The following is a 117,329-nucleotide window of genomic DNA, read 5'->3' on the forward strand; positions in this document are numbered from 1 at the left end:
AGCGGGGTGGGAGGCACTGATGAAGATGGCCTCCTCTGCCCTGGGGGAGATTTCAGTGCTACTAGGAAGGGACCCTTGAGCAGAAGAACCCTGGTTATTCCAAGGCCTAAAATCCTTTCAGAAAGGAAAGAAGCCTTTCACCCGTAATCAGATCAGGATTAAACACCTGGAAAGGAATAAGGTGCTTTCTGAATGGGGAGTCAGGACCTGGCAGCTTCTGACCCCAGCTTACTGTGGTGTGTCCTTGCCAGGAAACCCTTTAACTACTCCAAGCTTGTCACCTCCACACTCAGTCCAAACATGACTGTCCAATAAGGCCTCTGTGCAAAGGCCTCACCCTGAAAAAGGCCCCCATTCAGCTGGAGAGCCCCCTCTGGGATAGCTTCAGGGCCTCCCTCCCCTTCCCAGCTCCTGCTCTCGGATGCGGGCCCTGCTCGGTAAAGCGTGAAGGAGGCCCCCCAGGGAAGCCGGAGGAGCGGGGGCCTTTGAATTATGGAGCAGCTTTCTTAGCCCCTCTCAGAAAGGCCCAGGTGCCCCAGCTAAATAATTCACCACCTCAGGAAGACCCAGTGGTTCCTGCCACAGCTGAAGTAGGTCAGGCATCGGCTTGGCCCTGGGTGGGGCGGTGGGTCTCAGAGCCGCTTCCCCACCAGCGCTAGGAGGGGCGGCAGGCTGGGAAGGCCTTGCTTGCTTGGCAAGTGCTTAGCTGGTCCAAATACTGCAGTGAGGCGAGGGGTTCAAGGCAGGAAAAGCATCAAGCCCCCTCCTCCCAAAGCCTCCCCCTGGATCCCAGATAACCCACCAACCTGCCACCCAGTTACCTCCAGGGCCACCGCCTGGCCAGGCTTCTCCGCCCTCAAAGCACAGTTCTCTCTTCACACGCAGGTACCAGCTGGGGCTGCAAATGTCACCATGAGCCTTTAACAGCCAACACAGTCATCAGCAGAACACCTTAGATATAAGTTGCCCAGTGCAGGCATGGGATTCAAGGCGGGGGGGGGGGCGGGGAGTGAGGCAGGGAGTGGAGAGGGACACCAGGGTCCCCAAGGTGCAGGCGAGGAAGTGACCAGGGTTAGCCACTGCCACTTCAGCTTTGCTCAGAGCAAGGCTGGGAGGAAAGCTGGCAGGAGGGAGGCTCTAGGGCCTCTCCTGCCCTCCCTTTCTAGGCTGGCTTTGAGTCAGGCTTGGAAGGGCATGGGGGCTGGGGGTGGGGGCATAGATGTTAAAGATAAATAGCAAAGCCATCAGGTCAGTGCTGCAACCCTCCAGAAGGAGCTGGAAAGAACTTCAAACCACCATTTCACAGATGAGGAAACTGAGGCCCCAAATCACAAAAGGGAAGAGTCAGGGTCAGCTGCTGGCATCCTGACTGGGTCCAGGGCAGCCCAGGGTCTTAGCAGCATACCGTTTCCCTGACCTTCATACTCATTTGCTCTGGCTCCCAGCAAAACCCATCTCAGGAATCAGAGCTGCAGCTGGGAGCCTACAGGGTGGGTGGTCTTAACCCTTTCCAGGCCAAACTGCTGGGTCCTCTGCTTCCCCCTAGCACAGCCTCACATGACACACACCGAGGATACTACAGGCAGGAACCCAACCTCCCAAACCACAGTCCTTCTCTACTCAAGGGCCTGAAAAGGCCACAGGGTAAGGGCAGCCAGATGACACCATCCAGAGAAAATGGAGGTCCCATTTAGGTGCTTACTCTGGGTGCAGGGAATCTCCGCCCCTATCCTCAGAACAGAAAACAAAGAATGAGTTAAACCCAGGCGGCTCCGCTGCACGGCCCTTGGCAGGTCACTTCCTCTCCAGCCTCAAGTCACACAAAAGAGGGCAGGAGGGAGAGGCCACGTGAGCTCTGAGGCCCGGGCCCACTTCGCCTCCTTCCCCCTTTAACTCCCAACACCTGTCCTCTAGCTGTGCCCTCCCGACGGCAACCTACAGCCCAAGGAAGCAAAGGTCGGAGAGCAGTTACTTTGGATGATTTTTTATTTTGCATTTCATATATTATCCAGTTTCACATTCTCACAGGATCAGCAATTACAACAGCCTCCTCGTCTCCCAAGTCTGAAAACGGCAAGACAGCCACAGCTGCGGCCAAAGGCAATGCACTGATGTGCACACAAAACAAAAAATTGCACAATTTTTCCTTCATTTTTCTTAAACTAACGGCTGACGCTAAGGCTCACTGCTGGAGAACGGAAACCCTTTTCTTCTTCATGCCTCAAACTAAAATGTTAAACTTATCTGACAGGGCGGACAAGGTCTCTTCAATAATTAATTGCACACACACACGAAAAATCCTTCATGTTGCATAAATATTTTGTTACACAGGGTACAAAAATACTTTCACTTTTTGGTTGGTTTTGAAGTTTGGAAACCATGAGGAACCATGGCAGGGGTGGGGTGCGCCGCAGAGAGGTAAGCGAAACTGGGCAGAGAAAAGGTTTTCTTAATGGCTGTTGGCTCCTCTGAGGGGGAGGAAGCAGAGGACCCCAACTTGAAATGACCAAGAAAACGCTCGGTTTTGGCTGGGTGGTCCTTCCTGTTCAGCCTGGAAGTATGTGGGGTGGTGGAGGCCGCCAGCCGCAGGGCGGAACTGGCTGCAGGGCTTGGTCCTCACTGAAGCAGGGTGGGTGCAGGGGAGGCGGGTGTGGGGAGAGGGACGGGGAATGATGCACCATTAGTGGCCAGGACTTGTTGCTATGGTGACACAATGTGAGAACAAACTGTACACTCACATACATACAAGTTTATGTGTCTTAATTCATGCCAGGAAAACATGCAAAATTAAACGCCTCATTTCTTTGAGGTGGGGCTACGGAAGCAAATTTGGACTGGAGGTCAGGCCTTGCTCAGTCCCAGTGAGACCTCCGAGCTGGGTCTGGGTGTCCCAGTGAGAAGGCCCCTGAATCCTGCCGTGAGGCCTTGGAGCAGGGCTTTGGGGCAGGACAGGGCTGAGGAAAAGGAGAGAAAGGAAACAGAGTCCACTGAGTCAGGCTTAAAATTCACAGTCTTTGGAGGGAAACAGCAGCTCTGCACGGGCCACCTGGGGGCAGTGGAAGCTCAGGGTGGCTCCCTCCCCAGTGAGGCGGGCGGGGGCTTCGAGCTGTGGTGACCAGACCTGGAGGGAGGGGAAAGAGGTGGCCATGAGCAGATGCATGGGACTGGAGCTGAACCCAGGGCCTCCCCTTGCGAGGAGGCTGCAAGATAGGGGGTGGGGGGCAGGGTGGGAGGAGAGGGGAAAACCAGCCAGAGTGCCCCAGGCGCAAGCTCAAGTTGGGGTAGCACCAGCGAGCTCCTGGACTCAGGCAGAGGAACCACAGCCCTGCAGGGAGCCAGGCTCTAAGACACTTTCCATCCCAGGCCTCTGAGCCAGCACTTACTGAAGAACTAACAGAACTGACGATATTTCCATCCTTGCTGGGTGGTATCAGAGGAAGGGTACCAGCGCACCTGCAAGAGAAGCCAACGTCAGGAGCTAGCTGTGCAGTCCCTTCACCTGATGGGGGAGCCTGGGAAACACGGCCTTCAGTGCCCCTGTCGGAGTCCTGGTTCTGTCACTGACGGCGGAGGTAGGGCCAGTTACTCACCTCTGGGCGTCAGTTTCTTCATCCTGAAAATGGGAGAGCGCCACCTGACCTGCCTCCTCTGCAGGACAGAGGTTCAAATGAGAGAAGGGTTACGAAGGCGTTCACGCTCCACTGAGCCCGACTGTACCGGGTGGAGTGCTGGCAGCCGCGGGCACCGGCCCAGCAGTCTGCCCTTCCCCCTTAACCGGGAGAGTGCGGAATTCCTAACATCAGGAGAATGCACCTAACACATTTTTGCTCAACTTCTTTGAGTCTCAGCGTCCTCAACAGCTACAGGATAGAGATGATTAAAAGTCACAGGGTATCCACGAGGATCAGATAAGACAGAATGTAAAAACACATTAGAAACCAAAGTCAGTGTGGTCTCCAAGGGGCAGGACTCCCAGAAGTTGGTCCTGTCCTTGCAGGATCCAAGGAAGTCACAGACAAGACCCAGCTGATGCTCCCCGCCCCCGCCGCTGCCCCCGCCGCTGCCCCCGCCGCTGCCCCGTTTCAGCTTCTCCACTACCCCCACCCCCGTTCCCTTCATTACAAGCCTCCTAACTTGAGAGATCTGTAACCTACCAGCTGAGCCCTCTAGTGGGAGCCTGGCAGCTACCTCAACCCTGGTACTTGCTAGAAGGCCCCACAGAGCAATGGCCCCAAAGCAGGATTCCCAGAGACAGGCCAGGAAATGACATGCACTCCATTCCCCATGGGCCAGTCGTCCGGACGGTGAGCCATGCTGGGTGCCAAGCCAGGCCGCCTGCCCTGGTTACAGACAGCACGTCCACCCGGGCCTGACCCGTGGCCACCTGGGAGGGGTGGCGGCAGGGCATCACAGGGCCCCGAGTGAGGGGATGGGAAGAGAACTCAGAGATGGGAGCCGGTGTTCTCTTAGGAAAGAAAGGGATGGCACAGGAGAGCCGATGAGGAAACCAAGTAGCAGCTGGGCATACAGACAACCCTCTTGACGCTCCAGCAGTGAGACCCAGTTACCCACTTGGCTGCCAGAAATCCCTGCCTCTGTAAGTAGCGAAGATATCGAGCAACGCCAGGCTATCTGGTGGCTGATGAAAGCTTCCTGAGAACTTGCTCCTGTGCCCCCTCCAAATTCTAGGTGCTGTTTTGTACAGCGCAGGACTCTGACCACCCCGTGTTCAGCAGGAAGTCGGCAGCTGGTTACTCTGAGATGCCAGGACACTTGGCACATAGCAGGACCAGGGCCTAGGCCACCTGACCAATGTCGGGTTGGCCCCTGGGCTCCAAGGATGTGGCACTGCTGTCATCGGCACACAGTTGACCCCGGGCTGCCAGGACCACCTTGATTAAGCCCCACACCACACAGAAAGGGTCAAGAGCCTCTTTGAGCCATCCAGCCTCAGAGGCCACCTTATTTTCTCTCATGTCTTCTAAACATCTGGAAGCAGTTCCCTCCCTTCCTGGCTGACAGCTGAGTGGGAGGAAGCCTCTCCTCCCCTTTGCCGAGCCGTGGGCTGCCCTCTCAGCTGCAAGCCCGGCTGGACACCAGAGCTCATTCCCTAAGAGAGGGACAATGAGGAAACCAGCACCGCTGCCACCGGACAAGGCTGCGGCCGGTCCAGCTCAGGGAAGCCTTAGTGGACCCTGACCACCGCACTTCACCCAGCCTCCAGATGGAGCAGCCCCACGGCAAGGAAGCACCTGACAGGCTGGGTGCCCTGCAGGGCTGGACAAGGGGAGAGCGTCGGACGAGAGTGGGAGGGACCCTGGAGGCCTCCGACCTGCCCTCCTCCAACACCGGCTGCTTAGGGGCCCCCACAACAAGCCTGCTCCATCCAGCCCCACCCTCTCCACTAGGTGCTGCGGCTTGGGCTCCAGAGCAGCAGCTTTCCCTCCAGCCTGAGATGAGCCACTGCCTTCTTGGGGAGGAAGTAGGGGAAAGCCCTAATTTCTGAGCTCGGGATGGTCATGCAACCCAACTAGACAGAACGTACTTGGAGGGCTACATTTCCACTCTCCTCAGATGCCTGGGACAGGCCAGTGGTCCAGGTTCTCTAAATAAGCATGGTCTCTTCCTGCCCTAGCTCAGAACAAGACCCCAGGCCCAGGGATCACGGCCAGCACAGCAGGGAGCAAGTGGCCAGTCCCCTGTCAGGGCCTCCACTTGTTCACAGGGGGGTTGGGGGTCCTAAGAGGCTACCCCACAGGGACAGCCCATGGGCATCTAGAATGGCTACAGCTCCAAGAGGGGCAGCACCCAAACAAAGGAGTGGGGGGCACACGGTCCTCTCTCAGACCCTCAGACTGACTGAGAAGATACACCAAAAAGTGGGCAAAGGGATGAACCCACACAAGAAGAAATAGAAACAGCCAACAAATAAGGGAGCCTCACTCATCACAAAGTCAAAACAATACAATTAACTCACACTGGCAAGTCTACACTCTGACCTTGCAATAGTTCTAGGAATTTATGATAAGGAAAGCAAGCATGACAGGTGCCCAGAGAGGTGTGAACAAGGGCATCCATGGCAGCACAGCCTAACAGAGCAAAAGAAAATTGTGTAAACAACCTCACTGCCATCTACAGGGAGGTAGACAAACTTATACATTGGTAGGCTAGCCAGGCATCCAGAATGTAGACCTATACTTACTGACATGGAAGCATGTCCTAATATTTAAGTTTTAAAAAGATTAAATGTGTAATTTTTGTAAAAGGTTCATACCCATGGATTTACTTATACACCTGTGTCTAACTACCTACCAAGTCTAAGGACTAAACGTAGTGATATTTTGGGGAGCAGGATGATAAGCAAAGGCAAAAAAGAGAAAAAACCCTGTCTTTTTCTTCCCATGAATGCAGACCTCTAATAGCTAATGTTTATGAAGCACCTGGCATGTGCCAGATGCTGGTCTAAGAAGTTTTCATACACTAAGTTCATTTAATCCTCAGAAAAGCCCTATAAAGTTGATGTTATTATCATTTCCATTAAACAGATAAGAAAATAAAGGCAGGGGAATGCATGTAACTTTAAGGTCATCAGTAAGTGGCTGAGCCAGTGTAAGCGGGGGCAAAGGGCTGCACTGAAAGACCCCCATACCCTCAGGTCAAAATGGAAAAAGAAGTCCAAACTGGGAGGACCCTGGGGTGCAAGGGGACATGCAGAATCCCTGCTTTTAGGCCACCATCTTCATGTACCAGACCCCAGTGTGCCCCTGCCACCCTTACCCTCTGAAAGGAGAAGATTCTATCAAGAGGATCAGAAGGTCCAGCAAGACAGTCTTGTGCCGAGATAGAGCAGGACTGAACCATCTCCAAGCCCCTTTCTTCCTGCAGGTCTCATCCCTGCAGCCACATGAGGATGCCTCGCTCAGGCCGAGCTACTGGCAAAGGGTATGAGGTCAGGATGTATACGGTGGGGTACAGAAAGGAAGGACCGGTTTTCATCCCCTTTTGTCTATCAGCTGCTGCCTTCTCTCCAAGTCACCTCCTTGCCCCCAGGCGCAGAAAAACGCAGCTACTGGTCCTCTGGGTTCAGAATAATCTCCTGGGCTTCCCTGGTGGCGCAGTGGTTGAGAGTCCGCCTGCCGATGCAGGGGACACGGGTTCGTGCCCCAGTCTGGAAGGATCCCACATGCCGCGGAGCAGCTGGGCCCGTGAGCCATGGCCGCTGAGCCTGCGCGTCCAGAGCCTGCGCTCCGCAACGGGAGAGGCCACAACAGTGAGAGGCCTGCGTACCGCAAAAAAAAAAAAAAAAAAAAAAAAGAATAACTTCCTGAGGATCACCAGCGTCCACCTCCTTCATTTAGGCATTTTCAGCCTCCACCTGGGGCAGTACTATTGGGGGCATGGAGGGGGCTCTTGGAAGGAAAAGAGAAAGTGATACTACTTCGAAAATGCTTTCATGCCTATTACTACATTTGGTCCTAACAGTGTGTTTTACTATCGAGGAAACGACTATCCAGAGAACTCAAGTAGCAGGACAGAACTAGTCACCACCTGATCCAATCGCTTGTCATCAGGCTGCCTCCCGAAAAGGGTCACTATCCTTTGAGGGGGCCTGCATTCCCTTCCCAGGGAGACCAGAAGACAGGAACTCAGGCACAGTGAGGCCTCCAGCCTCAGAGAGGACCTGGAGGGAACTAGACAATAATGACATTAAATAATAAGCATGTAGGGCTCCCTCTATGCTAATAAGCTACCAACCACCCTCTAAAGTAGCTACGACGATCATCATACCACAAGGAAATCGAGACACAGAGAGATCAAGGAACTTGTCCAAGGTCACACAGGGGTTGAAAGAGAGCCAGGACTTGGACCAAGGTAGCTGGACTGGAGCTGGACAGCCACAGGGCGTGGGGAGGGAGGGAGGAAGCTGGAAAGGAAGACAAGAGGAGGGCACACAGTCCTGTGTACGAAGCTTAGGGACCCACAGCAGCACACCCCTCCCAGCCAGCTGGGGGGCCGCCCCAAAAAGGGCAGAGACATCGCTCCTGAATAATCTGACATCCTAACTGTCCCTGGCTCCCAACCTCCGCCTCACACTGTCACGGCCTAGAGTCTCAGAGCAGACGGGGTAGAACCTCTCCATCCGATCTGGTCCTGCCCTCTCGTTTTACAGATGGGGACAACACGGAGGCCCAGAGGTGAAGTCACGTGCTGAAGGTCAGGTGGCACAGATGGGATCAGAGGACTCACAGGGCCCCTGCAGTTAAACTCCCCTCTTGGCGGGGAGCACCAGCTGCCTTCCACACTCCGCTGGGTCACAGAGGACTGCCTTCACTCACCACAGAACTGGTCTGCAGTTAAGTCCCCCAAATGCTGCCCTAGAGAGGAAGAGCCTCGCCGCCTCCCTACGCCGATCAATTTTCCAGCTGTCTGTGGTGTGCCGCCGGGTGAGTGCCAAGCAGAACCACGCGGCTGCCCTCGGTACAAGCCAAGTTGCCGTGGCCGGGGGAACGCCTTGCGAGGGTGGCAGTCAGAGAATCTGAACCTTCCACCTTGGAACTGGGCGAACCCAGGTCACTAAGCCCTTCAGAGGGATGGACACGCACTTGACCCTCCCACTGGCAGAGCTGCCCACTCCTCCTGCCTCAGCTTCTAGTTTCTGGGAACTCTCCCTCCTGGCTTCTCACACCCTTTAACTCCTCATCCCCTTCTACTGCCCCAGCCAGGAGACCTCCGTTCTCTCCCTCTCAGCAGCCAGGTCGCTCTTCACGAGCCTCAGCTCTCGGTCACTTCACTGACGAGAGGCCCAGGTGGGCTCGCCGCTCACTGCAGCCCTCCCGCGCTGCCCCGGCGGTGCCCTGTCACTGCCGCGCAGAGGCCTGGCTGTAATCTGCGAGGTGCTTGTGCCCCTCTCGGGCACCTGGCGTGGCATTCGGCAAGCACAGAGCCCTCCCAGCCCAGCCGTGCCCTCTCCACCTCTCCCCTAGAAGCGCTGGCTGCATCTTTCCCGCCCCAGCCCAGGTCACAATGCAGGGTGCCCATGTTCCCTGAACAAAAGAGCAAACACTCACTGGGCACCCCGGATGTTCCAGGTACAATTCTAGCCCCTCACACGGCTTAACATTTAATTCTCACAACAACCTGAGGCAGATACTACTATTCTTATCTTTCCAGATGAGTGAAAAAGAACAACCCAGACACAGAAACCTTTCAGAGCTTTCTGAAGTTCACAAAGACAGGAGGAAGCAGAGGCAGGCGGCCTGGCTCCGGTGACCACACTCAGGTCTGTCACCACAGGCAGAATCGGCACAGCCTGCCCGCGCGAGTCCAGGGGGCAGCGGACCCACGGTGGGTCTCTCACACTTCGCATTTGCAGTGTATCCTCGCTGCGGCCTCACAGCTTATCCTCTCCTTCCCCTCTGTGGGACCCCAAACCCCAAAGGTACTGTTGTTACAGGACAGCAGTTCTGCAGCAGCTCTGGGGACCTGGGTGGCCCGTGGCCGGGTAGGAATGAAGCCTGGCCAACTCAGAGCCTTTGTTCTCCCCTTTCGTACTTCTCCCCCCGACAGGCTTACCTGAGCATGTAGGGCGGCAGCGGCAGCAGCAGTGGCGGCTGGGTAGGTAAACGCAGCATGTGAGATGGCTGGGGTCAGCTCTGTGGTGTACAGAGGGTAGGGGGCCCAGGCCTCTGGGGATGCGGGGATCAGAGCGGCCCCCATCAGGTCATCTGCGACGGGAGACAATAGCCCCCCTTGTCAGAATGCGGGTCCCCCTTTGCGCCACCCCATTCCAAACAGAGAAGGGGACCCAGCACTATCACTGAGCATAAGCTCCCTTCTCAGGCTCCCCTGAAGGATCCCAAGACTGGGAAAGAAGCCATGGTAACTTGGCCAGGCTTGGTGAGCATCCTGTCTGCTTCAAGAAGCCCTCAGATGGGTCTCTGCTCATCCCAACCAAGAGGGGGCTTCAGGGAAGCTGGGCGACACCGACAGCTCAGGAGCTCAGTCTGAGGTCCAGCAAAGGCTGCAGGGGAGGGAGGAAGCATGGGACCCACAGGGATGGGTAATGGTGGATGCAAGAAGCTCCTGGAAAAGGGGCGGGCAGGCAGGACTGATGCCCTCAGTGATGCCCTCTGCACGCAACTCCATCCACGAGGGCCCCCCAGCTCTGCCAGGTAAAGGGCAGCAGATGGCCACTCTGAGTGCCACTCACAGGGGTCTCGTGCGATGAAGTGTGCTCCTAGGGCGGGGTGAGCGTTGGTGGGATTTGGTGTAGCCATTAGCTTGTTCTTGGCCATCTTGGTGTTGGCTTTGGCGAACTCTAGCCTCAGGGTCTGAGGGTTCTCAGGATCAAAGCGAATACCCTACGTGAGAAGGAAAGGAAGGGAAAGGTGTTACACTGTAGGACCCAGCCTGTCCACTGCAGTGGGGACGGAAGGGCCCCAGAAATGATCCAGCCTGAAAGACTTGCCCACACAGAGGCCAAGACAGAGGACACACTGCTCGGGTCTTGTGAGTAGTGACATGTGGCACAGACAGTGCAGCCAGAGACTCTGCCCCAGGATGCTGGGGAAGGTACATCTGTGGGCCCTTTCCTTGGGCGCGGAGTGGGGGAAGGTTTGCAGAAGACGGAACAGGAATACCCATTGCCTAGAAGTCTGTGGGTCAGAGAAAGGCCTGTTCTCTGTCTACTCACGTTCAATGCATTCTTGGCCGCTTCTGCTCCTGCCCGGCTGTCAAAGATCACAAAACCAACAGGCTAGTAGGAAAAAGAGAGAATACCCTTGCATCTCTCCCAACACTCCATCTCCCCTTCAAGCATACAAAACAAAACAACAAAGAACAAAAAAATATATAATTCTTGTCCATATCCTCCCTATGTTCAGCTAGAACACAGGGAGGATATGGACAAGAATTATATATTTATATAATTATATATGGACAAGAATTATATATTTTTGGTTTGGGGCACTAAAACTCTCTCATCCAGGTACCACATTCTGGGAAACGATGCCAATACAGCTTTATCCCACTGCATTAAACATCACCCTTTCAGTAGAAGTCTTTTTTTTTTTTTAATGTATGCAGGTAATTAAGAGTAAGTTCTAGTGTTTTCCCCAGCACGAAAGGGGACACTAATGTATCAAGGGCATGGAAAGGCTTCAGGTTCAATCAAGGGGCAACAGGTTTTTTTTTAATATATATATATAAATTTATTTATTTTATTTATTTATTTTTGGCTGCGTTGGGTCTTCGTTGCTGCGCACGGGCTTCTCACTGCGGTGGCTTCTCTTGTTGTGGAGCACGGGCTCTAGGCACACGGGGTTCAGTAGTTGTGTCACACGGGCTCTAGAGTGCAGGCTCAGTAGTTTTGGCCCACGGGATTAGTTGTTCCGCGGCATGTGGGATCTTCCCGGACCAGGGCTCGAACCCGTGTCCCCAGCGTTGGCAAGAGGATTCTTAACTACTGCGCCACCAGGGAAGTCCCATAAACTTGTTGCCCCGGGCTTCCCTGGTGGTGCAGTGGTGAAGAATCCGCCTGCCAATGCAGGGGACACAGGTTCGAGCCCTGGTCCAGGAAGATCCCACATGCCGTGGAGCAACTAAGCCCATGCACCACAACTACTGAGCCTGTGCTCTAGAGCCCACAAGCCACAACTACTGAGCCCGTGTGCCACAACTACTGAGCCCGTGTGCCACAACTACTGAGCCCGCATGCCTAGAGCCCGTGCTCCACAACAAGAGAAGCCACCGCAATGAGAAGCCTGTGCACTGCAACGAAGAGTAGCCCCTGCTCGCCGCAACTAGAGAAAGCCCAGGCACAGCAACGAAGACCCAATGCAGCCAATAGATTGATTGATTGATTGATTGATTGATTGATTGATTTAAAGTGGGGGGCGGGTTGGGAACAACAGGTTTAAAACTTCTCCAACTTCATTTTGCCAAGGCTCAGTCCAGTCCCCAAATGGCTCCTGAAGGCTCTGAGCCTGGGACTCCTGGCATCAGGAACCAGAGCACAGCCACAACCTCTATGGTCCTCAGCCTCCGGGTCCCACTGTGGCTTCTCAAGGGCCAGAGAGGGAGGACCAGGAGCTGACTGGTAAGAAGAGGGGACCTATGGAGGCTACTCTTTTGTCATCCCAGGACAGGATAGGGGTGACAGGGGGCAGGTCTCAGGTGCCAGATGCCTCAAGACTGAGAAAAAGAGAACAGGCTCAGTTCCAATTTCAGCAGTCGGTCTGGGCTGGGAGGAAGAAAAACCTTGGAGGGCTTCCCTGGTGGCGCAGTGGTTGAGAGTCCGCCTGTTGATGCAGGGGACACAGGTTTGTGCCCTGGTCTGGGAAGATCTCACACGCCGCGGAGCGGCTGGGCCCCTAAGCCATGGCCACTGAGCCTCTGCGTCCGGAGCCTGTGCTCCGCAACAGGAGAGGCCCCAACAGTGAGAGGCCTGCGTACCGCAAAAAAAGAAAAAAGAAAAACCTTGGAGAGAAATTACCTGTCTCGATGTGAGCTTGATCAGGGACCCTTCATACCCCTGCAGAGAGACGTGGTCATTAACAGGAAGGTCGGAAGCCTCTGTTGTGCTACCCTGGCCACCCCCCAGCCCTGCCTTTCCCCAGCTCACACTCTTCTCCTCCCAAAGGTGACCCACTCTGATCTCCACCACCGCTGAGTGCCCTCAGGCTTTGTGTCCCGTATCACACGGCCTAGCACATGGGATGGCCATCGTGCGGTAGCATTCATCATTTCATGTGGAAACTCCCCTTTGCTCCCCTAGCCTGTCATCTGGAAGCACAGACCTCACCTTTTTAAGTTTTCTTATCTGCAAATTGAAAACGCTATGCTGAATCTCAAAGATTCCTTATACGGCAAAGTCTACTGAGATTCTACTGTCTCCACTTTACAGGTGAGAAATCAGAGGATCAGAAAGGCTAAGCAATTGACAGAGAGCAACATATGAGTTAGCAGAACCGGGACAGAGAACCAGGTCTGCCATCACAGTTTCTAGTTTTCCTGCTGCCCAATCCAGGTTTGCTATTCATTCCTGATGCTTCTCCTCCATCCTAGGCTCTGCCCATGGGTGGCTGGGTCCAGACTCACCTTGAACGGCCTGAAGAGCAGGTAGAGTTCTCTGGGTTTAATATCCACAGGGAGCCCACTGACGAACAGTGTCCGGACCTGGGGAAGAGACCACAGTGGTCAGGGCCAGGCCGACAGAAGAACAAGGATGATAGCTCTTCCTTCAGGAAGGAACTGGAATCCTTCCAGGGCTGAAGGAAGAATTCAGGATTGCCTGAGCCTGAGGCTCATTTGGAGTCTGAGGCAAATGAGCACCCAGTTTCACAGCATTTAACTTTTCAAAACCCTTTCCGGGGGCTTCCCTGCTGGCGCAGTGGTTGAGAGTCCGCCTGCCGATGCAGGGGACATGGATTCATGCCCCGGTCCGGGAAGATCCCACGTGCCGCGGAGCGGCTGGGCCCGTGAGCCATGGCCGCTGAGCCTGCGTGTCCGGAGCCTGTGCTCCGCAACGGGAGAGGCCACAACAGTGAGAGGCCCGCGTAACGCAAAAAAAAAACAACCCTTTCTGGACCCTTTCCCTTCTCTGGGTTCACCCTGCAGGTGTCACATCAAGCACTAGCTGAGCACTTCTGCACAGACTGTCTGTTGCCGAACAGCCTCAAGGAGAGAGTCCTGTTTAACAAGACAGATGAAGGACCCCTTTGAGACTTGAAGAAAGCTATGGTGTCTTACCTCCAAAAAATGCACAAGTAGAAACGTATGTATATTTCAGAATATTCCCATGGACTCCTGGTAGAAAGGCTCCGTCTGGTCTAGCGAGGAGGCAAAGATGTAAACTCTGTGCCTTGGAGCGATTTCATCAGAGGGCCCAGCACTTTCACATCCATCTCCTCCTGCTTCCCACGCTAGATGTAGGCTCTTCAGTGGCCGGCAATGTATTATATTCTTGCTTCTCGGCCCAGCTCTTGGCATGGTGCTGGTACTAAATGTTTACTGAATAAGGGACTTGGGGAAGGAGTCAGAGATGGAACAATGGTGCTGGGTTTTGAAGAATGTGTAGGATCTTGCCAACTTCAAGTGAGGCAGAGGATGGTGTAAGTTATGAGCCTTGCCCTCAACAAAGTTACAAGTTGGCACTGAAGCCAGGTCTAGACACCAGGCGTCCATCCTGTGACTCCTGCCAAACCCGACCTCCCAAACAGTGGGTGAGGTCCAGGAGAGGGCTGGCGGGAACACTTCCCTAATTCACCACTGCTGGTTAAATGCTGCTGGCCTCCAATGCTCAACTAGCGAGGCCAGATCAGCCAATAACTATAATGGGAGAAGGACGATTTTCCATAGTGTAGATCCATTAAAAATACATCTTGAAACTGTGCTTTCTGAGTAACGAAAAATCCAAAAGAGCAGAGCCTCCCCACACACTTGACTCCTATTTTTTTTTTTTTTTTGGTTGGCTGGCTTTGAGGATCTTAGTTCCCAGACCACGGATGGAACCCTTGCCCTCAGCAGTGAAAGCGCAGAGTCCTAACCACTGAACCGCCAGGGAATTCCCTTGACTCCTGTTTCAAGTCACATGTCATACCACTAAGCCAAACGTAAGTCTTCTCAACTTGTCACTGCCGACTTAAGAACAAGTTCACATGCCTCAGCCCACCCAACACGTGGCTATTCTTGAAAACATTTAGTGGGCCACACCCCCCCCCAGAGGCACCAAAGAACTTCTTCCATGCTCTAGTGATGGCCTGCTGAAGGAACTGAGGCAACAGCCTTCTTGGAGACAATGGCTTGAATCAGGAACCCAGGGCAGTCAGGCAAAGCTACACACACACACACACACACACACACACTCTCTCTCTCTCTCTCTCTCTCTCTCTCTCTCTCTCTCTCTCCAATGAACACACATGTCAACAACAGAGCCAGGAGCGGCAAAGGAAACCAGCCCCCATAGCTGCCCGTAACAAGTGTCGCCACCCCTAGCCACACAGGAGTAACTCCAAGCCCATGGCTGATAAAATAGGTAAGGACAGCTTCTTCTCTCACATGAGTTTTCACCAAGCAAACCCAGGAGAATTCCGTGCCAGTTAGGACACCTCCACCCCCTCTGGTGATGCCTTTCCTCGCCACACACACTTCTGCTCCTGGGCCTGGGGTAAAGGTTCTGTACATCTCACAGCCCTTGGCAGCTGTGTCCCTATACACGCAGCTCTCAAGCACTGCCCTGTCCCAGAAGTATATAGGAGGAACTGGATAGCCCAGGCTCCAGAGTGGGCTGAATTGAGTTCCTGGACTCCAGAGGGCAGCCATCCTCTACACCCCTCTGCCCTTTGATGGAAGGCCTTTCATTTACATGTAAACCCCCAAATAGAAGTGCCTCGCTCAGGTCATGCAGCTTGTTTTTTAAAGGCAGCAGACCTGGGACTTAAAACCCAGGTCTCCCTCCCAACTACTCACCCAGGCTGGTAGAGATGATGCTTGCTTTTTGGTGCCAGGACTTGGGCGCCCAGCCCACCACAGAAGATGGACTGAAAGAGTACAAGCCAGCCAGGGCCCTGCTGGATCGGCCTGGACCAGTGCTACTCCCTCCTCCCTGGGATGAGGGGACGTGCTTTGGGTCAAAGATGCAAAGCCAGAGCCGCCCACAGAAACCTCTGCCTCAGTTCTCCCCAGGGGCCACCCATTTCACCCCGGCTAATTTTAAACCCTTCCTCAAATGGCTCCTTTCTGGCCAGACCTCCCCAGAGGCCCCCTTAAATAGAAAGTTCTCAGCACAAAGCTTCCTGCTTAGCGGAGGGGAGGGGAGTGAGTATAGGGGAACTTTCCCTCATTCCCAGCTCAGATTCTGGTTCCCAGCCTTCTCTGGGCCAGATGACTCTTTTCCCTGGCTTCCCATCTTTTAGATTCTAAAGGCTACAATACAGGTTGCATCCTGTGCCTGGTCATTCCTTAGGAAACAAGCTGACATCAAGGCAGTTATGGGTTAGGCGGTGGGTCCCCGTCTGCCAGTTCACAGACCCTTTGCTGGGAGGCTAAGTCACAGGAAGCCTGACCTGAATGCTCTCCTTGGTTCTTACTTGACCCTGGACACCCTGGCAGATGACATGCCCTCTGCCTATCACCCTGTGCAGACATGGAAACTGAAGCCCAGAAAGGGCTCAGGCAAGCCTGGCTCAGCAAGGAGCAAAGCTGGGTAAGACCCAGGAACACTGATTCAGCCATCTGTGCCATTCTTCTGGCTGTGGGGACAGAGGCAGCCACACCTGGGCAGCCTCGTTAGCCCCATGGATGGGTAAAGTGCTGCCACACATCCGTTCAGTAGCCAGTCCCTTCTCTGGGTGCCTGTTTAGAATGATGGCAAAGCTGGAGTGACAGGAAGTATGAGCTTAGCAGGCTGGCCGGACACATGTAGAGAGAACAAGAGTTTCCAGAGCCCACCTACCCACCACACTACTTCCAACTCCATCAGGTCCTGCCCCGGCCCACAGACTCCAGGTCCCCGAGAAGCACCCACACAGGGCATGGCAGCTGCTCACACTGCCCCTCAGACCACCCCTTTCTCATTCCTTAACTGAAGGGCATCCATCCCTCAGGTCCCTCTATTTCCTCACCCCTCTTTCCTTCCTCTGAAGTCTTCCGGGGCCCTTAGGACGCCTTGTCTTTCACTGGTCCCACCATCTGAGCTCACCTGGACTCTAAAACCCAGAGATAGGAGGCAAGTCTCAAAACTTTCCTGTCCTCCAAGGTGCCTAGAGCCAAGCTCAACATCTGAGACCTCCCCCGTCTCTACACACCTCAGTCCCTCCAAAGAAGGGACTCACAGCCAGAAACGGATGTGGTCCAGGGTGGAAGAGTGATGCCATAAATGGGAAAGGCTTTGGTTAGTTAGACCGGAGTTTGCATCCCAGCTTTATTCATGGCTTGGCGAAGCTGCTTCATCTCTCTGAATGTCAACTTCTTTATCTGTACAACACGGGTACCCTCTACCTCCAGGATGAAGAGCACACTTTATGCCCAGCACACAGGAGAGGCTCAACCATATGCTTGTTCACTTCAGGGTCCCGTAATCTCAACACTAACCTGCACAAAAACCTCACCTATCAGGTACCACAAGCCATTTAGTTATAAGGTTGCCTAGTGAGGCTGGGTCAGGTCCAGATCAGCCTGGAGCTGGGAACACAGGTGAGACAACCTTACGCGGTCGCTGGATTCTTTAGTGTTCCTCTTCCCCAGGGAGGCCATGAGTGAGGTGGAAGGCACCGTGGAGATCAACTAGTTAAACACCCTCATTTTACAGATGACGGGGGCTTCCCTGGTGGCACAGTGGTTAGGGATCCGCCTGCCAGTGCAAGGGACACAGGTTTCGAGCCCTGGTCCGGGAAGATCCCACATGCCACAGAGCAACTAAGCCCGTGCGCCACAACTACTGAGCCTGCGCTCTAGAGCCCATGAGCCACAACTACTGAGCCCATGAGCCACAACTACTGGAGCCTGCATGCCTAGAACCCATGCTCCACAGCAAGAGAAGATGAGAAGCCCACACACCGCAACCAAGAGTAGCCCCTGCTCGCCGCAACTAGAGAAAGCCCGCACGCAGCAACAAAGAACCAACACAGCCATAAATACATACATACATACATACATACATACATACATACATACATACATACATACATACTGATGAGGGAACTGAGGCTCAGAATAGGAAGGTGACAAAGCAGTCTAATTGCACAGTCGGGATCCTTAGGGATGGCAGGGACAGAGACATGTGGTTACTTCTGCAAGGCCTGGCCAATGAGTCCTGTGTCCCAGGCCAGCACTGGCAACCACTCCTCCCATGACCCTTGCTGGTGCCAGCCTCACAGCAATAGGGTGCAACATTCAGCAGAGAGGTTGGGCGCAGACAAGTATTCAGGGATCAACCACCACTGATGTCAAGATGGAAAGATCAGCCAAAGATCCCACCGCCTATTCCACAAGTTTACTACAAGAATTCAACATGAAACTATTTTAAGGTACTTGGAGGAAGCATAAGGGGTGGCTCACACAATCCCAGGCTGCTAGAAGGAACCAAACTTGTTTACCTAGGCCCTTCTTCCATACACTCACTCTTTCTCCAAAAGCATCCACACAACCCAAGAGAATATCTCCCTCCTGCCCTGAAACATTGAAAGCAACCACGGTCCTGTTAAAATGGTCATCTTCATGGCAAGTACCAGCAGACTGTGCTGGACCACAGCCATGTCCCTGGCACAGATGGAAGGCAAGTTTGGAACAGGCTGGAGAAGGTACTGGGGAGAGGTGGAAAAAAGATAGGGAATCCTCTGGAATTCCCTGGCAGTCCAGTAGTTAGGACTTGGCACTTTCACTGCCATGGTCCTGGGGTCAATCCTTGGTCGGGGAACAAAGATCCCACAAGCTACGCAGCAAAAAAAAAAAAAAAAGGATGGGGAATCCTTAGAGGCCAGTAAAAGAAGACACATGTTGAGGAACCCACTGGAAGCACCGAATTCAACATGGACAAGGAACTTGGCCAGAGATGTGTCCCCCATACAGGACATCGCAGACATGGTGTGTAGCTTTCATGATGGTCAGGAGCAGACTTGGCCTCGTTGGAGGCCCCAGCCAGTGCCAGGCCTGCCTAGGGCAACAAACTGGCCTTCAGCACAACGGTGTCCCTGGACAGCAAAGCTTGGGGACTCCTGAGGCTGCTTGTCCCTCAAGCAAGCCCTGCTGCCTATCCTTCCCTGGGGGTGCTGGGAACAAGAGGGTGGGAGAGTCCAGCCCCTTCTAGGAAGTCCACACCACAGGCTATCACTGGTGGGCAGGCTTCCTGGGGTTGGCTAGGTATTTGCTGTGTGATCGTGGGCCCTTTCCCTCCAGCTACTGCTGGGCCTCGAGTGCCTGGGGCTCCCAACGACCTCTTGCCCTGCTCCTCCCTCCTCCACGGGAGGCCACCCATCTCATTCCCAGTGCTCCGGGGAGGGGCAGAGAAGGGCACAGGAAGTGGTGGGCCCCATCCTCAGCCTTATTCTTGAGGCCCCTGGGGAGGTAACGCCCCCTTCAAGGAGCCTCTCCAGCACCTTCTGTAATCCCAGCAGGACAGAGGACCCGAGCCCCCGGGGGGTGCAGCCCTTTCCCTCAGTGAAAACTACAGCCCTCCCCAGCCCAGAGGGAAGACAACTTTTTAGAGAGAAGTAGGGAGAAGGTGCTCTGACAAACTCATTCCTGTTTGTGTGTCAGTAATGATCTTCCTTCAGACAAACAAACCAACAGTTGTTTACAGATCTTCAGAAAAAATGAAAGTAAACAGAAGCCTCCAGGAGCAAGGTGACAGTGATAGCCAAGGCATCAGCCTAATAGCAGAAATTCAGGCTTCTGCCTAAAAGGCTTCGAGGCAGGCAGGACTCGACCTCTTTCCATCAGCCCAGGTGGACATCTCTCTCAGCCTGGACACCCGCACAGGCACACCTGTCATTCCAGTGCCCCCAGGCCAAGGCCAGCTCCCTCAACAGTGGCTGCTTAGAGGTCTCTGTCCTCCTCTGGGCACACACAGGGCCCAGCACATGGGGGCCCTGCAGAAGTCAAGGGAAGGGAGCTGTGGGGGGGAGGCGGGGCAGGGGGTGTTCCCCCCAGAGGAAAGCCTCCGTGTGGGACAGGACTGGGGTGTGGGGACCGAGGGGCCACACCACGAGGCCCTCCCTCCCTAGTGGGGGGACGCCACACTCAATCAGCCCAGGCTGGGGCCTGGCCACTCTCCACCTTCATACCGAGAATTGAACACTCAACTTCTCAGGCAACGGTGGCAGCAGGATATTGTGGCTCAGAGGATGAGCACCGTAAATACCAGTTTTTATTAGAGAGGGAAGGGGTAAACACTGCTGTCAAAAACAGTCGTATGTCCATGGATATTAAACCCCCTACGCTTTAACTCCAAAGGACAACCACAGCCTCCTTCCAAACCCCAGCCCTGTACTCTCCAAGACAGCACCCTGGACTTGGACTCCAGGGACCTCCCGTCCGGGGCGCAAAGGATGCTGAGGTAGGAAAACATCAGGGCCATCCCCACCCTTCCCCCACCCCCAAATAAATTCCAGCGGTCCACCAGAAACACTCCCCACTAGAAGACAACTCCTGCCTTCTAGGTGAATCTCTGCCTCACAAGGCTAAGAAACTGACTCTGGGCAATAGAAACATCGTACCAAAGAGATAAAAATGATTTGAAAATTGATTCTTCGTGGCAATCCAACATCTCTGAAGTTAGAATTCAATCTGGAAAGGGAACTGTTTCAACCAACCACTTCATCAAAATGTTCAAGGAACTCGCTTGCTTTGAACCCTGCCTCTTCTTCGCTGCTTAGCATGGGGAGCCCTGCTGGTGTCACCTGGATGGAAAACACCCCTTACAAAAGTGGGTGGGGGAGGAGGGAAATCCAAACAGGGAAAAACAAGCCTCTCATAAGCCCCTCCCACATCCTTCCCCAATTCCCAGCCCTCTCCAGGAACCGAAATGCAGAACATCTGAGCTGGAAGAAACCTTATTTTTAGCTGAGGTCCAGTGAGTTGCTCGAAGTCACGGAGCGTATCAGAAGCAGCCCCAGTGTCCCCAGGTGCCTGGCTCACAAGTCAATGCTCTTTTGCAGACCTTGATCTCACACCACCAACCCACTCAGTGGGGGTCAGCCTTCGGTGCCCAGAACAAGTGACCTTCAGCTTCTGAGCTAAGAGGGCAGCAACAGTCCTTAGCAGAAGGTTGACCGGGGGTGCACGGGGTTCCACTGGATGATCCCATGGCTAGTCCTAAACAGTTAGGTATAGGGAAGTCAAAGGGAAGACTGACAAGACTGCCAACTCCCAGAGCAGCCTTGTGCAGCGGGGAAGGGGTGGGGGGAGAGCAGGGCCCCTCACAGCCCCAGGAAGCCCCGAGTGCAAACAGAAGCCCAAGCCACCCCATCTCAGTGTCCCACTACCGCCCCACCAGCCAGATCATGGGAGTTTATGAGCTGCAGCCTGCGTTATATAAAGCTTGCAGCTTTCCTGCTGTAAAGATACTGAAGGTCCTTTTTAAACTTGTACGAGCCATCATCACGCCCAGTTCGGCTCTGGCTTCTGCAAGGGGAAAAGGGTCATTGAGAACCAAGACACAGGACTCAGGCTCAGCCTCCTGCTCAGACAACAGACCAGCCACAGAAACAAAAGAAAAAGAGCCTCAAAGCAATTGTCGAGGAACCCGATGGAAGTCCCAGTCCTGCCACCAGCCAGGCAAGTGGCTTCGTGGCCTTCACCACTGCCTCAGCAATAAAGAGGAGGGGTGGACTCGCCTCAGGGCCCTTCACACTCTGACCTTCCAAGAAACCAGGGAAGTGGGAGAACCGGATGGAGTCTCAGAGTCATGCTCGGGTACTGTCCTCCATGGGCTCAGAGCTCCAGTGCTTTCGTTTTGCCCACAAGACAGCAAAGAAAGCAGTAAAGAAGGGGCAGAGGTTGAGAGGGTGAGAAAGCAGGATGTCAGAAGCCAGACCCCTGGGGTTTGAGAGGGGTCTCTCTGCTGGGGCAATACCGGAGCTGCCAAACAGAAACCTCAGAGCAAGTCACTGTACCTCTGCAGAGATCTCAGCGGCCTGGCCTTTTTCTTCTGTATACATATGTAGGGGGCGGGGTGAGCGCTGGGTTCTGCCTGGGTCCTGTGCTTAGGCTTGGCACTGGCAGGTCGCTCTTACGCCTCCCCGGGGAAAGAAGTCCCTCTCAGTGGGGCCACTTGACGAGAGGTGGATGGAATGTGGTGACATGGCCCGCAGACCCAGGACTTATAAGGGCTGAACAAGGACACAGGGAAAAAGAGCAAGCAGATACAGCCAGACAGTACAGCAAGCAGATACAAACACACATGCTCCCAGAACGCCAGCACCTCCTGTTTCCCCCAAGGAGCTCTGGGCTGCTCAGCTCCCAGGCTAGGACAGCGCCCAGTCTCCCTCCAAGCAGTGCCCCCCTAGGACACCGCCATCGTCATCACGGTCTGACCTGGTGGGGAGAAGTCCAGGTTTAGGGGCTGTTCCGCAGTGTTTTGCCTGCCCCTGCCCCTGCTAATTCCAGCCCCAAATCACATTATCAGGGCTTGGCTCTAAGGCCCCACGCTGGGCAGCACTTTGTAGTTTCCACTTCTTTCACACCTACCATCGGGCGTGTGAGCCTGGCAGGCCTCTGAGGTAACAGGCAGAGTGGTACAGGCCCATTTTACAGTTGAGGAAACCAGCTCAGGAGTTAGGTGCCTGGCCAGCCACTGGCAGAGCTGGGGGTCAAGTCCAAGTTGCCTAGGAAGTTGGGGCTCTTCCTTTAGGGCCTGCAATGTGCCCTAGAGCTCCACCTGTGTGTGTGTAGGGGCGGGAGGAACTAAGCTGGATTAAATAAGGCTTCGGACCTTATACTGCAAGCTACTTCTACCCCCAGGAAGGGAAGGCTTCACATCTTGGGAACACACCTGGTCAAAGCCTGCTGCGAGCCCTGCGCTCCACCTCATTAGGGAACCCAACCAAATAGCGTGAACTGTGCTATGCAGACTCCTTGCGACTAGGCTGCCTGGAGGCAGGGTGGGGGTGGGGTGGGCGGCCTGCTTTCCACTTGGTTCCAGACAGAGCCAGGGACAAGGCTTTCAGAGGCAACTCAGAAAGACAGGCTCAAGCTGGGACAAAGTGAGAGAGTGGCATGGACATACATACATTACCAAATGTAAAACAGATAGCTAGTGGGAAGCAGCCGCATCGCACAGGGAGATCAGCATGGTGCTTTGTGACCACCCAGAGGCGTGGGATAGGGAGGGTGGGAGGGAGATGCAAGAGGGTGGGGATATGGGGATATATGTAAATGTATAGCTGATCCACTTTGTTACACAGCAGAAACTAACACACCATTGTGAAGCAATTATACTCCAATAAAGATGTTAAAAAAAGAAAGAAAGAAAGACAGGCTCACAGGGTCTCCAGCATGAAGCTTCTGGGCAAGGCTCCCTTCCTTCCTGAGCCATTAGCCCCCCCTGTCCCTCCTACTGCTGTGTGGTCAGCCAATGTCAATCTATTGCCTGACCCTGTGGCTGGCAAAGGTTGCAGTTGTCACCACTGCTATATGCTACCCCATAGATTCAAGGCGTTGTCCTAGGGGAATCCCACGCACTTCCCCTAGCTCCAAAATCAATACCTCCAACCCTTAAACCATGTGATGTTAATCCAGTGTGAACACACGGCACCATGCACATGAACACACGGCACCGTGCACGTGAACACAAAGTGCAGAGCACGCCACACCTGTGCACCACCTGACTGAGGCAGATGAAGTCTGACGAGAGATGCTTCCCAAAGGGACACTCCTGTTGGGAGAGGGTCTCTGTTCAGGGATGGAAACTACTTCTAGGACCTAGATTCCGGTTTAGAGCTCCTCTGTCACCAACACAGAAGAACCCCTCCATCCCAAGTTGTGCCCGCATATGGCTACAATTACACATAAGAACAGGTACCAGTCTGGGTGGAAGCTCTTCACAGCCTTGATCACAACAAAGGTTCCCCAAACTGGTCTCAGGTCCTATTCCAATAATTTCTTCTGACCTCTCTCAGTTAAAGCCCAAAACTCACTTGGGAAGGGGTAGGTTGGCTAACCACAAAAAGGAGGTGGGGGCTTCCCTGGTGGCACAGTGGTTGAGAGTCCGCCTGCCAATGCAGGGGACACGGGTTCGTGCCCCGGTCCGGGAGGATCCCACATGCTGCGGAGCGGCTGGGCCCGTGAGCCATGGACGCTGAGCCTGCGCGTCCGGAGCCTGTGCTCCGCAATGGGAGAGGCCACAACAGTGAGAGGCCCGCATACCGCAAAAAAAACCCAAAAAACAAAAAACAACAAAAAACACGGAGGTAGGGACCCCTGACACTCATACCATGGGGTCGTCCAGGTCAGACCCTGCCCTTTCTCCCTAAGGGTCCTAGGCCTGTTCAGAACTATACGGGTGGCCTTGATGACTTGTGACAGCCAAGAGCCTTTCCTCAGTAGGCTGTAAATGACTGAAGGCCATGACAGATGGGCCAAGGCAGACCCTCCCACTACACCCAGCTCCTACTATATTCTGGAGGCGCCTGGCATGGATGGATCCACCAGTGGACTCTTCAGGAATGGAGGACCCAACGATCTTGCCATCTGTCTAGCCTCAGGTAATCTTATTCTTTCCATCCAAGGACGGAATAGAGAAAAAAGCAGAAAGCAAGGAGGCCGTGCTGGTCCCTGGGCAGGCAGTAGATGGGGTTCGGCAAAGGAAGCTTCGTGGGTTGTCTGCAGTTCCCACCTCACAGCAGCATGGTTTCTGAAGTATGGGAGATGGGCTCTGCCCCACGGCCTCACAGCTTTGCCTGGGGTGTGAGGACCCCTCTGAGGCAGCCATGGTCAGGGGACGGCAGAGGAACTGACAAGGCATCATATGTTTCTGCTGGGCTTCCCTGGTGGCGCAGTGGTTGAGAGTCCGCCTGCCAATGCAGGGCACACGGGTTCGTGCCCCGGTCCGGGAAGATCCCACATGCCACGGAGCGGCTGGGCCCGTGAGCCATGGCCGCTGAGCCTGCGCGTCCGGAGCCTGTGCTCCGCAACAGGAGAGGCCACCGCAGTGAGAGGTCCGCGTACTGCAAAAAAAATGTTGCTGCTACCCAAAATCAATGGCTGAGCAGAGGCTGCTCAGGTGCTGCCAGAACCTAGCACTCTAGCTCAGGTCTGGGTAACCAGAGGTGGGTGGCCTTGGACCAGGAGCTTAGCACTCAGGGCAGGTGGGAGGACTCCTCTCCTCTACCTCTCAGGACTGTCTGGAGAACCAGTGGGATAAATGGGTGGAGAGCATGAAAGCAGAGCAAAGCATCCCGCAGTTCATGTGTTGCCTCTAGTTACAGTACTCGCCAGACTCCTCCCCCAGCCCCACCCCAGAGATGGAGATGAGAAATCAGAATGTCCAAACACTGAATGATATTTAAAAGTTGGTTCTTACTGGGGCAAACTAGCCAGGCTGCCCACTTACAAGGAAGGAGGAGATAAGGAGACCCAAGAGAATGGCCCCCCAAAACGACAGGCAGTCACTTTAGAGTAAGTACCATTTTTTTAGTTAAGATGCCCAAAGCAACAGGGAATCAAGGGTGGGGGTGGGGTGTGAAGGCAGTCAGCCCCAGCCCAGGCTACAAGGGGGATGTACTGTCTGTAGAGAATTCACTTGTTCTGGTTTTTATCACCATGCAATAACAATTCTAAACATTATCTGTGATAAAATGCTCCTCCTGCAGGGGCTGACAGCTCCCACCATCCAGTCTTGGGATGCCACCAACCCAAAGAGAACTAGCCTGGAGCCAGTCACTGAGCTTCGACTTGGGACCCTGTCATCACCTAAAGCTCAGCCCTAAAAAACTTGAGTTGCAGATCCTCTCCCCTCCCCACTCCCAAGTCTCATCCAAACCCCCAATATAAAACAGAACAGTGGGTATAGTATGTTGTTAAGAGCAAACTCTGGGTCCAAACCCCAACCTACCCAATTATTAGCTACATGAAAGTTATTTAACCTCTCTGTGTCTCAGTTTCCTCACTTATAAAGTAGTAATAAGTACTTCACAGTGCTGTTGTGGAAGTTAAATGAGTTAAAACGGTAAAGTGCTCAAAACAATGCCTGGTACAAAGACTATGTATGGGTTTACTACGCATAGTACAGCCTTACCATTAGGTTATTTGAGCAGAGAAGACACATCCACAACAACCCCCAGGGAGGAGGGGAGTCTGATCTATCAGAATCTGTCTGGATCTACCTACTTGGGTCCTGTTTCCAGGTAAAAGCCCGGAAGCATAGATGCCTCCCTCCCCTTATACCAAAAAAAAGTCTGCAGACAGAGCACCAAGATGTCCCAGATTCTGTCAAATATTTCTGATGGCAGAGAAAAGGGGCAGTGCCCAAGTCACACACTGGACCCTGAAATTCCTTCACTCATTTGAGTGCTAACCTTGGCCATCCTGCCAGGGGCCAGGGACCTAGCTAGATCCTGAGACCCCTAGAGGACACATGATGGACCCTGGGGTACCAGACGTGCAAGAAGCGATCTTGGTCCAGCTTTGGTGGATGCCATGGACAGGCAAAGATGGGGACGGAGGGCAGTGAGGGGCCAAGATGCTCAGGTCAAGCTGTAGCTCCCTTAGCTACCGTTAATCCCTGCCTTTCTAGAGCTTACCATTAGGTTGGCATAAAACTTCTTTAACTCTTAGAAACTTGAACCCCACTCCCCACCCCAAGGTTCCAAACATCACCCTCCTCTCAGGGGGCCCCCAACGAGTCATTACTGTAACTTAACACTGCCTTGTATTAAAATATGTCTCCATTTTCAAAATAAAATATTCTTTCAAACCACATATACCCTTCCCCAGAAACACTGTAACTCTCCAGCCATCTCTCAAGAATCACTAAGACAGGAGATGCTTGAATCTGGGATTGGGCAACAGCAGAGGCAAGCCTGCCCTGAGCAGGGCTCGGGTGCTGTACTGCCTCACCTTCTGGAGCTCAGGCACCAGCCAAGACACACCTCGGGGTGGGGGGTATGGCCTCTAGATTGAAAGGGACACGTAGCTGTTCCCCTTAACTCCTCGCTGCCCTCCTTAGCTTTCAAAGGGTTAAAGGGTTAGAAGTTTTCAAACACATCTTCTTCTCAAGTAGCAGAAAAATGCCAATTTCGTCCCAAGCCTGCATGATCTCAGGCTGTTCATAACGTGGCCTCCAATATTACTGCAACATAGCAAATTCCTGGTAGTCACCCAAACAAGCCATGTGGCTCCACAATCCACCCCCCACTTTTATACATGCTATTCCCTCTTCTTGGAATGCCTTTTCCATCCCTACTGGTCTAACCACCTCCTACTCAGCCGCATCTCAGGGAGGGCTGACCTCTAACTTCTTCCTTGGCTTCCTAGGTTTGCTTTAGCTAATCTCCAAGAGCCAGCCTGGGTAAACCATGAGAGTAAACCACCACTGCTAATGCGGATTTCCCCAATGGTGGCTCTTGGGGGTTGCAGAACTGCCTACCTAGGGGGCATCTAAGCTAAAGAGAATAAGTCTAGTTCCTGCTCAAACCACCAATCCAAGATGGAACCCTGGCTGAAGAGGTCTTGGCCCACTGTTCAGAAAGCTAATGAGGAGAAGGGGCCGATTCTTGTGCTTACCTGACCAGAGCAGACGCTGGGCTCCAAGAAATCACTGGGGCCCTTAGTCTTAGACCTCTGTTAAACAGGAGTCCATGCTCCCCACCCTCCCCAGCACCAGTTGCACTGAACTCCCTGAAGCACTACAGGGCTGTAGCCCACCTCTGCCCACAAGGAGGGAGAGCAGGGATTCCACTTCTTGATGATTCTGCCCTCTCTCTCAAAAAGCTAGTTAGAAAAAAGTGACCAATACCTCAAACGATTCCTCCAAGACTTTAGACTGGCCACATGGTTCACCCTTCCCATTTCAAACGGGTGGGTCTGAGGGTCTCTTCGGCGAGGTAAGTCCCTGCTGAAGTCAACCCTCTAGCAGAAGTGGTTCCGGGTCCTTGCCCAGCTTCACAGGAGAGGGCTTCCCTCCCTCAATTTCAGCAGAAACCACACACAGACTAGCAACCCTGTCAGCCTCCCCCAACTCTCAGGGGAGATTCTGAACAACCAGGTAGAGTCAGGATGGGGTCCCCAAAGCCAAGGGCCTGTCAGCATCAAGGTCCAAGAAGGACAAGGACTTTAGGAGCCAAAAGAACCCCAGCCCACTAGAGCCCACACCACACTCGTGGACATATGTCAGGTCTTCCTTCGCCACTCTTCAGAGTGAAGGGTTGTAGATTCCTCCTTTCCTTCCCCACAGAAAGCGGGATCTAGACCTAGATTCTCAAGCTGTCATGCCATTGGTGGACTGGGGCTGGCAGCAGGCCTCTGAATTGCTGAATGGGAACTGGCAGTGTGACCCTCCCACCATCCCTCCCACAGTGAGGAGCCCAGCCCAGCCCGTGGGCCAGTGCCGCCATTCTGCACCAAACCTATGGCACAGCGGGCGGGCACCCGCCACTGGATAGGAGGGAGGCAGCAACGCCAGCCCCCATCAGGGGCTCTGCGGTTTCTCCCCCAGACCAAGGGGAAGGGAGCTCAGGGTGGATAACTGGCCCTTGGTTTCCTGGGCAAGAGCATGCCAGGGCGCGGCAGGAAGGGTCTAGGGTCTCTTGGCCCTAGAGTGACACAGCAGAGGCCCCTTCAGAGAGAGAGCTGCGAAGGCTGCCCCCTTTCCACACCAGTTTTTGTCTCTTCGGGCCGAGCTTCTGGTCTCCATTCACTGATAAGCTTAAGGCTATATCCACCCCCCACACACACACACCCTCCCGGATTTTGCCACATCCAATTAACCACCCAGCTGTTGGTGATTGCACGAAGCCGCCCCAGACTCCCTCCTCTTAGCACATGGCCGGTGGACATTCCTAGCAGAATCCCACTAGGGCCAGCTTTGGGGTCCTGGCTTGTCTGCCACGGCAAAACCCGAGAGACGAGAACTGGGAACTGAGTGTCTTTAGGCATCTCCTTCCCAACTCAGTCAGCTGACATCTTTGCCAAAGCCCAAGCTCTGGGGCCGTGAAGAAAGCCGTCTACCCCCATGACTACAACTCTAGCGAACCAAGGTGCCGCGCGGCCGGCCCAGGCCTCCAAGGTCACGGGGAGGGGTCAGGGCGGAAAGTACAAGGGAGTGTGGGTGCCGTCCGCCCGCCGTGCTAATCCCGCTCAGTTCCTCCCAGCCGAGGCGGGAGTCCTGGCCACGCGGGAGGAGCGCCTCGGAAGAGGGCAGCGAGCGGGGCGGAGTGGAGAACGAAGGACGCGCGGGCAGCGGGCGTGGGGCGGACACGGCGCAGCTCGCCCACCGCGGGACGCACTGACGGCCGCCGGCGCACGGCCGGCCCCGAGCCTGGGAGGGCGGGGAGACAATGCCCGCCCGGCGGGGTAGTCCAGGCCGCACGCCCCCGCCCGCCGGACACGGGCTGCTCCTCCCCGGCCGAAGGGCAACGGCGGAAAGGCGCCGGGAGCGACTGCCAGATCGCGCGCGGCGTCCCGCGCGCCCCGTCCCCCGCCCACCTCCGCGTGTACTTCACCCAAAAAGTCCCGGGGGCGCAGACCCACCTCCTCCTCCAGGGTGCCGCTGGAGCCCGAGCCCGTGCCGGTGCCGGTGCCCGTGCTGGTGCCGTGCTCGCCGTCCGGCTTCAGGTTGCTCATGGTGCGGGGGGTGGGGTGGGGATGGCTAGGGGAAGGGAACGCGGAGGGCTAGCGCGGCGCCCGGCCCCGGCGAGGAGGTGGGAAGGGGCGAGGTGAGCGGTGCGCTCCGGGGGTGAGGGGCTGGGTGGCGGTGGGGAGCGCGCGGGGCGGTGAGAGGGGCAGCCGCAGCGTCGGGCTGGGGTCACATCAAGTTTGGCGGGTGCAGGAGGCGGGGAGGGGGTGCGGCGGGGGAGGCACTGGGAACCGGAGCCGAGCCGGAGCGGCCGCCGCCTCCGCCTTTTCACTGCGACCCGCGAGTGCGCCCGTGGCGGCGGCGGCGGCGGCGGCGGCGGCGGGGGGCGGGCGCCGGGGGAGGGGGCGGGCGCCGGGCGGCGGCGGGGGGCGGGGGGCGGGGGCCGGAACCGGCCTCAGCTGGGGCCCGGCCAGCCCCCTCCCCCTCCCTCTCCGCGGTCTCCGGGGGAACGCGCAGCCAATCCCCGCCGCCCGCTGCGGGCTCGCCCCGGCCCGGGCCGCGGCGCGCCAGTCTCCGGTGGGGCTTTTCCCTTCTCTCCCTCGTCCTTTCTCTCCCTCTCTCTTTCCCCTTTCCCTTCTCCACGGAGAGTTTTTAAACTTTGATGAACTCACCCAGCGAACTTTCTTAAAGGGGCCGCGTACACCGCGCCGTCCCAGCCCGCCAGAGGTAGGACTGGGTGCCGAGCACCCGCGCTCTCTTGTCCCTCATCATCCCCACCCCGGCGGCCCCACGCGAGGGGGCGCCCGAAGCGGGACTCCTGGGTGGTCGGCTTCAGGAAGGAGTCTCCCCCTTGTACTTTGATCTGGGGTTATAGGGTGTCCGGCGCAATTTCACCCCCAAATCCAGCCATCCAGTCCCCGTCCACCCTCTGCTTCCTCCCTCCCAGCGTAGGGCTGTTGGGGGCTCGGTTCTGGGGTTGATGGCCGAGGCGAGCCGGACACCTGGGCTTCGGCCTCGGCGGGGCGCCGTTTGCTGCGTGACCTTGAGGAAATCACTTCCACTCTCTGGCCTCAGGCTTTCAGCCCAGAGGGTGGGACTTAGATCTCAAATTCCCCTGGGCGGGGACACGAGTGTTGAGGATCCAAATGGTTATTAGTCCCTGGAGGCGTGGGGGGAGGGTGTGCACCTCGAATGACCGAGAAGGTTTCATTCGTGCCCTCCACCCCCAGCTTCTGGGGTCCTCTCCTCCCTCGGCTTAAAGACACACACACACACACACACACACACACACACCCCTTTTCCCCTCCTCCTCTTCAGAGCCCGAGGCTTGGGCGGGGCTGTGGTGACTCCCCTCCGCGGGTCTCAAGGGCGTGGTCCCGTGTTGGGTTTTCCTCAGACTTTTGAAAACCCGCGCCAACTGGGACCGACCCCTGACGCCACCTTGTAAAAGCCCGCGCCCACGTCTGGTCGTACTTAAAGCGCAGCAGCTCTGAGCCCCGCGGAGCTGCTCGAGGACTGGGCTCCTCCCCAGCGCCCCGGTCCGCGCCCTCGAGCCCTGGGGCATCCTGGCCAGAGGCTCTGTCGGGACTGGGAAAGACACTGCCGAGAGGTGAGGGGAGTCCTGCGGGACCCCGCCCAGAACCAGGCGTCTCTGGGTGTGATCTGTCACCTTGCGCCTGGTTCCTGTTCTGACTTTCCCTGCCAAACCTGGTAGTGGTACCTGGATTTTAAGGTTGGAAGCGACGCACAGCGTCGGTGGAGTGAGATAAGCTAGGTTTGCAGTCAAGAACCAGTTAGGACTCCAGACCTTGGACAAGTGACTCAACCCTTCAGAGCCCCAGTGTGCCTACCTCTAAATGGAGCCGGCACTACCCTACAGGAGTATGGAGTATGGAAGTATACACTGTTCCTGTGACTAAGTCTCCCCAATTATAATCTTTCCTAACCTGCTATTTCACAGATGAGTAAATTGAGGTCTATAGGTAAGCAATATCTTTTCCAATAACATTCATCTAGTAAATAATTGTTGAGCAACCACTGTGTGCTGTGGCAAGGCCAGGAACACCCTGGCTTCCCACTACCTCCACTGCCAACACTCTGTTCAGGCCCTAATATGAGGGAAACTGCTTCCTATAGGAATCGGGCATTGCCATGAATGATGGTGCTTCACTTTACCCAGAGCTTTCTAGGTACTTCTCGCCTCTGGCACCTCCAGATAGAGCCAACCTGTGAACCGCCAGATATCCTGACCATCCTGCACAGGCCTCTGTCCAGTCTGGCTCTTTTCCCCACCCCTTCTCCCTGCCCCTAGTATAGATATTCCTATTAGGTGTGTCTCCAACTTTGGCGGAGCAATGTTCTTCCTCCTTTACCTCCTCCTCCTGACCCTCCCCCCCATATCAATCCAAATACTCCCTTCCCTCAAGATTCTGCTTCAGTCCTACTTGTTCCAGGAGGAGTAGCCTGGCCCATTTTCAAAACTCCAGTATTCTCTAGAAGTTAGTTTGAATTTTTCAAAGAGGAAGGATTTCTCATCTTGTCCTTCAGGTCTACATTTTATAGATGAAGAAGCTGAGGCCCAAAGAGGTGACAAATAGGGACTTCCCTGCTGGTCCAGTGGCTAAGACTCCACACTCCCAGTGCAGGTGGCCTGCGTTTGATCCCTGGTCAGGGAACTAGATCCCACATGCCACAACTAAGAGTTCATATGCCGCAACTTAAAAAAAAAAAAAAGATCCCACATGTCGTAATGAGACCTCATGCAGATAAATAAATAAATTAAGTGCTTTAAAAAAAAAAGTGGTGACAAATAATGCAGGGTCCACAGTTGACTCCCATCACTGTATTTTTCCGTACATGAAGCTGATATTTATTGCTATTCTGATGATATAGCAATTCATGCTTATTGTTGAATATTTGGAAGATTATAAAATAGTTTAGGAAATAATCTACCATGTAGAGAGCAAGGTTATTAATATTTCCTCCTAGTCTTTTTGTCTGTGCATATTTTAAAAAACAAAATTGCCAAACAATTTAAATAGTCCTTTTTTTTTCTTAAATCTATCATGAACATTTCTTTTTAAGTTCTCGAGTCATAAATTTTAATGATTGCCTAACCCCCATTAGATGTGCCGTAATTCAACTTATCTCTTATTGTTAGGCATTTGCATTATTTTTTCTTTTTTGCCTTCATAAGAAACACCTTATATAAGGATGCTTAATGCCTCGGACAGCTTCCTGTATGTGACCAGCCCTAAGCACTTTGAAGGCAGCAACTGTCTTATTCCTTCCTGTACTTTTATTTTTTTTCTTTTCTTCTTCCTGGCTGCACCACGTGGCTTGTGGGATCTTAGTTCCCCAACCAGGGATTGAACCCGTGCCCTCGGCAGTGAAAGCGCAGAATCCTAACCACTGGACCGCCAGTGAAAGTGCAGAATCCTAACCACTGGACTGCCCGACCGTGACCTAGTAACCCAGCCTCTAGCAGCCTCTTCAGTGTCACCCCCTACCCCCAGAGCCAGGCTCCATGTCACCTCTGAGCTTCTGACATATCTGTTCCCTTTGCCGGGAACCGCCCCCTTCCCAGACACCCACTCCCTTTCCAGAATGCTCTGAGTGCCTTCTCTATGTTCTCTTGAGCCTGGAAATACCTTGTCTTGAAGTCTCAGCTACCAAATAGGAAAATCTCTGACTCTGAGACATGTCCACAAACCCTGCTAGTGAATACAGCCTCACCCCTCAATCTCTGTAGCCCCCTAGCCTCCAGCAAAGAGCTTGATGAGTGGTGGGCATTTGCAGGTGTTCAGTGAACCATTCCTGGGGCCTCTGGGTTATCTGGTGCCTGTGGCCCTTTCTCTTTGATTTCCTGTACATATTGATAAATTATCCCTTGATGTTTCATTCTTGGGTAAGGAAAAGAGTCAGATGGTTTCACTCCTAAGAAATGCTACCCTGGGACCCAGCATCCTGAGGGTGTGCCTGGCTACTTCAGAGCAGGGCCCCCATTCTAACCCAGGTCCCCCACCATCAGGAAAGTCTGGGCAACAAAAAGGCAGGTAGATAGGGTGACCTTGAGGCCCAAAGGCTGGTGTGTACCTGAGTTGTATTTTCTTGGCACATAAGGTTTAAGCTGCACTTGAGTGCAAGAGGTTTCAGGAAGGGAAGGGGGCAGGATGCTGGCATTTATAAAGTACCTACTCCTTCCTGCCCCAGGCAGGTAATATGCCTTCTCCTATAATCCATTGTTCTTGCTACCCCTAGTTATAGATTAGAAAACAGGCTCAGAAGAACTAGGGGAACTCGCCTAGCTACTGGTGGATGGCATGGGTGGTGGGGAAAGCATGGAACAGCCCTGTTGTGAGATTATCAGTTCATCTCCAAAATGGGAATACTAGCACACAACTTCAGGGGTGTGTTATATAAGAGTTCATGGTAAGCTCTTGATGGTTGTGATTATTGCCTGTGGCCCTACTTCTAGTTTGAAGGTCAAGGTCAGAGTGGTTGTAGGTCAAGATCAGAGACTGGGTCATTTCAGTCCAGAGTTCCTGAGCTCTCTCCTCTCCTCTTGCCTTCCTTACTCTGGGCCACATAGTTACCAACTTCACAGGTTCAAATCCAAGGCAAACAGTGTTTCTAAAATAGCTGTGCCAGAATATCTGGGTTTGAGTCCAGGTGACCCTGGCAACCTGTATAACCATGGGCAGGTAGTTTAATCTCTCTAAGGCTTTGTTTTCTCATAGTAAAACTAGAGATGCCTTTCAGGCTTTCACAAGTTACCTAGGTTTTTGCAAGTGTTGAGTGAGATCCTGGCACTCAGAGTTCTCAGATGGCCTCAAAGCTCTAGGGTAACTGGAGGGGTGATTATAAAATCAGCAAAGGAATAGAACCAAGAACTTCAATTCCAATCTTCCCAAGAGGCAGTGTGTCCCCCTCGATGCCCCCTCCCCAAAGATGTTATTTCTTCTGTCCCCACATGGCTGAAAACTAGGGGAGGACCCTCAGGTCAGGGATGGTGTCTTTTTTCATCTTTGAATCTTCTTGTGCCTGGCCCACGTCCTGGTAGAGGGGGTTCAGTAAATAATATTGAATGAATGAAAGGCTTGGGTTTCCATGGAAAGAGCTCTGAGAGAAGTATTTTTATACTAACACGTCAATGACTGCATTTCCCCTCTCCCAACATGGGAGAGAGCATAGGATACCAGGAACCTGAAAGGGAAGCAGAAGATTGTTTCTGACAATGGTCAGAAACCCATGAGGGGTGTCTGGGAAGGCCAGAGGTTTCTGGTCTGGACTCTAGGCTCCCAACTTACACCTCCCTCTCAGCAGCCGAAGACCCTGCCCCACTGCCAGTTCCTACCCAACCACTGGGCCAGTGGCCTTTGCAGATGGGGAAACTGAAGTTCAGCAGCTGAAATCAACTCACCTGAGGTCGCACACAAGGTACTGAGTTCATTTCATACTTTCTATGGGATTTTACAAGCAAGTGGCTTGGAAATTTTCTTTCTAAGAAAAAACAAAGCTAATCAAAGATCTTTTCATATGGAGTCCTCAAATGATCTTTTATTCCCCAGAAAGTCTATGTGTTTAAAAAAAAGAAGAAAAAAAGAGTTTTAAGTTCTGGCAACGATTAAATGGCACTTGCTAAACTTTTACTGGTTTTGAGTCCGTCCCAGGGAGCCAAAGGTCATTGAGAATGGCTCTCTGGCCTGTTTCCCTGCCTGAGTTGCTGGTCTCCCAGAGCCTGGGAGAGGGCTCTCCAGGCCAGACAAACTGCAGAATTGCCTGGCATGGCCGGGAAGTTGGTCCCACAGGGCAGAGTTTCGGAGAAAGACCAAGGGGCTGAAAGCAGGAATGGTTGCACTTGACTGGGGTCCAGTGGGGCAAGTGACAGTCTTTTGGGGACTGGGGCTCTAAATGGAGTGGGGTGGAGCAGGGTGAGGGGGGAAGATGAGCTGGCTCTACCCTCACCACTGAAGGTGGCAGTGAGGCTCCTGTGGCCTCCATCTTAACAGTCTTCTTTGCCTTCCAAAAAGCTTATTGTTCAAAAGAGGAGGGGTGCAGGTGCAGTCACTCTCTCTAAGGCCTTAGGGATTTAAGGAGGCAGCTGGGGGGAAAGGGCGACGCCTAACCCGAAGGAGTGCTTCCCCCAAGGTGTGCTTCCCCCAAGGTGGGCGTTAGGGCATGCAGATCACAGAATCTGTGTTAGAAGGGGCCCTAGAGGTTAATCCAAGCCAGTGGACCTCACACTTGGCTACAGACCAGAATTATCTTTTTTTTTTTTTTTTTTTTGGAGGTACTTGGGCCTCTCACTGCTGTGGCCTCTCCCATTGCGGAGCACAGGCTCCAGACACGCAGGCTCAGCAGCCATGGCTGACGGGCCCAGCCGCTCTGCGGCATGTGGGATCTTCCCCGGGCCGGGGCACGAACCCACGTCCCCTGCGTCGGCAGGTGGACTCCCAACCACTGTGCCAACAGGGAAGCCCAGGATTATCTTTTGAAAAAGACAGATTCCTGGGGCCCATCTGAAAACAACTACATCCATATCTCTGAAGGCAGACCTTGGGAATCTCCTTGTACCCCAGCAGCTAGAACCCCAGTACCAGAATCCAACCCCCTGCATCAAACACTTGAATCTCCACCAAAAGCTAATCCAGCCTCTCCCCGAATTTGGGGAGAAGCAACTCCACCCCCACCCCCAAACTGTTCATTCTACTGCTACAGCTAGCTATAGCTCTACTTACAGCAATATCGTTATCAGATAATGACTAGTGATAATTAACATTTGTCCAATACTTGGCCATTGACCTCTTAGCACAGAGGCTAAGCTGCCATATTCTAGACTGAGACAGGCCTGGATTCAAACCTTGCTGCACTTTATTTTTGTGACTTTGGGTAAAGTGACTAAGGACTCTGAGCTTCAATTTCCTCATCTGTGAAATGGGGATAGCTTGTGTGGAATCACACAACAGTGCTTAACACAGTGCTTGGCATTGTGTCCTGTCAGTTAAAAGTTTAAGTTGTTCTTCCATTTAAACCCAAATCTGTCTCCCTGTGCCTCCACCCAAATCCTCCCTGCATTTGGCCCTGGGTTCCATAGCTCCATAGAGCAAGCAGTGCTTCCTGCCCTAGGGCAGTCCTTACAGACAGCAGGCCCCTTTCCCAGCATCTGATCCTGGTTCCTGTACCCTCACACCCTGGCTGGCCCCTCTTCTGGACTGATTGGCACTAGGGGTGGTAAAATATTATAGGAGGGGGACTTTGCTCAGCAGGTCCAGATGTCCAGGAGTTCCTTGAGCATGTGGGGAAACAGAGCAGCTTATGTGAAAAGGGCTGCAGAGAACAGTGATCCCAGCAGAGAAGAGGGTGGCTCCCCCAACCTGCTAGTGTAAAGCTGCTAACCTAGGCTGCCAACCATGTGCCAGTGTGCCAGGCACGGGCTGAGCATAACACGTCCCTGAGCTCATTTACCTTTCATAACTGGCTAAGGAGATGATTTTTCCTTATTTTACATTTGAGGTGCAGAGAGGTTAAGTAACCTGTACAATAATGCACTGCTGTAACAGACAGGACTGGGATTTGAACCCAGCTCTCCCTATATTCAACTCCTAGAACTAGAATGAAACAAAGGAGTTGAATCTGAATTGAGGTCCAAGTCCAAAATACAGTTTTCTTCCAGGAATCATCTAGTTAGATATTTACTAATTTTTTAAAATTAATTAATTAATTAATTATGTTTATTTTTTGGCTGCTTTGGGTCTTTGTTGCTGCCCAGGCTTTCACTAGTTGCAGCGAGCGGGGGCTACTCTTTGTTGCGGTGCACGGGCTTCTCATTGCAGTGGCTTCTCTTGTTGCGGAGCACAGGCTTTAGGCACGTTGGCTTCAGTAGTTGTGGCACATGGGCTCAGTAGCTGTGGCTCACGGGCTCTAGAACGCAGGCTCAGTAGTTGTGGCTCACGGGCTTAGTTGCTCCGCGGCATGAGGGATCTTCCCGGACCAGGGCTCGAACCTGTGTCCCCCATTGGCAGGTGGATTCTTAACCACTGCACCCCCAAGGAAGTCCCTATATTTGCTAATTTCTTATCTAACCGTAATCCCTTGCATTTACTGTATGCTTTATTTTTTTTCCATGAATGTCCACCTTCAATTTTTCTTTTTCTTTTTCTTGGGAAGAGCTAATATTTGCACATGGTGTTCATAGTTTAAAATTCACAAGGTGCAAAGGACCTTTTTTTTTTTTTTTGGTTGTGCCGGATCTTAGTTGCGGCATGCGGGATCTAGTTCCCTGACCAGGGATTGAACCCAGACCCACTGCATTGGGAGCACGGTCTTACCCACTGGACCACCCATGGAAGTCCCAGGTAAAAAAGCATGTTGGAAACAGTTTGCAATTCTTAAAAAAGTTAAGCATGGAACTACCATATGACTCAGCAATTCCACTCCTGGATATGTACCCAAAAAGAACTGAAAACAAGTATTCAAACAAAAACCTGTACATGAGTGTTCATAGCAGCACTATTCACAAGAGCGAAAAAGTGGAGACAACCCAAATGTCCATCAGCTGATGAATGGATAAACAAAATGTGCTACATCCATACAATGGAATATAAAAATCCATAGAGGAACTTCCCTGGTGGTCCAGTGGCTAAGACTCCGTGTTCCCAGTGCAGGGGGCCTGGGTTCGATCCCTGGTCAGGAAACTAGATCCCACATGCCACAACTAAGAGTCCGCATGCTGCAACTAAAGATCCTGCATGCCGCAACGAAGATCCCACGTGCCACAACTAAGACCCAGCGTGGCCAAATAAATAAATATTTTTTAAAAATCCATAGAAAGTATGGACATTGATAAACCGCAAAAACATGCTAAGTGAAAAAAGCCAGACACAGAAGCTCACATATTATTTGATTCCATCTTTATGAAATACCCAGAATTGGCAAATCCTTGGAGATAGAAAGCAGATTAGTGGTTGCCAGGGGCTAGGGGTGGGGAGATGGGAAGTGACTGCTAATGGGTACAGGGTTTCTTTCTGGGGCGATGAAAATGTTGTGAAACTAGATCCAGGTGATGACTGAACAACACTGCTAATGTACTGAATGGTATACTTTTTTAAAATAAATTTATTTATTTATTTATTTATTTATTTATTTATTTTTGGCTGTGTTGGGTCTTAGTTGCTGCGCGCGGGCTTTCTCTAGTTGCGGCGAATGGGGGCTACTCGTCGTTGCAGTGTGCGGGCTGCTCATTGTGGTGACTTCTCTTGTTGTAGAGCATGGGCTCTAGGCACGTGGGCTTCAGTAGTTGTGGCATGCGGGCTCAGTAGTTGTGACTCGCGGGCTCTAGAGCGCAGGCTCAGTAGTTGTGGCACACAGGCTTAGTTGCTCCGCGGCATGTGGGATCTTCCCAGACCAGGGCTCGAACCTGTGTCCCCTATTGGCAGGTGGATTCTTAACCACTGCGCCACCACAGAAGTCCTGAATGGTATACTTTTAAATGGTTAAAATGATTCATGTTATGTGAATTTTACCTCAATTTTATAAAAAGAATATTGGATATTAACCCCAACCCCATCCCTTAGCAATTGGTACTAGTTCCAGAAGATATTCTGAGCATTTATCAACATTTGTGTGTATAATTTTTCATATAAATGGTAGCATCCTGTATATATTGTCCTGTACCTTGTTTCCTTCACTTGGCAGAGATCTTGGAGATTATTCAACATCTGCACTTAGCAGACTTGCTGTGTTCTTTTTATTCTTTCCTTGATTGAGTCTATTTATTTATTTATTTGGCCGCATTGGATCTTAGTTGCAACATGCGTGATCTTCGTTGCAGCATGCAGGATCTTTCGTTGCAGCATGGGGTCTTTGTTGCAGTGCTCCGGCTTCTCCCTAGTTGTGGCGCTCGGGCTCCAGAGCATGGGGGCTCAGTAGTTGAGGTGCGGGGGCTTAGTTGCCCCGTGGCATGTGGGATCTTATTTCCTTGACCAGGGATCAAACCGGAGTCCCCTGCATTGGAAGGTGGATTCTTAACTACTGGACCACCAGGGAAGTCCTGCTATGTTCTTTTTAATGTCTCTATACTCTTCCATGTTGTGGATGTACCCTGATTTGTCAAGCCTGTCCCCTTTTGATGGACATTTAGATTGTTTCCAGTCTTTCGCTCTTTCAAACAAGGCTGCTCCCTGTGTGTGTCTCGTGAAAGGCTCATTGGAAGTCTGCTGTAGCCTTATCCCACTTAGAAATAGGCCTGAGGGGTCAGGTGTCCTGAAAAAGTGCGCTGAAAAGAGGGCCAGGAGCGCTTTGGTCCGGCCTTTTTTAGATATGCATGCGAGAGCAATGACTGATGAATAGGATTCCTGCTGGATTAATGGGCCAAAATGGAGGCTTTGGGACTGTGAGGCTGGAGAGGAAACTACCAATCTGCCTGATGGACCTAATATGTTTTGTAAATCCCCCAGCAACCTCAGGTTAAACTGACAAGAAAGGCCTTTCTTTTTGCACTATGATGAGAACTCAGACATTCTGGTTTATTAAGCATTCCTTGCCCACCCCCACTTCCAATAAAAGGTCACATGAGAGGCCTAGGTCAAGGGATTAACACGATATATTTAGTTGAAAAACGGTGCCCCAGATGGTACAGAGAATGAAAGTGCCAACTCAAAGTATGATACTGGTGGACTAGAAGGCAAACTAAAGGATGTAAATAGCTTAGTTTTGTCCTGGTTTTGAGTTGCTGGCAGGATGAGGGAATCTAAACCTTGTGCATATCATGCACCACTTAAGTCTGTTGTAAGTACTAAAGGCACAGACCAGGACAAATACCTGCTTCGAAGGGATGGAATATTGAAAGTTTGGTGCTGCTGGGAAGAAAAATCAAGCCAGCAGAGGGACATCCTCTGATCAGGCAAACCTAAAAACTGAAATGAACCATTGGAGAATCTACTGTATAGCTCAGGGAACTCTACTCAATGCTCTGTGGTGACCTAAACGGGAAGGAAATCCAAAAAAGAGGGGATGTATGTATACGTATAGCTGATTCACTTTGCTGTACCGTAGAAACTAACACAATATTGTAAAACAACTATACTCTGATAAAAATTAAAAACAAAATCATAAAATGAAAAAAAAATACAAGGCTGCTGTGAGTCATCTTGTACATGGGTCATTTCACACATGCCTCTATCTGTGGAGAAATTCCTACAGGTGGAATTGCTAGGTCAAAGGGCATGTACATTTTAATTTTTCCAGTTGCAAAAATAATGCATACTTGTTACATGAATTTCAAACAACTCTGAAGCTTATTGGTTAAAAAGTGAAAGAAACCCTCCCCACAACCCCAATCCCACTCCTCTGGTGGAGTTTTCCTTCTTTGCCTCCCTTTTGGGGGCACTTCCTCCCTGGCCCTGGCCTGCAGTTCTCAATGCCATGCCTGCTTGCCTGATTCTGGGTCTCCCCTCCTCCTACTGCCCCACCTCTTCCTCCTCTCATCCCTCAGTAGAGACTTCCCCATCAATCCCCAGAGCCTGGGCTGGGATTGAGGCTCACAGTCAAATATAACCTATTCCCCACCAAACCTACCAATGTCAGACTCCTGGCAAGTGCTTTCAAATCACAGAATGTTCACACCAAAAGGTTAGGGGCTTCTCATCCAACTCTCACATTCTACCTTACATAGTTTTACACAGGAGACAACTGAGGCCCAGAGAAAAGTATTTCACATGGTAGTAAGTGCCCTGTAAGGATAAACAGTGACTTGGGTCCAGGAGTCTTAACTGGGTGGTGATATCTGAGCTGGGACCTAAATGACAGGGAAGAGCCAGGGAAACCAGCATATGCAAAGGTCCTGAGGTAGGAAGAAAATTTGTATATTTGACAGACAAGAAGAAGGCCAATGGACTGGAGCAAACGAGGTGGCAAAGGTACCCAGGGCTAATCACTTAGGGCCCTGGAGGCAGAGTGAGGTCATTCTGCAATGCCATAAGGTCAGCTTCTCTCCTGCTCCTGTGCCCCCAGTAGCTCAGCCTGAAGAACACAGCAGGGGCTCCCTGAACCTTGCTGAATGAATGAATGAATGAGCACTGTGTGTTAAAGTGAGTGAAGAAGAGGGGCAGAAAGGTGTGTTACAGAATCCTTGAACAGAGACATAGATTCAGACCCCAGATTACTAATTGTATGGCTTGGGATCTGCTGTTTTTCATAAGTATAATCATCATCATAATGGTAGCCAACCCTTAGAGAGCTTTGTAGGCCATATAGTTAACATCTGTGTGGCAGCAACTCAATTCTGCCCTGGTAGCTGTAGTAGGGAAGCAACCATAGACAATGCAAAAACATGGGTTGGCTGTGTTCCAATAAAGCTTTATTTACAAAAGCAGGCTTTGGGCCAACCCATGCCTTAGAGAGCACTTAAAAACTGCCAGATACAGTTGTAAGAGCCTTAAGTGTATTAACACATTTATAATGAGAGGCTCAACAGATCATTGTTCTGTATCTCATTTGGGTCTTAGACCCCCTTTAAGTGTCAGATGGTGTCTCTGGATGTTTGCTTCAGAAATCTACACATACTCAGATACAGAGTTGTGCACACAGTTGTGGTGGGGGAGGCGTTAAGGACCTTCTGAGGCCTTTGTGGGCCTCCTGGATGGATAATCCCCAAGGCCTCTTCTGCCTCAGTGACCAGGTCGGGGAATGCCGGGGCAGCAGGTGGGTCTGAGAGGTAGAGGGGGAACCAGGGACTTCTGGGATGGATACTACAGTCTGGGACGGTAGTTGAGGGGTTGGCTGACAAGAGGCCACCCAGCCTCTCTGCTAGAATCTGTAGTGTGAGCTCTAGATGGTTGTCTTCCACGCCAAAATGTGCCCACTTGGTTGCTGGAGGAGTTCCTTCCCAACTCAATGGCAGAAAAAGCCTAGCTTGGGGCGGAGCCCTGCAGGAGACCCCCTTAGTCCTGTCTCCTGGCAGCGATGGTTGGTCAAGCACAGCTCTATGCCTCTACTGTAAAATGAAGGAGTTGTATTAGACTAATTCTTTCCAACTACAGACATTTATGGGCACCTACTGCATACCAAAGACTACATTGTAAAATTGTGAGCCATTATGTTGTACACCTGAAACTTATATAATATTATACATCAACTAAACCTAAAAAAAAAAAAAAAAAAGAGTACATTGGACCCCACCAGTGATGAAATAGCCTCAAGTACAAAGAACTATGCCCAAGAGAAATGAGAGGCCACTTGCAGCCTTCAGCCAGGTCGGCTGGGAAGGTCCCTGGGAGGCCCTGCACTGGAGCCAGACCCTGAAGATGGATAGTTAGGGGCATTCCCGGCAGAGGGAAGGACATGGGTGTGGGAAAACTCAGGGTATGCAGGGCCTACTTTGGCTGGAGTGTCAGGTGAATAGAGAGGAGCTCTCTCAGGAGCAAAGCAAGAAGGAGAATTGGGTCCACAGGTGGTTCGGGCCCTGCCTGGTGGGAGCTAGACCAAGGATCATCAGGAGGTGACAACTGCAGGGCCTTAGGGGTGGAGAAAGGGGCAAGCACTGGGCCTCCCCAAGCTTTGTGAGAGGGGAATGTTGGGGGACAATGACACTGGAAGGGGGACACGTGGGCGGAGGGCGCTGGTGGCAGGACACAGAAGAGAGTTGGATTTGGAGCTTCCCTGGTGGCACAGTGGTTAAGAATCCGCCTGCCAATGCAGGGGACACGGGTTCGAGCCCTGGTCCGGGAAGATCCCACATGCCGCGGAGCAACTAAGACCGTGCACCACAACTACTGAGCCTGCGCTCTAGAGCCCGTGAACCACAGCTACTGAGCCCACGTGCCACAACTACTGAACCCTGTGTACCTAGAGCCCGTGCTCCGCAACAAGAGAAGCCACCACAATGAAGCCTGTGCACCGCAACGAAGAGTAGCTCCCGCTCACCGCAACTAGAGAAAGCCCGCGCACAGCAACAAACACCCAATGCAGCCAAAAATAAATAAAAATAAAAATAAAAAAATTTATTAAGAAAAAAAAAAAGAAAGTTGGATTTGGTAGGATACTTGTCTCTCAGGCGATTGGAAATGGAAGGCTGGAGCTAGGGAGAGATTAGGGAAAAGACTGCCCAAGGTTAAAGGCAGGCAGTGGCCACCTTCTCAAAGGAGAGGTGTTGGTAAGTGCTTTCAGAAGTTAAGTCTGGGAGGCTCCGTCGCTCTCCTTCCACCCCCAACAGTCTCTGGCAGGTTCACAAAGTGCATTAGCATGTGAAAGGCTCAGGAAGAAGTGGGATTGGGGAGAAGAGAGTGGTTTAGCTCCATTCTACTTACTGTGAGGTTGCTGTGGGTCTGGGGGCTCGGGCGGGATCACACATGGACTTCCTGGAAGAACATTTCAGACAAATAAACTTAAGCAGGGGGCAAAAAGATTTAATCATCTGTCAAAGTATTTATTAGTTTGCTTCTTTGTTTATTAACGTTTTGAAGTAAACTAGCTTCAGCTCGAGGTCTGGATGGAGTCAGTGTGGTTAGCAGGTGTGCCCTGAGCCTTGTCCATCTCTACCAGAACCAGCTCCCCTTAAAACATTTTAACCCACGAGGGTGGAATGACTATGTCTTTTCCAGATAGGGAAGCTACGGTTCAGATAGGTTCAGAAGTTGTCCCAAGATCACAGAGCAAGAAAGTAGGGAAGCCAGGACTGGGCTGGAGCCAAGTGTCTCTCACCTCAGATTCCTTGCTCTTAACCTCCAGGGCTTACAACGTGGCAATTAAATTTAACTCTTAAAAAGTTGAAATTTAAAAATTTGTAGCAACATTAAATCTGTGGTTAGCAGATGAAGCAGGCAAGCTCCCCTCTCCCTCCCACCGTGTCAGTGTGGACCACCTGCCAGCTTGCTGCCTGAGCCTCCAGCTCTCTCAGGGTTGCTGGTTGTCCTGAGACACAGAAGGTAGAGGAAATGGCAGAGTCTCACCAGACCTGGGGGTTTGGTGGTACTGCTGGTAGAAAGGGGCAGGCTGAGAAGAGGAAACAATTTTGCAGGATGATGACAGTTCATTTGTCACCAGATAGACTTGGATCACCACTTATCAGCTATGGGACCTGGGACAAGGAATAAACTGTCTGAACCTCAGTTTCCCCAAGTTGTAAAATGAGGATGGTTATAGTATATGTGAAGTTGAAACACACTACCATGTGTAACGCACTCAGCTTAAGGCCTGTGTGTGTAGATGGTAGCAGCCATTTATGTGAATTTTATTATTGGTGGTGTTCTTGACAGGTGGTTGAGATGGGTCCTGAGGTTTCTTTAACATTCTGCAGGACTCTAATGAATTCCCATTTTGAGTCCTGTTAGAGCTACAGGACTAGAGACCTCTCTTGAGAGGTCTGGAGTGGAAACTCTGATCTGAGAGTCTGCAGCACAAACAAAGGTGGTCTCTGGGTATCCGGAGCCAGGGTGGGGGTGGGGCATCTTCTGGAGGACAGCAGGCACAGGAGCTTGAAGATGCTACCTGAGCTTCTCTCGTTCTTCAGTCCCTGCTGAACACTCACAGACCGACTGCTCCTCCCCTGCCTCGTTGTCATCATCCTTGGGTAGGGAACAAGTCAGGGCTCTGGGGTCAAAACCCCGGAGCTTGCCCTGCCAAGCTGTGTGAACTTGAGCAAGTCACTCAACGTCCCCAGTAGGCAGTTTCCTATGTGCAAAGGGGTGTATAATAATGTTAACCCTAGAGAAGAAGTTGAGAGGATGGGTCTAGACTCTAAAAACAGGATATGAAAGCACTTAGTAAGCTTCAAAGGCCACACGAATGCAAGGCATAACTTTTCTCACAGGCCTGATACCAGTGGCACCTCTTCCACAAAGCCTTCCCAGATTGCCCAGTTGGAAGTGCTGCCCCCATCTAAAGGCACAAGTATGAGCACAGGAGAGGGCAGATCTCCTGAATCTGGCTAGTATCTTGGTAGTATCTCCTGACAGCCCTCTTGTTGTCTGTCCACCAAGCACTTTCCTAGCACTTGTCCTGTCCTCCATCTGTAGGATGCAAGACCAGCCAAGTTCATACTATGTGGCCCTGCCCTCTGACCACACACCTTGGTGTGTGGTGGAGTCCTTAACCCAAGTGCACCAGTAAGGTCTTTCCCTAAGGATTTACACATGGGCTTAGGATTGACAGGGAGACAATTCAGCATCTCTCTGAGTAATTAAACCTGTACCATGCAAAACTCAGAAGCTGGTAGCTTTCCTATACGACCATGTAGATGGGGAAACAGGGAAAGCTGTGATCAGGGAAGCAAAGACGAGGGGTGAACAGAGAAGGCTTTCTGGGACCCTGCAGAGCTCCGTCACTTTCTGAAACTTCCTTCCAATGAAGTCCCTTTTTGGCTTAAACTAGCACTTACAGGTTCTGGTACTTTCTTTTTTTTTAAATTTATTTATTTAATTAATTTATTTTTTGGCTGGGTTGGGTCTTCGTTGCTGCATGAAAGCTTTCTCTTGCAGTGAGTGGGGGCTACTCTTCATTGAGGTGCGCAGGCTTCTCATTGTGGTGGTTCCTCTTGTTGCGGAGCACGTGCTCTAGGCAAGCGGGCTTCAGTAGTTGTGGCATGCGGGCTCAGTAGATGTGGCTCACAGGCTCAGTAGTTGTGGTACACAGGCTTAGTTGCTCCATGGCACGTGGGATCTTCCTGGACCAGGGATCGAACCTGTGTCCCCTGCATTAGCAGGTGGATTCTTAACCACTGCGCCACCAGGGAAGCCCTCTGGTACTTTCTAACCTTTTACAGAAAAAGAAACTTAAGTCTCAGAAAAGCTTACCAGTGTGTCTGGGGTCCCGTAGCAAGTTAGCAGAGATACCATATCACATATACATCCTTTTAATCAGGTTTTGAACAGATTGAGGTGTAATTGGCGTATAATAAACTGCACCTATGTAAAGTGTGCAATTTGATGAGCTTTGACATAGGTATATATTTGTGAAACCATCGTCACATTCAAGATAATGAATATATCATCACCCACAGAGGTTTCCTCCAGCCCCTTCTTAATCCCTCCAGCTCCTCCCTGACCCTTACCCCAGGGAACCACTGAACTGCTTTCAGTCACTGTAAATTAGTTTGCATTTTCCAGAATATTATATAAATGGAGTCATACAATATATACTCTTTTTTTGTCTTCTTTCAGTCAGCATAATTATTTTGAGATTCATCCATGTTGTATAGCTTAATAGATCCATTTTTGTGCTGAGTAGCAATCAATTTCATGGACATGCAACAATCTGTTTACCATTCACCTCTTGCTGAACATTTGGGTTGTTTGCAGGTTTTGGTTATTACAAATAAAGCTACTGTGAACATTCATGTATAAGTCTTTATAAGGCTTTGTGCTTTTTTTTTTTTTTGGCCACTTGGCATGCGGGGGTGGGGTGGGCTGGGAGGTGTTCCCCCTGCAGTGGAAGCTCGGAGTCTTAACCACTGGACCGCCAGGGAAGTCCCTATGGCTATGTGCTTTTTTTTTTTTTGCGGTACGCGAGCCTCTCACTGTTGTGGCCTCTCCCGTTGCGGAGCACAGGCTCCAGATGCACAGGCTCAGCGGCCATGGCTCACGGGCCCAGCCGCTCCACAGCATGTGGGTTCTTCCCGGACCGGGGCACGAACCCGTGTCCCCTGCATCGGCAGGCGGACTCTCAACCACTGTGCCACCAGGGAAGCCCTGGCTATGTGCTTTTATTTCTCATACAGAAATACCTAGGAGTAGAATGGCTCGGTCGTATGAAGGGTGGTCATATGGAAGTTATGTTATGTTTAACTTCTTAAAAAACTGCCAAACTGTTTTCCAAAGTGGTTACACTGTTTTACATTCCCACCAGTAGAGTAGGAAAAGTCTAGTTACTTCACATCCTCACCAAACACTTGACTTCAGTCTTTACAATTTTAGAAATTCGAATAAGTGTCCATAGTTTTAAGTTTTACCTTTAGGTCTGTCATCTATTTTGACTTAATTTTGGTGTATATATATGAGGTATCAATCAAATTTAATTTTTGTGTGTGTGTATGAGTATATCCAATTGTTCAAGCATCATTTGTTGAAAAGATTTTCCTGTTTACAGTGAATTCACTTTCTTTAATAGATACAGGGCTATTTAAATTATTTCTTACTTTCTGAGTTAGTTTTCACACTTTGTATCTTCTGTTACGGAATTTGTCCATTTCACCTAAGTTGTCAAATTTATTGGCAAAACGTTTTTATGAATGATATCAAGCATCTTTTCATGTGCTTATTGGCCATTTATATACCTTATTTGGAGTAATGTCTATTCAGATCTTTGGCCCAAGTTTTTAGTTATTTATTTGTCTTTTTATTGTCTATTTATTTGAATACTTGTGTCATAAGAATTCTTTATGTAGTCTATATACAAGTCCCTTAACAGATTTATAATTTGCAAACATTTTCTCTCATTCTCTGAGTTATCTTTTACCTTTCTTGAGAGTGTTCTTTGAAGCACAAAAATTTTTAATTTGATAAAGTCTATTTTATCTAATTGTTCTTTTGCTGCTTATGCATTTGGTGTCATATCTAAGAATCCGTTGTCTAATTCAAGGTTTACTACTGTGTTTTCTTCTAAGAGTTTTATAACTTTAGCTCTTACATTAAGGCATTTGATCTATTTTGAGTTACTTTCTGTATATGATATGAGCTAAGAGTTTCAACTTTGTTTTTTTGCATGTGAATATCCAACTGTCTCAGCACAATTTGTTGAAAAAACTATTCTCTAACAATAGAATGGTCTTTGCACCCTTGCTGAAAGTCAATTGACCATAGACACACAGGGTTTATTTATGGACTCTCAATTCTGTTCCATTGATCTATTTGTCTGTCCTTATGCTGCCACCACACTGTCTTCATTACTGTTGGCTGCTTTGTAGTAAGTTTTGAAGTGAGGAAGTATGTCCCCCAACTTTGTTCTTCTTTTTCAAGATTGTTTTGGCTATTCTGGGTCCCTTGCAATTCCATATGAATTATAGGATCAGCTTGTCAATTTCTACAAAGGTGTTAGCTGGGATTCTGATACAGGTTGTGTTGAATATGTAGATCAAATGGGGAGTACTGCTATCCTAATAATATTAAGTCTCCTGGAACTTCCTTGGTGGTCCAGTGGTTAAGACTCCATACTCCCAATGCAGGGGGCCCAGGTTTGTTCCCTGGTCAGGGAACTAGATCCCACATGCCACAACAAAGATCCTGCACTTGGCAATGAAAATCTCATGTGCCACAACTAAAACCTGGCCCAGCCAAATACATAAATAAATATTTTTAAAATATATATATTAAGTCTCCTGATCCATGAACATGGGGATGTTTTTCCATTTATTTAGACCTTCTTTAATTTCTTTCAACACTGTTTTCTAATGTTTCTCATTTCTTCTGTTAATTTTTTTTTTTTTTTGCGGTACGCGGGTCTCTCACTGTTGTGGCCTCTCCCGTTGCGGAGCACAGGCTCTGGATGCGCAGGCTCAGCGGCCGTGGCTCACGGGCCCAGCCGCTCCGCGGCATGTGGAATCTTCCTGGACCGGGGTACGAACCCGTGTCCCCTGCATCGGCAGGCGGACTCTCAACCACTGCGCCACCAGGGAAGCCCTCTTCTGTTAAATTTATTCTTAAGTATTTTATTCTTTTTGATACTATTGTAAATGGAATTGTTTTCTTAATTTTATTTTCAGATTGTTGATTAGTATATAGAAATACAATTGATTTTTGCATATTGATCTTTTACCCTGAAACCTTCCTGAACTTGCTTATTAGTTCATATAGTATTTTTGTGTATGTGTGTGTGGATATCTTAGGACTTTCTATATACAAAATGATGTCATCTGCAAATACAGGTACTTTTATTTCTTCCTTTCTAATATTGATGCCTTTTATTTCTGTTTCTAATTGCCCTGACTAGAACTTCTAGTACAATTTTGAGTAGAAATAGTGAGAGCAGACATCCTGATCTTAGAGAGAAAGCACCAACTATGAAAGTATTAACATCATATTAAGGATGTGAGCTGTGGGTTTTTTGTAGATGTCCTTGATTGGGTTGAGGAAATTCCCTTCTATTTCTAATTTGTTTGTTTGTTTTTAAATTATAAATGGGTTTTAGATTGTGTCAAATGCTTTTTTTGTTTTGTTTTGTTCTGCATCTTTTGAGATAATCATGTGCTTCTTAAAAATTCTGCTGATAAAGTGTATTACATTAATTGATATTTGGATATTTAACCAACCTTGCAATGTTCCTGGGATAAATCCCACTTGGTCATGGTCATGGTGTAATTCTTTTTATATGTTGCTGGATTCAGTTTGCTAATATTTTGTTAAGGATTTTTGCGTCCATATTCCTAAGAGATATGGGTCTGTAGTTTTCTTGTGATTTCTTTGGGTTTGGTATCAGGGTAATTCTGCCTGATAGAATGAGTTGAGAAGTGTTCCCTCCTTTTCTACTTTCTGGAAGAGTTTATGAAAACATTGATATTAATTCTTTTTTAAATATTTGGTAGAATTCATCAGTGAAGACATCTGAGCCTGTGGGTAATTTTTTAAGTTAATATTCTGATGTCTTTACTTGTTATAGGTCTTTACAGGTTGTCTGTTTCTTCTTAAGTCAGTTTCAATGGTTTGTTTCTTTCTAGGAATTTGTCCATTTATTGGTATCTAATTTATTGGTATATAATGTTCATAGTATTTCTTTTTAATCTTTTTTATTTCTGTAATGTCAGTAAGAATGTTACCTCTTTCATTTCTAATTCTAGTAATTGAGTCTTTTTTCTTTTTTTTTCTTTTTAAATTTATTTATTTATTTATGGCTGCATTGGGTCATTGGTCGCTGCACACAGGGCTTTCTCTTGCTGTGGCGAGTGGGAGCTACTCTTCGTTGCGGTGTGCAGGCTTCTCATTGTGGTGGCTTCCCTTGCTGCGGAACATGGGCTCCAGATGCGTGGGCTTCAGTAGTTGTGGCACGCGGGCTCAGTTGTTCCGCGGCATGTAGGATCTTCCCAGACCAGGGCTTGAACCCATGTCCTCCACACTGGCAGGTGGATTCTTAACCACTGCGCCACCCAGGAAGTCCTTTTTTTTTTCTTGATAGTTCTAACTAAAGGTTTGTCAATTTTGTTGATCTTTAAAAAAAAACAAAACAGCTTTTGGTTTATTGATTTTCTCTGGTTTTCTATCCTCTATTTCACTAATTTACACTCTAATTTTTATTATTTCCTTACCACTGCTTGTTTTAGACTTAGTTTGCTCTTCTTTTTCCAGTGTCTTAAGGTGGAAGGTTAGGTTATTGATTTGAGATCTTTCTTGTTTTATAATATAAGTATTTACAGCTATAAATGTCCCTCTAAGCACTGGTATAGCTGCATCCCATAAGTTTTGGTATGTTGTGTATTCATTTTCATTTATTTCAAGGTATTTTCTAACTTCCCTTGTGATTTCTTCTTTATTTTCTTGATTTGTAATGTTTTGTTTTCTTTTATTGTGTGTGTGATTTCTGCTGTGATTTCAGAGTTGTTGCTTAATTTCTACATATCTGTGAATTTTCTAAATTTCTTTTTGTCATTAATTTCTAATTTTATCCCATGTGGGTTAGCTTTCATTTCTGAAAGTTATTTTTCCTGGGTAAAAACATTTTAGGTTGATATTTATTTTTCCTTTCTGTATTTTAAAGACTTGGCTCCACGGTCTTCTTGCTTGCATTGTTTCTTTTTTCTTTCCTTCTCATTTTATAAATCAATACTCCTAAGAGGTTAGTAAATGTTTCACATGAGAGATACTTAAGCTTTATGTAGGAGTACAATTTGCCTTGAGTCACAGTTAATAAGTCATAAATCATGGATATTACTTGCCTTGTGATGAGCCTAGTTTCACTTGAAAAACTTGGAGAGAAGAGGTTAGTTATATATATTCTCAAATTCAAATTTTGTAGTCACCAATTCTCTTGATTTCCTTTTTGACTCAGTGGTTAAGATGGTGTTACTTAGTTTCCACGTATTTGTGGATTCTCCTATTTTCGTGATTCAGTTGATTTCTAGTTTCATTTCATTTTGTTCAGAAAATCTTGGTGTGATTTCCATATTCTTCGATTCATTAGACTCTACTGTGACATACATGTCATCTATCCTGGAGAAAGTTCTGTGATTGCTTGAGAAAAATGTAAATTATTCTGCTATTGGGCAAAAAGTTTTGTACATATCTTTTAGATCCATTTTTTATAATGTTGTCCAAATCCACAGATTTTTAAAATTGATTTCTGTCTCATTTTTTGTTTTTTTAAACATAGATTTTATTTATTTATTAATTTTTGGCTGCGTTGGGTCTTCATTGCTGCGCGCAGGCTTTCTCTAGTTGCGGCGAGCGGGGGCTACTCTTTGTTGCGGTGCACCGGCTGCTCATTGCAGTGGCTTCTCTTGTTGCAGAGCACGGGCTCTAGGCACAGGCTTCCATAGTTGTGGCTCGAGGACTTCAGTAGTTGTGGCTCCAGAGCTCTAGAGCACAGGCTCAGTAGTTGTGGCACATGGGCTCTAGAGCGCAGGCTCAGTAGTTGTGGCACACGGGCTTAGTTGATCCGTGGCCTGTGGGATCTTCCTGGACCAGGGCTCAAATCCACATCCCCTGCATTGGCAGGTGGATCCTTAACCACTGTGCCACCAGGGAAGTCCTCAATGTTTTATCCATTATTGCAAGTCCTGTATTAAAGTCTCCTACTATTATTGTGTTTCTCTCAATTTCTCCTTTCAGATCTGCCAATATTTGATTTACATACTTTGGTGATTTGATGCTGGGTGCATATATATTTACAATTGCTATATCTTCCTATTGAATGACCCTTTTATCATTATGTAATGATCTTCTTTGTCTCTAGTGACAGTTTCTGGCTAAAAGTCAGCTTTGTGTGGTTTAAATATAGCCACTTCTGCTTTGTTTTGGTTAACATTTGCATGAAATATCTTTTTCCATCACTTCACTTTCAGCCTATGTGTGTCCTAGAATCTAAAGTGAGTGTCTGGTAGACAACAGATCTTGGCTTTTTATCCATTCAGCCACTATGTATCTTTTTGAAGGTCTAATTGTCTTTATTATGTGATTCATGACTCAGGTAGCATTCCATCTAGGAACTAGAAGGAGGTCCAGAGGGGAAGGCTTTTAGAGGCAGAAGGACGGTGGGGCAAGGATGTTACTAGCAAAAGGAAAAAAATAGGGGCTTCCCTGGTGGCACGGTGGTTGGGAATCCGCCTGCCAATTCAGGGGACACGGGTTCGGGCCCTGGTCTGGGAAGATCCCACATGCCGTGCAGTAACTGGGCCCGTGCGCCACAGCTGCTGAGCCTGCGCTCTAGAGCCCTCGCGCCACAACTACTGAGCCCATGTGCGACAACTACTGGAGCCCGTGCTCCGCAACGAGAGAAGCCACTGCAATGAGAAGCCCGTGCACCGCAGCGAAGAGTAGCCCCTGCTTGCCGCAACTAGAGAAAGTCAGTGCACAGCAACGAAGACCCAACGCAGCCAAAAACACATAAATAAATTAAATAGATATTTAAAAAAAAAAAAAAGGAAAAAAATAATTGTTTCAGGCCAGGTCATCTTCTTTGGCAGGGAAGGGAAGGGTGGGGATTATGCAGATTGTCTCACTGATTAGTGCTAGTTAGGGAATTTAAGGTATTTATTTAAAAGCCACATTCCTGGGAGAGGTTGAAAGTACAATTAAGTCTTGGTTTGCTGTCCTGGGGGCAAATAACTCCATTTTGGGTTTGTTACTTCTTTTTAACAATTCCCCCCTTTTGATCAAACTCTCACCCTGAGAGATGTGATCAAAATTTAAGGTATTAGTGCCACTCTGAGCTATGTATCTATGGATGCTTGGTGTGGTATCCACAGATCATAATGTTTTGTTTACTCCCTGTGACATTCACAGGTCATGGTTCCAGTTTCCTAATCCTTAAAGTGGTCATTCTCCTTGTTCCTTTTCTGACATCCCAGTCTTAGGGAGATCATTTGCTTGACATTTAACAGCTGTGAACACGCATTTCAAAGCTTTTGAGAGAATATAATGCACCAGGGGGATTTTTATGATAACTATAAGCAGGAGAATTCCCAGTGTTTGGAGTGTACTTTGGAGCCACGGTCCCCAAGACCCAAACCAATCAGAATCAAATAAGTCAAAGAAAGACCCTATTGAAAGAGTCATCTTCTTAAGTCAAGTTTGCTCAATAATGTTACGTAACTGAGTTTCAACTTTCCCAGAAGTATTAACCCAGGTATAACAGGTACACTTGCATTGTTTCTGACAAAAAAAAATATGCTATCCTTATTTTTGTCTGTTTGTATGTAGTGTGTCTTTTTTTCCTCAGGCTGCTTTTAAGTCTTTCTCTTTATCACTTTTTTTTTTTTTGGAAACTATTATTTTATTAAGGAATCCACTTCTATGACTTATGAAGCCCAGGCTGAGTTAATAGTGATGAGTTCTGGAGGTAATGACACCCCACTCTAACTTTCTGGTTATAACCACTGTCTTCTCTCTCTATCCCAACTGAAATCCCAGACTCATGAGGCCTCAATCCCTGCCCTCCTATTCCTGGAAGATGCCAAAGCCAACTATGTAAGAGCCTTTTTCAGAGGAAAAGATGACTTTTGTCTTCCCAGAAGACAAACCCTCTACTTTGCTTTATGAGGCAGACAGCAACCCCAAACCACAGAAAGGTTGAGAATTCTCTTTATCACTTTTTAAAAACAATTTTGATATACTTTGGTATAGGTTTTTTTTTTCCTTTTTCTTTTTCTTTTTTTTCCTTGGCTGAGTAGAGAGTACTTATTGATGGTACATGACAAAGTAGGGGTCCTCCAAAGTAGGGCTTGGGAGAGCCCCAACTGTGATGGGGTCACAGTTTCTTATTCTTGGAAACTGTCAAGAACAAGAGATTCTCAGAGTCTTGGGAGATTGAGTTGAGGCAAGGACTCCCCAGAAGCTGAGGACCTCTCTCTTCCTCTTGTGTTCTTAGTAGGGCTGATGGTCCAGGGACTCTTACTCCTTGGAGGCCATGTGGACCATAAGGTTCATCACCCTGTTGCTATAGTCAGATTCATTGTCGTACCAGAAAATGAGCTTGATAAAGTGGTCATTGAGAGCAGTGCCAGCCCTAGCATCAAAGGTGGAAGAGTAGGGCTTCCCTGGTGGCACAGTGGTTGAGAGTCTGCCTGCTGATGCAGGGGACACGGGTTTGTGCCCCGGTCTGGGAAGATCCCACATGCCAAGGAGCAGCTAAGCCCGTGCACCACAACTACTGAAGCCTGAGTGCCTGGAGCCCATGCTGTGCAACAAGAGAAGGCCCCGCTCGCCACAATTAGAGAAAGCCCACGCACGGGAACAAAGACCCAAAGCAGCCAAAAATAAATAAATAAATTTATTTATTAAAAAAAAAAAAGTAGTCCTGGTGACCAGGCACCCAATACACCTGTATTCGTTTACTCCAGCCTTCACCATCATGTCTCAGTGACACGGCTGGCACTGCACAAGAAGATGCAGCTGTCTTGGGAATTCCCTGGTGGTCCAGTGGTTAGAACTCTGCTTTCACTGCCAAGGGCCCGGGTTCAATCTTGGTCTCTCTTGTGCTTTCTGTTGCATGGGGAAGACCAGAGAGCTTGGTATAGTTTCTTTATGTTTACAGTGCTTGGGGTTATCTTAGGTCTATGGATTTATTGTTTTTATCAAATTTAGAAATGTTTCAGTTAATTTTTTCCTTCAAATATATTTTCCTGTCTTCTTCCCTCAGGTTACATATATAGAAATATTAGGTCACTTGAAGTCATCTCACAGCTCACTGATGCCATGTTATTATTATTATTATTATTTTTAGCCTTTTTTCTCTAGGTGTTTTATTTTGTATAGTTTCTATTACTATGTATTAAAATTCACTAATCTGCCATGTCTAGTGTTCTATTAATCCATCTAGTGTATTTTTTGTTTTTGTTTTTTTTTTGTTGTTGTATGTGGGCCTCTCACTGTTGTGGCCTCTCCCGTTGCGGAGCACAGGCTCCGGACGTGCAGGCTCAGCGGCCATGGCTCACGGGCCCAGCCGCTCCGCGGCACGTGGGATCCTCCCAGACCGGGGCACGAACCCGTGTCCCCTGCATCGGCAGGTGGACTCTCAACCACTGCGCCACCACGGAAGCCCTATCTAGTGTATTTTTATCTCAGACATTATAGTTTTCATAATTTCAACTTGGGTCTTTTAAAAAATACCTTCTATATCTCTACTTAACATGGTCAGTCTTTTCTTTATCTTCTTGAACATATGGAATATAGTTAGAATAACTGTTTTAATGTCTGTGATAGGGACTTCCCTGGCGATCCAGTGGTTAAGACTCTGTGCTTCCACTGTAGGGAGAACGGGTTCGATCCCTGGTTGGGGAATTAAGATCCTGCATGCTGTGCAGCCAAAAAAAAAAAAAAAAAGTCTGTAATAACTCTATCATCTGGATAATTTCTAGGTAGGTTTCAAATGATTGGTTTTTCTTTTCATTATGGGTCATATTTTCCTGTTTCTTTTTTACCTGCTAATTTTTATTGGTTGCCAGGCATTAAGAATTTTATTTTATCAATTGCTGGATTTGTGTGTGTGTGTGTATTCTTTTTTTTTTTTTTGCGGTACACGGGCCCCTCACTCCTGGGGCCCCCCACCCCCACCCCACCGTGGAGCACAGGCTCCAGATGCGCAGACTCAGCGGCCATGACCCACGGGCCCAGCCGCTGCATGGCATGTGGGATCCTCCCAGACCGGGGCACAAACCTGCACCCCCTGCGCTGGCAGGCAGACCCCCAACCACTGCACCACCAGGGAAGCCCTGTGTGTGTGTATTCTTATAAATGTCCTTGAGCTTTGTCCTGGGGTGCAAAAGTTACTTGAAAACAGTTTGGTCCTTTCAGATCTTACTTTTGTTAGAGGGGGCCAGAGCAGTGTTTAGTTTTTTCCCACTTTCGAGCCAAAAATTCTTCTGATGCTGGCTCTACTCAGTGTCCCATTAATTGTGTGGTTTCTACTCTGGTTTGTGGGAACCAGCACTATTCGCAGCTCTCTGTGAGCTCCAAGGATTATTCTCTCTCATCCTTTTGAGTGGTGCTTACTGTGCTTTCTGGTGGTTTCCTCACATGCATGCACTGAGCAGAATTACTGCAGAGGTACCCTGTGTAGAGCTCTAGTGTTCTCTGTGTGCAACTCTTGCCCTTTTGGTCCTCTGCCTTGTGTTCAGTACTCCCAGCTTTTCAGTGTCTTCTCAGTGTGGGGAGGCTGCCAGACTTCACCTGCCTTCCTCTCGCTGCGCTGTGGTCTGGAAACTTTCTTCAGGCAGTGAGGTGGGGCATTTATAGGGCTCACCTCATTTGTTTCCTTATGCCCAGAAGTCACTATTTTTCCCTGTCTGGCATCCAATGTCTTGAGAACCACCGTTTCATATATTTTGCGGGGTATTTTATTTTATTTTATTTTATTTTTATTTTTATTTTTTTGCAGTACGCGGGCCTCTCACTGTTGTGGCCTCTGCCGTTGCGGAGCACAGGCTCCGGACGCGCAGGCCCAGCGGCCATGGCTCACGGGCCCAGCTGCTCCACGGCATGTTGGATCTTCCCGGACCGGGGCACGAACCCGCGTCCCCTGCATCGGCAGGCAGACTCTCAACCACTGCGCTACCAGGGAAGCCCTTTGCGGGGTATTTTAGTTGTCTTAGGTGGGGATGTAAATCCAGTCCCTGTTACTCCATCTCAGCTGGATGCAGAAATCCTTATGATCATTGGTTGATTTGTTCAGTTGGCATTTATTGAGGGCAAGCTTGCTGTGTGCCCACCTCACACCAGGCTTGCTCATCTCCAAACACTCCAAATATTCCTGTCTCAGGGCCTTTGCGTGGGCCCTCTTCTCTGTCCAGAATGCTCTTTCTAGCTGTTCTTCCCTCCCTCAGCTCAAAGGCCTTCTCAGACTAACCTGTGTAAAGCTAATTGCTCTCTTTTATTTCCATCACACTTATGCTTTCCTTTACAGCTTCTTTTACTAGAATGTAGGCAGGAATTTTTGTCCAGTTCCCCACAGCCAGCTCAGGGCCAGGCACACTGTCAGTGTTCAATAAATATTTATTGAAAGAGTGCGGTCTTTGCATATTTCAGGGTGCCTGTCATATAACAGAGCCCAGTCAACTTGGAGGTGCTTGGCCGGTGGGAACACAGCTCCCTGCCTGAAGGTGCCCAGCAAGGAAGGGAGACCAGGCCCCTGAACTGAGGCCCCCCTCAGCCGCGCTCTCCTTAGTGATAACCAAAGGCCCCACGTGCCTGCCTGGGAGGGCTGACAGGTGGGGCTGATGAGTTGCAGACCCAGGTCTCCGCCCAGCACAGAACCAGATGCTGGGCAGGAGCCAGAGCCAAGCTTCCATGACACTGTTGTCTTCAAAGCCCCTGTCCCACCCTAGGCCCTGGGTGGGGATTTCAGGCCTCACCAAACCCCTCAGAGTGTCTGCCACCAGCCTCTGGGAAAAGATGGAGCCATCCCCTGGTTCTAGTCCCAGATCTAGTTGTGTGACAGTTGACAACTATTAGAATGCTCACAGGATTAGAGGTTGGATCTATAAAGTAAATAGTACTCTGTAAACTGCAGACCTTCTACAAGTACTCACTGAGCCTTAGGAAATTTCTGTTCCAAACCCCTACTTTTTTTTTTTTTTTTTGCGGTACGCGGGCCTCTCACTGCTGTGGCCTCTCCCGTTGCGGAGCACAGGCTCTGGACACGCAGGCTCATCGGCCATGGCTCACGGGCCCAGCTGCCCCGTGGCATGTGGGATCTTCCCGGACCGGGGCATGAACCCGTGTCCCCTGCATCGGCAGGCGGACTCTCAACCACTGCGCCACCAGGGAAGCCCCAAAACCCCTACTTTTGACAGAGAAAGGGACTGTTTAAATGAGATGATGTATGTAGACTGCTTAGCACCAGGCTTGGGACTTTGTGTTTGTATTCTAGCTACTAACCAGCTGCCTACCTCTGGCTGAACAACCAACAGCCTGCACCCCCTCAGCTGGGGGCCTTGATCCATCTGTCCGCAATAAGGATTATAGCTACCATTTTTTGAGCATTTACCAGGTGTCAGGCCATGAGCTCAGCACTTTGCGTGCATGATCTAATTCTCTCATCATAGGATGAAATAGTTGTTATTATTCCCAGTGAGGAAACTGAGGCTCAGAGACATTGGGTAATTTTCCCAAGACCCTGAAACTAGTAAGTGGCTGAAGCAGTGTTCAAACCCTAGGGTGGGAGGTCTCCAAGCTTCTAGGTCCTGGCTTCTCTTCCCTTAGCATTCTCTTCTAATAAGTGGTACTTCCTGCCAGCTACTCCTTCCTGGGCCTTTGGGGAAGGTTTCTGAGAGTCCATTTGGCCAGTCACTAGATCAGGGCAAGACAGGGTCTAAAACCTCCAGCTGAGAGTCTGCCCTGAGGCCCAGCTATGAGCTTGTGGAGTTGGCAGTGAGGAAGTCTCTGAGAGTCAGAGAAAATCCCATGTTAAAAACACCCCCCTGGGGGAAGGAGAGGGGGTTGGGCAGGAGCCCACAGACGCAAGGGTTCACTCAGCAAGTGCCTGCCAGCTGGTTCTCCAGGAGCAGCCAGTTGTACATTCCCCACAGGATGGCGGGAGCTGCAGATACAGGCAGGCGAGTGAATCTGGCCCCTGGGAGCTCCACATGGGCAAGGTCACTCAGATGGGGCCACCCAGGGGGCCTGGCCTCTCTAGGAGGGGATGGAGCTTGAATCAGCCTTGGAGCATCTCATCAATTTGGATGAAGGAGTGGGGGTGGGATGAGCAGCCTTTTCAGCACAGAGAAGCCCTGAGTGCCACCCAGGCCATCCGCCTTTCCTGGGCTCCTGGCCTGCGCCCCACTATGTGTCCACACCACAGTCCCTAAGTGAGGGGTCGTTAGTGCTTGGTACATGAAGAAACTGAGCCCAGGGTCCAAGACTGCAGGTGGGATGTGCTGAATGCCAGGTGATGAGTTGGATTATTCTTAGGGAGGCCATGGAGGGCCATGGGAGATTCCTAAGCATCAGTAAGTTACCTGGGCAATGTCTGGGGCCGCTTATTGCAGGGGACGAGAGCGGAGGCCAGAAACAGTATAGAGGCTGTTGGAGCAATCTTTTTTTTTTTTGGCCGTGCTGCACAGCGTGCGGGATCTTAGTTCCCCGACCAGGGATCGAACCCGCACCCCCTGCCGTGGAAGTGCCGAGTCCCAACCACTGGACCACCAGGGAATTCCCTGTTGGAGCAATCTTGAGGGGCTATGAGGCAGACCTGGGCCTGGGCGAGAGCTAGAAAGGCCTGAGCGATGGGACTGTGCTGATGGGAGGTGCAGAAGATGTAAACAGTAAGGGATCTTAAAGACCATCTACCCAACCCACTTGTTTTACACAAGAAGACTGAGGCCCAAAGAGGGAAAGGGGATTGTCCAAGGGCAAACAAGAGGTAAAAGGTAGAGCCAAGCTAGAAAGACCCTGAAAAGTTCAAGGACACCCCACCCCGATTAAACACTGAGCAGAGTTTCCTCCTATAATTGACCCTCCTTCCCCTGGGATCAAGCCCCACCTGAGGTTACCAGGGGTCCCAGTAAGACCCAGCTCAGCTTCTGTCTCACTGTGAGCCCCCGGGGCCTCTCCTCCTCTTCCCTGGGCCACAGTTGCTCATCTGTGAAATGAGGCCATTGGACCAGCTGACCGCTTTGGCCCCTATCTGCTCTATGTGCCCAGAGGAAGACAAGGCTAGGGCTTCTTCCTCACTCTGGTCCCCCACCCCGTAGTCCAGCATGACACTGACACGCGGGTGGGGCTGGCCTCTTGGGGCTCACATGCCTGGGGAGGCAACATGATCTGTAAAGGATCCCTAACCCTCTCCTTTTGAACCCCAGAGAGGGCATCTCCTTCACATGAGGACCACAGGGAGATTAGCCACTCTGAGATGGGAGGCTGGGGAGGCAGCCAGGACACCTGGGGGAAAGAGGAAGAGAAGGAAGCAGGAGAGGGAGGGCCTCCGGGCCTCAAGGGGGAAGAACAGAGTGACTGGGAAGGGCCCTGCGGGGGTCCTGCAGTGGGAAGGAGTCTAGCCTCGCTGCTTCACTCCTTCGGAGGAGTGTGGGACATGACACTTTCTGGCTGTAAGTTTCTGAGTACGTGACCAAGTTAAGGTGAGCTAATCTGGGGGCCGGGCCAGAAGCAGGGGGATGCCTGGGCCAGGAACCTGGGAGGAGGAGAAGGAGAGGTGTGGTTGGCCTGGAGAAAAGAAGAGGGAGGCAGAAGCGAAGGAGCCAGGGTCCCTGCCTGGGAGCTACTCAGGCAGGAAGAGTGTGGGGGGGCGCTTGGTTTTTGTTTTCGTTTTTTAAAATTTATTATTTGTTTATTTATTTTTGGCTGCGCGCGGGCTTTCTCTAGTTGCAGAGAGTGGGGGCTACTCTTCGTTGCTGTGCGCGGGCTTCTCATTGCAGTGGCTTCTCTTGTTGTGGAGCACGGGCTTCAGTAGTTGTGGCACACGGGCTCAGTAGTTGTGGCTCGCAGGCTCTACAGCGCAGGCTCAGTAGTTGTGGCGCACGGGCTTAGTTGCTCCATGGCATGTGGGATCTTCCTGGACCAGGGCTCGAACCCATGTTCCCTGCATTGGTAGGTGGATTCCCAACCATTGTGCCACCAGGGAAGTCCCGTGTGGGGGACTTTGAATGATGCCTTGTCCCTGATGAGTCACTGTCTGGTGTTACATACAGCCCCAGACACAAGGAGACCTGGCATGGAGGGGCAGAAAGCATAAATTTGGAGCAGGGCCAGGCCTAGATTTCAGACCTCTCCACTCACTAGTTGTGTGGCCCTGGACTGGTCTCTTGGCCTCTCTGAGCCTCTGATTCTAGAAGGGAATAGCAGTTGTTTCATCCTTACTGGGCAGGCTGTGAGATCAGATGTCAGTCTTACCCCAGACCCTCCCACTCCCCTTGCTGGTCAAATGCCACTTCTTCACCCAAGCACACCACCCCCCAGGCCTTGGGAGCGGCATTATTCCTCAGTCTCCCACACCACCACAGTCCCTGGGGCTACAGGAAGCCTTCTGGGAGTGCCCCAGTCCCTCTAAAGGGGTTGGAGCCAATCCAGGGCCTGTGCAGTGAGGGAATCAAATGGGAGGCTGGGGTAGGGAGTGCAAGGACCCTCCCATGCCTGCTTCGCCTCTGTGTCCCCTGTTCCCCCGACTCTCTGATGGGATATTTGCAACTACCTCCCTCCCCCCCGTTTTCTAAGCTCAGGCCCTGCTTGTCTGTTCCACAACAAGGAGTGAATGTTATTTAAAAGGAGATCAGGAGATTTGCCTTAAATAGGCATGGAGTCCGTGCCGGGGCCCAGGGTGCAGGGCGGGGGAGGAGGCCACCCTGGGTGTTGGAGGGAGAGGACTGGAGTTGAACAGAGAGGAGAACACCCTCCCTAAGGGTGTGCACAGCCCTTCACAGTTTACCCAGATTAGTCCTGGGCTGTGACGGATCAGTTACACAGGGCTTATTCCCACCCTACCCCCATTCTGAGGATGGGGAAACTGAGGCCTAGCTTAGGGAACTGACAGGTGTGCTAGTTGCCAGGTGGCATCTGAGGAGGATGCCATGGTCTTTCTGCTTCAGCCCCCAGGAGCTGGGGCCTCCTGCAGCAGGGAGGAAGCCCCTGCAGGGTTGGGGGGTAGGTCTTGAGGCCTCCCCCTGACACCTACCCCCACCACCAGGTCCCAGGCCTTTGGCTCCTGCCCCTGGGTTGCCCCCGCTTGCCCTCCCAGCCCCAGCTTGTAACTGGACGCCCTCCTCACTCGACACCTTCCCAGGTGAGCTGGGGCTCTGCTTACTGAACCCAACACCAGCTGGGGGAGGGGAGTGAGGGGGCACCCCTGGGGCAGGCATCTGCCGGGAGGCTGCGAGGCTGCAGGAGGGAGCTGGAGGTGGTGGGAGTCCAAGGAGTGGAAGGTGGGCTGACTGTCAGCCTCCCCCACCCCCCGCAGGGCTAGTCTGGCACCTGGGTTCACTGCCCCATTCAGCGTCTCCTACCAAGCCCCTCCCCTTCCGTCTCATCCCCTCCCAGCCATTTATGTCTCAGCAGGTGATGCTCTTGGAATCCTAAAGAAATGGAGTCTTGAGTGTGGGGTTTCAGGGACAAAGCTAGGGGAAAGGAAGCAGCGCCTGCTTCCTCCTTTTTGCAAAGGTCCTGAACACCAAGGTGAGACTTCAGACACCTGGGTGCCATCCTGGCTCTGCCATTTACAGCCCTGTGACCTTGAGCTGCCCACCTTCTGTGAGCCTCCTCTGTAAACTAGGTCTAAAGATCCCCCTCGTAGAGTCATCAGAGACGCTTAGATAAGAAGGTGGACAGAGGCAAGAAGAGGGGCAGTTATGATACACACAGTCACCGACCAGGGCTGGGACTCAAGTTTGTTTTGGGAAGGAGAGGGGACAAGACCTCATTCTCCCCTTCCCCTTAGAGGCTGGGCACAGCCTGGGTCCTCCAGGAGGGAAGACTGAAAGAGAATCTTTACTCTGGTCTCCTGCTAATTCTCTTTGTTATTCTCTGGCCACCCTAGAGGCTGGGGAACAGGGGGAGGGAGAGATGAGGAGGGTTGCAGGGTGGCCTCTTCAGGTAAGTGCAATAAAGGCCTATAGGAGCTAACTATGAGGGTTTACCACATGCCTGTCCCCACCCCAGCTCTTTACCTGTCCTAACTCCATGGCTAATGATGAAATTTGGGCTGAGGTTTTAGGCAGCATGTCCAAGGTTACACAGCAAGTGGTGGAGCCAGTATCTGGCTTCAGTGTCCTCTGCTGACCTTGCAAAAATCCCAGGACCCTGGGACTTGGGTTCCAGACCCAGCTTGCAGTGTGACCTTGGCCAAGTCGCCTAACCTTACAAGGGATTAGTTTCCTTTCCCCATAAGGTGGGGATAATGTCCCACTCTCCTCTTGGGGTTATTGTGGAAAAACAAGGGGGCTAATGAACTCAAACCATGAGGCACTCAACAGATACCTACTACTAGCTTCTCAACAAAGAAGCTTCCCTATGCCTACTGGCCGGCCCAGCTCCTGAGGTGGCCCACCCAGGCACAGAGACTGGAAGACAAAAGACCCGACAGGTCTCTGGGCAGAGACCGACTGACCACTTGGCGCCACCTAGTGGTGCCTGGCGTGTGGTGCTTGGGGAGCAGGAGGCCCACTACTCTGGGATGCAGGGGTCTGAGCACCACCATTGGCCCTGTAGGGGTGAGCAAAGTGTGCCAGGATCTCAGAAAGGAGCAGGTCATGCCTCGCTAAACCCTCCCCTGGCCTCCGACTGAGGGTAGGGTGAAGGTGGGCCCTCCACCGGTCCCTCTGTTTCAGCCCCACCTCTTACTCCCTTTGGACAGCTCCGTGAACACCAAGTGGAGTGCACAGGGTTCCAGTTCCAGCTCTGCCACTGCCTAGCTCCCCAGGCCTCAGCTACCTCCTCTGCAAAATGGGAGTAAAAATCCCCACCTCTCAGGGGATGGCACTGGCCCTGAATTCTTTAAATATCAAACATTTTATGAAGTGTCTCCTTTCTAAAGTAATTGTGCTCAGTGCTTTGGTGCACGAAGACATCTAAGCCAGGTCTCTTGCTACTGTGGGGTCTCCAATGTCTAGCCAGCACCTGGATAAATATTTGTGAAATGAATGAATGAATACATGAACACACAAGACGGGCAGGAGGTCTCCTCTATCCCAGTGTGACAGGATGTTACTGAGGATGTTTTCTTGGTTCTGTCTGTCCTTATCCCTCCACCCCTGCCCCCAAATTCTAAGTGGGGTCACCAGGCTTCTTTGTCTCAAATCTGGAAGCTATCTGAGGACACAGTGTTTCCTGGCTTTTGCATCTTAGGTCCACTTCCATGAGGGGATTATGTTGGGGGTAAGGAGAATCAGAGAGGAAGGTCTCCAAGACAGGGGAGGGGCCAGCGATCAGAGGGTCCCCTGGGAGTACCACAGGGAGATGCAGGGTTCCAGAGGGCATGGTGTGAGGCCCCCAGAGAGGTTATGGCTCTGGGAAAGCCCTCCCCCACCCTGCCCCTGGGCCTGGGCAGAGTTATGGCCTGTGGATGCTGGTCACTGTGGGTGTCAGCAGCTACCATGAGGCCCTGGAGCTGAGAGGCCTGCTCCTATGAGGCCTACTCCTGCCTGTATGACCCTGAGGGTGGGGAGCCCCCAATCCTGACTGAGATAGGGGTTTCCCTACACCCCCAGGGATGCAGGGTTAAAGTTAGATTAAATGAGATGCCAAGAAAATAAAGAACGGGGAGGTTCCTTGCACACCTCCCTCATGAGGCAGTCTACTCTCATGATCTGGCCTGAGGGGCAAGGATGTCTGGAGCTCCCCCTCCTATGAACATGTTTGCCCTCCTCCAGGGGCCTTCTGGAGAGCATCTTCACCTTGAGAGAGGATTGCTCAGGACAGGACTTTCTGGTGCCCAGACGGTCTCATGAGGAAGACATCTTTAAGCAGGGTGAGTTCATCTGAGAGCAGGGAACGCTGAAATCAGTCCCTGGGGAAGGGAAAGGGGCTGGAGGTGGTGGGGATGCCTCAGCAGTGTAAGTTGAGGGGTGGGGTCAGAGAGGAGAGTCCCAGGAGAGTGTACAGAAGAAATAACTGCATCTCCAAGACATCTTCAAGAGCCTGGCTCTGGAGGATGATGGGGGATTCATCTCTGGGCAGAAGCCCTGGTCCTTCTTGCATCCTGAGAGCATATTCAGCCTCTTGTCAGTGGCTGCAGGCTCTGCGCAGGAGACCAAGCTCAACCAGAGACACGCCCACCTGTGTAGTTCAAGACTCCTTCCCTGGTGGCTGTGCTCATTGTCCAGGGGTGGCCGCAGAGGTCCTCCAGGCCAGCTGCTCCCAGCTCCACCTTCAGTGACTAGCCTCCCTGGTTCCCACTGGTTCCCAAGCCTGGGTTTCTGGGCTTCATATCAGTTCTTTGAGCTAGGCTTCTGTTCTGCCACCTTCCTTTCCCACTCAAGTTATCTTGACTTGGGAACACCCTGATCCTTGAATGGCACCACATTTAAAAGCCCCCATGGTTGCCCACTTGTGCGTGTGGGGTCACCCTGATGGGCTTGGCTTCTCCTAAGACTGTCTTGTATTTGGGGCAGAGGAAAGGGTTCATGCCACAGAAAAACAGCTGACTCCTCAGGGTCAGGAAGGGTGGTGGCAAGTGCAAGACAGGCAGGGGTCATCCGGGGGGCCCGGGTGGCACCCCTCTAAGCCCCCACATCTTGTTTGCCAAAGGAGCCAGTGTAGGAACAGGCAGGACTATGCTCTACGGACACTACGGTGATGATAACCATTAGTCATCATAAATTTTATTTATTTATTTTGGCTGCATTGGGTCTTTGTTGTTGCGTGCAGGCTTTCTCTAGTTGAGGCGAGCGGGGGCTACTCTTCGTTGTGGTGCACGGGCTTCTCATTGCGGTGGCTTCTCTTGTGGAGCACGGGCTCTAGGCGCGCAGGCTTCAGTAGTTGCGGCATGCGGGCTCAGTAGTTGTGGCTCACGGGCTTAGTTGCTCCGCGGCATGTGGGATCTTCCTGGACCAGGGCTCGAACCCATGTCCCCTGCATTGCCAGGCAGATTCTAAACCACTGCACCACCAGGGAAGTCCCATAAATGTTAATAACAGCTACTGATTGACCTCCTGCCATGTGGCTGGCCTTTCTCCCAACAAACCTATGTGGATGTCAGTTACCACCTGCACTTTATAGGTAAGGAAACCCTCTCTGAGAGGTTGTGTAACATGCCTAAAGTTGCACAGCTGGTGAGTGGTAAAACCAGGATGGAAAGCCAGGTCTCTCCCCATCAGTCAAATTCTCCACAGGCTGTGCCTCCTCCACGAAGCCCACCGAGAATGTCTGAGGCCCTGTAGCCCCTCTGAAACACCGTGGCACTGAGCCCCCATTTAAGCAGACACTCCCTGAGCACCCAATCTTTGTGTGCTGGAGCCTGTGCTGGCTTTTGGGAGACAAGGACAAACACCTTCAAGCACCCGAGATTTCACGTCCCCTAGCAACCAGCATGGTTTCCGCCTTCTTGAGGTCTCCCACCATTGGCAATTTTACATTTAACTAACCATTGCTCTCTAGAGCTGCCACTGCACGCTTCCACTATAACCTGTATTTATCAGTCAGAACTGATAACCTTTTCACTCATAAGCAGTGAACCTTAGTCTTTGCCAGCCTATGAGGGCCCCTGAGCAAATTCCATCAGGCTTTTTGATCAGCTGAAGCTACCATGATCAGAACATCCAAGCTGGTGCCCCAGCAAGGCACAAAGTGAGAAAGTTTCAACCGAGGTCCCCAGCATTTGGACATTGTGACAGGCCCATTTCCCATCGTGTGAATTCTCTAGTGTGTCCTTGTCAGACTGTTGGGTAATGGCAATTCGCTATGAGTCACCAACCTCAGGTAACTCAGCTTTGCCAAATAACCAGTGATACTAACGAAACCTCATATAAGGGTGCTCTGAGCTCAGCCATCAAGGCGTTAACAGACACCTCTGTGTGACCGGGTATGCGGGGTGGGGTAGGGGTAGCACCCCGGAAAGGGTCAGCCAGTGCCCCAGGTAGGGGTTCTTAAAGGGAGCATAAGACTCAACTCACAGTCCTCACACAGTTCACAGGTTTATTTGTCCAAAATAAATACAGTCTGAGAACAACCGTTTCAATACTTCTACACACGATTTCTTCACCGAAAGAGCAGCGTAAGATATAGACACACAGTTTGCAGTGCATGTTCTCAGGTTAGGCTCAGGAGGGTGTTTGTCCTGGCTTGTGCTGGGCTAGGTCTAGCTGTGAAGATCCCCCCGCCTCAGGTTCCCTTCTCTGCTTGGGACCTGAGTCCCCTGCCAGGACCCCTACAGCCTGTTCCTGCTCCTGGAGGACCTGCCACCTCTCCTCTCTGCAGCCTAAAGAGAACGGCATTCATGGGCTTCCCTGGTGGCGCAGTGGTTGAGAGTCCGCCTGCCAAGGCAGGGGACACGGGTTCATGCCCCAGTCTGGGATGACCCCACATGCCGCAGAGTGGCTGGGCCTGTGAGCCTTGGCCACTGAGCCTGAGCGTCCAGAGCCTGTACTCTGCAACGGGAGAGGCCACAACAGTGAGAGGCCCGCGTACCGCAAAACAAAACAAAACAAAACAAAAAAACAGAGCGGCATTCACAACCGTGTGGCCCTGTGGCCAGCCCCTCGCAGAGAGCTGTGTCCTATAACACCAGCTACCACTGCAGGCCCATTGCCAACTCCTGACCCTGGAAGCAGCTCACCCAGGGCAAGGGGAAAAACTGAGGCACAGCTGGCAAATGGATGGGAAGCACTCTCCTGAGCCCTGCCAGGAGGCTGAGAGCCCCTGATGAAGGGAGAAAGGGACATTCACTACCCTCCCCCAGGTATCCCCTGGGGCCTGGCCCACCAGGGAGCAGGAAGAGGGGGAGACCACACTTTGTCTTCTCTTTGCAGATCAAAGGTTCGGGTCCACGTTCTCCTGGTCTGAGGCTGCCTCATCGTCATCTGGGGACTCCTATATCAGAGCCAGAGAAACCCAGTCATGGGCTTGTGCCACCCCCGAGTCGTAGCCTGGGGGCCAGCATCTCCTTCCTCTTGCCCCTGCTGCCAACGGAGCCGAGGAGGCTCTGCCACCCCCTCCCCATGGTCCTTTGGCCTTCCCTCTGTCCTAGCTCCCAGGCTGCCCAACGGCCCCATGGCCCACCATTGGGTGACTCCCTCTTACCAGGCTGAGGCCCCTGTCCTGCCGCAGGGTAGCATAGAAGCTCAGCACACGGGGGTCACAGCGAACCACCATGGGGTCAAAGTCCAACACACATAGGCCCTGCAGGCTGCGGGCCCGGGAAAGGGCCACATAGGCCTGACCGCTGGCAAACACACGGCCCAGAGAGATCTCCACGCAATCCAGGGACATGCCCTGGGGGATGGAGGGACAGGGCTGGAGCCAGCTCAGCCTGAATTCACTTGTGCCCAAGAACCTGACCCCACCTCCACCAGCCCAGCTATTGCCCCTGATCTCCTTGCCCAGTCCAGAGATTCTGAGTCAGAGAGACAGGATGATGGATGTCTGAGTAGGGGGGTGTCCAGGAAATACAGATCCAAGATAAGAGTAGAGGGATAAGGGTGAAAGGAAAGAGCTCAGGTCTGGGTCAGACAGACATGGAAATGAATCTTGGCTCTACAGGGCACTAGCTGTGTGACCTTGGACAAGTTACTTAACCTCTCTGAGCCTTGGTTTCCTCTTCTGTAAAACAAGAATGATTATTACAACTATAACTCCTACAGTTGTCATAATATGTTAAAATTAACATATCTAATAGTGGCTCAGAAAATGGCAGGGCCCGAGATGACAGAGGGGAAGTGTACGTGTCCAGGAAAGAGAGGAAGTGGGATGGGAAATGCACTAAAGAAAGGTTTATTCTACAGCTGGTCTGGAACTTTCCATCCAGGGCAAGTTCAACCCTCACAAAGCCTCTAAGACCCCGCACCCTTCAACATGCCCCAGGCCTATCCTGCCCCCATCCCCACACTCACCTGGCTCTTGTGGATGGATATGGCCCAGGCCAGCTGGAGGGGCAGCTGCTGCCGGCTGAGAAGCCGGCCCCCAGTGGCCTGCACCATCCAGCGGTCAGCACGGATGACCTCGGTGACTCCACACAGGAACCGCACCTGGGGCAGCCCTGAGGGAGGCGTGGAGAAGTCCCACCTTTCAGTCCCGCTTCAGGGCTCCAAGGTGAGGATAGGCCTCACCTTTCCATGCTAGCCTTTTCCTCTGCACATTAACCCCAGGGCCCTGCTGCAAACCTGAGCAGTAGGACTGCTCCCCTATCACTTACCTCTCCCCTCGGCTTCGAACCCAACTACCACCCCTCGGGCACCATTTACCAGGCCCCGAGACACTGCCAAGTTCTTCACCAGCATCACCTGCGAGAGAAGGAAAACTGGAGGCATGGACTGCAGGGCATCCCCACACCTGGCCTCAGCTCCAGGGGTCACTTTGGCGGATCTCTGAGGCTGGGGTCTGTCATGGAGGGGCACTGAGTCTGCTGAGGCCCCTGCGACAAACTGCTTTATTTCCTTAGGTCTCAGTTTCCCCTTGTGTCAAAGGGGAATGACATTTGCTCAGTTTGCCTCAGAAGGAGGGGGTAAAAACAATAAGGTGACAGGGCACAATGACCAAGTCTATTACAGGGAATGTGTATGGACCTCAATCTTGAGGGATAGCCCTCTTCCAACCGCTGTGCCTGCATTTCCCCCTAGGTGCCCTTTGGAACCTGAGAAAAGGATCCCACCCTCACCATTGTGGAAGGAAGGAGGATGCTCACAGTAGAGGCTACACTGCAGAAGACAACTGAGTGCGGTAGGTATTTTACTCTGAATTTAGAGATGGGGAAACCCAGCTTCAGCAAAGGAAAGGCATTTGTCTAAAGCAACACTGCTTGGAGCTTCAGGTGGAGGAAGAAAATGGAAGACAGGAAAATGGCTGGGAGCTTCAGGTAATGGAAGACAGGAAAGTGGCTGGGAACAGGAGGGAAGAAGTTTGCTATGGTCACAGCTGGGCCCTCTGGCTGTGGAGCAGCCTGTGCAGAGGGGCAAGGATCAGGGAGGCCGATGCTCCCAGGGTCTAGGCCCTGCTTCCCACTCACCTGAGCCCCCAGCTTTAGCTGAAGGAGCTGGCTAACGGGACACTGGGCATCTAGGGTCCGGGCTTGCTCAGGGTCACTGTCCATGGCCTCAAAGCTGTGTACCTCACCTGGGAAAAGAGAGTTGGGCAAACAGATTACAAGTCACTGACTTGTGGCTCAATTTCCAAAAAAACACCTATTAGACCAGGGCATGGAGGGAGGTAGTGAGCACAGCTCAAACCTAGCTGGGGCTTTGGAATCAGAGGCCTGGGTTCAAGTCTCATTTGTAGTGTTTACTGGCTAAATGACTTTGACCCAGGAAAGGTTACCTCTCTCAAAGACACAATTACATCTGCAAATGTAAGGGACTTTATGGTCACAGGGGCTGGGACCGAGATATCTAAATGACACCAAGGGCCCAGGCTGCCTGGGGGGCCATGCCTGCCTGATGGCCTCTCCCAGCTGGTCTGGCCCAGCCCCAGCTCCCTGCTCACCTGGTAGTTCCTGCAGCTGCCTCTCATTGGTAAGGGCCACATCATCCTGGTGGGTGCAGAGCCTCGTGGCCACAATCCCATCTCGCCCCACCCTGTGGGCAGCAGTGGCCCGGAGCTGGCGGGTGACCTCATCTGAGCACCTGTGGAGGCCAGGCTATCAGGGCAGAGCCTACCTGAATACCAGGGAAGGTGGGGCAATGTGGGTGATACGGCACATGCAGCAGGCCGTGGACCAGGCTTGGGGACTGGATGTAGCACCAGGGCAAGATCTGCTGGTTCCCCAAGCTGGCCAACTTGTTCCTTCCTCACTTGGACCCCAGGCATGGAGAATGAGCACGGGGGTGGTGCTTGGCTGTGAGCGTGGGCAGGCACCCTTCCCTGTGTCTGCCCCCAGGTTGGAGCTAGCCGCTCTCCTGAGGAAGTTAGATATGATGAGTGAGCATAGGCCAGAGATTTAGAGACCGAGGTGAGGCTCTGATGTTGATACCCTGTAATACTGGTACCCTATAATCAGATTGGCCTCCAAGCTACAATTTTCTAGCCCCTTGCCTGCTGCCTTAAGGGAAAAAAAAAATCTAGCCTGTGTTTCTATTTTCCCCACTTCAAGCCTTCCTCCAGGGAAGCCTGGGTGCTGCAGCAACTCAAGTGAGAGGAGGGGGAAGAACTTGGGAACACCTCTCACTGCTCCCACACTCAGCCTTTCTCTTGTCCCCCACACTTGCTGGTGTATGCTGTGCACCTTCCTGCCTGCCCCCTGTCCCCAGGCATAGAAAGCCCCTCACCACCACCACCTGCTTCCTTCATCCCATCCCAATCTGACCTGGGTCCCAAGACCCAGCTGCGGTCCATATCTTCTGCCCTCCTGGCCTCCTTTCCACTCCCAAGTTAGAGTACCTGTAGCATTTCAACCTTTTGTCCTAGCTGGGGTGGGATCATGTCTGCAACCTCCTCTCCCCCGCAAGTGGCCACACAGGGTCAAAGAGTAGAAGGAACTTGGGTTTTAGAGTCAGACCTGAGTTCAAATCCTAGCTCAGCCACTTACTAGCCATGACTTTGGGCAAGTCACTTCACCTCTTTGAACCCCAGTTTCTGCATCTGTAAAATGGGAGTGTTAACATCTCTGAATAACTCCTGTGTCTCCATCTGCCCATAATTCCCTGACATGTACTCTGTGCCAGGCCCTGTGCTGGATGATAGGGCCCCAACCCTGGGGGAGGCTGGGCCCCAGTGCTCACAGAGTGACCATCCCCAATGGGGCCAGGAAGCATTTCTCTCCCTTCTCTGGGTTCCTGTGCTCCTCCCTGACCCACGCTTGCATCCGCATCCCATGGCCCCTTTTCTATTCACCAGGGCCCACCTGCCCAGCCGCACAGCTTGCAGCAGAGAGATGAAGGTCTGGTCCGTCTGCCTCCACACCTCAGTCAGCTCCAGGGTCACTGGGACGCATCTCCTCCAGCTCTTGGCCTGGTAGGGGCAAGGTGGGGTGTCAGCGAGCAGAGCAGACCCCTATGGGGGTTAGGGCCAGAGGGTGAGTGCTACCTGGAAGCAGAACTGCGGCGGCTGGGATCCCTTGGTTACAGGCGGCAGCTGCAGGAAGTCCCCACAGATGATGAGCTGGATCCCTCCAAATGGCTTGCTCTGCTGCCTCACAGCTCTGGAGAGGAGCACGTGGTGCTTTAGGTGCTGGAATGAGCGAGTTCCACGGGGAAGACCACCAGAACCCAGTCCTCACTGCCCATACTGACCTGGCCACGGCCTCCAGCTTGTCAAATAGGTCCGCTTCCACCATGGAGATCTCATCGATGACTAGCCGCTGGCAGTTCAGCCAGCCCTGCCGCACACCTGGCCGCTGGGCCAGGGCCACACACTGGGCCAGGGGAGCCTGGCCCGAGCCAATGCCTGTGAGTGACACTATTCAGCCTGGGCTGAGATCCCAGCCCTGTCTCAACCCTGACCTCCCCTCTCTTCCTACCTGCCTGGCTTGCTCCCAGCTTAAGCCCCAGAGGCTCTCACTTACCTGCAAAGGCATGGAGGGTAGTACCCCCGATGTGGCAGGCTGCCACCCCAGTGCTGGCAGTGGCCACAGTGCCTGTGGGAGGCAGTGAGCCCAGGATACGCTTCAGCAGATAAGACTTCCCCGTCCCTGGGCAGAAGGCAAAGTCAGGGCCACTTCTCCTCCATCCTAGCACACCACTGTTCTCCCCACACCCACTCTGCCCCCCACTACCTGCACTCCCAGTGAAGAAAATGCTCCGGCCTTTCAGGACAACCCTCAGCACAGCAGCCTGTTCCCTGGAAAGCTCTGGTTTGGTGGGGGGCAAGCTCAGCTTCTTCACAGGCAGGGGCCACCTTGGGACTTCCTGGGGGGATAGGGCTGTCTCAGGGCCTCCCCACATTCCCTAGGCATTGCCCCCTCCCTTCTTGGCCTGGTAGCCCTTTGTGTCTCTGCTGGCTTCTCTCCTTGGAGCCCTTGGGCAGCCTCGGTTCACCTGGAGATCTTGCCAGTAACCACAGGGGTCCAGGTCTCTCCTTGAGGAAGGGACCGAGGCTGGATCTCCACTGACTCCTGGTGCCCTGAAGACCCCAGTGTGCAGGTCCAGATTCTCCTTCAGCTTTCTCCCCTGGGTTCCCTAACTCTCCTGGTTCTCTTACCCATCCTTCCTTCTCACTACCCTTCCTGTCACAGATGTGTCTCTCTTGACTCAAAAAACACCCAAGCAAAACCCTGCCTAGCCAGGGCCCCTTCTGGCCGCATCTCCTTCTTCTTACCAGCTTGTCTCAAATCTCTGTGGTCTGTGATCCATCTGTTCCAGTTCCCGAACACTGTCAGACCCACCAGACTTTGTCCCCCTATCTGATTGGACCTGTTGGCTGCCCCTACACAGCTGACCGCTTCGTTCTCTCCAAAACCTCCTCTCCTGCTCCAGGGCGACCAAGTTCCCACTTTTCTTCTGAAGCACCTTCTCTGCTTTCTCTTTTAATGTGACCTTGGCCCCCTTTTCCTAGTCTCGTTACTCAATCTCAGGGATTGCACCATGAGAAACACATGCACAATTCCCATATTCCTGTCATTCTCAGAAGTCTGATGAGCATCTCGTCTGAGATAACCAGTAGCCATCTCGAACACCGCCACCATCTTCCCCCCACACTTGGGCTTTCTCGGTCTCTTCCGTCTCAGTGGCACACCCACTCCCCAAGGCGTACCCCCCTTCCTGTCCTCACGGTGCTGGGCTTGGCCCCCGACCGGGGCTCCGTGGGCTGCTTCACCGGCGTGGAGTCCGTGACGCAGGTGGCCGCGGCGCGCTGCAGCTCCTCGGGCTGCACCGGGCTGATGGTGACGAAGTCGCGGGGCCGCGGGCCAAGCAGCTGCGTGCGGGCGGAGGCCGGCCCGGGACCCGGGGCCGCGGCCAGCTTGAGGCGCAGAGTGCGCAGGAAGCGGCGCAGGCGGTCAGGGGGGCAGTCGGAGAGCAGCAGCTGAACAGCGCCGGTCCGGGGAGCGCCGTCGGCGGGAAGCCGCAGAGTGCTGCGCCCGGACGAGGCGAAGCGCGTGAAGAGGCGCACGGCGCGCAGTGGAAAGCACCGCGGCCGCTCCACGGGCCCGGGCGCCTGCAGCCTCAGCATCAACTCGCGGCGCTCGTTACGACCCAGTCTCAGCTCCGCGGTGCGTAGGGCCTGGCGCCTTCGCGGCTGCCCGCCCGGGCTCAGCTCCTCCACAGCAACACGGCACCGCAGCTCCGCGTCCGCGCATTCCGCTGCCACTGCCTGGGTGCCCGACAGCATCGCCACCAACTCTGCAGGCCTGCAAAAAGACCGGAGCGCAGGGGTCATCACAGGTGGTGTAGAGGTCAGGACGGGGAGCCGGGTCATAGCCACAGAGGGTCCCGGGGCTGTCACTGGTAACACAGAGAGTTCACGGAGAAGGTAAAAGGGTCCTGGGGCGGACCGGAAATTCTCTTAGAAATTACTCTCCTACACAATAATTTCCAGAGCGGCGGATGGGCAGCATCAAGTACACCCAGGGTTGGGGAACCTCGGCTGTGCGACAAGGGCCACAGAAGAAGGGATCCCCTGAGCAGAAAAGAAGCCTGCTTCCAAGAGACCCAGGGCGAGCACGAGAATCCTGAGTCTTCTCGCCAGGAAGCAGGGTACTCTCACGTGTGGAGGTAAGCAGGGGACTGACATGTAATCAGCGCCTTCTGTCTTCCAGGTACGTTCACTGGTTTATATGCAGCCAAGCAGGTCTCACTATCCCCTGTGTACAGAAGTGGAAAACAGGCTGAGAGAGGCCACAACGGCTGGTGGGAGTCAGGGCTTGTGTGATTCTGAAGCCCCGGCGCTTCCCATCTCCAAGGTGGGATGGGGTAGAAAATATTTGGCTAGGGAAATCGCGGAGGGAACCTGGCGTCCGGGTTTCCGTTCACCCTCCGTCTGACCCACTAGTACGCACCCTCCCGGCAGGGACCCCTTGAAGAAGCAGGCGCTCTGCCTCCCACCTCTAGGATCGGGTGAACACTCACTTGCGCCAGCACTCGGGCGAACAAGCTAAACAAGGTCCACATGCAGTCAAAAGTAGGACACTAGAAACTTTCAAATACTGGGTGTAGAAAATCACCCTATCACCGGCCGGATCTTTAAATTTTCCGGCCAATCAGAGACAGCGGGCGTGACAACGGGAGCGTCTTTCTTTGGGTTTCAACTCGCGGGGCTTGGGCTGTACCAATAGCACGCCGGAGGAAGGAGGCTTATTGTGGTGGCGGAGCATACCAAGTCGCGCGGACTAGTGGGTGTGGTGGGAGGGGGCGGGGACTGCAGCGGGGCCGCGCGTGGTGTTGTGTCACCAATCGCGTCTCTGAAGGTTTATTTTCAGAACCATACCTCCAACGCACACTCCCTCCTCTCTAGCCCTCGCACTAAGGCTGAACTTGGCCTTGCGGAAGAGCTGCCTCTGATCCCTCTCATCTCTGTTTACACATCACAGGACCTCTGCCCATTTCTGGGCAGACCCCCCCCAACCCTCGCGCTCGCGCGCGCGCACACACACACACACACACACACACACACACACACCCATGGCCTACTGCTCTCGCTGCCCACCCCGCCCCCAACAGCTCTTTCCACACTTATCTGTCTCTGTAACCATCATTTTACGCATTTGTCTTTCCCACGTGTCTGAGACCCATCAGTGAGGAACTCTTGAGACCTGTGGCCAGGTGCTCAGGGAGTACAAGGGAAGTGTGTGGGCCTCTGTCTTCAGGGAATTCGCATCCCTCTCATTGAACTGAATGCTTAGGGAATTCATTTTTAATTATCTTTTTCCTCCCTCATTAAATCTTGGAATGACATAGCTAGAAGGCATCTTACAGGTGAGTCAGCCTGCTCATTTATTGAATTGCCCCCATTTTTCAAATGAGGAAACCAAGGCTCCAAGAAGTTTTACCAGATGTCACGTAGCTTGTAGATAGCAAAACAAAGCCTTAAACCCAAGTCTAAGCCTGCTAGTTTAACTGCTACACCACACTGCTCCCAGGTGACTGGTCTAACTTGGTGAAGGGAGTCCAGCCCTGGACTGGAATCTCAGCTCCTGAGAGCCAGTGCATTGCCCCAGGCCTGCCAGTCAGATGTTACTCTAAGCAAGTTTCCTTAATGTCTCAAGCCTTTGTTTCCTCATATTTAAAAATGGAGAAAGATGAAGATGTGATGATTACACAACTCTGTGACTATACTAAAAAGCATTAAATTATTTGCTTTAAATTGTACGGTATGTGAATTATATCTCAATAAAACTGTTAGGAAAAAATCATGAGAAATATTTTTCCTCTTAAGTGTTGTCTTGACATGTGAGTACTAGTAGCATAGGAAAATTTTTAAAGTCACTGTGGTAGGCAGAATAATGACCCCCTGCCCCCACCCCACCCCACAAACCACAAAGATGTCTGCATCCTAATCCCCAGATTCCTTTTGTGAATATGTTACCTTACATGGCAAAAGGGACTTTGCAGATGTGATAAATTAAGGATCTTGAGATGGGGAGATTACCCTGGGTTGTCTGGGTAGGCCCAACTAGGATTCTTATAACGGAGGCTAGAGAGTCAGAGAAGGAGATGTGATGAGGAGGAAGCAGAAGTGTGTGTGTGTGTGTGTGTGTGTGTGTGTGTGTGTGTGTATGTATATGTAAGAGGGAGAGACAGACAGAGAGAGAAAGATTGATTTGAAGATGTTACTGCTGGCCTAGAAAATGGAAGAAAGGGCCATGAGACAAGCCATAGAATACAGGAGGTTTCTAGAAGCTGGAAAAGGTGAGGAAGTGGGTATCCCCCTCTAGATTCTCCAGAAGGAACACAGCTCTTGATTTTAGTCTAGTGAGACACATTTTAGGCCTCCAGAACTGTAAGATAATAAATTTGTGTTGTTTTAAGCCAGTAAATATGTGATAATTTGTTACAGCAGCTATAGCAATAAGAAACAAATACAATCATAAGCTAGAAAGCGAAAGCTGGGATTATGAACCCATGTCTGTCTATTTCCAAAGCCTGTGTTCTCTCTTCCCACTACCCTCTGCTCAAAGTGGGCCTAGCACACTCACACTGTCGGCTACCTTCTCCCTTCTCTCTGTGTAGTACCCCAGACCAGTTCTAGAGAAAGCATGGAGGCTTCCACATGAATTTTCCCCCAACATTTTCTTTCTTTTGGCTTTCAATTTTTTTTTTTTTTTTTTTTTTTTTGGCCTTGCCACTAGGCTTGCAGGATGTTAGCTCCCGACCAGGGATAGAAACCCGCCCCCCGCAGTGAAAACCCCGAGTCCTAACCCCTGGACCGCCAGGGAATTCCCTCAAGTTTTTTTTTTTTTTTCTCGGTACGCGGGCCTCTCACTGTTGTGGCCTCTCCCGTTGCGGAGCACAGGCTCCGGACGCGCAGGCTCAGCGGCCATGGCTCACGGGCCCAGCCGCTCTGCGGCATGTGGGATCCTCCCGGACCAGGGCGCGGACCCTCAACCACTGCGCCACCAGGGAAGCCCCCAAGTTTTTTTTTATTGTAAAATATACATAACGTAAAATTTACCATGTTGACTATTTTTACGTGTACAATTCATTGCCATTAAGTACATTCAAATGCTGTATAACCATCACCTCTATTTCTATAAAAGTTTCATTATTCCGAAACAGAAACTTTGTATCCATTAGACAGTGGTTAGAAAACCATTAGACAACTCCCCATTCCTCTCTCCTCTCAGCTCCTGGTACCCCAAACATTTTATTCTGAAAATATTCCAACATATACAGAAAAATAGAAAGACTTTCACAGTGAACACCATATACCTACCACCAAGATTCTACAATTAATATTTTGCTGTATTTGTTTTAACACATCTAACCATCTATCCATCTCCCCATTCATCAATCTATTTTTTTAAACATCTTTATTGGAGTATAATTGCTTTACAATGTATGTTAAATCTGCTTTATAACAAAGTGGATCAGCTATACATATACATATATCCCCATATCTCCTCCCTCTTGCGTCTCCCTCCCACCCTCCCTATCCCACCCCTCTAGGTGGTCACAAAGCACCTAGCGTCAATCCATTTTTTGTTATTCATTTCAAAGTTGCAGACAACAGTTCATTTCACATCTAAACACTTCAACATGCATAGAATTAACTAGAGTTTATGCTTACCTTTTTAAAAAAAGAATTTATTTATTTATTTGGCTGCACCGGGTCTTAGTTGCAGCAGGCGGGTTGTAGTTCCCTGACCAGGGGTCCAACCCTGGCCCCCTGCATTGGGAGTGCAGTCTTAACCACTGGACCACTAGGGAAGTCCCTATACTTATCTTTTTTTTTTTTTCCCTTAAATTTATTTATTTATTTATTTATTTATTTTTGGCTGCATTGGGTCTTCGTTGTTGGGTCTTCGTTGCTGCCCGTGGGCTTTCTCTAGTTGCAGCGAGCGGGGGCTACTCTTCATTGCGGTGCTCGGGCTTCTCATTGCGGTGGCTTCTCTTGTTGCAGAGCTCGGGCTCTAGGCATGTGGGCTTCAGTAGTTGTGACACGTGGGCTCAGTAGTTGTGGCACGCGGGCTCTAGAGCGCAGGCTCAGTAGTTGTGGTGCATGGGCTCAGTTGCTCCGTGGCATATGGGATCTTCCCGGACCAGAGCTCAAACCTGTGTCCCCTGAATTGGCAGGCGGATTCTTAACCACTGAGCCACGAGGGAAGTCCCAGTTGGTTCCTTTTTTTTTTTTTTTTTTTGCGGTATGCGGGCCTCTCACTGTTGTGGCCTCTCCCGTTGCGGAGCACAGGCTCCGGATGCGCAGGCTCAGCGGCCACGGCTCAGGGGACATGGCTCAGGGGACATGGCTCAGGGGCCCAGCTGCTCCGCGGCATGTGGGATCCTCCCGGACCGGGGCACGAACCCGTATCCCCTGCATCGGCAGGCGGACTCTCAACCACTGCGCCACCAGGGAGGCCCCCAGTTGGTTCCTTTTTAATGCTGAGTAATATTGCATTGTATGGATATACTACAGTTTACCCATTTTCCTATTGATGGAAATCTGGGCTTTCTGGGATTTATGCTTTAATTTCTCTTGAAAGAATTCCTAGGTGAGAAATTGCTGGTCATGGAGTGTTTTTTTGTGTTTTTTTTGCGGTACGCGGGCCTCTCACTGTTGTGGCCTCTCCCGCTGCGGAACACAGGCTCCGGACGCACAGCTCAGCGGCCATGGCTCATGGGCCTAGCCACTCCGCGGCATGTGGGATCTTCCCGGACCGGGGCACGAACCCGTGTCCCCTGCATCGGCAGGCGGACTGTCAACCACTGCGCCACCAGGGAAGCCCAGGTCATGGGGTTTATATTCAGTTTTATATGAAGCTGCAAGAGCTTTTTCCAAAGTGGTTTTCTGTCCACCAGGTTAACAGTGAGTCTTTGGAGCGAAAGGAGTCGGAGGAAAGCTAGATACCGCCTGGCGATGGATTAACGGTCCTCAGACTCCGCCCTCCTCCCCGCCCCAGCGCCACCAGCCGTCAGCTGGATCCTGATTGGCCGATGGAGGAAGGAGGCGGAGGCAGAGGGACTCCTCAAATCTGGGGCCGGACTTCCTCACATCTGGGGCTGGACTTCCTCACATCTGGGGCCGGACTTCCTCCCTCTGGGCTTTGGGCCCTCTTCGCATCCGCGGGTCTTCTGCTCGCTGCTGCCGCCGAGAGGTCAATTCCGAGTGAAGCGCAGCACTGCTCCCCGATCTCCTCGCCTAATCCAAAGCCTGGTTTTAACGCAAGCTGTCAGGAGGAACGGGTTTTCTTCACTATGAAATTTCCTCCTCCAGAACTCTTTCTATACGTCTTATCTGCTTTCTCCCACTGGCGGTCTCAGTCCAATCCCCGGCTCACTAATAATAACGACGACATCAGCACATGACTAGGTGGTTTACTAATTGCACTTTCGGCGTTTTCTCATTTGATACTTGAAACAGCCAGCCCCTTCCTTCCTCTCTCCCTGCGGCCCTTTCTCGCTGTGCTTTTGCCCTCCCCGCCTTTACAGCCCTAAACTTACAACAGTCTGGCAAAGGAGCTGAAAGGGTGTTTCGCGGTCTTCCAGCTTCCAGAGCACACCTCGTGTTGCTTCTTCTTTGGGCAGCTGACACTCATTTTATTGAACCTCTGGTACAGCTGATTATACCTCGTTGAAATACTCTCTTAACTTCCACAACATACTCCCCTCGATTTGCCTACATATTGGCTGCTTCATGTCTGTCTCCTTTGCTAATCCCTTTCCCTCAACCAGACCTCTCAATGTGGGAGGACTTTCTTTTTTTCCTATCTTTTCCAATCTCATGACTTAATTATCAGCTACATGCTGATTCTCAATATTATAACCCCAGCCTGCCCTTCTCCCCTGAACTCCAGACTGTATTGCCATTTGTCCTCCCGATATCTCCATACAGATGCCTAAATGGCATTTTTTTAAATTAATTAATTAATTTACTTATTTTTGGCTGCGTTGGGTCTTCGTTGCTGCGCGTGGTCTTTCTTTGTAGTTGCGGTGAACGGGGGCTAATCTTCATTGCAGTGCGTGGGCTTCTCATTGCGGTGGCTTCTCTTGTCGCAGAGCACCGGCTCTAGGTGTGCGGGCTCTAGAGCACAGGCTCAGTAGTTGTGGCGCACGGGCCTAGCTGCTCTGCAGCATGTGGGATCTTCCTGAACCAGGGCTCAAACCCGTGTCCCCTGCATTGACAGGCGGATTCTTAACCACTATGCCACCAGGGAAGCCCCTAAATGGCATGTTAAACTCACGCTCTCCAAAACAGAGCTTTTAATCTCCTTCTCCAATACCACATAGACCTGTTTTTCTCCTGTCTTCATCATCTCTGTAAATGGCACCTCCATTTTTTTTTTTTTTTTTTTGCAGTACGCGGGCCTCTCACTGTTATGGCCTCTCCCGTTGCGGAGCACAGGCTCTGGATGCGCAGGCTCAGTGGCCATGGCTCACGGGCCCAGCCGCTCCGCAGCATGTGGGATCTTCCCGGACCGGGGCATGAACCTGTGTCCCCTGCATCGGCAGGCGGACTCTCAACCACTGCGCCACCAGGGAAGCCCACCTCCATTTTTGGCTCAAGTTAAAAACCCACACCATATCCTTGATTCCTTCTTCACCTACCACATCCAATCCACCATCGAAACCTGTTGTTTCTGCCTCCAAAATGTTTTGTTTTGTTTTTTAGAATTGTAGTATAGTTGACATGAAAAGACAACCTATGGACTGGGAGAAAATATTTGCAAAGAATGCGACTGACAAGGGCTTAATTTCCAAAATATACAAACAGCTCATACAACTCAGTAATAACAACAACAAAAAAACCAAACAACCCAATCAAAAAATTGGCAGAAGACCTAAATAGACATTTCTCCAAAGAAGACATATACAAATGGCCAATAGGCACATGAAAAGATGCTCAACGTCTCTAATTATCAGAGAAATGCAAATCAAAACTGCAATGAGTTATCACCTGACACCGGTCAGAAAGGCCATCATTAAAAAGTCCACAAACAACAAATGCTGGAGCGGGTGTGGAGAATGCACACTGTTGGTGGGAATGTAAATTTGGTGCAGCCACTGTGGAAAACAGTATGGAGGTTCTCTACAAAACTAAAAATAGGGCTTCCCTGGTGGCGCAGTGATTGAGAGTCCGCCTGCCGATGCAGGGGACATGGGTTCGTGCCCCGGTCCGGGAGGATCCCACATGCCGCGGAGCAGCTGGGCCCCTGAGCCATGTCCCCTGAGCCATGTCCCCTGAGCCATGGCCGCTGAGCCATGGCCGCTGAGCCATGGTCGCTGAGCCTGCGCGTCCCGAGCCTTGCTCCGCAGCGGGAGAGGCCACAGCGGTGGGAGGCCCGCGTACCGCAAAAAACAAACAAACAAACAAAAAAAACAGGTCCAAGCCTTGGATTCTTGATCTGTAAAATGAGGATAAAAATTCTATTTATTTCATGGATGGGTACCTACTTTTGTGAGGAGTTTAGTACAGTGAGCGGATAACAGAGGTGCCCCAAATTCTTTTGAGTGAACAGATAAATGCCAGGGTGAAGTACTGGAAAACACCCCACTTCAGAGGCACTCAATAAACTTTGTTGATTAAATGGCACATACATATGCAAAATAGACTCCATCCCTTCCACAGCCCCAGACTTTCAGTGACTTCCCATTGGCCTGAGGTTGAAATGTAGTCTCCTCAACACAGCTTCAAGGTCCTCTCTACACTGAGCTCTGTCTGCTTCTCCAGCCTGGCCTCCCTATACACACACACACACACACGCGCACACACACACACAAATACTCTTTCATGCCTCCATGCCTCCATGTTGTTCACACTGTCTCCTCTGCCTGGAATGCCTGTTCCTTCTGTCCTGGTTTTAGTGCCCTTCCTTCCTCTATGCCTTTATCCTCACATTTAACACATAGTTTTCTCTGTTTACATGCCTTTCTCTCCTGAAAAAGGACAGGGACCCTGGGTCCTGCCATTATCTTCCAGCCATTAGTGTAGGGTCTGACGAATAATCAAGGCAAATGAAATATTTGTGATGAAAAAAATGCGTGTGGTGTGGTGGCAACAACCAGAGGGCCAGTATGGGCTGAGTGGGGAAACTGAGACCAAAGTGGTTATCAGTGGCTCACTCTCAAGGGACAGAGCTGCCTGGATATCAAAACTGACCTCACCCCCAAACCAACATGAGTTGCTTCTGTGCAACAACATGAATTCCCCAGGGGCTCTGGTCTCCAGCAGGCGGAACATGAGTTTCCAGATACAGGATCTTCTGAGTCCTCAGGCACAGGGAACAACGGCTGCACAGCTCTGCAAGTTGAGGGAATAAAACCGTGTGGTGGCCACAAGAGGTTGTTGTCATGTATACTGATTTTCTCAGTTTCCCAGGCTGGGTTTTCTTCATCCTTTTAGATAAAGGAACCCAGGCCCAGGTATGAAGAAAAAGTCTGACTCCATCTTCTTTCCCCTTGGCCCTGGAGCTCCAGGCTGCCCTTTTCCATGCTGACTGGAAGTGACTTGGAAGCCTGAGGGCCAGCAGAAGGCAGTGAAAGGGGAGCTGGGTCAACTGGTACAGCTGCTGCTATGGCAACCAGAGCCAAAGGAGGTCACCATTGATTCCACACGCACTTAATTCTTCCTTCAGAGGCCTTGGGCAGGGTTGACCCAGAGAGCTAAGAGGGAAGAGGTGTGTGTGTGGAGGGAGCAGGACCGTGCTGGAGGCTGGGATGTAGCCAGTCACTTTCTCTCCCTAGGCCTCTGATTCTCTAAGTGTAGAGTGGGAGTACAAGGTATAACTAACACCATTATCTGGTCCCTACATTTCACCCCTCGGCAAGGTTGTCAAGGCTGCAAGATTCACTGCTGGATGGGGGTGGGGGCGGGGCCCTCAGATATAGGAACCAGAGGAGGACGGCTCTGAGCAATGCCCAACGAGGGCAGGAGAACACTGCATTTGGGGACCCCCGAGAGTCAGAGGCAGACCTCCTCCCCCAAAGGGACCCTGGAGTACAGACTCTCAGCCCCAGGTCTTCCCGTTAAACGACTCTCCGGACGGGATCCGAGCTCCAGGCGCCGCCCTGCCAGGAGGTTCCAGGGAGAAGGGGACCAGGTAGTCGCCACTACCCTAGCGTCAGGTAGGAAAGAAGGACTCTCTGGATGCCCCCATTTCTGGGCCGCCCAGGCCGGCTTGGCCAGGTCAGGGAACCCCAGCCCACTCGGTCAGGAGACCTGAAATGCAGAAGCCGCCACCTCCTCGGGCGCTCTCTCGGTCTTGCCCCACCCCGGCCCCGCCCTCGGACCCCGCCCGCTTCCCTCGCCTCTGCCTCTGGCCGGAAGCCCCCTCCCCCTCCCCCTGCCGGTGCCTCGCACCCTTTATCCCTTTCCAGTCCCTCTCCTTCCGCGAGTCAGGGAAACCTCTCTCCACTCTGTTCCCCACCCCACCCCCGTCTTCCTCCAGCTCCGGCTCCTCCATCCAGTCCCCAAGCCCCCGCCCGGCCCCGCCCAGGCTCCTCCCTCAGCCCGGCCCCGGCCCTAGTTTCCCGCCCCAGACCAGGGCCTCGGGGCCCCGCTAGTCCCCTCCTCGGGCCCCGCCCCCGGCCCCCGGAAGCCTCTCCCCGCCCTCGGCCCCGCCCCCCCGAAGTTTCTTGGGCCCCCGGCAGCCAGCGGGACAGAAAGCATAGAGCCGCCGCCCGGCCGGCGGTGGATGGAGGTAACGGAGACCGCGCGGCGCCGGGAGTGAGCGGCCGAGCGGTCGAGCGGCCGGACCTCAGCGGACTCGTCATGGAAGAGGAGGTGAGGGCCGGGCCAGTCGGGGGACCAGGGCTGGGGTCTTCGAGACCCTCGCGGTGGTTGAGGTCCCTGGCTCAGGCCCTTGTTCCAGCCAGCCCCTCTCCCGCGGGTCTCCAGGCAAAGCCTAGGCAAATGAGATGAGCAGGGGCGGGGGTAGGGATCGCAGACCCATCCTCCTTCATTACTTCTGTCTTCTCTCACCAACTATGGGCATGGTGGTTGTTATTGTTCCCATTGGATTGATGGGGAGACTGAGGCTCTGGTCAGTTTGATGACTTGCTGAAAGTGTCCTAGGTTGCTGGGCTCGAACCCTGGTTACCACTGACTCCCTGTGCTGTCCACATCGGATCCTTAGGGCACACTGTGTGTGTGTGTGTGTGTGTGTGTGTGTGTGTGTGTTCTGTGGTGGGTCTGTGGGTTCTGGAGTCCCTGTCTCAAGGAATCTTGAGGTTGTGACCCTGTCTGGTGGCCTCAGGACTGGAAAAGTTGCGTTTTCTCCCCTGTTTAAGTCCCTGTGAGTCCCCTTTCCCCTGTGAGTCTACCTTCTCCCCTGCTTGGGTGTCAGGCCCTTGTAGGGGCTGATCCCTGCCCCTGCCTTTCCCACATCCCTGGAGGGCTGACTCCCTGGAGGAGCTGGGCAGCTGGACCAGCAATGCCCCTTGAGCCTCCCTCTACCCCCTCAGGACCCCCTTGGTCTGGGGTGGGGTCAGACACTCTGTGACCCCTGCCCTTTACTTGCAGACTCAGTTCTCTCAGTAGCCCCCTCATCCAGGCACACCGCCAGCACTTAATGTGTGACTGTGGAATGCGTAAACTAGGGAGGGGCCTGCTGTGGCTAGAGGATTTTGCTTCTGGTCCCCCAAGGGGGTCTCAGCTTCTGCCCCTCCCAGACCGAGGGGAGGAGATGTGTCTTTGCCTGGATAAGTGGGGAGGAAAGATGAAACCTTCACTCTTGGGGCAACCTTGGCTAGCTGGGGACCAGGCTGCCTGTGCCCCATCAGTGCTCGTCTCCCTGCTTCCTGGGACCACTGCCCAGGGGCAGCTGGGGTATCCGTCAGAGTTCCCTCCAGGCCAGGCCCTGCATTTCTGTGGGATGGTAGATAAGTCACTTCCCCTCTAAGCCTGCATTTCCTCTTCTATAAAATATAGGGCCTGGTCTCCTCCCCGGGTCCTGATTGTAGCCCCTTCTCTCAGAGTGGGTGGAAATAGGGGGCAAAGTCAGGCCACTATGATTGGCTGTGGTTTCTTGCTGACAGGGGTGGGGCTTCCCCACCCCTGCTGTGAGGGCTGGGCTGTCTGGCTGTGGCCCCTCTCCTTCTCCCAGGGGATTTGGGACAGGATTACTCCATCTCCTGATCTGCTCTGGCCCCTAATTAAGGGAAGTTCTCCTGGGGCCTCCTGGGCCAATGGCTTGTCTGGAGGTCAGCCCAGCCCTGTACTCCCTCTGGTCCTGAGTCTCTAACATTGCCACTTACTGACTCCCAGATGCCAAAAGCTCCCCGCACATCTGGGCTATCTAAGGTCTTGCCCACTATCTCCCCACACAGCCGGGGGCTCCCTGTTCCCTACCCTGCCCCCGCCTTTGACATCCCTCTTTTCCTCTCATTTCTTTTCCCCTTAACTTCCTCTTGTTTCTCCAGGCCTCAGTGCCCATCCTCCTTTCTCTAAAACACCGCTTAGATCTTAGTCGTCTGCTCTGTCCCATGACCCCAGGCTGGCCTCATCACCTCACTCCCAAATGGCTGCTTTTAGTCCTCCCCTGGCTTTGAACTTCCTCCCCACACCCCAGGAACCCTGATGCCAAGCCCCCTCAGCCTCAGTGGCCTCCTCCATGCAATGGGTTGGTAGTCCCCATCAGGCTGAGATTTGGTGCAGAAGTGCAGGTCTGGGCATGGGGCATCTAACCATTTGTGTTCTCAGGGCCTCAGTTTCCCCATCTATAAAATGAGGGAGGTGGGCAGTCCAGAAGTGCAATGGTTTATGTGCAAAAGCTTTGAAAGCTTCAGTTATCAGTGTGAGGTATTGTTGCAACTGGACTCAGGCTTTTCTATCTCCGCCCTGGGGTTCTGCCCCTCTTCCTCTCAGTCATGCCTTTCCCTGGCTTGTTCTCCAGTGGCACCAGGCTGCTCCTTTGCCCTAACACACCCAGAGAGAGGCAGGGCAGTGTCCTGTCCCAGCACCGGTTTTGTCACCTTAAGCTAATCTTCGACCCTTTCTGGCCTGCACTTTCTCATCCTGTAGTGAAGGGGTTGAGAGTATAGGGTCTTTGGTACCTCCTGTGCCTTTCCTTCTTCTCTGGGCCAAGATGTGTGTCTCTTTCCCTCCTCACAGTCCTACCAAAACCCTTCCTTCTGCAAGGGCTTCCCAAACTAACCCCAAGTCCTTCCCCTACCAGAGAGCCAAGACCCCCGGAGTATCCGTCTGGGTCAGTGCTAGAGCCCTCCCAGTGGGCTGGGATCCTCTCAAGCAGGGGGTGCCTACCCAACCCCCAGACTGGGGATTTCCCTCGTCCAGGGTCTGTGTTGCCCCCATCAGACTGGAAGTTCTCCAGGTCAGAGCCTGTGCTTCTTCTCTCTGATTGCCCCATCACAGGGCTCTGACATGGTAGGTTCTTAGCAGAGTTTGGTCAGGGAAACATGGGGTTTAGTCAAAGGGCAAAGGTCATTATCCTAAGCTCCCTGTGATGTGAGGCGCCAACAGGTTCTCTTCTGTTGGTCTCTATCTCCCTGTCGTGGCCTGTGTTGTGGCTTTCCACATGCTCCTTTCTGTGCACAGTGTTGGGCTGACTGACCTGGTATCTTTTTCCTTTTTTTTTTTTTATTTTTAATGAATGACCCAGAGGCCCTCCCATCTCAGGCAAAGCAGAGCCAGGCTGGTGCCCAGGGGTGCCTCAGGAGCTGCTCACAGTGGGCGGGGGGAGGGCCTGAGTGAGGATGGGTGGGAGAAGAGAGAGCGAAACAGGAAGAACAGTGGTCAGCTGGTCAATAAGAGGAGAGGAGGCCGAGAAACTGGGCTGAGCAGGACAAAACCTCCCCTGTGAGCCCTGCCAAGGGGAGGGCCCGCTTATTAAAACTTACTGGGGCATCTCCGGCCCCCTGGTGGGAGAGTGTCTGAGGGGCAGGGAGAGGGGCTGGTGAAGGATGGCAGGACTCTGACCTCCAGCCAGGCCTGTCTTCTGGTGGCTGTTGCTGTGGCTGATTCCTGGCAAGGAGACCCTCCCCTGGGCTTCGGTTCATGCCACCTCCAGCCCCTCAGCTGTCACTCCCCCCATCCTCAAGTGCCTTCTCTCCTCAGTGCCATCCTGGTACTCCCATCCCTAAAGGCTCTGGACTGGCTTCCCTAGCTAATCCAGTCATGGTATTCACCTGGCACTTCTCTGCTACATGCGGAGAGGATGGTGGTCAGGGTACCAGGTTCCAGCCTGGCCCCCGGGAGCTTCCAGCTGGCAGGAAGTTTTCACGTCTCAGGCTGAGGCAAGTAGGGGAGGTCACAAGTGGAGGGGGATGTGAGATCCCATGGGGTCATGGGTGGGCCTCTGCAAACAGGAGGCGAGCTTGGAGCTCAGAGGTAGATCTGGGCAGCATGCTCCGCGGTCTTGTTTAAGAGAAGCCTAGAGTCTGCAGGCCTAGGGGGTGGCCAGCTGCTGTAGTTGCTAATGGAGGGGTGTGACATGTCAGATGTTGAAGTGGGGTTTCCCATTTCCCACTTCTACCCCTCCAGCCCTGGTGGAGGCCAGCATAGAGGGGTCTCTGTGTGGATGAGGCCCCAGTGGGTCACACAGCCCATGGGGCTGAGCACAGGGTCTCTGGTGATGGGGGCGGCATTGGGTGCATGGTAGGATGCTAGAGCCTCCCCCTTCTTGTCAAAGGGCCCTGAAGTCCCCTCTTTCCCTGATCAGGGTGGCTCATAACTGGCCTGTCAGCAAGCCTCTCACTTCCTCATTTCTCCATCAAGGAAGACCGTTTGGGACCATTCCATTTCCACTTCTCCATTTCTCTTGCCATCTACAAGTTAGGGAGAGACCCTGAGGGGACATCTCGTATTCCTGGAGCTCCTGGGAGCATTGAGACCCAGCAGCTAAGCCCAGAAAGGCCTTGTCCTGAATTCTGAACCAGGCCCAGGGAAAGGGTTCCAGAGAGCCAGAGGGGATGGCAGTGACAACAGTAACAATAATGACAGCTGCCATTTACTAAGTTTAGGGTATCTTAGGCATTGCTTTGTATGTCGTATCTTTTTATTTAGCAACAAACATTTATTGAGCACCTACTGTGTGCCAGACACTGTCTAGGCATTGGGGATACAGCAGTAATCAAAACAAAAACCCCTGCCCTCATGGAGTTATAATCCTTGCAACTTCTGTTAATATCATCATTTCACAGATGAAGAAACTGAGGCTTAGAGAGACCAAGTGACCTGCCTCTGGTCTGCGTGACTTGGGCTTCAAAGCTCAGACTCCTGACCACTGGAGTATGCAGTCCAGAGGGGGAGGGGGCCACAGTAAGAACCAGACTGGGGATTCCCTGCCATGATGGAGCACAGGGAGGCCATGCCCTGTCCAGCCCCTAACAGCCCACCACACTTCTGTCTGGACTTGTCCTTCCAAAGGCAGCTGTGGCCACAGGGTATCCCTGGGGAGAGGTATGCTCCTTTTAACTGGAGCCCCTTTGTTAAGCTTTATGTAAATTATAAAGCAGTCAGAATTAGTCAGTGCTGATTTCCTTCTAGCATCCTGTAGATTCTGACATGCTCTTAGCCCCCCCTCTCCTCCACTCTCCCCTTCACACTCACCACTGTGGGTACCAGTCATTGAAGCAAAGTGGTTAGCAAATTGGGTGTATTTTTATTTTCATTTCACAGATATTTCTTGAGCACCCATTATGTGTAAAGGAACGGTACTGGGTTCTGGGGACCAAATGTGAATTCGACCCCATCTGGTAGGCATATACCTGGAGTCTAGCTACTCAAGCAGGTAATCAAGAGGCACAAGACGTCAGTGACTGGCCTGGAGACTCCAGGGTGGCTACCATGTCCTAGAGAAGGGTTTGAGTTTACCTCCTGTACCTGTCTGTGGTTGAAGACAGCATCCTTGGAGCCCTCGCCAGACAAGGTGGCTACCCTAAAGTCCTGGCCTGGGGCAGGGATGAGGGCAGTGGAACCTCCTGCTTTGGGGTAGGATGCAGGGGCCGGAGAGTGGGCTCTCTAGAAGGGCAGGGGTAGGGAGGAAGATTACCACTCTGCCTGCCTGCCTCCTCCCATCCTTCTGATTCTGCGTGAATGTCCTTTCCTCTGGGAGGCCTTCCTGAGCCACCCGGACCTGAGCCAGGTCCCCCGCTGTCCTCTCGCACTCCCTCCTCTTCACTTCCCCTTCACTGATTCCTTCATAGCATTTCATGGTTGTTAATGTATTTATGTCTGGTGTTTATTTGTTCAGCTCCTCCTTCCCCGCATTGCCAGCCCCATGAGGGCAAAGATGTGTTATTTTTATTCTTCCCTGCCTACTCCAGCATCCGTGACATTGTAGGTGCTCAGTACAGCGTGTGTTGATGAGGTTGAATGAATACACGGGAGGCAGAATGGTGGAAGGGAGAACATGGGGTCAGAGAGACCCAGTTTGCATTCCGGTTTTGTCCTTCCAGCGGTGTGACTCTGGCGGGTCACCCCCCCTCTTGGAGCTTCAGTCTGCTGTGACATGTGGATAATGATGCTACCACCTTCAAGGGTAGTCGCATGAGTTAAATGAGGCAGTTTGGGTAAAACAGAATACAGTGGTTCAGTATAAGGTGACTGCAGCTGTTACTTTTGCGGCTGCTGTTATTAACTGTTATTTCTGATATTGGATATTGGATTGAGAATATCTGCCTCAGGGGTTGTGGGGAAGCTCAAATGGGGTGATATCAGTAGGTATCCAGCAGAGGGACACATCCCTGTGTGGCCTCACGGCAGCAACCCTCATGGCGTGTCCGGATGCTGTGTTACAGGGCGTGAAGGAGGGGGGCCAGAAGCCTCGGGGAGCACAGACAGCGGACAAGGCTGGCTGGATCAAGAAGAGCAGCGGGGGCTTCCTGGGCCTCTGGAAAGACCGCTACCTGCTCCTCTGCCAGGCCCAGCTGCTGGTCTACGAGAACGAGGTAAGGACCTGCCTGGTCCTGAGTTTGGGGGTGCCGGGTCAAGGAGCAAAGTGAGGGCAGCCCAGCCCAGAAGAGGATTCCAGAACCCGGACTGGAAGGCCTGCTTCGCTTTTGACCTGCTGTGCAACCTTGGGCGATTGCCTGGTCTTCTCTGGGTCTTTGTGGTACAAGGACGATACCTCTAGGTGCGAGTGTAGGACTCCTGGATGAGGGGCTCTTTGAAGCATATGTGCACAGGGATGTGTGTGTCTCCTCAGCTGTCCACCTACACTGCAGCTCCCTATCCCAGGGCTAGGTTCCACATCTGTGAAGTTTCCAGAAAACTGAAGCTTGCTCCACTCAGTAATGATAGTAGAAATAATACTTATTGCTCATGCTTGTTTGGAGGTCTTACATACCTCTTGGGCGATGCTCACAATAGTCCCATAAGAGCGGCCATCATGGGGACTCCCCTGGTGGTCCAGTGGTTAAGACTCCGTGCTCCCAATGCAGGGGGCCCGGGTTCAATCCCTGGTCAGGGAACTAGATCCCACATGCTGCAACTAAGAGCTCACATGCCGCAACTAAAAATCCTGCACACGGCAACAAAGATCCTGCATGCCTCAACTGAGATCTGCCACAGCCAAATAAATAAATAAATATTTTTTAAAAAGAGTGGTCATCATGTCACATTCTACAGAGGAGCACCCTGAGGCCCAGGGTGCTCAAATCCTGTTCAACATCTCAGTGAGTGAAGGTCAGGTCTAGAACCAAAGTCAGGGATCTCTCCACCCAGCTATGCCAGCAAGTAAACTCGAAAACTTATTCTTGGTGGAAGTCCTCTAAAATATGTTGGATATTGTCTGCCCTTCAACAGAAGGTACTGGCCTAAACCGAGTCTTCGTGTGTATATATATAATCAGGTTCGTATTTTCCCTCAAAGTTATTCAATGAGTGCTTTTGTTTAAAATAGTTTCTTCGGGAGGTGGGGTAGGGATGTATATAATTGGGGGAAAAGAGTTATGTGTACTTAAATGGATGTCAAGTTCTTACTAGGTCTCTATACTGAAGGTTCAATTTTTTTTTTATAAGTTCACTTTTCACCTACTCTATTCTTTGTGCAAAAAAAAAACCCCAGAAAAACAAATAAACAAAAAGCCATGCATCTAGGAAAACATAGTTTAAATACTGTATATATGATAATGAAAGTTAGTAATACTCATTATTTAATAAAGTTTGTAAAGTACAAAAAAAAAAACAAAGTTACAAAACACACTTGGTGGCTCAGAGTCACTGATGATCAGGCTGTTCCGTACTGCCAGACTGTACTTTTCAGCTCTGCATTCTCCTCTAACATCAAGCTGCCAGTTGCCGCTTTTGCCATCCTTGTGCCTCTCACAGTCCTCATATCTTCCCACTTCAGACTTGTGCCCGTTTTCATTTCAGCAGGTTTGGAACTTGGACAACCCAGGATGTGGAAGTTGTGTGTTAAATAAGTGTCAATAAAGTTCTGGGTGAAGATCTGAGGCGAAAAGGTGGCCTTTACTTAGAGATGCTGTTTATGTTCTGGGGTTGAGGCTCTCAGAGGGCCTGTCCACTGCAACTGGGTTATTACTGTCTGACTCTGACAGATGGAGTACACGGGGAAGAACTGGCCTGGGGGCAGAGGAAGGGGGATCCTGCCTGTTCCCCATCAGCCTCTGTCAGCGTGCCTCAGGCTGTCTTGGCAAATTCATAACTGTCGCAGACCAAGAAAGATCTAGGTGTTCAAAGGAGCTGCCTTTGAGAAGCATCTCACCTTTCCTGAGCAAGTCCCCAGGCTAATGGAGTTGGGGTGTCAGAGAAGCAGCCGGAGGAGGCCAAGGGGATGAGTGGTGCAGACAGCCCCCCAGATGTTCTCTACTGCTGCTGTCCCCAAATTAGGATGTGCTGTGGCGGCAGCAGGGGGGCTATTTTTATAAATAAAGGGGGCTGTCGCAGCTTCCTCCAGTCCCAGCTGCCATAAGAGTTCAGTGACAGTCCCCCCAGCTGTCAGCCCATCAGATGCTACCAGACTTGTCCTGGGTCACCTCTCTACATCTGGCCCACGTCTGGGAAGCAGGAAGGATTTCATATCCCCTAAACACAAAAAAGTCTAAATCATGCTTTAAAAAAAAAAATCACTATTAGAAACCTCAGGGCAGTTTTAAGAACTTAGCACTCGGGGGTGGGGGAGCTTGGCACAGAAGGAGTTGAGAAATGCTTACTAGTTTAATTCCTCTTTCTGATGTAAGGAACTAGACGAGTGCGAATGACTCTTGGCTGTTTCCTTGCTGTCAATGAGGCTGACATTCCAAAAATGCTGCCCCCACCCAGTGCCTGCTGGTTTATCCGACTTCTGAGATGCAGAAGGGCCAAAGGGCCGGATGATTCAGTGTTTCAGGTTGAGAGGAGACCCAGGTCAGGCAGCCATGGGGAGCTGGGTGGTGTAGATGGAGCGACTTTTGTTTCCAGACAGAGGAGGGGAGGGTACGTTTGGACCAGTAGCTGCCTAGTCGGGGGAGGCCTGTGCCCATGGGGTAGGTGAGCCTCTCTGTCTGGGATGGGGGTCGGGGGGACGTCCTTTCTGGAGTCTCACTCTGAGTCAGGCATTCAGTTCAGCAAACTTTTCCTCTTGAGGGCTGCCCCTTGTAGGGTGCTGTAGGGGGAACAGAAAGGAGAGCAGACACATGCAGCAGAGGGTAGAGAGAGATGGCTCAGCAGGGAGTTAGGACCATTCTTCCCCATGACAGGGTGTCCCTAGCACCTAGTAAGATGCCTGCAGAAGTGCCCTCTGATGGGCACCCTTAGAGGAGGGAGAGAGCACTGAAGCTTAGGCTCTTGCAGGTGAGCAGGGCAGCTTCCTGGAGTGGGTGAATTTTACCAGCCCTTATGTTGAGTGCAGGAACCTGGAAGGGACTGGAGACTAAGGATTGGAAAGAGATGTGTGGAGGCAAAAATGGGAAAAGACACCTGTTTGAATCTAGATGGAAAAGATCAGGCCACCCTGGCCACCTGTTCCCCTTTCCCTGAAAGGCTAAAGAGAGAGTAGTTCAGTGCTTACTCACCTTAGCTGTACAATCATCTGCTTTGAAAAATACTGATGTCTGAGCTCTATACCCCAGGGATCCTGATGTAATTGGTCGGGGATGTTGCCTGGGCACTGGGGTTTTTTAAAGCTACCAGGAGCTGCCACGGTTGAAAATCTCTGGTATAGAGCAGAGGTTCACAAACTTTTGCATAAGGGCTTGTTAAAACTCAGATTGCCAGGCCCATTCCCCCAAGATTATGATTCAGTAGGGATGGGCCTTGAGAATTTGCATTTCTTTTTTTTTTCCAATTATCCAATTTTTTATTATTAGATTTAACAGACAGAAAATTATATTTCAATAAATTTAACGAGAACAAACGTAACATAGGGGTAAAAAAAGATTACAAAAACTGTACCATTGGGCTTCCCTGGTGGCACAGTGGTTGAGAGTCCGCCTGCCGATGCAGGGAACACGGGTTCGTGCCCCGGTCCGGGAAGATCCCACATGCCGCAGAGCGGCTGGGCCCGTGAGCCGTGACCACTGAGCCTGCGCGTCCTGTGCTCCGCAACGGGAGAGGCCACAACAGTGAGAGGCCCGCGTACCGCAAAAGCAAAACAAAAAAAACCCCCAAAAAACTGCACCATTATTCACTGAACATGTGATTAATATAAACTACATCTTGATGAAGACCTGTAGGAAATAATGTGCAAACCAGCGCTGGTCCCCAGATACACTTTGCATTAACTTTTTTTTTTTTTTTTTCACACACACACACTGTATTTTATTTTTACAAGAGATAAATAAACTGACACCAATCATTGTAAATGGATGACCACAACAAAAGCAACAATGATTGCAATTACCAAACACGAAACACACTCATACTATGTCATAATATTGACATTCAGTCCAGTAATCCTCCACTGTAACAGCTCCTTTACTTTGCAGTGAAAATTGATTTGTATATTTTTTGCCTCTGAGTCCTTGTGGGATATATATATATATTTTTTATTCAAGAGAATTTGCATTTCTAGCAAGTCCTCAGGTGATGCTGCGGCTACTGGCCCAGGTACCACACCGGGAGGACCACTGATGCAGAGCAGCCTGCTGCTAGGGCACTGTCCAGCTTCTGGCTCTGGCTGGAAGGAGTGTGGTATGCTACAAAGGGCTCTGGCTTGGGAGTCAGAGGATGGGTGTTTGCATTTGGCCCTGCTCCTTATATTTGGGTCTGTGCCCAAGGGCAAATCTCTTCGCCTCCAGGTCTCATTCTCTTCCTCTATAAAATGAGACAAATACTGGGGCTTTAGGATTTCAAGGTGCTTGAGGGACTCAGGAGAATCGGGGATGCAGAAGTGCTCGCTAAGTGTCAGGGTTTCTTAGTATATGCGACTTATCATGGAGGAAAATTGGGGCATTTCCTCTGCAAATAATCGAGTCACTGCCTCCCAGATATTCCACCCCAAACTGTGGAACACTGAGGCGGTCCCTGGTTGGATGCTCTGCATGATGTCCAACAGCAAGAGTTTGCTTAACTTGCTTGCCAGTCTCCAGGGCCTGCATCTACTTCCCTCCAGTCTCCAGGGGGAGAGTGTGCCACACCCAGGAAGCTGTTCCAGCTGGGTGTCCCCTGGAAGTGGAACCAACTGACCACCATTGAGGGAAGAGGGTGTCCCAGACAGCTGGCTGGAGAGGCACCTGGTGGGTAGAGCCCATGAGGAGAAAACACTCAAGGGCCAGGACTGGCAGGCAGAAAGGCAGCCCAGCCAGTGTCCAGGGGTGGCTGAGAAGAGGCTGGCCACTGTCCTGCAGCAGCCTTACTAGTGATGAGGCCTCACGGTGGCAGGCTCGGGGGATACTCTAGAAGGAACCCTTGCCTTCTCCATTGTGCAGGCCATGGAGAGTGGCCTCTCACCCCAAGCCAAGGGTCAGCAGAGGAAGATGCCAAGTGGGGAAGTCAACTCCGGATCACTGTGGTGAAGGCAGGTTGTGTAACCTCAAACAGCCTTATTCATGCTTCTCTGTGGCTCTGCCTGGAAAGCCGTTTTTTCCCCTCATTTGTGACAACTTGCTCCTCCTTCCAGACCACCTCTTTCACAGGTCTCTGCCTGGCTTCTGGGCCTGCATGGACTCCCAGGCACACTTTCCTAAGCCTTTCTAGCTTCCCCGTTTCCTCCTTTGACCTTGGGCACATTTGAGTCAGCCCTGCTGCCTACCTTCGGGCTGAGAGCCCCATTTCTCATATGGATGGTGAGCCTTGAGGGTGGACTGAACACCGTCTCCTTGCCAGGGTCTGAATGCTGCATCTCAGTGGTTGATTGGCAGCCCGAGGGCCCCCTCTGACCAAGCAGTGCCCTCACTGAGTGGGATCGGGGTCTGGGCCGGGACCTGGGTGTTTGAAAGTCTAGGGCATCCAGCTCTCACCACGTCCCCTGTGTCTCCCTCCCCAGGATGAGCAGAAGTGTGTGGAGACAGTGGAGCTGGGCAGCTATGAGAAGTGCCAGGACCTTCGTGCCCTCCTCAAGCGGAAACACCGCTTTATCCTGCTGCGATCCCCAGGGAACAAGGTAGGGCTAGGCCTGCTGCTGACTGACCTCCCTCCAGGCCAGGGTCTGCTGGGGAAGGTCACCCCTGGAAGGCTCTCTAAGACAGGCTGGGCCCCTGGATGCAAGTCTGCAGGTTCTCTGTTGAATGTGGCTGAGGCTCAGACCCAGGGGCTGCCACGGGCTGGACCTTTGGCTTGCTTTTATCTTGAAGTCGCCCCAGCCCCTGGCTGACAGGAGGCGCATTTAGAGCTCTGCCGAGAGCTCTGCTCCCCCCTCCCCTTCTAGGCCCTGGGGCCTCCTTCCCGGGCTGTAGTTGGAAAGTAGCCTTTAGGAGGTGGGGCCCTTGGCCATCTCCCGTACCCAGGAGGCCCAGGACTGAGGCAAGAAAGCTGGGGATGAGGCCTTCACCCCACCAGGCCTCTGACACCCTGACGTAGTCAGGCGGCCACACCCTCCCCTCATCCCAGGCCTTCCTGGGTGGGCCACCTCTCCTACCTTTCATCCTAGGCTCAGTGCTCGGACCTGCAGCCCCCCAGCTTTCCTCCCTTTGCACTGTTCTTTCTTGGCTGAAGCTGGAGGAAGTCTCTTGCCTGAGAGGTTCTTGCCCTGGGACATGCTGTGTGTGTGGATGAAGTTCATTGTTTGCACCCCGCATCTCTGGCAGGGAGTCCGGGTGGGTGTTAACATGTGGTGGAGTTTCACAGATGTCAGGAGGGAGATCAGATTGGAGGCTGGCATTTACAGCGCCTCTCGCCAGCTCACACCAATCTGCAGCTGGGCCATGCCTTGCCCTGACCTCTGCGTGTCACATGGAGCCTCGCAGAGCGGGGCTGAGTCACAGAGGCTGGGGGTTGGAGAGTGGGCCTCGTCTGGGCTTGCCCGAAGCCATTCTGTCTCTTTCATAGGTTTAAGGGCCAGGAACCCAGTCCTCTGTGGTCCCTGGAGCTCTGGGCCCTGGTGGAGACCATGATGCTTTACTCACTAACCCTCTGTCTCACTTGGCGGTGGCGGGGGGCAAGGGAGCCACCGTGGAGCTCTGACCCTGGGGGTGGCGGTGTGCCCAGGGTAGGGGCAGGTTTCATTGACCTCTGATGCCTAGGGCTCTGTGAGGAAGGGGAGAGCCACATTTTGGTCTTTCAGGCCCTGGAGCCCCGACCCTGTCCTCGAGATCCACTTCCTCTCTCAGTGGCGCTGTATTTGTGTGTGTGTATTTGGGAGAGGTGTAGAGTGCGCTATATGTGAAGGTCTGCCTGTGTGCCTGATACACGTGTGTGCGCCTCTTTATGTGCCGCTGAGTGTTCGCCTGGCCCAGGGGCTGCCTGGGTCTTTGTGTGTCCCTTAGTGAGCTTATGTGGATGTGAGGGGGAGGGGGCCTTGCTTCTCTGTCCTCTGCCAGCACGCTTCTGTGGGCCACCTCCTTTCGCGGCTCTGAGAATCATCTGGTGGTGAGCCAGGTGGGTCGGTCCCCACTCAGGGGGGTGGCGTCACCTTCCGAGAGGCCTGTTTGTGCAGCTGCATTGTCAGCTGCTTCGGCCAGCACCCTCCCTTTCATCCCTGAATCGTGCCAAGAGTTCAGGTCAGCTCTGGGTGACCCTGGGAGCAGGGCGAGGGTCGGGGAGATGGGACCGTGGGGTGATTGGTGGGGGCTGCTGGGCAGCGGGAGCACAGCCCACCCTGGTTCGGGCTCAAGGGCCCCTGACCCTCGGCACCCAGGAGCTCACACAGAGAGTGGGCGCTCTCCAAAGGCCAGATGGTAGACGGCCCTGCTCCCCCACCCCCAGCGTCCTCTCTCCTTTCCTATCGCCCTGGGTGTTCCCCTCCTCAGGGAGGCTGCGGGCTGGCCGGGAGGTCACATGACCCCGGCTGTCTGGTCCTGAGGCCGCCTTTTTTTCCCTCTAATCAAATAAACAAAGACTCCAGTGTCTTGCGTGCCCCTCTCCCTCCTGCCTCCCTGTCCCCACGCCCCTACCATGAGGTCACAGGCAGACGCTGCCAGGAAGCAGGGTGGCCTCTGCTGGGCCTTGCTGCCCCACTGGTTTCAGCCAGCTTGGCCCTTTCCTCTTTCCTGCCTCCTCTCTCCCCCTCCTGCTTCTTTCCTCTCTGCCATTTTGTCCTCCCCCCTTTTCCAGCCATGTGGGCCTTCTCTGTGTCCAGTCCTGTTAGCTTCTAACCTCCTAGCGGGGCCTGTGCTAGGAAGGGCTTGAGGAGGGACGTGTGCAGCCTTCAGGACACAGGGGTGGGGCAAGAGGAGCAACTTCTTGGTCTCCTGTTTGTCCCCGTTCGGACCACCTTCTGCGATGCCTGGCTCATTCAGCAGGATTTCAGGGTTCCTTAGGGTGACGCTGGGTCCCATTTAACTTCGTATTCCCTCTCCTAGGGGAGCCCCTGGGCCAACACCCTCCCCCCAGCCTGCCTAGGTGGGCTGTCAGTGGGAAAGGGTCACAGTTTGGGTTGAGTCCAGTGGTTGTGTTTTTGTCCCACTGAGGCCCTGAATAGTAAAGAGACCTGTGCAGGTCTCATTGCAGGTTGGTGCGACTAGAACCCTGTGATCTTGACTCTCAGGCCAATGCTCTTTCTCTTGCTGCATCTGTTGCTGAGTTCAAGTGTATGCCTCTCAAGCTCTCTGGGATGCTAAGTCCTGCACCAGGCAGGGACCCCACCAACTCAGGGCCTGTGAGCAGGAGAAGCGTAGCTGGGCTCATGGGCTGCCCTGGGTCACCTTACTCGCAGCCCTCATTCAGGGTTGGGCGGGCCCTTTCAGAGTCCAGATGCAGCGCTGTCCCTTCCTGAGCCCCTACCGGCCCTGATGGCTGGGCTGAGGCAGTTGCCAAGGTGCCCTGGGGTTTTCGACTTAGCTGCCGATCTGCTGCCAGGATCAAATTTACCCTGATCATGCAAATGAGCATTTGGCTGTGCCTGGCCTGGGGAGGTGGGTGGGACCAGGGCCCTGTGTGAGGAGAAGGCAGAGGCAGCCAGGAGGAAGTTATATAACGAGGATGCTGAGGGGGCCAGGCGGGCTGCATGTTACATAACTGGGAGAGCAGCAGGAGGGAAGGTGCTATCTTAACACCCGGGCGGGGATGGGCAGCTGGTGACCCGCCTGACAAAGAACTAGGGCATCTTGAGGTCAGACTGGGCAGCGGCCCCAAAACAGGAACCTTGGGCCCGTTCATTCATTGATTAGCTATTCATTCAGTAACTATTTACTGAGTACCTACTATGTGCCAGGCTGTGGCTTTAGTCATGTTTAATTCCCTCAGCATTGCTTTGTGGTAGGCGGTGTCATCCCTTTTTCCAGATGAGGAAACTAGGACTGTTTTGTCCAGGAGAGAAATGGTGATAATTCCTATTACTGAGCACCCCCTCTGTGCCCACTTCCACGTTTAACACTTTGCTACGTCACTGATCTTCATAGCTCCCTGAGGCTCCGAGTCAGCCAGCTGTGAGTGCTGGTCTGTCCAGCTCAGAGGCCCTGCTGCTGTGTCCACCATAGGGGCGGCTCCTTGGTTTGTGTGGCTTCACTCCTTCCACTGTTTCCTGTCTGACCGTGGGGCCTGGCAGGAAGGGGCCTCTCTGAGCTGCCTTCTGATTCTCATGTAGGAGTTCGGAGCTCCTGCCTGAGGTGGGAAGGAACCCATGGGGTGGCGTGGGATGAGGTTGGGTGTGAGGTCAAGTCATGGGATTACTTTAGGCCACCTTGGCCAAGTCCCATCCCATCTGATGAGCCTCTTTTTCCTCATCTATATGATGAGGGGGCTGGAATTGACCCCCTAATGCCCTTTCTCTCTTGCAGCCTGTGATTCAAGGCCAGAAAGGAGACCCTGGGACTTTTTCACTTGTCTAGGACTGGTTGTGGGGCCCACTGGGCAGCTGCGGGCGGCCCTGGTCCCAGTGGGCCTTCACCAATGGACACCCCTCATGCCTGTCACCTCTGTCATTGTACACAGTCTGGTGGAAGTAGACTGGGACTACTCCTACTTTACAGAGAAAACTCAGAGGTCAGGCAGCTGGTCTGGGGGAGTCACATGGAGTGAGACCAGATCTGGGCAAGGCTGATTCGAATCCAAATCTCTGGCAGCTGTATACGTGGAGAGGGCCCCTCCTCTGCTGGATCTGTCCCGTCCCTTGCTCTGAAGCTCCAGTGTCAGACCTGATGTGGGTGTCATTGTGGTTTGCTCCTGACCAGCTGTGTGGGGGCAGACTTCAATTCGGGGTGAGAAGCTTCCTCAAGACCCCAAATGTGAACCCTTTTAAACATCTGCTATCCACCCCACGCATGCCTCTTGCAGGTCAGCGACATCAAGTTCCAGGCACCCAGTGGGGAGGAGAAGGAATCCTGGATCAAAGCCCTCAATGAAGGGATCAACCGAGGCAAGAACAAGGCTTTCGACGAGGTGCGATGCGGTCCTGTGGATGGCTCTGGGTCTCCTTTCCCACCGTGTGTGATCTCAGAGTGGACCCTGCCCCACCCCACCCTGACAACCCCTTGATTATGTCACTGCTACAGGCACTGGGGCATCTGTGGTTGTTACCTCGTTTAATCCTCACAACACCCCTCAAAGTAGGTGGTTGTGTTCCCATGTTACAGATGAGGACACTGAGGTGTAAGGAAGTTAAGTAACTTGTTTTAAATTAAAACGTGGGTAAGTGGTGGGGTAGAATTTAACTGGGTGCAGCCATGCATCCTTTCCAACCCAGCCCCAGCCAGAAACAGCAGGAAACAGCAGAGAGGTCTATGGGTGAGCTGAGAGCCCGACAGCTCACTCTTCAGTTGGGCGGTGAAGTCCAAGCTTGGCTGGCTCTAACCCTGGGCCTCCTTATCTGCCTGCAGTGGCCACCCAGCCCCCTGTGCTGTAGTGGTGATGGCAGCAGGGCCATGATCAGGCTTTGGGCAGTCAGGGTGTCCCAGGGGGCCAGATCTCCTAGGGAGGGTTTATCTTTGACATCATGGATTCATAGCTGTTTGGGAAAAAATGGGCTTGGGGGCCACCTAGAGTGACCCCTTGGATTGCAGAAGACTGAGACCCAAGGGGAGCGAATTTTCCCATGCAGGTTCCCTCCTAACACCCAGGTTCCCTGCCTCGCAGCCATGGCTCCTGGATCACATCTTACGTGACTGTGCCATGCTCAGCCCTTCACTTGCTTGGGAAAGTGTCCCCATTTCAGGTGAAAGAGTGTTGGAGGCCACAGGAGCATGGGCTGGGTCTTGGCCCACAGCCTTGGTGGAGCAGAACCAGCTCCTCCACTGCAAAGACCCTCAGGTGGGCCTGAGCCTCACCTGTGGGCAGAAGAGTCTTAGCCGCCCCCCACCCCCCACCCCACCACAGGGACAGGCTGCTCCGGGATTCAGAGTCTGGATTTCCCATGTGACTCTTCCTGTGACTTCCCGGCTACTCCTCACCCCCATTCCTTATCCTTAGAGAGGAGATGCTGCCCCGCAGACTCCCTGACCCCTGGGGGTAGAGGCCCTGCTCTTTCTTGAGCTATCCCCAGGGGTCCTGGGAGAGTGACTGGGGCCAGGGAAGGTCTTTTCTGGAAGCCAGGAACTAGGGGATCATGGGCTGTCTTCTCCCCGCTCCCCCTACAGCTAAGCACAAAAGCAGCCTCAGGGCTGCTTACATACTGCAGTGGACTGAGGGGTGAGGGCTGATAGCCCACATTTGGGCAGGAAGACTGAGGCAAAGCAAGCAGCTGCAGAGAAGGGAGAGCCTCAGACTGCAGAGAGACGACATAGGCTGTGTAGAGGCATGGAGAAAAGCAGGGAGATACCTCAAAGAGAGGGGCAGCTGGGGCACTTGACCCTGTCAAGCAAGGATGCAGGTGCAGACCCTGCCTCTGAGTCTCAGGTTAACGCCTGGGCATTTCCTCCTGTCCTCAAGGCCTGCTGGGGACTGACGTGGTTCCCTGTCCTCCCCAGGTAAAGGTGGACAAGAGCTGTGCCCTGGAGCACGTGACACGGGACCGCGTACGTGGGGGTCAGCGGCGCCGGCCCCCTACAAGAGTCCACCTGAAGGAGGTAAGGCCTTGGCCCCATCTTGGGGAGGTTGGGAGTCAGATGAGCCTGGGACCACAGCTCCTTAAGTGGCAGCGGGCTTGGGCCACCTTTTTCCTAAGCACTCTTGGTATCGGGCTGTCTGAGTGGCATGCGGAGTGTCGGTGTGGAGGCGCGTGTGCTGTATGTCCTCAGGGAGTGGGTGCGCCTGCTTCCCGTGTTGAGTCCACGGGCCTTAACCCAAGCTGGTGCTGGAGGGAAACTGAGAGCCTGAGGCTAGTCCCCGCCTCTCAGAGCTCAGCTTCCAGCTGGAGAAGAGACCTGTCCACTGACTGCTCCAAGCAGCGCTGTCTAATTTTGGTACAAAGGGCGGCTCAGGGAGGCTGAGCAGGAGGGACCACGGAGGACCCACAGACACCTGGGCTGACCCTTGAAGCATGGGAACGGTTTCAGTGGGCAGACTTGGAGTGAGGGAGGTCCTAGGTGGAGGGAATGGTGCAAGCTTGAGGCCCAGGGCAGGGGAGTTTGAGGTGTGCCTGATCCCTTTGACTGGGAGATGTGTCTGGGAAGGCGGGGTCGGGGGGAGGAAATTATGGAGGCCTTGAAAGCAGGAGTCAGGGGCAGGATGGATGGGAGGGTGCGTTCCAGAGGTCAGTTGGAGGCCCTGGGTAGGATGGGTCACGCTGATGGAGGGAAAGGCAAGGGGCCAGGAAATAGAGGCAGAGGTGGGGCCTCTAGGCTCCAGGAGGGGGTGAAAAGGGAGGGGCCGGTGCGAGAGACACTGGGAAGCAAGAGCCGCCTGGGCTTGTGATTGAATTCAGGACTCGGGGAGGCGGACTGGACAAAGAGGGAGGGTTGTCAGGAGCGTCCCCAAGCCTGGAGACCCGGTGAAGGGAGGCCCTGGACACAGGGAATGTGGGAGAAGTTATGGGCAAGGGGGAGGGGGAAGGGAGGAGCCCTTCATCAGACCAGTGCTACTGATGGGTGTCAGTAGTTGGGGGAGAGATCTTGGAGGCCAGGAAAGAACCTCAGCAAATGCTGCCTTTGGGGAATGGGGGGCAGTAGGGAGCAAAGGAAGAGGAAGCCAGAGAGTGGCGCATCCGGAGAGAAGGGCACAGGACTGGGGGTCATCAGCCAGATGGGCAGCCACAAGTCACGAGGCAGGACTGAGGAAAAGGCAGATGGTGACGTTTACAGCACATTTTCTCAGAGAAGGAGTCAGCTTAGGGCTGTCATGGGGTGCAGAGCTGGGGATGCTGGAGAGAAGGAGATAGACCATGGCGGGGAAAGAGGGAGACAGAAAGGGGCCAAGGTCATTGGAGGGTTTGCTGGTGAGATGAGATAGCCTGTTCTGTCTGTCAGCGGAGGGAAAAATGCCTGCAGAGGGAGTGACTGAAGTAGGCAGAGAGGAAAGGCATGTCTGAGGGAGGAGGCCTAGGAGGTGTGGGGCAGGCCAGCCTTGGAGAGGGGAACCCTCTGAGAAGAATTCAGGGAGGCACTCGTGTCCAGTGACTGAGCACATGTGTAGGCCAGGTCACCCTGTGTATGTAAAAGGGAGTGAGGGACCTTGAGGGACCTTGGGAAGGGCCTCCTGCCCAGCCCCGCTCCAGGCCCTCTGAGGCTCCCTGGGAGTTTTCCCCATGACCGTGGGGCTGCTGGGTGTCCCTGTGGGCCCTTGCGGCCAGATGGGGACAGCTGCCTGCTGGGTGCAGCTGTTCTCCTCTGGCACTCAGCTGTGGTCTGGGGCTTCCCATGTCTGGAGCCACATGTGACAGCATGAGGAGAGTGGGCATCGGCTGCTGAGCAGCTGGGCAGGCGAAGGCTGGAGAGCTCTGGCCCGGAGGGCTGGCAGACCGAACAGAGGTCTGCAGGGCGAGTGAGCTCAGGATGATTCAGGAGACCCATATGTGAGTTCTGGTCCTGTCACCTGCTGACTGTGGGGACCCTGGGTGGGTGGTTGCAGAGAAGGGACCCTCCCAAGGCCCATAGCCAGGTAGGGGCCCGAAAACAGGGCTGGAACCATGTCCCCTGAAACCCAGGCCAGCACAATTGCCATTCAAAAGAGCGGCCTATCACACAGCCTGGAAGAAGCCAGGCTGGGGCACTGAGAGGGCACCCTAGCTCTGGCTTCCTGGCCTGTGATTTCAAAACCAGGAATTCTGTGGAAGTGAGAGAGAGGAGAGGATTCATCAGAGAATCACTTTAGCTTCTAATCAGGTGGCTTTGGAAACCAGAGCAGAGGGCATGGAGAGTAGGGGGCCAGGGGCCTGGGCAGCCTGGATGGGAGGGCTTGAATACCTTGTAGGTGGGCACACCTGACCCAGTGGCTGGTCATCCAAGTTGATGCCCATATCCTGCCCCTCCACCCAGGTAGCCAGTGCAGCATCCGATGGGCTTTCGCGCCTGGATCTTGATGTTCCTGACAGCGGGCTGCCAGTGTTTGCCCCCAGCAATGATGTCAGTGCAGCCCAGCCCCGGGAGACACCTCGGCCGCCCATGCCTCCTACCAAGCCTTCTGCAGCACCTGAGACGACCAGTCTTGGTGACGGAGTGGAGACCCCTGTAGGAGAGAGAGCCTCAACCCCTGTTCCAGCAAGCTCTGAGGCCCACTCTGAAAGCCGAGAAGACTCAGAGACTCCAGTGGGGGAGGACAGGGGCTCTGAGAAGCCCCCCAACAGGGTCCTGCCTGACAAACTGAAGGTGAGCTGGGAGAGCCCCAGCCCCGAGGAGCCCCCTGACCCTGAGAGTACAGAACCGCCCCAGGTGCCCGATTCTGGGACTTCCAAGGCTGTGCCTAGGGAAGGTGGGAAGCCCGCTCCACCCCCTACACCCCCACCCAAGATCTTATCGGAGAAACTGAGAGCCTCCATGAGTGGCATGCAGGCTTCTGGGCCAGCCCAGAGTCCTGGGGCCTCTGAGACCTCTGCCCAAGGCCCAGCACAGGTCTCGGTGAATGGTATGGATGACAGCCCTGAGCCCATCAAGCCATCCCAGGATGCAGGCACCCCAGGAACTTCCCCAAAGGATGCAACAACGTCCACAGCCCTGCCCCGCTGGGACCCGCAGCCTCAGTTCCATCCCCGCTGCTCCTCCCTGGGGGACCTGCTTGGGGAAGGCCCCCGACGTCCACGGCAGCCTGGGGAACAGCTGTATCGGGCCCAGCTGGAGGTGAAGGCGGCCTCGGAACAGACCGAGAAACTGTTGAACAAGGTGCTGGGCAGTGAGCCGGCTGCTGGGAATGCCGAGGCGCTGCTCAGCCAGGCTGTGGAGCAGCTGAGGCAGGCCACCCAGGTCCTGCAGGAGATCAGAGATCTGGGAGAGCTGAGCCAGGAAGCACCTGGGCTCCGGGAGAAGCAGAAGGAGCTGGTGACCCTCTACAGGAGAAGTGCACCCTAGGGCCTGCCGGCCCAGAGCATGGTCCCTCCTGGCCGGCTCAGTTCATTGGAGCCCAGCCCTGCCGAGAAATGTGCTTCTTTCCAGGCTGTAGAAGGGCCATCAGGCATGTCAGGGTTTGGCCAGGACCTGCAGAGACTCCTGGGATCCTTCTCGCCCTGCCCTGGCCAGAGGTGCCAAGTGCCACCCAGGGCTGCTCTCTGGCCGGGCCTCCAGCTCTGGGCTTGGGCTGGGAGCACGCATGCGGTACCTCTGTGCTGGCGTGGTCGTTCCGAACAGCCCCAGGGCCCTGGCACAGCGCTCGGGTTTTTGAGGGCGGCGTCATGTCTGCTTCACGCCCTCAATAGTTTACATTCCTGACTTCTGAATAGAGCACAGCTGAGCCCCCCTGCCGCCTCCATGTCCAGATGTTCCCAGGCAGAGGCAGCTTCAAGCCATAAGCAACCCTCCCCACCCCCCTATTCCTAGTAGCTGCAGGGGCCTTGGGTCTAGACTAGAGGTTTGTCCTTCAGCTGAGTGAGACCTGGAACCCAGCTAGGGCCTCTGAAAGCAGGTGGGAGGCATCTGTGTGAGAAAGCCATAAGCTGTGGGGCCCCTCCCTGGGCCTGTTTCCTATTCTGCAGGCCTTCCCCTCTGGTGAGCCGTGATTGGAGGACTCCAGGGTGGAGGAGGAACTCGAAGGGTCTCGTAGTCTAGTCCCTGCCTCTAGACCCGCTTGTGTCCAGCCTTGCACATTCCTGTACAGGTGAACCCAATGTCGACATCAGAACATCCTGTATGTAATTCATTATAAATCAACCTTCAGAAGAGAAGCTGCCCCAACTTCTGTGCCTCCCAGATGGGATTTATATCTGGGTCTCTGTGGTTGCTTCTCAACCCAAACAGGTCCAATATCCCAGTTATTTCTTCGAATGCCGATGGGAATGTGTTGGGACCTGAACCCACTTCCCTCTCCCCTTTCCCCTCACCCCTCTGGCTCAGGCTAGAGGGACTGCTCCTCCTGAACTTCTTATGGAAGGAGCATTAGCTCCTGTCCCTTTCGTGGTCCGTGCCTGCACCCTGGGCCTCTACCGAGCCCCTCCCCCTCATCGTCTCGGGCTCCAGGAGCACATCCAGTCTCCATCCTGCTGCAGCGGCTGGACTGAGGGCACTCTATAGGTTCAGAGGCCCTGAGGGCCACAGCCACTCTCCCTGGGGCCTGTGGGAGTAGGCGCAGCTTCTGACAGGCCTGCTCAGGGGTTTCTGCAAGTGCACTTTTGTTTACTGAAAGAGAAGGAGGGTCACAGCTGCGTGCCTGGCCTTCCTGCCCACTGCCTCACCCGCAGCCACCAGTCTCGCCCTCTGAGGCCCGCCGGCACAGCTCACTGCCTTCTTTACTTCTCCTTGGTTCTTGAGGGCAGTGGCCAGGGATCGGGAGGGGCACGTGTCCACTCTGCAGCCTGTACTAGGCAGGGGTGGGGGCAAGCAGCAAGGTCATGGCTCGTGAGCCCGCCTTGGCCTCCCTAAGCCACACTCCTTGAACAGACTAGGTTCCCATGCCACAGTCTGATGTCTCTCCATCTGTCTCCAGTATGAGAGCAAGAATGTCACCAGGGGCCCACAGTCACGTGGCCCCCTGCAGTCTTCCTTTGGGGAACAGCCTTGCTCCACCAGCAGCCTGGGCTGGCTGGAGCATTAGCCAAGTCACCTCCTTCCTGGGACTAGAGCCTCAGTTTCCTCCTCTGATAAGTGACCAGGCTGAGCAAGTAGCTCTGAGGTCACCTTAGTGGCCTAATGCCATTGGTTTCTGTGGGGTTCCTGTGCCTTGGCAGCCTGGACCCGAGGGGGAAGCCAGCTTCCAGGGGAGGGGAGAGGATCGGGAATTCACAGGGGCTGCCTGGCCTGCCTCCTTGAGGAGGGTGGCATTCCATGCCTTCTGCTTATGAAGCGCCTTTCTTGAAGTTTGGCAATAAATCCCTTTTCATGGAACTTCGCTGCCACAAGCCTGTTTGTTGGTGTGGGGACCAGCTCCAGGGCCTCATGGAAGCAGAAGGTAGGTGGTGGTTGACTGGGGCATCACCTTTCCTCCAAGCTCTCTTCTAGGGCCCACTTCTCATAGGCCAGGCTGGGGGCCTCGCCCTCCCCCAGTGCTCCACCTTCGCTAAACTCGGCCAGGCGCTCCAGTCTCACCCCGTGCCCCCAACACGTTTCTACAGCCCGGAGGCTAAGTGTCATAGGGAACAATGCTTTTCAGTTTTTAAAAACTTCATTTGGAAATAATTTCAAACAGAGAAAAGTTGTGACGGTAAGTATAGTACAGAGAACACATGTATACTCTACTCAGGTTGACCTCTTGGCTTGTCTTTCGAGGGCCTTCTCTCTGTAATACACAATTTTTTTTCTGAGTCTTTGGAGAGTTAGTTACCATGGCCCCTTTCCCCTAAATACTTCAGTGTGTATATCCTAAAAATAAGCATATCCTCTCATTAATCGTAGTGCAGTTATCAACTTCAGTAAATTTAACACCGATAGAACACTTACTGTTCATATTCTGATTTTGTCATTAGACCCAATAATATCACATGTTGCCTCCAGTGTAGGGTTGAATATTACATACATGTCTCTTCGAGTCTCCTTTAATCTGAAATGTTTCCACAGCCTTTATCTTTCATGATGTGGGTATTTTTGAAGAATACAGTCCTCCCCAGCTTTTTAATAGAATATTGTTCATTTGGGGTTGGTCTGCGGTTACTTCATAATTAGATCAAGGTTATAGAGTCTCAGCCAGAGAACTGCATAGGCGATACTAGGTCCTTCTCAGGGAATCACAACTGGAAACAATCTCCATCCGACTTTTACTGGTGATGTTTATTTTGATCACCCAGTCAAAGTGTCTGATTTTTCTGTTGTATGGTTACATATTTTTCTCATGTAACTAGTAAGCAACCTGGGAGACTTTTTATTAAAGACCATGCACAAATATGTTGCACCACATCAAAATTTCCCCTTAGATCTAATCTCCATTGATGATGCTTGCCTGAACAGGTGTTTCCTATGATGGTTCAAAATGATTCCAGCTGTCATTTTAACCTCAGAGCCTGGTCCTGGTTGGGGTGATCCTGGGCCCTGCCTTATGCCTGTGGCACCCCTAATACATCTCAGCAGGACCCCAGGGCTTTGCTGAGTGCTCTTTGGAAGCCCCTGGGCCAGTAGACAGAGCTCCACTCAAGTCAAGCTGCTGGGAAGGTGTCAAGTCCCACCCAGGGACTTCAGTGAATCTCAGCGTCTCGGGGCCTCAGTTTCCTTACCGATAAAAGGGGGATTGCAGTGCCACCCGCTCCCCACGTGGGAAAGCACCAGAGTGCTCCCCAAAGGCCGGCTCCCTTCCTTATCTGTGAGGGCTGCTGGAAAGGCCTGGTGGTCAACACAACAGGAAGCACCTGGCCCGGGCTTATTGACTGTTCTATGACTTTCGTATTCCTCCTGAATTCCCCTGCCACTGGCCTGACGTGTGTCCACCATACCAAGTGGGTGGCCTGCAGAAGGTGGGGGACCCCAGGCGAATCATTTCACCTTATCGGTAAGGAGGAACCAAGGTAAGGGAGAGAAGTCCCTTTATTGATGGGGGCGTGCTCCCACCCTGGCCCAGGAACAAGGTCTCCTCCCGAGGGATGACTTGAAGGGAGCAGCTGCGGGGAAGGTGTCAGCGGCCAGCCAGCCGCAAGACTGAGGAAGGATGTGGCGAGAACTTTCTTTCCTTCTGGCCCTAGGGGCTGGAGGCCTGTGCAGAGAAACGGAGCCTTTTTCTTTTGAATACGCGTCCCCGATATCTCAGTGGCCTGAAGTCCTGTGGGGTTTTGCAAAACACAGGTGGCTGCCTTCAGGTGGGACCCAGCACAGAGCGGGAGGGTCTGGTGGGGAAGGGGACATCCAGATTGCCCCTCCCTCTGCCCCCACCTGAGCCTGGGCCCTGGAAGCTCCCTGTGTCTTTCTGGAGCCACCATATTTTATGCGCTCCAAGTCCTGTGTTCCTGCCTCCCAGCCCCCTGACCCCTACTCTCATGTCCCAGACATGAGGCAGGACTGTCAGAAAAGACCTCACAGACTCACTCAAGTGGAGGTTTCTGTGACGTTACGAGGAGGCTCTGGGGGCGGGACGTGGAGGGTGGAGAGGTGATGGTGGAAATTCTGCCCTGTTGTCATAATTGTATTTACAGGAACAAAGTTCCTGGAGGAAGCAGCAGGGTGTAAGTAGAAAAACATGACTTTAGATTTGGAGGCAGACATATCTAGATTCAAACCCCAGCCATGAATGAGTGACCTTAGGTAAAATGTGCCTCAGTTTTTCCTGTCAAATGGGCTAATTCTCCCTTCTTCACAGGATTGTTGTGGAACGCTTAGCCCATGGTCTGCCTCACAGAAGATGAGGTTAGTAAACCCCAGCCACCCGGCCTCACAGAGCACCTACTACTTGGCAGGCCTGTTTTGGTCTCTTACTGTCACCAGTGGTCTCATGAGGAAGATGTATTTCTGTTCACTCCTTTGACAGCTTAGGAAACTGAGGCTTAAACTGCGTGCCTAGGAGACCACAGGTTAGTGTTGGGACCTGGGATTTGACCCTCTGGCTTCCTGACCTGGGCTGATACTCGACTGCTTCCTGTTTCTTCTCTGGAGAGTCTCTGACTTCAGATGGATGCTCAGCCCAGGGGAATTTGGGCTGACTTGGGACTTGGGGCATCCCCACCTTTCCTGAAGGACACCCCGAGGCTGGCCTGGCTCTCCACCAGCCAGCCAGGGCCCAAGAGAGACGCTCGGGAGGCCCTTCCCTTATAAGGACAACAACTCGGCAGTGATGAAACTTCTCGGCCTCCCGGCTGGGTGGGCGGAGGAAGGGAAACGACAGGCTCCAAAGGCTATGGCTGAGAGCCTGAGCCTCCACAGGAACTCGCCCACGAGCCTCCCCTCTCCCCTTCCTGTCGGCTCTGAGTGGGGCTTTCCAGAGGGTCCCACTGGCAGGAGTGGGGAGGAGGAGCCAGGGCCTGGGACGTCAGAGTGGGTGGTGACCCATGGAGGGAAGATGAGTAAACAGGCCAAGAGAGGGGACAGGACTCTTGCAGGCCCTGCAGGAAGCATGCAGTCTGGACTCCAAGCTGTAGGCCTATCTAGGCCAGCCCAGCCCTCAGGCTGGTCAGGCTGGTCAGGCGAGGAGGCCCTTGGGCAAGTGTCTTTCTCCCCTCGCCCTCTAAGGTCAAGTCCTAAAGGGGAGGAGAGCTGGGTGGGGGCTAGGCAGCCTGCAACAGGACCCTACCCTCCTCTTTCCTTAGCTGTGGCCCAACAAAACCTACCAGCCTGCCGGCCATCTGAGAAACTAATTGAGGAATCACAGGATATCAGGACTGATAAGGATCTCTGAGACCATTGAGTACCTCCTGCTGGTTTTAGAGTGGAGGAAGTAACAGCTCAGAGGGAGGACCTGAACTTGCCCATCTGTTTTGTTAAAAAAAAATTATATATATATATATATATATATATATATATATGTATATATATTTGGGGGTGCTTTTTCTTGGTTTCCTACTTAAAGTTCCTTTTCAACAAATCCCAACTTGTTAGTTGAAGAAAAGGACAAAGGGCTTTTTCAACACCCAGGTCTGGTTAGCTCTGGTGATTGGTGCTTCCTTGGAGACCCTCGGGTTGGCAATGGGGGTGAAGCCAGATCCTAAGCGGGAATCAAGTATAGCAGATGGAGAATCAGTCTCTGACATGGCTGTGCACAAGCTGTGTGACCTGAAGCAGCTGCTCAACCTCTCTGAATCTCAGTCTCATCTCTCCCAGCAGCGTGATCTTGAGGATAAAATGAGGTAATTTCGATAAAGCATCTAGCTCAGAGGCTGGCACAGAGTAAGGGCTTAGTAAATGGATAACAGTACTGTGTCGGACACCCATGCCTTGCCAACATTACATTAGGTGCTGTGGATTCCAATACGATAAAATGAGACAGACATCCTGACTCAGCGAACACAATGGGATCAGCCCTGAGTTAGAGGGGCAAGTTCTGCAGCAGCGTAGAGGAGAGATCAACAGGCTGCTTTTGCTGGGGGAATCAGGTAAGGCCTCATGGAGGAGGTAACCTTTGCCTGGGCCTTGAAGGAGGAGTAAGAGTTTACCGAACAGGAGCTGGGGAGAGTATTTGAGAGAGGGAACAGCATGTGCAAAAACAGAGAATCACAGCATATTCCTGGAACTGGGCAAATTCTGTGTAGTATCCTGTAGTAGGAGGTGCTGAGGGAAGGGTGAGGGGATGGGAAATGAGGTGGCAGAAGGCAAGGGGTCATGATGTACCCCAGAAAATTTGGACCAAAGGGAGTCATGGGAGGGTTTTAAAGAGGGCAGGGACAGGCTGCAGGGTGGGGACTGGAGTCAGGGAGACCAGTCAGCAGGTGGTTGCAATGGACCAGGTGTGGCGTGGTGAGAGCCTGAGCTGGGACACTGACATTGGAGGTAGAGTGGAGGAATAGATCCTTTTTAGGAAGCAGAATAGGGGATTTTGGGTCTTGTGGATGTGAGAGATGGAGTGGGGGGAGGGGAATTACGGTGGGGGCTGGGGGTGTGGAGGTGCCCTTTCCTGAGATGGGGAGTATCCGGGGAGGGGCAGGTTGGGGAGAGGACAGCAGCTGTGCGGAGTAGTCCAGTGAACTACCAGAACTGGGCTGGGGCAAATCTGAAGGTCACGGACATGTAGATGGTGGGTGATTGAAGCCGCAAGGATAGCAGAGTTATATCTTATGTGTTACTCAGGATTAGATTTGACTGTGACTGACAAGAGGCCACACAGCGTCAGGAGAGTTCATCAGAGGCTAAAATCGGCTCTGGGGGAGATAGACAAGATAGCAATGACTCAAGTTCAGTCCTCCCACGTGAGAAGTCTGGCGGTAGAGCCCATCTCTACCACAGCAGCTCCATGGTCACCCAGGACCCAGCCTCTTTCTCTCTCACCATGTGTTCTGCCATCTTAGCACTTGACAACAACTTCATGACCCATGAGTGACCCAGCTCTGGTTATCATACTTGTATTCTACCCAGTAGGAATGGAGAAGATGTCATAAGGACACACACCTTCCCTTTAAAGACACTTCCTGGAAGTTGCACTTCTGCCTACCTCTCCTTGGCCAGATCTTAGTCACATGGCCACACATAACTGCAAGGGTGGTCTTGCACCTTGGTCTTTGATCCTGGTGGCTATGTGTCAGCTGAAAATCAAAAGTCTTATTACCAAAGAAGGGAAGAATGGATCTAGAGCAATGGTTCTCAACTGGGGACCATGTTGTCCTCCAGGGGACATTTGGCAGAGACTGGAGATATTTTTGTTTGTCACAACCGGGAGGGGTTTCCAGTGGGGGAGACCAGGGATGCTGCTAAACATACTACAAGGCACAGGACAGCCATCCACAATATCTGGCCCAAAATGTCAGTCGTGCTGAGGTTGAGAAACCCTGACGTCGGCAGACAATTTATAGTCCCATTGCCACAACCAGGAAAGTGAGTGCAGAGTGAGCGGTCAAGTCACTTGTGGGCGGCAAGACACCTGTCCCCCGTAGGCCACATGTCAGGGGGGTTCAGGAGCTCAGATCTAGGCTCAAGGGTTTTGTCAGATTTGCCTCAACTTGGAGGGGCTTCTGCCCTCTTACAAAAGCAAAGGGCCTTTGTTTCATTTGTGTATCTTTGTTTTATTCGTTTCTTGATGTTGAGCTCAGAAGTGCAGATTCCCAGGCTGGACTCTCAGGGAAGGGGCTTGTTTAAGCTATAGGTGTTTCTTTGCTCACCAGCTGCCACCCTCCGCCACTGGCTGCTGGGGAGGGAAAAAGCCCCATAGACTGGGAAGCCAGGGCCAGGCTTGGGCTCAGTCCCTCATTTACAGTGCAACATCATCAGGCCTCTTCCCCCAGCCTCCTAGCCACAAGCCAGGGCTGGGTGGCCCAGGAGAGGCCCTTGTGGCCCTGAATCTACAGAGACGCCAGGGCGGCTTTGCTGGTTTTGCCCACAGCCCTGGGCCGGGCCTTTCTGTGCTTCCTCCCTCCCAGGCAGCTTTCCAACAAAGTCAGCGTTTCTGGGCTCCTCCCACCTTCATTTCCTTCCCGGCCTGTGGCCTTGGGTCTGAAGGGAAGCAGGCCTGCCCAACTGCGGCCAGTGCCAGGTCATGCTGGGCTTAGGCCTGTGGGTCCCCAGAGACCCCAGGACATGATGTGGCCAAGAGTGTGCCTGTCCGTGGATGGGGAGTGTGTGAACAGCTCTACCCCTGGGGAGGGCTAGAGAGAGAAATAGCCCCCAGGCCATTCTGAACTGCCTGGGGTCCCTGCTGTGGGTGAGCAAAGGTCTCCCCAGGCCAAACAGCCCCCCACTCTTCTCTGGTTATGCAAAGGCCTCCTGGAAGAAACTGACCTCAGAATCACCTGTTGGACCTGGGCCAGGGTCAGTCTCCGCAGTGGGTCTGGGAGGCAGGCCATCCGCAAGCTCGGGAAGGGAAAACTCTGGCCTCCCAACCTGTTTCTGGACACCCAGAGGGACCCTGGAGATTTTCAGCCCTTTCAAATATCCAAGTTCTTCAACAGGGCTAGGTGATGGATTGGATTGGTGGCACAGACCTTCCTGCCCTGTGACCTCTGACAAGTTGCCTAACCTAACTGATCTCAGTTTCTTCATCTGTTAAATGAGGAGACTAATGCCCCCCTGAGAGTTATAAGCATTACCTAAGGTCAGGCAAGTGAACTGTCTGGACAGTGCCTGGCCCATGGGAGGCACTCAGGAAACAGCAGCTGTTCTTATTGTCTTTGTATTAGTAGTATACTCTCTCTCAGGAGAGCCTTTTCTACCCTTTATCAGAAGGTCTCCTCAGAGCCACCACTGTGATCTTATCACAGAAAGTCCATGGTGGGAGGGATCTCAGTAATCTGCATTTTGCAGATGGAGAGACAGGGAAGGGACTTGCCCAAGGTCACACAGGGAGCCTGCGATTCATGTGCAGCGTTCTCCTCCCGCCCTCTCCAGGGCTCTGCACCCCCACTCAGGAAACAGGCCCAGTCCTTTCAGTTGCACCATTGTTGGGAAGAGCCCCAGACACCGAAAGGCTGTTTTCCTTCTGTCCAGCTCAGTGCTGATGCCTGGAATCAGGAAGCAGGGTGATGGGAAGTGCCCTTCCTGTCTGATGTCCTCCTGCCAGGGGTGGGGGGTGGAGGGTGGGGGGGCGGGAGCCTCAATGGGCTGGGCTTCCTGAAATACAGCTGTGGCAGCAACTGCAGGAGTTGACATAACATTTAGCATTCATTAAAAAAAAAATCACTGTGGATCAAGAGGTCCCTGGTTCAGATCTGGGTGCCCCCTCAAAAAATAAACAAAAACAAATATTGAGAATGGGGTGAGAAGGGAGGAGAGCTGGGGTAGATGTAAGGAAACTAACTTTTCCAGCAGAGAATAACTAGAGTTACTCTAGAGTTGATAAATCAAGAAATAGAGGCACCAAGCATATTATTTGCAGTCAAGGAGAGAATTCATGAGAGCTAAAAATCATTACTAAGCCACTACTGAAGTGATTACCTCTGGGCAGGAGTTCTGGAGGTGGGAAAATTTAACTTCATTTGATACTTTTGAGCACTATTTGGATTATTATTATCATTATTTGCCATATCTGTGTGTTACATCTTTTTTTAAAATTTATTTATTTTTGGCTGCGTTGGGTCTTCGTTGCTGCACGTGGGCCTTCTCTAGTTGTGACGAGCGGGGGCTACTTTTCATTGCGGTGTGTGGGCTTCTCACTCCAGTGGCTTCTCTTGTTGCAGAGCACGGGCTCTAGGCACACGGGCATCAGTAGTTGTGGCATGCAGGCTCAGTAGTTGTGGCACACGGGCTCTAGAGCTCAGGCTCAGTAGTTGTGACACACGGGCTTAGTTGCTCTGCGGCATGCGGGATCTTCCCGGGCCATGGCTCGAACCCGTGTCCCCTGCATTGGCAGGCGGGTTCTTAACCACTGTGCCATCAGGGAAGCCCTGTGTGTTAAATCTTTAATAAAATAGTTAATGCTGAGCTCAGATGCAGGCAGGGGCTGCTTGGGCAAAGCTGCCATGTGGCTTCTTTTGTCTCTAGCCTCCTTGGATGTGACCCCCCCCCCTCCGGAAGTCCTTGTCAGGAGGGAATTTTGTGTCACTAAGACTTCATCTGGGCCCTCCCTTCCTGTCCCCTCAAGATCTGTTAAGATTGGCTCCGGGGCGGGGGGTGGGTGGGTGGGGCGATGGGGGGGAAAGAAAGTTGGTTGCAGGACTGGTCCACAAATGCAGCTAGAAAATTTAATCATCCACATGGAAAAGATAAAAACCCCACCTCACACCATACACCAAAAATCAGCTCTAGATGGATCAAGAACTTAAAAGTTAAGCATCAAAACCTTTAGAAAAAAATTTGGTGAATATCTTTCTGATGTGCTACTTCATTAAAATTAAGAACTTCTGCTCATCAAAAGACACCTTGAATAAAATGAAAGACAAGGCTACAGATGGGGAGAAGATAATTATTTTATACAACCAACAAAGGATTAGTATTAAGAATATATAGAAAAAAATAGAACTCCTACAAATCAGTTAACAAAAAGATAAACAATGCAACAGAAAAATGAACAAAAGATATGAATATGTGTGACTAGTAAGCATGAAGAGGTACTCAACCTCATTAGCATTCAGGGAAATGCAAACAAACACCATAATGAATTCCATTTTACATCCATTTGGCTGGCCAAAGTTTGACAATACAAAGGTAGAAGAGGATATGGACAATGAGATCTCTTAGACATAGCTATTGGGAATTTACATTGACAGAACCACTTTAGAAAACAATTTGAGGGACCTCCCTGGCCGTCCAGTGGTTACGACTCTGCACTTCCACTGCAGGGGGTGAGGGTTTGATCCCTGGTCAGGGAACTAAGAGCCTGCATGCCGCAAGGCATGGCCAAAAAAAAAAAAAAAGAAAGAAAAGAAAAAATTTTGACATTTTCCTGTCAAGCTGAATATACATCTACCCAGCAGTAGTTTGAATTATTATTCCCAAATGAGGAAACCGAGGCACAGAGTGGTTAAGTGACTTGCCCAAGGTTATAGCTAGTAAGTGTCAAAGCTGGGATTTGAACAAGACAGTCTAGCCCCAAAGAAGGAAGAGAGGGCTTTGATGAAACTCTCCCAGATGCTGGGGAAATGCCAGCTGGCGCTGAGGTTTTCTGCGACCCCAGAGGGGAAAGCTAAATGAAATATCTGAAAACGATACCATTGTAGACATGTGATCATAGTCTCACAGGGAGGTAAGGGGCCTTCCTGGGCTTTGGGCCCTGTTTACAGGTGCCCGGCGTTGTGAGTTTAAGACGAGAAGCACTGTTCTCTCTTGCAGGAATCAGCCCAGTGAGGAGATGAACACATATGAGGCCTGGACAAGTGCCGTGCTGGGTGGCAGCATGGGGGCTGGCACCCTGAGAGGCAGGGTGGGTGGCACTTCACCCTGCGACCCAACTTCAGGCATTTCTGTGTTTCACGCAGTGAACACATGAATCCTAGGAAGACCCTGCTGAGTTGGGGGTTATTGCAGCCCTTTTACTCACAGGGTGTGTAAGCTCAGAGATGGCCAGTGACCTGCCCATGGACACACAGTTTCAGCATGGCAGAGCAGGGTCTGGAATTCAGGGCTTCTGCTGCTAAACCCTGCATGATTCCCAGCAGGTCACTCTCCAGGCCCCCAAGCCAACAGATGCACTCCTCAGCTCCTGAGGTGCAGCACCTCTCCCGCTTCCCTCCTCAGAAACAGATGCTCCATCCTTCCGTCTCCCTCTTGGCTTGACAATGATTGAGACAAACTGGGTGAATCACATCTAAAGCAGAAGCAAATCTGTATCGCCCCCAGCACCTACTTGGTCAATTTCCTGGCTTGGGTTTAGGGGGGGTTTATTTCTTCAGAGTTCTCAAACTCCCACTCA

At 52.3% G+C, this 117,329-nt stretch overlaps 3 protein-coding genes and 3 long non-coding RNA genes across 14 annotated transcripts; 4 read left to right on the forward strand and 2 right to left on the reverse strand.

Annotated features, from left to right (window-relative positions):
* Window positions 1-1,968: 1,968 nt before the first annotated feature.
* Window positions 1,969-29,979, reverse strand: RBPMS2 (RNA binding protein, mRNA processing factor 2). The gene is made up of 9 exons (XM_081229897.1): window positions 29,902-29,979; window positions 29,185-29,302; window positions 13,099-13,176; window positions 12,494-12,532; window positions 10,694-10,756; window positions 10,211-10,361; window positions 9,574-9,725; window positions 3,384-3,453; window positions 1,969-3,121 (listed from the first exon to the last, which is right to left on the reverse strand). The coding sequence occupies exons 2-8, from the start codon at window positions 29,275-29,277 to the stop codon at window positions 3,391-3,393; spliced, it is 639 nt and encodes a 212-aa protein (XP_081086023.1). The 5' UTR covers window positions 29,278-29,302; window positions 29,902-29,979; the 3' UTR covers window positions 1,969-3,121; window positions 3,384-3,390.
* Window positions 29,133-67,847, forward strand: LOC308615004. Its single transcript, XR_014015468.1, has 3 exons — window positions 29,133-29,268; window positions 64,680-64,777; window positions 67,776-67,847. It is a non-coding gene; the product is annotated as an uncharacterized lncRNA (long non-coding RNA).
* On the reverse strand, window positions 67,440-75,030 carry PIF1 (PIF1 5'-to-3' DNA helicase). 9 transcript variants are annotated; one of them, XM_081229892.1, is made up of 13 exons: window positions 74,958-75,012; window positions 73,663-74,333; window positions 72,668-72,800; window positions 72,458-72,583; window positions 72,186-72,339; window positions 71,980-72,094; window positions 71,798-71,904; window positions 70,441-70,580; window positions 69,968-70,074; window positions 69,158-69,245; window positions 68,856-69,001; window positions 68,047-68,238; window positions 67,440-67,836 (listed from the first exon to the last, which is right to left on the reverse strand). In XM_081229892.1, coding segments are annotated over exons 1-13 (2,040 nt in total). In that variant the 5' UTR covers window positions 74,959-75,012; the 3' UTR covers window positions 67,440-67,776. The 9 variants fall into 9 exon arrangements, with proteins under 9 accessions (XP_081086018.1, XP_081086016.1, XP_081086019.1 ...); XM_081229890.1 differs by having other exon boundaries at window positions 73,645-74,333; XM_081229893.1 differs by having other exon boundaries at window positions 72,458-72,800; window positions 73,645-74,239; window positions 74,958-75,030.
* Window positions 68,972-71,971, forward strand: LOC308615003. Its single transcript, XR_014015467.1, has 3 exons — window positions 68,972-69,054; window positions 69,582-69,681; window positions 71,791-71,971. It is a non-coding gene; the product is annotated as an uncharacterized lncRNA (long non-coding RNA).
* On the forward strand, window positions 74,160-80,797 carry LOC308615002. The gene is made up of 3 exons (XR_014015466.1): window positions 74,160-74,284; window positions 74,428-74,603; window positions 79,344-80,797. It is a non-coding gene; the product is annotated as an uncharacterized lncRNA (long non-coding RNA).
* Window positions 80,798-84,136: 3,339 nt separating this feature from the next.
* PLEKHO2 (pleckstrin homology domain containing O2) lies at window positions 84,137-107,314 on the forward strand. The gene is made up of 6 exons (XM_081227983.1): window positions 84,137-84,264; window positions 90,240-90,389; window positions 95,866-95,982; window positions 100,251-100,355; window positions 101,879-101,977; window positions 104,324-107,314. The coding sequence occupies exons 1-6, from the start codon at window positions 84,253-84,255 to the stop codon at window positions 105,347-105,349; spliced, it is 1,509 nt and encodes a 502-aa protein (XP_081084109.1). The 5' UTR covers window positions 84,137-84,252; the 3' UTR covers window positions 105,350-107,314.
* The last annotated feature ends 10,015 nt before the right edge of the window (window positions 107,315-117,329 follow it).

The sequence above is a fragment of the Mesoplodon bidens genome (assembly GCF_964165515.1).
Source record: "Mesoplodon bidens genome assembly, chromosome: 3".
In the NCBI taxonomy this organism is placed as follows: Eukaryota; Metazoa; Chordata; class Mammalia; order Artiodactyla; family Ziphiidae; genus Mesoplodon; species Mesoplodon bidens.

Bases quoted from the DNA above. Each gene is read 5' to 3' on its own strand.
- PIF1 (XM_081229888.1), bottom strand. The intron at 72,095-72,185 runs GTCAGTATGGGC...GCTCCTCTCCAG, and splicing joins AAGCTGGAGGCCGTGGCCAG to AGCTGTGAGGCAGCAGAGCA. The intron at 70,581-71,797 runs GTGGGCCCTGGT...TGGCCTCCACAG, and splicing joins CAAGCTGTGCGGCTGGGCAG to GTGCTCAGATGAGGTCACCC.
- PLEKHO2 (XM_081227983.1), top strand. The intron at 100,356-101,878 runs GTGCGATGCGGT...TGTCCTCCCCAG, and splicing joins AGAACAAGGCTTTCGACGAG to GTAAAGGTGGACAAGAGCTG. The intron at 101,978-104,323 runs GTAAGGCCTTGG...CCCTCCACCCAG, and splicing joins CAAGAGTCCACCTGAAGGAG to GTAGCCAGTGCAGCATCCGA.
- RBPMS2 (XM_081229897.1), bottom strand. From the start codon at position 29,277: ATGAGCAACCTGAAGCCGGACGGCGAGCACGGCACCAGCACGGGCACC. The intron at 13,177-29,184 runs GTGGGTCTGCGC...TCTCTTCCCCAG, and splicing joins GCGGCACCCTGGAGGAGGAG to GTCCGGACACTGTTCGTCAG. The intron at 9,726-10,210 runs GTGAGTGGCACT...CTCCCGTCGCAG, and splicing joins CTTCATCGCACGAGACCCCT to ATGACCTGATGGGGGCCGCT.